Source organism: Moschus berezovskii, chromosome 23 (assembly GCF_049115385.1).
Source record: "Moschus berezovskii isolate FMDL1 chromosome 23, NW_MosBer_1.0, whole genome shotgun sequence".
In the NCBI taxonomy this organism is placed as follows: domain Eukaryota; kingdom Metazoa; phylum Chordata; class Mammalia; order Artiodactyla; family Moschidae; genus Moschus; species Moschus berezovskii.
The window spans coordinates 39,927,476-40,067,037 of NC_142482.1; the positions used below are offsets into that span (position 1 = coordinate 39,927,476).

Consider the following 139,562-nt stretch of genomic DNA (forward strand, 5'->3'; position numbering starts at 1 on the left):
ACTCTGTGGACATGAGTTTGAGTGAACTCCGGGAGTTGGTGATGGACAGGGAGGCCTGGCGTGCTGTGATTCATGGGGTCGCGGAGAGTCAGACACGAATGAGCGACTGAATTAAACTGAACTGAACTGAATGCTGCATGGCATGCCCCCCTCCCCCCAAAAAAGTAACAGAAAGTTGCAAATTTATTCCTCCTTTCCTCAGAGTAAGGGAAGAAAAGATAAGGCAAGGAGAAGACAAAAGCAGCTCAGTCTCTGTAGTAGTAGCTGCTAAGTCAGGTCACGACAGCCTAGGGGAGGGAGACCCCCTGTAACAGCAGCCTATGCCCAAGCCATCAGAGATAGCCCTGCCATCTGAGATGGTAACACTAGAAGTACCATTTCTTCAAGAGCCACCATGTGCTAAGCAGTCCACATCTAAAAGTTCAAAATCTCACTACCATCCTCCTAGACAGATGTTATTATTGGCAATTTATAATAAGTAAGGCCCTTACAACTTCAGAGAGGTGAAGTAAATTATCCAAGACATGTGACTATAAAGTGGAAAAGACAGCATTAGAAATCATTTTGCCAAAGTCAGAAACTACACAATGCCTTCCAAAGCCAAGAGCAGAACTCAAGATTCTGTTCCACCAATGTTTGTACATGGTGAGTCTCCACTGTTCTCTCTGCCTTGTGGTCTGCTGAATCACATCCCAGGCCTCAGGAAACATTCTAGGCCAGTAGAGTACCCCCTCCATTGCAGGCATTGGGACAGCCTGAAAGGCTTCTATACGCCCTCATGACCTGAGGGGCAGCGCTTACTGGGAATCACCAGTTCTTGTTCTTATTGATTGTGGCAGCTTATTTAGTTTGCAGCTTCCAGTTATCGAGACCAACATTGGTTTTCTCTCATCAATTCCTAGGGTACCTGTCAGAGAAAAACTATCCTAAAATGAACAAAACCTCAGAGCCTGAGTCGACCCCTCCAGGTAAGAGTCCTGCCCCTGAATACTGGTGGCTTCTAACAGTGGAGTCAAGGAAACTCCAAGTCTACAGGGGGTCAAATGCTGTCCCCACCCAAGCACCTGGAGGGCATGCAATTAATGGTAAAGAATCCGCCTGCAATGCGGGAGATCCGGGTTCTATCCCCGGGTCGAGAAGATCCCCTGGAGAAGGGAATGGCTACCCACTCCAGCATTCTTGCATTGAGAATTCCATGGACAGAGGAGCCTGGCAGGCTACAGTCCATGGAGTCACAAAGAGTCTGATACAACCAAGTGACTAGCACACACACATACAATTAAAAGGAAAATTACAATTAGAGGAAAAAAATAACTAAAGTAAGCTTAAGCAGTGAAGACAGCTTACAAGTAGAGGGGTTTTAATAAACTGTTCCCTTATCTATCATTCAGTAAGGCAAGCCCAAGGATTTCTGTTGATCCCCAGCTACTGGAACCATATGGGCAGTTTCACTTTCCTGAGTCCACCCCTGATTCCTCCTGCTGTATCTAGAGCTCCATGGCACTTTCTGACATTGCTGCCTTGCCCCCACTGACCTCTCTTCTCTCCTCTCCTTCTCCCTCAAAGTTGACACAACAACTAAACCAGTGCTGCCAAACCCCAAACTCTCAATTTCACTCAGCCCACTCTTCCGGAGCCGAAATAGGGCCTCTTTTGTTTCTTATTCATCAAACCTGGACAGCTCTCAGAACCCAGGGAGCCCTGGAGCTACGAATATTGAAGAGCTCAAGACGGTGATAGGTGAGTGGCTGAGAACAGTGAAAGGTCCCTGAGGGAGTGGAGATGGGGATGGAGGTGAGGACTTGCAGAAGGGAGCAAGTGTTCTCCAGCAAAAGGAGGAAGAGGACCCAGCACTTGGCTTCTGTTTACTGCTTTGGCTGTGGTGACCCCTGGTGGATAAAGGAAGTCACTATAGTTGACTGCTCCGGTCCACTTTTTTTTTCAACTACCAAGGCATCAGTTTAGCCAGGGTGGAATCTAGAGACCAGTAAGAACTAACTGGGCCCCAATCCACCTAACTCATCCTCATGATTCTGACCACTGTTTTTTCTCTTCCCCACATTCCCACATCCTCCATTTCTCCTAAACACCCCATCCAGTAAGGGAACATTAAGTCATATTAGAGTAAGAGGAGGACTTCCTTGTAGCTCAAACGGTAAAGAATCAACCTGCAACGCAGGAGACCAGGGTTCAATCCCTGGGTCGGGAAGATCCTCTGGAGAAAGGAATGGCAAGCCACTCCAGTATTCTTGCCTGGAGAATCCCATGGACAGAGGAGCATGTCGGGCTACAGTCTGTGGGACTGCAAAGAGTTAGACAGGACTGAGTGACTAACACACACACACACACACAGAAGTAAGAGGATGTGAGTTAAGATAACAAATCCGGAGACAGAATGAGGCCCCCATTCCTAAGCCTTTGGCAAGGACTGAACCACAGCTTCTCAAGCCATTGTAGAGGGAGGATGGGGCCTTCTACCTTTGACAAACTATAACTTAATATCCAAATCCAATTAAAAGTGTGTGCGTGGCAGACTTCCCCAGTGGTTAAGACTCCATGCTTCCACTTCAGGGGCCGCAGGTTCCATCCCTGGTGGGGGAATTAAGATATTGCATGCTGCCCACCCACCGCCTCCCACCCCCACCGGAAGTGTGCATATGTGGTGAGAAGGGGGCTCATAGTTCCTCCTTCTGCCTTCCACCCCCCCCAATGAACCCTGTTTTTGAGGGGCTGTACTTTAGAAAATTACGCGAGCTCAGACAATCTGAGCCTCGACATCTCTTATACAAGCCTCAAATCTTGTCCTAGATATGAGGACCACAGGAAACGGGGAAGGAAGAGGAGGTAGTCTCAGTTCTGAGTGTTGAAATGACACCTCCCCACCACCAATGGAGACCACCCTCAAAGCTGCATATGGTGAAATTTAGGGATTAACATCAAGGAGGGGGCAGGGGCTAGGACGTCTCTGGGGGCAAAGGTGACCGTGACTTGTAGAGAAAGCCATCCTAAAGGGGGCCGCATGGCTTGACCTGGGGTTGCCCCTCTTTCTCCTCATCTACCCGCAGACCCACTGACCCTGGATGCGGCCTCGGCTCACCCAGATCTCATCATTTCTCAGGATCTGAAGACAGTGACGCTGAAGCCGGTTCTTCAGAGCGTCTGCGCTGAGCCCACCGACCCCGAGCGCTTCTATCCGTTCCGCTGTGTCCTGGGCTTGCCAGGCCTCAGCTCCGGCTGCCAGACCTGGGAGGCGGAGCTCCAAGGGCCCGCGGGCGGGGGCTGCGTGGTGGGCGTGGCCTCGGAGCTTGTACCTAGGAAGGGCATGCTGCAGATAGAGCCTTTGAGTGGCTTTTGGACGCTGCGCATCGCGGGCTCAGAGTGCCAGGCGCTCACCGCGGCCGGCACCCGCGAGGATCTCTCAGTCTGTCCCAGGAAAGTGGGCGTCCGCGTGAATCACGATTGCGGCGAGGTCGTGTTCTACGACGCCACCACGAGCAGCCACCTCTATACCTTCCACGCCTCCTTTCCAGGGCAAATCTTCCCCTTTTTCCGGCTCCTGTTTCCCGGTACCCAGATCACCCTGAGTCCCTAGAGTTGTTCTTTTGCTTTCCTCTGCGTCTCCTCCCCGTTTCCCCCTCGCTTTGGGATGTGTGCGGTAGGGTTGAAGCTAGACTTCCAGGAATCCTTTAGGAAGGTTACACTCTTTTGGCTTCTTGATCGAGGCCTGATATCTCTGACATTCCCCCCACGGCCCCCACCCCGCCCTTTACATTTACCTTGTGACTTTCAGTCCCCCTTTCTCCCCAGTATACCTAGGTTGAAAAAGAAGCTTCAAATACACAAGGCTGTTTATTGTCGCATTATAAATCAATAGATGATAGTTGAAGATTTTGCAATGAGAATGTTGGTTGAGATGCAGATTTCAGGGGGTCACACACTGATCTGAGGCTGTGGCTTTTATTGTCGATGCCCTTGAGAGTGTGTGCAGGCTTGGCCCATCTGGACCTCATCCTTTTGAGGGACCTGAAAAACATGACGCTGGATTGCTGGTTGTTGTTCCCCAGACGACTCAGTCAGGTCACCTTTTGCAAGTGAGGACTATCTATTATTTTAGGATGACCTCAGGATATATTAAGTGAAAAAAAAAACAAGATGGAGAATAGTGCACACAGCATGCTACACTTTACCTAAGAAAAGGGGAAATGTAAATATACATTTTTTTTTGGCTTACATTTATTTTTTAAGTGGAAGGATAAACCAAAACCTAACAAAAACACTTACCTTTGGGAGGAGGGGAAACCAAGTGGAAGACATGTAAATTAAGTTTTGGAATTATGTAAATGTTTTACATCATTATAAAACTAAATTAAAACAAGAGGAACCTAACTGTGTATGTAGTTGGTAGCTTAAATTCTCTGGAGTTGGTAACTTCTTAGGAGTTATTTTAGGTGACTTTAAAACACAGTAATTTAGCTGTATCTCCTTTGTGGAATATAGCCTAATGACAAAAAGAATTGAAAATAAAATTTTTAGTTATCATCTTGGTAATAATATTTTTGTTGTTATTCTGAATTTATTATATATTATGTTGTTTAGTCCCTAAGTCATATCTGACTCTTTGGCGACTCTATGGCTTCTCTGTCCATAGGATTTTCCAGGCAAGAATACTGAAGTGGGTTGCCATTTCCTTCTCCAGGAGATATTCCTGATCCAAGGATCCAACCTATGTCTCCTGCATTATTAGCAGGCAGATTCTTTACTGCTGAGCCACCTGGGTAGCCCATGTATTATGTACATGTACATATATACACATATATAATAAGATAAAGAAAATAAGCAATTATATTAACATTACCAGGAACCAAGATTTTCAACCTGAAAGATTAGTTTTCTCTTATGATTATGACATAAAAGAAGAGAAATAAAAGCATGGTGAGCCCAAATTTGAATTGGAAAATCATAATGTGATAAACTCATGACGCGTTTTCCTTAAAAAAATAATAAAATGTATTTCTTAGCTTCCTTCACAAAGAAGCCTTATTATTAATAATAACAGCCTAACTGGATACACTGAGCAAGCCCTGCTTACACCCAGATGAAAATCTTATTATTTCCTGCCAAAAAGAAAATGGCTCCTTGAAGAACTGGCTAATTCTAGGTCTGGGAGAAGAAATACACAAGATGACCTTGGAGCATTTTTGTCACATTGGACTGTGAGAAAGCTACTGGGGTCATGTCTGGTTAAAGATGGGACACTTTTAAGCATGAATGAGGATAATATCTGCAATTGATTAATATATGTCAATTGTGCAAAAAAAAAATTCCATCAGTCCATCATGACAACTAAAAACTCACAGTTCACTTTTGGAAGATGCTAGAAACTAAGCTGTGATGGCCGAGTGGTTAAGGCGTTGGACTTGAAATCCAATGGGGTTTGCCCTGGCAGGTTCAAATCCTGCTTACAGTATTCTCCTTTGGGCTTCCCTTGTGGTTCAGCTGGTAAAGACTACCTGCAATGTGGGAAACCTGGGTTCAATCCCTGGGCTGGGAAGATCTTCTGGAGAAGGGTTCTGGCCTGAGGTTACCAAGAGTCAGACACGACTGTGCAACTTTCACTTTTCTTTCAGAAACCTTTACTTCTTCCTGAACGCTGGTAAATAAAGACACAGTTTTTATGCCACCATTCTTTTACAAATATATCTAAGATCACCAAATGGTTGAGGGACAGTTCATTATTACAAACTCCAGCTAATAAATGAAGACAAGGTGGAAGAATATCATTCTTTTTAACGCCTAATGAAATAAAGGCCCAATGCAATAATCATCAACAGCTGCTAGAAACATAGGTGAAAAACTTATGGGGAATCTTACAGTGATGAATCTTTCTGACAATACTTGAACCCACCGATCAACCCTAGCATCATAAAAAGAAAGACAGTCCAACATTATGTGCTGTCCAATGTAATACAATAGGAAGTAATGACTTGATGTATACTTGCCAAAAATGATGAACCTAAAACCCATCTATCAGAATCAGTTTAACAATACTAACAGAAATACAGTTGGCAAATCCCAGTTTGGGAAAATTCACAGGACAGAGAATCAGTTATCTTTATCAGATAAATTTCCAGAAGAAAAGGGGTTGGGGTGCAGGTGGGAGAGATAAGAAAAAGGGAACTTAAAGATTGAAAGAGATATCAAGCAAACGCTGTGGTGGACTTGTTTGCATCCTGGTTTGAGCGAATTAATTTAATTTTAAAACAAGAGACAAAATTTAACAGATTGTACATTTATACTGAGGAATTGTGCACTTTTAAGGTGTGATAATTGTATTCTTTAAAGTGAGGTTTTGGTATATTGAAGTTTTATTAATAAAATACTCCTGGAATTTGCTTTAAAAATAACACACTGGGGAAAGGGGGAGGATGAGTGAGAAGCAATTGATGAAACAAAATTGGACATGAGCTGATCATTGTCCAAGAGGGTGACAGTTGCACAAGAGCTCATCATATTAATTTCTCCACTTCGTGTGTGTTTTAATTTTTCCATAATAAAAAAGTTGACACACAAAAAAATTTAAGACATCCTGTAAGTGTGGCCTCCCATGGTCAGTATTTGGGAGTGGATCTAACTCAGAACCCAAGAATCCTTTCATAGGTGTGAAATGATTTTAATTTTTAGAAAGGCTGGCTTAATCTGGAGTATGAGAGGATGTCGTTTCCCTTTCAAAGGCAAATCGTCTTTTTTTCTTCCTTAATTTCCTCAAAATTAATCTCAGGACCAGGTGCATCCTCCTAACTACCCACCTCCCCACACCACCACCATCACCAGCATCGCGCGCAGCAGAGACCTTTGTATAGTGCTGCCAAGTGAGGGATCGGAGTTAAACTCAAAGGACTGCCCCTGTTTCCAGGATGATCCCGTAAAAATTAGAGGTGAGAGGCTTGGAAACCTAAACCAAGAGGATGACAAGGCGACGGAGAGCAAGACTCAGGATTTGAGCCAGAGTTCAGATTATTACAGGTTTCTGCCTCTTCGACCTTCAACCGGGTGGAGAGAGGGATAGGCGGATGGGGCGGGCTTCCCGGGCATTTACAGCCGACCGGTTCCAGTTGGGAAACGGCTGGATTACAAAGGCGTGGGGAGCCGCCCGCGGATCTCCGCGTGGCCGCGCGCGCGTCTCCGCAGGGGCAGGGCGCATCCAGGTGTCCGGCCCGGGAGAGGCAACTCCTCCAGCGCAGATTCCAGGAGCGCGCAGTCAGCCCCGGCCGGGCTCCCCCATCCTGTTTCCCGAGTCGCCCTCAAGGCACCGTCGATTACAGAAGCAGCCTTCATCTGCCTGTTAGGCGACGACGGGGGACAAGGTGACCAGGACCCACAGCCCCGCCCCCGCCCTCCCCTAGCCCCCTGCATTCCTGCAGAAATCTTCCCGGGGCAGAGTTCACAGTCACTATATCCGGTATTCAAAGTCCGAGTGGTTGACGTCACTCTCTTTATGTCATAGTTTCCTTTTCTTGAATGCAGATTTAGCTTCCTTACAAGAACAGGAGAGCTTCCTTAACGGCTGAATGCAGATTTCATACTTTCTCCCTCCCCTGACGCTTAGCACAGATCGGGGAATGAGGTGGTTGATAGCATTCACTAGGTGGAAACCATCTCCTAATTCCTCTTTCTCAGGAAGGACTGGTATCTTAGCAACCCCACTCAATTGTTGTGGAGCAGCTTCACCTCACCTCCTCCAGGAGGCCTTCCCCGGTCGGGGTTCCTGGCTCTTCCTGTAGGAAGGTCCACACTCCCAAGCCATCACACTCACCTCAGTAGACTGTGAAGTCCTTGAGGGCAGAAGCTGCCTCTTACTCATCTTGGCTTCCCTCTCCCACCCTTCTTGCACAGTTCTTAGTGAATGAAGGGACATATTGTGACATGGTTTAAATCTGGGAAGGTTTACCCCCCTGGCCCCTAACCTTAAACTGTGACCTGTCCCTCTTCTGTCCCGTCTGGAGAGAAGCACTTTCGAATCTTTCAGAAGCTGACAAACTTGAAGAGGGTCCTGGCCACTCACACAGTACTATGTTTGGAAAGTGAAGCAGTCATTGAGGCCAAGGCCTAGATTTCCGTTCTCTAGTTCAAGGTGTTTTTGGCTCCTCCACACGCTGATAACAGTACTAATACCTTCTTTACAGAGTTTAACAGTTTATCAAATGGTTTCAAACAACATATTCCATTTGTTCTTCACAGCCTCTTGAATTAGGTATTGGCATTGATGCTCAAATTCAGATCTTTTAACTGAAAGCAAACACAAAAGCCATATTGAAAAGGTAAAATACGGTAAAAATATGTGATAGTATGGTATAACAATAATAATCTTTCCATGGTAGTGCCTTCTACCCTGACATCCTCAACTCCTGTGTTAATTTCCTAAGTCTGCTCTAACAAATTGCCTCAAACTGGGTGGATTAGAACAAGAGAAACTATTCTCTCCCTGTTCTGGAAGCTGAATGTCTGAAATCAAGGTGCCAACAGGGCCATACTTTCTCAGAAGTATCTAGGGAAGAACCTTCCTTGCGCTTTCAAATTCCTGTGTTTGCTGGCAATCTTTGTCCTTTGTCCTTCCTTGACTTGTAGATGTGTCAGTCCAGTCTCCCTGCCTCTAGACTTCACCCTGCTCAATCCATCCTCCATGATAGAGGCCAACATAACCCCCTCTCCAAAGTTTATTACAAACATTTTCAAACAGAAGAGTTAGAATATTTTATAGGGACCACTGAAAGATCCACCGCTTAGATTCTATCATGAGCACTTTACTAAAACTGCTTTATCAAGTGCTTTTTCCATCGATCCTCCCCTTTATCCATCCATCAGTCCATCTTATAATTTTATGCTTTTTTAAGTAAGTTGATTAGGAGCTGCAGGTTCGATCCCTGGTTGAGGAACTAAGATCCCACATGCCACTCAGTCAGAAAAAAACCAAACCAAAACAAACAAAACCCCCACAAAACCAGACAAAATCAAGTAAGTTGCAGACTTTCAAATGATGTTTAAAAACATAATCTCATCATGTCAGGACTTGCGGAACATTCAATGGACATTCCATGATGCCTTCTTTAGGGAAAGCATAAAGTCCAAACCCGTTTGTAAGTGCCTCCAGCCTAATCCCTTCCCAACACTGCTTCTTACTTTCCATTCTAGTGAGATCAATTGCAAGTAAAATTCCCCACTCATCATGCTATTTGTCACCTCCCTGACCTGCTCACCTTGTCCCTTCTCATGAGATGGTCCTTGACCTCCAGGGCCTCAAGGATCCCCTACCCCAGAAAGCCTTTCTTGGTACCCACCTGCCTCACCACATGAAAGTCGATGCACCTTTTCTCGAGCTGGCAGCAGCCCCCAGGGCATTCTTCCCTCAATCACTGCACTTAGCTCTATAGATCATAATGATCTGTTTAGGTGTCTTTCCCACCTTATGTGTGCTCAGTTGCTCCATTGAGTCCAACTCTTTTCAACCCCATGGACTGTAGCCCGCCAGGCTCCTCTGTCCATGAGATTATCCTGGCAAGAATACTGGAGTGGGTTGCCATTTCCTTTTCCAGGGGATCTTCCCGACCCAGAGATCGAACCTGCGTCTCCTGTGGCTCCTGCATGGGCAGGCGGAGTCTCTCCCACTGAGCCAGCTGGGAAGCCTGTCTTTCCCACTTCTCAAGCCCCCAGATGAGAGCTTCCTGAAAAATCATGGGTCCTGCTTTATTTGTCTATTGTCCTTTGCACCTAAATCCCTGTGTGGTCTATGTGGGTGCACAGTAAATATTTGTCGAGTGAATGCATGTCTTGTTTTGCCCTTCTGACAGCACCTCCTGCCTCTGTACCGTCTTCTCCCACACAGCCTGGCTCCAGATCCCTAAGGTAGGGCTCAGAGGCTAAGAATGAAGAAAAGAAACACTGAACGTTATCAATGTCCTCCAACCATTGACCCCCAGAAACACACCTGTAGTTGAACACGTTGGGCTTATTACTCTTTGCATCAAAAGAGTAGGGAACTGTGGGACATCAGAAAGAGAGTGTTAGAACAAAAACCTGTGACAGTATGTGGGCTTTGGTTAGGCGATTTGGGGGCAGGTCTAAAAAAATAGGGGCTTCCCAGGTAGCTCAGTGGAATCAGCCAGTGCAGAAGACCTGAGTTCAATTCCTGGGCTGGGAAGATCCCATGGAGGAGGAAATGACAACCCACTCCAATATTTCTGCCTGGGAAATCCCATGGACAGGGGAGCCTGGCGGATTATAGTCCATGAGGTCGCAAAGAGTCAGACATGACTGAGCACACACGGATGCACGCACTAAGAAAGTAGGGATTTTTCTCCAGAGAGAATGCTGTCAGAAAGCAGGATGAATTTTGTAACTATCTCAGTCAGTTCTCTCTACAGACTTCCTTGGTGGTCCAGTGGTTAAGAATCTGCCTTCCAATTCAGGGGATGTGGGTTCACATACTGCAACTAAGACCCCATACAGCCATAAATAAATAAATATTTAAAAAAAACCTCTCTACCGAGAGAGATTAGAATGATGGTAAAGAAATAATAGCATTTTTTTTTTCTGGCCATGGGAAGGAGTGTTTGATATTTTGCGGGTGGCACAGTGACTGTTTTTTTGTTTGTGCTCAGATAGAATTATGAGCTGGCCTTGCTTTGTCTCGTGATTTCAGAGTGAACTCGTCTGAGGTCGTTGTTTTGTAAGATAGTTTATGCCTCATAGGAGAATAACGTGGTTTGCCTGTGAGTGTCAAGCCAGCTTCTGAAAGTCAGAGACTGCTGTTTTGTCAGAGGCTTCTCGGTGTTTAAGTGGGGAACAGGCTGAAGGATGAATTAGTGGGGTTGGGGCACATGTGTTTACCTGTGTAAAATCCAGTTCAATGCCAGAAACTTTCAGAGTAAGTCTTGAGTTTATCTCCAGTGTCCAACCGCCAACTCAGCCATGTAATTCCAGGTCACCAGGCAGGCACATTCACCCTCATGGTCATCACCCACATGGCCATGGGAGGGGACTGGTGACCCCGGGCACTGGTAAAGCTGAGTCATGACGAGGGAGAGGCCAGCTGCCTTCGATGGCCTTGGCTGCGACCTCTCCCAGATGCCTGCTCCCCAGACATCCCGCATTCTCACAGGACAGAGACTCTGCAGCTTGACTCCTTGGTCTGGCTGTTTTTGTTTGTCATCCATCCTGCCTGGCATCACAGCCTCACAGTGACTCCCTTACCTACTCATGTGAGCCCTGAGGAAAACCTATTAGATATGAATTCTTTGTTGGTTTTGTGACTGTGGCCTCTAACCAGACTGGTTGAGCTCCCTGGACCCCAAGGGCCTTGTTGTCTCTGCTCCCTGCCTTTTGATGATCTCACTCTTGCCATCAGTTTCTGGATTCCAGTGACTCACTGCAGATGCCTGGCTCCTGAGTTCTCCAGGGATGCTCTCTAAGGACAGGCAGGAGAGAGGCCATGACCTTGCCTCCTTCAGTCCAGGGTGTCTGTCTAATGATCTAGTGAGTCCCCTTATCCCACAGAGCCCTGAACAACTCCTCCCAAACCACAGCTCTCACATGACTGCCTCCCGCCTCCTGCCTTCATGATCCTTTTCTGCCAAGATGGCACCTCTCCTGTTAGAGTTCCTGGCTTTCATCTTCATGTCCTGTCCTGACCCAGCACTGGTCCCTTCTCTTCCTTCAGGCACAAGTCTGTTTTTTACCAGTTCCACTTGCTTGCTGTAAGACTTTGAACAAATTAATTAAGTCTCTGGGCTTCAGTTTTTGCATCTGTAAACTGTGGATAATGATAATTACCTTTTACTATTGTTGTGTGGATTAGTGTTTTTTTTTTTTCACTACACACATAATAATAATGTATGGCTCCCCAGGTGACTCAGTGGTAAAGAATCCACCTGCTAATGCAGGAGCTGCTGGAAATGTGGATCGATCCGTGGGTTGAGAGGATCCCCTAGAGGAGGAAATGGCAACCCACTCCAGTATTCTTGCCTGGAGAATCCCTTGGAGAAAGGAGGCTGACGGGCTGCAGTTCATGGGTCGCAAAAAGTAGGACATGACTGAGCAATTAAACAACATGCGCCCCACATCCTGCCCAGTGAGCTCAGTAAGTTAATGATTCCTAGGACATGCTCTCTGCACACATAGAAAACAATAATTTGTGGACCAACTGGACCATGTAGGGGCAAGAAAACTCCTCTGCCTAACCTGGAGGAGGAGCTGATGATGGAAGCATGACATCTACTCAAGAAAAACAGAGAAGTTCTTCTCCCCCTCCCCACTTTCCTTTTGTTTATAAAACCCTAGTCCAGTAAGTGCTCAGCATGGCATTTCTCGCCTGCCTGCTTGTAAGCCTCACAAGCATCCTATTCTAATAAGTCACTTCTTATCTATATATAAAAAAATTTAAACCAGACAGGTAGAATGAAAGTCTCGTTTAATCAGTGTCCCCTTGGATCCTAGTTTGATGTGGTCCTTCAGGACCTTTTTCTGTGCATTTATATACATACTTATGTACACATGGAAATATATATGTGAATTGTGTGTACATAGCTTAAAAACATCTATCAAGTGAGGGTAGTGGGGATGATGAAGCTGTTTGTGGACCAAAAAGGTTGGTGTTTTTTTTTTTAAAGCTGTTTCTTTTGTGAAAGCAAATCAATAGATAATACCTAAAATGAAAAAGCATGCAGTAATAATATAATCGTGTTTACAGATATGGAGACAAATACCAAAAAGTAAATCAGCTAAAAGGGTTGAAAGTGGTGGAGATGGGTGGGGCTGCTGGTTTTTCTCATTAACTCATTATTTACCTTTTCATGCACAGTTATAACTTCGGTCACATTCCCCAAAATAATCTGTGCTTTGTGTTCCTTTTTTTCCCTCATCAGCAATGTGGAGATCTGCTGCCCACTCATGCCCTCAGACCAGTTTCACATACTTCCTCCTCCTCCTCCTCTCCATTCCCACGGTCCAGCCTGTGCAGCCTTCTAGTCCATTCTCCACCTGCAGCCAGAACCCTGCCTCATCAGAGTGTGTCTGATGCAACATGCTTCATTGAGTGTGTTTCTCCCCACTTAAAAACTCTCTGAGGGGACTTCCCTGTTGGTCCAGTGGTTAAGAATCCATCTTCCAAGTCAGGGGGAACAGGTTCGGTCCCTGGTAGGGGAACTAAGACCATACATGCCAAGGGGCAACTAAACCCACGTGCTGTAGATAGAAAGGCCCACAGCTAGAGAAGCCCGTGCATCTCAAGGAAGATCCAGCACAGCCAAGAAACAAAACAAAACTCTCTGAGAACAAACTAGTGGTTACTAGTGGGGAGACAATATAGGGGTAGGGAGTCAAGAGGTACAAACTATTATGTATAAAATAAGCTACAAGGATATATTGCACAGGGAATATAGCCAATATTTTATAATAACTATGTGCTGTGTGCTGTGCCAGGTTGCTTCCGTCCTGTCAACTCTTTGCAACGTTCTAGACTTTAGCCTGCCAGGCTCCTCTGTCCATGGGATTCTCCAGGCAAGAATACTGGAGGCTTGCCATGCCCTCCTCCAGGGGATCTTCCCAATCCAGGGATTGAACCCAGATCTCCCGCATTAAATCCATCCATTTAAGGTGGATTCTTTACCACCTTAAAAGTAAAGAAAAAAGTCTCTGAGACTCACCTAGGAAAACAGGGTTAATACTAAGCCTTTTGCATGGCAAGCCCCACATCCCGCTCAGCTCCAGCCCCAGGCACGAGCACCCTTACCATACACATCATCTTCACCGAGGCCAACTACCTGCCATTCTCCAGACACACCTTGTTCTCCTGGGCTTCCCTGTCTCTGTACTCCCTGTTCCCTCTGACCAAACCTTCCCTGTGTGTCTTTAATATGAATCACAACTCATAGGGCAAAATATGAGGTCTTCACAAATCCTAATGGCTCCATGAATTAAATGAGATAATGTATGTGAAAGTGCTTTGCCTGCTCTTTGGCACCTAGAAATTGTCAACGAATGTTTCTTTACTTCATTTAAGTTCCTATTACTCCAACAAAATGGAGAAGCACTCTCACTATCCCTTAACAGTATAGTTGTAAGATCCCTCCTCAACCCTGACTAGAGCCAGGCAGTGGTTTTAAATCCATCATGAATTAAATATCACTGATCTCCATCTAATTCCCTTCACATCCCTTGTTTATTCTCTTTGAACTCACTTAACTCTTGGGAGCTCTCCCAGACTGTTTGCTTGCTTATGCCTCAAAGGCCCTCTCCCAGCACCACCCTCACCATCCACTAGGGAAATTCTTTCTTCTAAGATCAGACTGTGTCACTTCCACCTGAAAGTTGCCCTCCCCCAGAGAAGAGCCCCAGTCATCCGGGGTGCCATGCTGTCCCATATGTACTGTTCACATCACTCCTCAATTAGCTCACCCTCCTGAAGTCAGACTGCCTTAGCATCTTCCGGGCTTAGCACATTGCCTGACACATAACAGTGGTCCCATAAACGTTTGCTGGATGAAAATCTCCAAGTACCTAAAAGTCTAATCTCCCTTTTCTATATAATATGACATATACAGAAGCAGCTGCACTTGTAGTATAAAGGATAAAGAAGAGTGTTTAGATTCTTACCAGCTGTGTGATTTGGGGCCAGTCACTTGACCTCTCTGAGCCTTGACCTACTTCACGAGAATGAAATAAAATATGTAAAAGAGCTCTAGAAAGCAACAGTTGTCCTTACTGCCCCTTCTCCAAACTCATTTGCAACTTAGTTTTGACAAATCTCCCTAAATCCAGTCACTTCTGTGAAACCGCCTCTCTCCTCTCCATCTGTGTTCCCGGTTCACTCCCAGCGCTCTGGTTTCACTCTCCCTTCATCTGATTTGGTGGGCCCCGTTCTCCGCTAATTCCTCCTGTGACGTCTCTGCAGCCTTTGCCTTTCTCCTCTTACGTGTGGAAGAATCTTCACGGCTTCCGCGGAGCCAACCCAGGAGCCTTGGTGGGGGGCCTTTTCCTCCACTTCCTTGAAGCCCCTCCCTGTCCTCCCGGCCACACACACCACCCCGGGGGCGGGGGCGCCGGGCGTGGCCGGTTGATGCCTCCACCACGCACTGGTTTCGAGACGCTCGCAAAGGTGCACAGAGGTGGCAGATAAAAGGATGCGCGATGCCACGCTCTGCGCCGGGAGGGGCTTGACCCCTGCGGGGAGCCGCAGAGACCGCAGGTCCCTCGAATCCAGTTTGCCTCCCAAAGATGCAGGGCAGGGCAGGACTGGGCTGGAGGGGAGTGTTGGGGGTAGGGGAGGAAGTAGGCGCACATCTGAAGCTCCGGAGGAAGTCAAAGGGAGAGGCTCCTGAGCTAATTGGCAGGCCGGATGCCAGCAACATGCCTGTGATGTTTTGGCGACGCGTCACCTGGGAAAAGGAAGGAAGGGAGGGAGGGAGAGTCTGTCATGTGGGTCAAGACCTGAGAGGCACGTGGGGCTCCTCTCAACTGCTCTCCAGCTCATTAGGCTTTTCTAGGTCATTCCCTGTGTTACTGTCTCCCTCAAGGGTGCCCCTGCTCTGCCTCTCGCTTGCTTTCCTGTTTCTGCCTTGGTCTCTCTGACTCACTGTCCATGTCTCTGACTCTCATTGGGTCTCCCTTTGTGTCTGTCCCTGGGAGTCAGGATGGGAGAAGAGGCACTTGAACCCCAGCCCTCCCTGACTCTGCCTTCTGCAGCCTTTGACCTTGGGCAAGCAAGCTTGGGCCTTGGTTTCTTCCCTGTGGCTGAATGTTACGAACTCCCCTGGAGTGGTTAGTGAAGTTTTAAAAATAAAAATAATAATAAGCTTTGAAGATTATACATTTCTATATAACCATGAACTATTCTTTTTGGTGCTGTCACTGCTCATAATGTCATATGCTTACCTGGGCCTTGCTGAGGTATGGGGAAGTCATTCTGACTTACGCATGATTTGCTTGAGCTCATGTTAACTAGAACACCCTGTCTTACAACCTGTAGAGCATGCATCTGCTTTAACCATTAGAGAAAAGAATGTATCTAAAAAACAAAATGGAGTAATTGTGGTTCAAGCATTCAAAATGGAACCAGATGGCCAATATGGCTGTTGTTTCAAAGAGGTTCCTGCATTACGGAGAACTTGAATTTTCTGAACCATATCAAAGTCAAGGACACCAGCCATTTTCAAAATAGTATCTGCTAGCAGCTGTTAGGTATAATCTTGTGGTCTGAAGGTCTCCCCTTGCAACAATGCAACCATTTTGGACCCCAACCAATCCTTGCCAGCTTCAATCCTAATTCTTGACAAATATCTTATGTGACCTTGGAGGTTTTGCCTTTATAAGCCTCTGCCATTTGTCCATGCTTTTGAGTCTGTATTTCCCACACTGTAGTCCTCAATCTGGCTCAAATAAAAACTCTCTTCTATTTTTATTATAGATTGATTATTGATTGTTTCTATGGACATTGCGCAGTTCACAAAGCAATTGGAGACTTCCCTGGTGATCAAGTGGTTGAGAGTTCACCTGCCAATGCAGGGGACATGGGTTCGATCCCTGTTTTGGGAAGATTCCACATGCCACAGGGCAGCTGGGCCTATGAGACCCAACTACTGAAGCCCGCTCACCTAGAGCCTGTGCTCTGCAATGAGAGAAGCCGCCACAATGAGAAGTCCATGCACCACAATGAAGAGTAGCCCCCTCCCCACGCCCCCCTCCCACAGCTCACTACAACTAGAGAAAGCCCGTGCAGCAATGAAGACGCAGTGAGGCCATAAATAAAAAACTAAAACAAAACAAAACAAAAAACCCTGAAGCAACTGAACATCTGACAGGCAGCTCAGCTTCACATGCCCACCATTTGACTCCTGACTTTGTACCCAAACTGGCCCCTCACGATCTTTCCTACCTCTGTCACAGGCAGTTCCATCTTCCCAAGGTGCTTGAGCGAAATCTCCTGGAGCTTCCTGACTCCTGTTTTGCTCTTATACCCAGAATGCAACTCAGCCACAACCTTGTCAGGTCTCCGTCAGCTCACATCCAGAAGTCAGCCCCTTCTCATCACCGTCATTCCTGACCAGGCTCACCTTACTCAGTACCAAAGAAAGTCCTCACAGTGGCCTCAAGACCACACACAGTCAGCCCATCACCTCTACGCCTACCTACCACTCTCCCCACTGCTCCGTCTGCCCCAGCTACATGGCCTTCATGCTAAGTCTCACACATCATAGGCTTTTGCCCCTGACTTTCCCTCAGTCTGGATCACACTCCCTCCAGATAAGCAATTGGCTCATTCTTTCACCCATTTCAAATCCTTGCTTGAGTATTATTTATTACAGTTATAACCCTACCCACTCTAACACCTCTATCTTCCTTCTAAGCTTTATGTCATTTTATAATACCTATCATACTTTTCACTTATTTGGTTTGTATCTGTTTTCCCCATTAGAATGTAATTCCTATGGGGGCAGATTCCTGTCTTCTTTATTCTCTGCTGAGTTCCCACCTCCCACCAGTACCTGGCACATAGTAGGTGCTTAATAGCCTTTTGTTGAATACATGAATATAAATTATTTCCTTTGATCCTCTAAAACAATTTTTGAGATAAGTATGGTTGTTCCTGCTTTACAGTCACAAAAAGAACAAGACTTGAATCAAATCTTGAACCACCCCACTGTTTCCAAATGGGGTGTGTGTGTTCCTTCAGTGTCTGCAGGTTCTTACCTAGTTTAGTCAGAAGGAGCAAAGGTCTCAGACTTCTCAGTTCAAAATGAGGGATTAAGACTTCCCTAGCGGTCTAGTGGAGAAGGAAATGGCAACCCATTCCAGTGTTCTTGCCTGGAGAATCCCAGGGACGGGGGAGCATGGTGGGCTGCCGTCTATGGGGTCGCACAGAGTCGGACACGATTGAAGTGACTTAGCAGCTTAGCAGCGGTCTCGTGGTTAAGAATCCATCTTCCAAGCAGGGGACACCAGTTCGATCCCTGGTCAGGGAACTAAGATCCCATATGCCACATAGCACAGTTCCCCTCCCCCTCAAACATGTACAAAATGAGAGATTTAGACCAGTTAGTTTTCCATCTTCTAAAGAATGATGCCTCCTTAGCTGCTTCAGTCCAAGTTCTTCTCCCTCTTCCCAGCCTCATCCCTTACTGGGTCCAGAGAAGTGAGGCTAAATGGTTTGTCAGGTCCGCTGGGAAACTGTGGCCCACAGATTCAAGAGAAACCTTTTCTTTCTGGCTTCCTACACTCCACACATCTCACTGGTTGAGTCTCTGATTCTGTCCAGGAAATAGGATGATGACAAAGAAAAAAAGAGAGAGAGTAAGAAAGAGGAAATGTTGGAGGAGAATGCAGGGAGTGAAGGAGATGGAGTAGGCAGGGAAGTGGATGTTAGGAAACACTCTGCAGAGAGAGGCAGTGGCTGTGAATTGCTGTCCCAATGAAGCAAGGTATTTCATCACTTGGTCATTCCTTCCTCTCCTGTGATCCCATCGCAACTCCCACAGCTCCTTAAGAGCGTTTCCTGTTTCCCTAAATAGTTCTTGCATCAGCCCAGTTGCCCATTGCAGGAACTAGGAGTTCACCCCTGATTTTCCTCTCCCTTACCCTCCAATGACCACTCCAACACTTTCTTCAGTACTGTCTACAAAATATATTTCAAATTGGCCTGCTCATCTCCCAATCCACTGGCTACCATCTAACTGAAGCCATCATCACCTCTCACCTAAAGTGCTGGTTTTGGAGCTGTGCAAGATGATCATTTGAAGTTTTCTTTCTTCAAATGACCATCTTGCACAGCTCCAGGGGATGTCACTAGCATGTAGTGGCCTTGGATCTCTCCCATTCCACTCTTGCCTTAATCCACTGCTCACAACTTAAGACTGCACAGTTGGTCTTTGCCTAAGTTTTTATATACCTTGTAACATTTTCACTCCCCTGCTCCCCATGCACCAGGTTTATTTTGTTTCTTTTTTGTTTATTTGTTTAGGATTTTTTTTTTACTTTTTAAAAGTATTATTAACATATTGTATCAGTTCAGTTCAGTTCAGTCGCTCAGTCGTGTCCGACTCTCCGCGACCCCATGAATCACAGCACGCCAGGCCTCCCTGTCCATCACCAACTCCCGGAGTACACTCAAACTCATGTCCACAGAGTCGGTGATGCCATCCAGCCATCTCATTCTCCGTCGTCCCCTTCTCCTCCTGCCCCCAACCTTTCCCAGCATCAGAGTCTTTTCCAGTGAGTCAACTCGTCTCATGAGGTGGCCAAAGTATTGGAGTTTCAGCTTTAGCATCAGTCCCTCCAATGAACATCCAGGATTGATCTCCTTTAGAATGGACTGGTTGGATCTCCTTGCAGTATAAGGGACTCTCAAGAGTCTTCTCCAACACCACAGTTCAAAAGCATCGATTCTTCGGCGATCAGCTTTCTTCACAGTCCAACTCTCACATCCATACATGACCACGGGAAAAACCATTGCCTTGACTAGACGGACCTTGGTCGGCAAAGTAATGTCTCTGCTTTTTAATATACTATCAAGGTTGGTCATAACTTTCCTTATATTGTATAGCACACTTTAATAATGTTTCAATCTTTTCTAAATTTTGTTAATTCAAAAGAATGTTACATTGTATCTAAATTCACTACTTAACATACTCTTCCTTAATATTTATGGTACAACTAGTTTATGTTGCTATTTAATTATCTGAGAATTCTTCATTGCTTTCTAATTTTTTTTTCATTTTATTTTATTTATTTTTTTAAATTAATTTATTTTTTATTGGAGGCAAATTATTTTACAATATTATATTGGTTGGTTTTGCCATACATTGATATGAATTTGCCCTGGGTTTACATAAGTTCCCCCTCCTGAAAAATATGGAACGCTTCACGAATTTGCGTGTCATCCTTGCGCAGGGGCCATGCTAATCTTCTCTGTATCGTTCCAATTTTAGTATATGTGCTGCCGAAGCGAGCACTTGTTTAGGATTTTTAAAAAAATTTTATTTATTTTTTGGCTGAGCTCTGCAGCTTGCCGGATCTTAACTCCTGGACCAGGGGTCAAACCCACATCCTTGACAGTGAAAGTGCTGAGCTCTAACCTACTGGTCAGCTTTGTTTAAATTAGCCTCAATTGTTCTTGCCTTAGAGTCTTTGCAAAGTTGTTCCCTCTGTCTGGAAAACCCTTCCTTCTATTCTGTGCTTAATGAACTCTTATTCATCTCTCAGTTAATGTCACGTCCCTCTTAAATGTCATCCCTCTTAAATGTCACCTCCTCAGAGAGTGCTTCATCAGCCCCTCATCTAAACTAGAGCCCCCTGCTAACAGTCTCTGTGCTGGGTCTTTAAAGAGTTGCCAGATTTAGCAAGTACAAATACAAGACACCTACTTGAAATCTGAATTTCAGATAAACAATGAATCAATTATTTTAGTATAAGTATGCCCCCAAACATATTTGGAAGATACTTAAATACTTTCAAAAATTCATCATTTATCTGAAATTCAAATTTGCTTGTATTTTACCTGGCAACTCTAGATATGTGGATGAACTTTATTCTGTTTGGTTGGAAAGTAAAATACTATTTCTCAGAAACTTTTGCAGCTGGATTCTAAACCAGAATTAAGGTTGGCCAATTAGATATATTTGTATGATATTTGAAAGACAGAAGTGAGGGGGAAGCCATTTTCCTATAACAGATGGTCAGGTGGACAAGCCCCAATAAACATGAGAGGTTCATGGCAGTAGGACAGTTGCGGGGGTGGGGGGGGTGACTGCAGCATTTCTGATCTCTGGTGATTGACCTTGAAGTCAACCACCCAGTTAGGACCTCTTGACTCTTAATTCTCCAGGTTTTTCAACAATTTTCTTGTCAACTAGTTCCCTGAATTAAATCCCTTGCTTAAAATACCCAGAGAGGTTTCTTCTGCCTGCATGGAGGCCTTCCTGGTACAGTTCTCATCACCCTGTTCTTTCCCTTCATATCACAGTTTGTGTACATTGTGTGACTGGACAGTATTCCTCTCACCCACAGACTCTAAGCTGCCTGAAGACAGGCCCCTTTTAACTCTAAGGTTCTACAAATCTCTGTAGCAGAGGAAGCAATCAGAATCGAGTTAGCTACATTTGGTGCACTGCACAGGTTAATACACTTTAGTTTGGAAGACTCATTCTTCAATGAGATGCTCAATTTTTTTTTTTTTTTTGGTTGTGCCAGGCAGCAGGTGGCATCTTGTTTCCCCTACCAGGGATCAAACCCATGTCCACTGTAGTGAAAGCACAGAGTCCTAACCACTGGACATCCAGGGAAGTTCCAAGATGCTGATCTTGAATACATTGAAGGAGGACAAGAGTTAAAAAAGGAAATGAAAAGAAAAGACGACTAGGCCAAAGGGAATGTCTAAATACATAAATTGGACCCTATAAACCCCCCACTTAAAGCCCTTCAGTGGCACTGCTATTTGTAGACCCAAACCCAACTTCTAATCTGGTCCCTAAGGCTCTGCACAGCTTGGTTCTTAGTACCTCTCCAGTGTCTCTTTATACCATTCTTGTCACACCTCATAGCATGCCATCTTCACCAAGATCTTTCCTTCTGCAGGGCCTTTGCACCTACTGTGCCTGCTGCCTAGAAAGCTCTCCCCCAACTTTTTACTTCTGGCTCCCTCTCATCAGTCAGAGCTCAGCTTAAATGTCACCTCCTCAGAGAAGCTTTTTCTAACAGCCTAGTAAAAGCAGTGCACATCTCCTCCAGTTAATTCCTCTTATATTATCCACTTTATATTCTCCAAAGAACTTATGACATCTATAATTATCTTGTTAATTTATTTGTTTACTTGCTTATTGTTGGTCTTTCCCAATAAGATCTAAATTGCCAGAGGATAAGGGACCATGGCTGGCTTGTTCACCAGTGTATCCTCACTCCTAGAACAGTGTTTGACGTATAGAATGTTGTGTTAGTCACTCAGACAAGTACGATTGTTTGCGACCTTATGGACTGTAGTCCATCAGGCTCCTCTGTCCATGGGAGCCTCTAGGCAAGAATACTGGAGTGGATAGCCATTTCCTTCTCCAGGGGATCTTCCCGACTGCTTCGTAAATAGTTGGTGAGTGATTAAATGAACGGATGAATGAATGCTCAGCTCTTAAAGCTCAGTTGCTTAATGAAAGCAGCTCTTAAGGCCTGGGGACACTAAGAGAAAAATGATTAGCGAGTGTCTAAGAGGGAATTTAAAGGACGGATAAAGAAATGTCAGTGATGTTAATGGAGGGTTATCAGAAGGAAAGAGAATAAAAGGGCATCCTGAATGAACTTGAAGGAGAGGCAACATCTGAGAGAAACTGTTAGCCTTAAGCATGGATTTAAAGGGAAAGGGACAAAGGAGGCTTCCGGGAGGGAAAATAAAGTCTCAGAAGAGGGGAAGTAATGCTTAAGAGGAAGAGCATAGAATTCGGAGGTGGTAAATCTGAATTTCACTCCCACTTCTGCCTCTAACCCACTGTTTGAGCCCAGGCAAATGCCTTACCATGCTGGAATCCAAGTTGTCCCTGTAAAATAAATGGATTCTCAACCCCACAGCTGATAAATGGCTAAACAAGAGATCAGACAAAATGGATGACAGTCCTATACAACCCTGGTCACATTTTTGAGCATCAAGATTTCTCATTTAATTTGACTTAATCTTTGTCCTCTACGTCAGTCTTAAATTCATACTTCCTGAGGCTGCCCTGAGCCTCAGAGGATGTAAGAGTATTTCTGGAAGCAATTAAGGTTGAAGAAACTCTTTGGGAAGGAGCATAGTGAGTGGGAATTGAGAAAGAATAATGGTTTCCTTCATCAATGCTCCTTACCCCCGGGCCTCTTTGCCCACTTTCAGTTTTTTCCCCCAAGATGCTTCACATGCTTTGTTCAGGCTTTTTCATTTCTCTCCAACTCAACCCAACCCAACCCAACCCATTCTTCATTTGCAAGCCACCTCCTCCAGGAAGCCTTCCTGAAATAGTTTCCACTCATTCTCTGACCTGGAAACAAAACTTCCACTCACTCTTCTCCCTTCAGCACACCTTTACCATTTGGTAATGACAGGTCTTGGTCGATGATGGAGATATCTTATTTGTTTCATCACACTCCCTGATTCAGTAGTGGCAGATTTCGGATGACGATGCATATACTTCACCCGCCTTATCATACTTCCTAAGGGCAGGGGCCACGGCTGGCTTGTCATCAGTCTCCCAAGCACCTTTTCATACCTGCCTCTTCCCCTCCAAGGCTCCTAAAGACTTGTAGGCTCTTTAATAACATGGGGATGTTGGAGACACATAGTTTTTCACGGCAGAAGCTGGTGTGTCTCCCTTTGCCTGGCAAAGCAATTAAAACAGAAAGATAGGATTTACTGACATGGGGAAGAGATAGACTGAAAAATAAACAAAAGAAGAAAACAAAGGAAGAGATAGAAAAGAAATGAGAGAATTACACAAGGCCTTCCCACCTCTAGCATCTCCATTGCCACTCACGGGTGTCTGACTACAACATTCCACAGCATCATAGATCAATGGAACAAAATAGAAAGCCCAGAGATAAATCCACGCATCTATGGACACCTCATCTTTGACAAAGGAGGCAAGAATATAAAATGGAGAAAAGACAGTCTCTTTAACAAGTGGTGCTGGGAAAACTGGTCAGCCACTTGTAAAAGAATGAAACTAGAACACTTCCTAACACCATACACCAAAATAAACTCAAAATGGATTAGAGAGCTAAATGTAAGACCAGAAACTATAAAACTCCTAGAGGAGAATGTAGGCAAAACACTCTCCGACATAAATCACAGCAGGATCCTCCATGACCCACCTCCCAGAATATTGGAAATAAAAGCAAAAATAAACAAATGGGACCTAATTAAAATCAAAAGCTTCTGCACAGCAAAGGAAACTATAAGTAAGGTGAAAAGACAGCCTTCAGAATGGGAGAAAATAATAGCAAATGAAGCAACTGATAAAGGATTAATCTCCAAATTATACAAGCAGCTCCTGCAGCTCAATTCCAGAAAAATAAATGACCCAATCAAAAAATGGGCCAAAGAACTAAACAGACATTTCTCCAAAGAAGACATAAAGATGGCTAACAAACACATGAAAAAATGCTCAACATCCCTCATAATCAGAGAGATGCAAATCAAAACCACAATGAGATACCATTTCACACCAGTCAGAATGGCTGCAATCCAAAAGTCTACATGCAATAAATGCTGGAGAGGATGTGGAGAGAAAGGAACCCTCTTACACTGTTGGTGGGAATGCAAACTAGTACAGCCACTATGGAGAACAGTATGGAGATTCCTCAAAAAATTGGAAATAGAACTGCCATATGATCCAGCAATCGCACTCCTGGGCATACACACCGAGGAAACCAGAATTGAAAGAGACACATGTACTCCAATGTTCATTGCAGCACTGTTTATAATAGCCAGGACATGGAAGCAACCTAGATGTCCATCTGCAGACAAATGGATAAGAAAGCTTTGGTACATATACACAATGGAGTATTATTCAGCCATTAAAAAGAATACATTTGAATCAGTTCTAATGAGGTGGATGAAACTGGAGCCTATTATACAGAGTGAAGTAAGCCAGAAAGAAAAACACCAATACAGTATACTAACACATATATATGGAATTTAAAAAGATGCAAATGATAACCCTGTATACGAGACAGCAAAAGAGACACAGATGTATAGAACAGTCTTTGGGACTCTATGGGAGAGGGTGAGGGTGGGATGATTTGGGAGAATGGCATTGAAACACGTATGTTGTCATATGTGAAACGAATCACTAGTTCAGGGTCAATGCATGTTATAGGATGCTCAGGCCTGGCATGCGGGGATGACCCAGAGGGAGGATAAAGGGAGGAGGGAGGTGGGAGGGGGGTTCAGGAGGGGGAACTTATGTAAACCTGGGGCAAATTCATATCAATGTATGGCAAAACCAACCAATATAATATTGTAAAATAATTTGCCTCCAATAAAAAATAAATTAATTACCTAAAAAAAAAAAAACATTCCACAGCATCACAAACAGATATCCCGGATGGAGTTGGAAAGGGGTAGGAAGAGTTATGTAGGAGACACCTGTTTTAAAAAATTGTGGTGCTAACCAAGAGGCAGGATGCAGTAACGGTCAACTAGAGCAAGCCAAGCCAACACACCAAAAATCAGCTCTGCCCATCTGCTTCTCTGAAAATAGAATAAACCCAAGGGAGAATTAGAGGATCAAGTGTAGAGTTGTTGGGGATTCTAGCAAGAAAGGGAGAAAGTCTTGAAAAGTGAGACATTTCCTGGCAGTGAAACTACTGAACCACTGAAGCTCATGTGGTCTAGAGCCCATGCTCTACAATAAGAGAGTAACCCCTGCTCACAGCAACTGGAGAAAGCTGGCACGCAGCAACAAAGACCGAGTGCAACCAAAAAGTAAATTAATTTAATTAAATTTAAAAGACAAATTGTCACGAACTTTTGTTTGAAATCTGTGAAGCAATGCACATTTATTATCTTATAGTTCTACAGTTCAGAAGCCTAAAATGTGTCTTACAGGGTGTCAGAATGTTGGACTCCATCTGGAATCCATCTCCTTGCCTTCTCCAGTTTCTAGAGGCCACCTGCTTTCCTTTGCTCATGGCTCCCCATCCTCAGTCTTCACAGCCAGCAGTGTCAGGCTGAGTGCTCCCGTGACTCTTTAATCCAAAGAGGAAGATTGTCCTCTTCTGCTTCTGTCTTCCACCTTTTCTGGCCGCACCACAATGCATACCAATTCTTAGTTCCCTGACGAGGTACCCAACCCACATTCGCAACAGTGGAAGTGTGGAGTCTTAATCACTGGACTGCCAGGGAAGGCCCTGTCCTCCACTTTTAAAGACCCTTGAATAATCTCCCTACTTAAAACTCAACTGATTGGCAACCTTAATTCCATCTGCAAGCTTAATTCTGCCATGTAAGGTAACATGTTCACAGTATCCATGCCAAAGGTAACATGTTCACAGGAATTAGAACATGGGCATCTCTGGGGGGATCATTATTCTTCCTATCATAACATGGAAGTCCATTTCATAACATAGATTTTGGTCATATCTGTAGCCATTTGCTTGGGTAGCTGTGCATTTTATGAGCAGAGAGCTGGGAGGTTTGTTTCAAGAGGAGAGTGTGTTCATTTGTGTACTTTGTTTATCAGAGTGTCATGTTTGAGTGTCTCCCTGATAAGTAAAGGGGGAGAAGGATGCCTGGAGGGGTTGCCTAATAACCTGCTTCTGCTCCATAAAGACTTACTGTTGTTGCATTGTTGTTCTTGTTGACAATAAAACTAATGACAGAGTGTCTTTGCATGTTTTCTTCCAGTGTGTCTATCCTTCCCTAAATAATCCGGGTGTCCATCCCAGTGATACAGTGTGTATGAGACTATTTGTGGCATATGTGTGGTTTTGCATTATATGAGTGTATCTGCCTATTAGGTCTGTGCATTTGGCAGCATTTGGACATTGCTGGATGTGCACGCATGTTTGTGCAACAGCGTGTGATTGCAGTTGTAGATAGCTGAATGTTTACTTATTCATAACCTCCCAGGAGTACCCAGATAGAACGGCCTACCATGAGAGAGGCAGAGGAACTAGGAAGAGGAGAGAGACAGAGATAATGGAACACAGCATGAGGAAAAATCTGAAAAAAAAAAAAAAGATCAGAAAGTAGTAGAGAAGACTTTCCTTGTAGTCCAGTGATTAAGAATTCATCTGTCAATGCAGGGGACATAGGTTCGATCCCTGGTCTGGGAAGATTCCACATGCCATGGGACAACTAAGCCTCCTGTGCCACAACTATTGAGCCTGTGCTCTAGAGCCCAGAGGCCACAACTACTGAAGCCTACGCGCCTAGAGCCTGGGCCCCACAACAAAAGAAGACACTGCAGTGAGAAGCCTGCTCACTGAAGCTAGAGATGGATTGCATGCAGTAATGAAGACCCAGTGCAGTCAAAAATAAATAAATATAGAAGGGTGTGCTGCTGCTGCTGCTAAGTCACTTCAGTCGTGTTCGACTCTGTGCGACCCCATAGACGGAAGGGTGTGCTAGGGATCTGAAATTAAAGAGGGGCAGGGTGGAGTCACAGCAGGGCCATAAATCAGAAGATCTGGGTATGGCTTCACTTCGGGTCATCACCTGTGTGACCTTGACAATGCCAGCTGTCTGGGCCTCAGTTGACCAAAAGAGTGAAACTAGATGGTTAACCTTTGGGTACACGCCAAAAAAGGAGAGGAGAGAAAAGTGGAAGTAAAAACATACACAGGGAAAAGACAGAGAAATAACTAGAAAGAGAGATATAGGAAGAAACAAGAGAGGCCTGGGAGCCAGCCAGAGGTAGAGCGGAGAGAACCCGACCCGGACTCCTTGAGGCAGGAGTGTGGGTGCCTGCTCTCCACCGCTTACCCCAAAGCTTCGGTGTCCTTAAGCCCTTAATAGGTAAGGCAGGAAGATGGAGAGAGGCGCCTGGAATGACAGCCACACGCCAGCGCTCAGAGGCCTGCCAAAGCCACACAAACCAGATCTGTCTTCAGTGCCCCCAGCCCCCCAGATGTAGGTGTGCCAGCCACCTGGAATGACTCATACCCTGGCGATGTGGGCACACATACCAAAAGCGAGCCTGGGCACCCTGCCCAACTGCACACTGCAGGCCAAGGGGAAGGTGAGATCCCGGCTCTTGAGGGAGGCTGTAGGGGGGGAAGGTGACACGGGCTACCCACCCCACACCTTGCTACTTTGCTACCTTGCCCCCAGAGCGCCTCCTAGCGACCACCTGCTAGACTCGAGACCTAGGTATCCCTTCCACCCTCCTCCCCCGAACCTTACCGGGAAGCGGGAGAACCAGATGGGGTGTTACGCAAGGCCTGATGTTTACCTCCCGCAGGGGCCTCCTCCCTCCCTATAAAGCCTGACGTGGTGGGGAGATTGGCGGAGACAGACTGGTTGAAGACCGAGGCGATCCCAGGAGAGCGCCAGGAAAGTGTCAGAAAGTTAATGCGGGAGGCGGAGAGCGGGGCAGAGACACAGCCAGCAGCCGAGGCGCACGGCCATCTGCGCACCCGAAGGCGGTCGCGGTGGTCGCGGAGGGGACGGCGCCCGGGCGCTGGCTCCCCATGGAGGCGTCCGAGCTTCTGGGACCGGGGCTGGTGGAGCGTCTGGAGCAGCTGGCTACGTGCCCGCTCTGCGGGGGCCCCTTCGAGGACCCGGTGCTCCTGGCGTGTGAGCACAGCTTCTGCCGCGCGTGCCTGGCCCGCCGCTGGGGGACCCCGCCGGCGACCGGCCCCGAGACGCCTCCCACCGCCTGTCCGTGCTGCGGCCTGCCTTGCCCCCGCCGCAGCCTGAGGTCTAATGTGCGGCTGGCGGTGGAGGTGCGCATCAGCCGCGGGCTGCGGGAGAAGCTGGCCGAGCCCGGGGCGCGCGCCGGGAAACGCCGAGGCGGGCGCATCCCTACCATGGGCTGCCTGGACCCGCAGGGAGAGGTGAGGCGGGGTGCACTTCGCGAGTCCGCAACTGTCCGCGGAACGGGCGATCGGCTGTGGGGAACGGCAACTCCCGACCCGGGGCCCTTCTGGAAGTTTAGGCAAAAGAAGGAGTTGGGACGAGACCAGCTGAGGACAAGGGGGCGGCGGCTGTCAACTGAGAGGTGCCGGGACGCACGGCGGGAAGGAGTGTCCAGAGTCAAGGAGCTGGACGGATGCCCGGCTCTTATTAGAGGGGCTGGAGGGAAGGGGTTGGGGAGGCAGAGAAGGCGCCGGGGCACTAGACAGAACGCGGGGAGACCCCCGAGGCCCAGCGAAGAGCGCGCGAACTTGGAAGCTGGAAAAGACACCACTGGGCGCCCGTGTGGAGGCCCGGCGGGGAGGAAGCAGACGGGGGCGGGAGCGAGCTGGAGGCCTGGGAGGTTGGTGAGGGAGATCGGAACTCGCCCAGGGGAGGAGGAGCTGGAGGGAGGGAGGAGAAGAAGCGGGAGTGGAGGAAAGGAGGGGGCTGTCAAAAGGAGGGAAGAAGAGAGGCAGGTCCAGACTTTCCTGCAGCGTCCCAGGATAGGTCCCCACGCTCCGGTCTAGACCTTGCTGTGTTGTTTGTTATTGTTCCCAGTTCCTCCCAGGGCCCCAGGCAGAGGCGGGCACGGGTGGAGGCAAGGTCCGGGAGAAAAGACTGGGGACCCCTGGCTCCTCTCCACTTCCCACCCTGATCACCCACCCTCCCACTCTCCCGCGTCCCTCCTGGGCCTCTGACTCCTTGGCGGTCAACCATCCCCGTTCCCTTGCCCGACCCCCAGGCGCCCCGGATTCCCTACTGGCTTCTCGCCAGCAGCCGAGCCGGTCTAGAGTCTTGTTTCCACCCTTTGAAGTCTACATATACCTAATTAGTCTAGGTGTAATTGGCATAGCTAGACAAGTTGTCTTTCCTCTCTCCCCTTCACCATCCCTCTGGTTTGCCCCAGTCTTCCCCACTGGACAGAGAAATGGAAAGAGGGAATCCTAGAATTTGGAGAGGGAGCATCCCGCGCCCTCTTCTGGCTCCCAGGGTGCCCTGCAGGTCGGCGGGGCCTTCTGGGACACATCCAAGTTCAGCTGCCTCCATGGTCAGGGTAGAGAGACACAGAACAAAAGGCCCAATAAACGCCACTGGGCTTTTATGGCAAGAGGGGAAGCGGTTTTATTATAAGATTTCTGTAAACGAACTCTTAGCCTAAGGACTCTAGGTATGTGTTTGGTCTCTGTGATGGATAAAGCGGGATGTTTATCTTGGATACACCCTCAGGAAGGTGGTTGTAGGGATGTGTCAATAGGGGCCATTGACACAGAGAAGGGAGGTGGGGAGGAAGCAGGGAAAGGTGAGGACTCTGGGGGCAGGAAAAGGCCAGGATGAGACTAGGGAAGGAGAACTGAGTGGCTGTGGGGAGAGGGAGACGGATGGTGGGAGGTGGAGTTAGGGGGATGAGAAACTGGTGGACAGGAAAGAGAGGTCATGCAAGGAGAAGGGGGAGAGTGAGAGGAATAAGGAGCACATGGGGCTAAAGACCTGAGATCGCTCTGAGCTGTGGAGAGGGCCCTCACCAGAACAGACCCGGCCACCTGAGGGCGGGGAGCTCCCTCAGGATGAAGCCCAGAGCTCACACCCATATGTTTTTCTGTCCACTCCAGGATATGAAGATGACATGGAGAAGGTGAGTTCCATTTTTACTGTTTCTTCCTTGCCACTAACAGCGGCCACATCCATCATCTTGTCACGGGAACCACATCTTTGTCCCCACTCCCAGACAGGTTTCCTGGGTTGGCCTCGCCCTTTTCTGCCCCAGAGATGTGAGTGGGGGAGGGGTGCAGGCATCAGAGGGCAGAGGTTGTCTACCAATTTCTTGACCCTTCTCCCTCATCCCTCCAGGTTTGATGCCCCAACACCCAAGGCATCTAACTCAGAGGACGAGCTCCCTGAAGATTACCCAGTGGTCAAAAACATGCTTCACAGACTGACGGGTAAGGCGGGCAGAAGAGAGGGAACTAAATGAGAGACTTTGCAGTTTGTTCCCTCTTCTCAAATATGATCCAGTCCTTTTTGATGTCTCTGTTAATTTCTTAGGGCTGCCATAACCAAGCATCTCACTCTAAGTGGCTTAACAGAAATTTAGTGTCTCATGATTCTAGAAATAGAAGTCAGGTGTCAACAGCATTGGTTCTTTCTGATCACTGAAAGGGAGAATCTGTTCTAGGACTTCTCTCTTAGCTTCTGGTAGCCTCAGGTGTTCCTTGGCCTGTGGATGGCATTCTCCCAGTGTCTTTCCTCTAGACACACTTCCCTCTATACACACTTTTTGGGTCCAAACTTTCCCTTTTTATAAGGACATGGACTATATTGGATTATGGTCTACCCTGAGTGAGTGAAGTTGCTCAGTCGTGTCCGACTCTTTGCGACCCCATGGCCTGTAGCCCACCAGGCTCCTCAATCCATGGGATTCTCCAGGTAAGAATACTGCAGTGGGTTGCCATTTCCTTCTCCAGGGGATCTTCCCGACCCAGGGATCGAACCCAGGTCTTCTGCATTGCAGGTGGACGCTTTAACCTCTGAGCCACCAGGGAAGCCCAGGGTCCACCCTAATTACCTCATTAATGACCTCATTTTAACTTGATTACCTTTATAAAGATTCTATTTCCAAATACAGCCAAATTCTGAGGTCTGGGGGGACTTCATATCTTTGGGGGGAGGGGGAAAGAACACGATTTAACCCATAACAAGGTCAATCCTTAACCCTCATGTTCCAGCCATTCTCCCCTCTTTCCTGTTCATACACTCACACAACAGACCCCTGGAGGTCAGGGGCTTCTGAGGAATCACTTCTCATCACTCCCTTCCAGAAGTGTCCCAGAACTCGATTGTCTCCTTGCCCCTGGGGCTCTGGGCCTTCTCTGCAGCTTCTGGGGAGTTCCTTCCATCACTCCCACGGTTGCCCTCTGCCCCTCTTTGAACTGCCTAGAGAAGGTGCTCCACCCTGTTGGACACCCACCATCCCACCAGCCCAGATGCCTTCTAGTACCCCTGGTCCAGAAATCTTTCTCCAAATCACCCCATACACCCAAGGCCAAGGACTACTTCTGGTCCCTTGGCTATCACCACCTTCTTTCTCCTCTGCCCCACCCTCCCTATAGAACTAGGCCTGTCTACTCCCACTTATCCCTGTGGGTGGTGGGCTGGTTTCTCAGGATACTTCGGATTCCTCCCTCTGCCCTCCCCCCCACACCACCACTTGGGGTGCTGGTTTCTGGTATCAGTCCTCCTCTTTAGCTCCACCTCTCCCATCCTGTTGACCCAGCTCCCACGCCCTGCCCCAGATGCTGCAGATTGACGTATGGGTCCTCGCGCTCCCAAGCAGTCTGTCCAGCTTCACTCTCCCCAAGTCCACAAACCAGGCAACCCCTCCTTGAACCTCCGCGCTATGCCCCTGCCCTGGGCCGGCAGGGTCCTTCTCCAGGCCCAACTTTCCGGAAGGAAGTGGCCCATCAGCGCAGGAAGGGTCTCGCCCGGGCTGCTCTTCATTCGCCTTCACCCTCGGTGGTCCTACGGCTGCCTTTGTAGAGGCCGCCTTTGTAGAGCGCTGTTGTGAGCCTCTTGCGTCCGACCCCGCCTCCGCCTGGGAAAGCCTCCTCACAGGGTCTTCCTCGTGCCTTCCTCTCTCCAGCCGACCTGACCTTGGATCCTGGCACCGCACACCGCCGCCTGCTCGTCTCTGAGGACCGCCGCAGCGTCCGACTGGCCCCACCGGGGACACCGGCGCCCCCCGACGGCCCGGCGCGCTTCGATCAGCTTCCGGCGGTGCTGGGCGCCCAAGGCTTCGGGGCTGGCCGCCACTGCTGGGAGGTGGAGACCGCGGACGCCGCCTCCCGCGGAGACTCTTCCGGAGAGGATGAGGACGACGGGGAGAGCCTCTACGCCCTGGGCGCGGCCGGGGAGTCGGTGCGACGCAAGGGCCGAGTAGGGCTATGCCCCGCGGGGGCCGTGTGGGCCGTGGAGGGCCGCGGCGGCCGGCTGTGGGCGCTCACTGCCCCGGAGCCCACCCCGCTGGGCGGCGCCAGGCCGCCGCCGCGGCGCATCCGCGTGGACTTGGACTGGGAGCGGGGCCGCGTGGCCTTCTACGATGGCCGCTCCCTCGACTTGCTCTTCGCCTTCCAGGCGCCCGGTCCCCTCGGGGAGCGCGTCTTCCCGCTGCTGTGCACCCGCGACGCCCGCGCCCAGCTCCGCATCGTGCCCGCGGAAGGCTGAGAAGCTAGCCCACAACCCCGCTTCTGGCCTGGCCCAAATGAGGCGGCTTCCTCTTGAGCACGGACATCTTTACTCATTCCAGGGATCCTGTCCGCGCCCACTGGGCAAGTGTTTTGATAAGCACCCCGGACCTCCCCCCATTTTCTCTAAATAGGACCTCAACTGGCCTCCAGTTTCCACATCCATGCCCAAAGCTGAATTCCAGAACCCCCTTCCCCCCATCTTGGGATGCTCCTCCCCCTGGGTTATCTCAGTACTTCCCCCAGGGATCCCTCCCCTTCTATATTTCCCAGGCTTGATTGTGGAACAACAGGTCCTGCCCCACCAGTACTGGTAAATGGCCCATTTTTAATACACAGAGGGCCTGCTGGTCAAATATTTACCTCCCGCCCCTGCCCCTCCTCCTGGCAAAGAAGAGCACAGTGCCCTCTCCACAGCTCTGAGGTTTGGGCTTCCCTGCCTCCTCCACTCTGAGGTTTCTCTTTAAGACAAACGAGACCTTCCTCTCCTAAAACAAGAGGCTTAACTCTGGCCTGGGCCTTAGGGCTCTCTTATTTTGGGATATGGGGGGCAGGGCAGTTCTATTCCACCCTGACGACCTTCCATGCTTACAGCCATTTCCTGTTAACAATCTTCTTAAAAAACAACCCGCTCCCCTGCCAGCCCCACAACCAGCTCCATATGAGTATGGCACATACTCATAACACAGAATCAATGGTGCTACCTCTCCTTTTCTCAACCTGGGAATGGCCCAGACACCCCAAATTTGCCCTTGTATATATAGCCTCACTTCTTTCCCCATATGTATAAATGGGTCCATATTTAACACATTTTGTGATGTTGGGTTATTTATTTTGTGCATCTGTGGCAATAAATGAGATCTCAGTGGTGGTATGGATTTGACTGATCTCTGCAACCGTGCACTGCAAAAGGCCTGGAAAATTATATCCAGATCCCAGTAAGGGGTGGGGAGGGCTGGACATCTGGACTGGGAGAGACATCAAGGCCTTGGAAGGAAGGGGTAAGATTGCATCTCTTGGCTCCCTCCCTTTTCCATCCTCTCCCAGGGACCCAGGCCCCTGGGGCTGGGTTGGATCTGTCTCCTATGTTGGAAGACCAAAGGCTGAGGAGATAGTGAGCTCTAAGTGACTAGTCTTGGAGCCAGTTTTGTCAGAAACCCTGGTCACATGAGAACAGTGAGGCGAAAGGACATGACCATTTCTTTTTTCCATTTCTCATTAAAGGTGAGGATGACAAAGCCCTCCCTCTCTCCTAACTCCTCTTCAGGGCTTGGGGGAAGTGGGCAGGAGAGGAGGGAAAGGGGTAGGAGCCCTGAGGTCTCACAGAAGACCTCACATCCCACAGGCAAGGACTAAGGGTTAGGATGACATAAATACATTAGTGGAAGAGCTCTGAGCCAGGATTAATAAGCATAGCTGGAGCAAGATTGCCTGGAATCTGACTAGGACCCTGGCAGTGAAAGCTGGGGCTGCTGGAAACCCAATTTAACTGTTTGAAACTCAAGTAGAGAGTGCAAGGGGCCAAGATAACTGGATCCCAGGACAGGCAGTTTGGCAGTGAGAACAAAGGGAAAAGATTGGGATCAAGATGCCTGGATCCCTGGAGAGAGAAGGCTGGGTATTGTAAGGAGAAAAGAGGGCTGGGGGAACCCAGAAGCCTGGGTTCTGGAATAGCAGCAAATCAGAATTTGAGGATCTCTGTCCACCTTCCTCTCCCTCTTCCCTCTGTCAGGCAGAGGAGAGGGGAGGAGGGGGCTGGAGAAGGGATCAAATCGTGGGTTTAGTCCCCGAGTAGCCACATGAATACATTCAGGGCCAGACAGACACAGGAATGGTGGGGGAGCGAGGAATTTAGTGCTGCATTGGCCCTGGAGGGGGCTGGGAGGGGTCAGGAGGCTGGGGAGGGGTGGTGGGGCTTGGTCCTGGGGTTGCATGACGCCGTCCTTTGCGGTGGCCCCGCACACAGTGTGTATGACCACAGCCCTCCTCTTCCTCGTCATCACTCTCCGTGGAGCTCTCGCCAAAGGCCCGAGGTTTCTCATAAATACAGCAGCCTGGATTTGGATGGAGGAGCCCAGTGAAAAAGGAGGAAGAGTTCAGATGTCGTGTCAGTTCCATTCCCACTGGATCTCAGTCAAAATTTCTACTTCCCACCATTTTCTCTTTCTACCTTACAGATCCAGATTCCCCAGGCCTACACCCTGGGACTCTGTCACCCACCCACTTTGCCTTTCCAGCCGGGAATCCAAAGCTCCTCTTCTCCCAACCCAGATACCTCTTGACTTTAGGCCTTGGCACATCGAAATTCAAGCTCCTCCCTACCTCTTTCCCTCTAACCTTCTCTCCATGATAACAGAGAACCACCTAGGCAGCCACAGGACTGTGAGCATCTGGGGGCTTCGGGAAGGCCAGGGAATGCCAGAAGGCAAAAGATATGCTGAGGGGAGCCAGGACTCCCGCGTTACTGTGGGGCAACAATTACTCACATTTTGATGAGCGGCGGCCCATGTGTTCATTGTCCACAGTGTCACTCGTCCATTCCACCTTTTTCTCTGGCTTCCGTTTCCTAAGTTTGATGGTTAGGCTCCGGTTCTCCTGGAAGGTTAAGAAGGATAGGCATACCTAGCTAGTCCCCTCCTACTAACTCTTCCTGCTTTCTCCCTGGGGCCTCCTTTCTTCCCTTCCCCAGTTCAATCAGGATCACAAACACAGTAACAGAGGAGCTGATGCTGGGAGAAGATAAAACAGGTTTTTGACCTCAAGGAGTCCCTTGAGGAATTCTGTTCTTAGTAACCACTAGTATACAAAGAAGATACAATTCCTAACCGAGGGAAAGTCCCAGCAAATCTTCAAAGGAAAATATAATCCTCGCTGTTCCTCCGTCTTCCTACCCCAATCATCCTTGGTGCTATTAATACATGGAAATTATTTTCTCAGTCACCGATGCTTAAATTTTGATCTCCCTTTCTTTTCCCAGAACCCCTATTCTTTTTCCCTTTAAAGAAATAACTCTGTTCTCACATCTCTCATCCTCAAGCCCAGCCCTCCCCACCTGTTATCTACCTATTCTCCAGCACCCTGGCTTCTCTAGTAACTATTACTCTAAACTCCCTTAATCCAAGGGTTATTAAGCCCGACACGAACTTCTCCCTTTGAAAGCAATGTTTTTGCAAAAATGCTCTGTTTTTCTCTACATCTCCTCTGATTTTTCAAAATACTCTCATCATCTCCCTTTTCTTGCTCCCTCATTCGCTCTGCTTCCGTTTGCAATAATCTCTTTAAGAAATATTTATTGATAAGCATGCTTCGTGTCAAATTTCCCTACAGCGAGTTTCCAACCATGCTTTCTCACACAACCCTTCATTTCCCCCAGCACATCCCTTTGCTCATTAATCGCCAAGTTCCCGGTCTTTCAGTACTTACACACACCACCAGCCCAAGCAGCATCACCTACATCTTAACTCTATTGCATGTCACTAGACCAGACTTCTGCACCAACTCTGACACACCAAAAAATCCCTAATACTCTGCGATTCTCCCAAACCCACTTCCTCCCATATCCCCAGGCCCAGCCCATCAAGCAACTCTCCAAAGCCCTATCCCTTCCCTCCCGGTATCTCCCAGACCCCTAAACAGCACCGCCCCCAGCCTTTCTCACGGGCTCGGTTGTCACGGTAACCGTTGTCTCAGTGACGGTCTCACTCAGCCCGGCCCCTGCCTCCGCCATGGCTAAGGCTGAGGAGAGAGAGAAGCGGAGGAAAGGGGATGAGGCACTCTTCTGTCTTTTCTGTGTCTCTGAGGTCTAAGAGAATCGGTATCGATTCAGATTAGCAGCCAGGATCCTCCACCTTCTTTTTTCCCCCTCCTCCTGGGCCTCCGCTGCCCCACCCCTGGGTATAACCTGTCCAACCCCACTTCCGGCTCCCTACTTCCGGGTGTGACGCGTTCTGTGGTCCCCCTTTTCCCTTCCTGGCACTAAATGCGTCAAAGCGCCAGGTCGCCGGATTAGTTCCGCCGTAATGTGACAGTGCGCAGGCGCCACAAGGAAGCGACACAGCTTTGGCGGAAGAGGCGTCACTTCGGTACGGGAGCAGGAGGCGGGGCGAGCAATGACTGTATGATCTTGCACTTCAGAGATTGAGCAGGAGTCCGCGGTGGAGGTTAGACCTGGGCCTGTTCCTGAAGGCTGGGTACCGCACCCGGTTCAAACGTCCCGTAGCTGAGTCCATCCCATTGCCATCCCTTGTGTGTGTGTGGGGGGGTGGGGTGGGAGGAGGGCGGAAAAAACTAAGGGGCAGTAGTAATGATCCTGCTGCTGCTGCTGCTGCTAAGTTGCTTCAGTCGTGTCCGACTCGTTGCGACTCCATAGACAGCAGCCCACCAGGCTACCCCGTCCCTGGGATTCTCCAGGCAAGAACACTGTAGTGGGTTGCCATTTCCTTCTCCAAGTAATGATCCTACCACAGCCTAACTTCATTTCCTTATTGTTTTGTCTGGGAATTAGGCAATCGGGACCTGGGAGCAGCTGGAAACGCACTTGATTAAGACTTAATCCTCCCTCTGTGCCCGTAGGGGTTGGAGCAGAGCACTTAATGCGCCTTCAGCATGGATTCTTTCCTGTCACTGGCGCATGAAACACTCTAGAGTCTGCGTTTTAGCTCCAAGTCTACAACAACTAATAGGGAAGACTGGCCAAAATACTAACCAAAATATTAGACATTAGAATATTAACATAGATGTAAGACTCATCTGTGAAACTGAATTTAGTCACATACTACCTACACTTGCTCTGGGGTGGAGATGAGAAAGATTAAACACAGAAATGGTCATCAGTTCAGTTCAGTCACTCAGGTGTGTCCAGCTCTTTGCAATCCCATGGACTGCAGCACGCCAGGCTTCCTTGTCATTCACCAACTCCCGGAGCTTACTCAAACTCATGTCTATGGAGGCGGTGATGCCATCCAACCATCTCATCCTCTGTCATCCCCTTCTCCTCTTGCCTTCAATCTTTTCCAGCATCAGAATCTTTTCAAATGAGTCAGTTCTTCGCATTAGAGGCCAAGTATAGGAGTTTCAGCTTAAACATCAATCCTTCCAATGAATATTCAGGACTGATTTCGTTTAGGATGGACTGGTTGGGGCTCCTTGCTGTCCAAGGGACTCTCAAAAGTCTTCTGCAACATCACAGTTCAAAAGCATCAATTCTTCCCCATGCAGCTTTCTTTATACTCCAACTCTCACATCCATACATGACTACTGGGAAAGCCATAGCTTTGACTAGACGGACCTTTGTTGGCAAAGTAATGTCTCTGCTTTTTAATAAGCTGTCTAGGTTGGTCATAACTTTTCTTCCAAGGAGCAAGCATCTTTTAATTTCATAGCTACAGTCACCATCAGCAGTGATTTTGGAGCCCCCCAAAATAAATTCTGTCACTGTTTCCCTATCTATTTGCCATGAAGTGATGGGACTGGATGCCATGATCTTCGTTTTCTGAATGTTGAGTTTTAAGTCAACTTTTTCACTCTCCTCTTTCACTTTCATCAAGAATCTATTTAGTTCTTCTTCACTTTCTTCCATAAGGGTGGTGTCATCTGCATATCTGAGGTTACTGATATTTCTCCCAGCAATCTCGATTCCAGTTTGTGCTTCATCCAGTCCAGTATTTCTCATGGTGTACTCTGCATGTAAGTTTTAAGCAGGGTGACAATATATAGCCTTGACATACTCCTTTCCTGATTTGGAACCATGTGTTGTTCCATGTCTAGTTCTAACTGTTGCTTCTTAACCTGCATATAGATTTCTCAGGAGGCAGGTCAGGTGGTCTGGTATTCCCATCTCTTTAAGAATTTTCCAGTTTGTTGTGATCCACAGAGTCAAAGGCTTTGGCATAGCCAATAAAGCAGATATTTTTTCTGGAACTCTATTGCTTTTTTCATGATCCAGTAGATGTTGGCTCTTTGATCTCTGGTTCCTCTGCCTTTTCTAAATCTAGCTTGAACATCTGGAAGTTCATAAATTACAATGTAAGCCAGTTTTTAAGATGAAAATATGTGTATGTTTCTCAAGGAACAAAAGAGTGGAAAAGAACAGGCAAGCAGACAAATGAGTTTTTTAGGTAAAGAAAGCAGCATATAAAGTACTTGTGTGTAATGAAGAAAATGCATTCTTGTATTGCAGGGATGTAAGGAGAGTTGCTTCAGCAATACGTGAACTGTGAACTTCCAGATGTTCAAGCTGGTTTTAGAAAAAGCAGAGGAACCAGAGTTCAAATTGCCAACATCCGCTGGATCACGGAAAAAGCAAGAGAGTTCGAGAAAAACATCTATTTCTGCTTCATTGACTATGCCAAAGCCTTTGACTGTGTGGATTACAATAAACTGTGGAAAATTCTGAAAGAGATGGAAATACCAGAGCATCTGACCTGCCTCTTGAGAAACCTATATGCAGGTCAGGAAGCAACAGTTAGAACTGGACATGGAACAGCAGACTGGTTCCAAATAGGAAAAGGAGTATGTCTAGGCTGTATGTTGTCACCCTGCTTATTTAACTTATATGCAGAGTACATCATGAGGAACGCTGGGCTGGAAGAAGCACAGGCTGGAATCAGGATTGCCAGGAGAAATAACAAAAACCTCAGATATGCAGATGACACCACCCTTATGGCAGAAAGTGAAGAGGAACTAAAGAGCTTCTTGATGAAAGTGAAAGAGGACAGTGAAAAAGTTGGTTTAAAGAAAACTAAGATTATGGCATCTGGTCCCATCACTTCATGGCAAACAGATGGAGAAACAGTGGAAACAGTGTCAGACTTTATTTTTTGGGCTCCAAAATCACTGCGGATGCTGATTGCAGCCATGAAATTAAAAGACACTTACTCTTTGGAAGGAAAGTTATGACCAACCTAGACAGCATATTAAAAAGCAGAGACATTACTTTGCCAACAAAGGTCTGTCTAGTCACGGCTATGGTTTTTCCAGTAGTCATATACGGATGTGAGAGTTGGACTATAAAGAAAGCTGAGCACTGAAGAATTGATGCTGTTGAACTGTGGTGTTGGAGAAGACTCTTGAGAGTCCCTTGGACTGCAAGGAGATCCAACCAGTCCATTCTAAAGGAGGTCAGTCCTGGGTATTCATTGGAAGGACTGATGTTGAAGCTGAAACTCCAATACTTTGGCCACCTCATGCGAAGAGCTGACTCACTGGAAAAGACTCTGATGCTGGGAGGGACTGGGGGCAGGAGAAGGGGACGACAGAGAATGAGATGGCTGGATGGCATTACTGACTCGATGGACATGAGTTTGAGTGAACTCCAGGAATTGGTGATGGACAGGGAGGCCTGGCGTGCTGTGATTCATGGGGTTGCAAAGAGGGACACGACTGAGCGACTGAACTGAACTGAAGGAGAGTTCCAGATGATGACTGACAGGTAGGCATGGTTATGAGGCCCTGTAAACTTTGCAAGAAACTTGGACTTTATCCAGTCAGCGAAAGGCCTAAAGTAGGGCAGAGACATGAACAGATTTTGTTAGATTTCAGGAGTGGGGCAGTAAAGTCAATTACCAGAAATGTTCAAACATACAGTGGAGGAAACTATCTTGCCCATCTAAGTTGCCATGGATAGCATATCAGTTCAGTTCCATTCAGTCCCTCAGTGTGTCCAACTCTTTGTGACCCATTGGACTGCAGCAAGCCAGGCTTCCATGTCCATCAACTCCTGGAGCTTGCTCAAACTCATGAGAGCTCCCAAAATAGAAAGGGCCACACAACTGTAAGATAATCATGACTGCCATCTTCTAGTCACTACTTAACCAAAGAATGCAGGAATACTAATTCCCAGGCTGAAATTTGAATATGCTGATTGTGCCTGGACTAAGTACTTGTTTGCCTTTAAAGTTTTTGGCTCAAACTTAAAAATGTAAGCTACGACTCAGCATGTAAAGCCAATTAAAATAAAAAATCATTGTGGAGTGGGGTTCCTGTTGATTTATTTTTCTTTCTACTTTTCTATTTATGAATCTGTTACAGTGTAAAAAATATGTGTATACATATATAGATATATAACATTATCTCAAGAGCAATAAAAAAATTTCCAGAATGTCCACCTGTGTCTTTGAGTGTAGATTTTATTGTCCAAACTTACATATCAAATGAATCTGATTCAGTTTTCTGTTGAAGCTCACTATCCAAACTCCCACTTTTTGTTTCCCTAAACTCAGGAACTGAATAAGATTTAGATAATGAGGGAATACTTATAATTGCCTTTTTATGTTATTAGCCTCATTCTTGGCTCCATTTTTTTATCCTTGTTTTTTATTTTTTTCACCCTTTTTCTTTCTGCTGTACTAATTTGTATTCCCTTTTTGTCAGTGATATATTTGTTGAGAGAATGAATATATCTCTCTAAGCTAATATAAATATCTTTTGGAACAAGATAGATTATAAATAACATACATATGTCTGGCTCTTATAGAAAAATATAACTTTAATAAGGACACTCAATTAGGGTAGGAGTACTCTGGGGACAATAGTAATCCACACACGATTATCTGCTTTTCCTCTGCGAGCAGAACAATGCAATCGGGACATGGACAAAGGACCTAAGAACACAATATCCTTCAGCTTCCAAGTAAGAAAAGGATTGTTGAGTCTCTCAGAAAAAAAATCAAGAATCTTCCTTCTCTTGGAACCTATAGAGAAAGAAAGGACTGTTATATTTGACCAAAGGCAGAGGCAGTGTATGATGAAAGAAATAATCAAGGAAGGACTTTCATTTATGACCATAGAGGACTAGCTCCCCTAAACAAACCTCCACAAATTCAAGACAATTAAAAATGCTGGGATTAAAAATGTATCTTGCAAATTATGGATTATGTCAAGATTTCTTAGGAAAACAAAAAGCACTAGCCATAAAAAAGGATAAACTAGACCTCATAAAAATGAAAAACTGGTCATTTAAAAAAAATGTTAATAAATAGGTCAGGCTGATAAATACTCCCCAAAGGCATTCCTAACTATAAATATTTTTAAGCCATTGATGAGAAGGCAAGAAAGTAAAGGCAATCTTCACAATGAGTGAAAGTATATAAAACTAGGAATCTAGACAGGTATGTTAAAACTGAAGCCCTTGGTACGCTGATGCCCTTGCTGTTGTGATAGCCACATGAGCGAACCAGAGACAATCCTACAATGTCTGATAGGAGATACTCTGAATAAGTTTGAAACCCCCAAAGGGCTACACCTGTGTATAAAAGTGAACAAGAAAAAAAAAATCCAACTCTGCAGAAGAATTTGACTGTCTCACTAGGTAGAGGGAGGAAAAAAAAAAAAAATTCCCTCTAGAATTTCTAACCCAAAGCTTGCCTTACATTGGATTTGCAGCCCAAATCCATACTACCTATTTGCTACAAAACACATGAAGCTGAGAATTTATTTAAAGTCATTCCATCTTGGTAGTGCTTCAAGGCACCTGAAGAGGAACACACATGCTACGAATATAGTTTCACTCCAGGCCTCAAAGAATTCCATAGTCCAAATTTTAGAAAATCTGAGCTTATATTAAAAAATTACAAAACAAAAAAAGCACCATGAGAAAGTCTGCAGGAATAATGGCAGCATCAGACCCACAGAATATAAATATCATGCTTAATATATTTAAATATAATACATGTAAGAATTAAAAGAATAATTTAGGATTAAACAATCATGAATTATTAAAAATAATTGAGGAGACTTGAAAAATAAGCAGAACTCAAAAAAAAATTTTTTTAAGTAACAATAACTGACATAAACTGAAGACAGAATCAGTGATGTGGAAGAAAGACTAGAAGAATTTACCCAGAAGCAATATAAAAAGAAAATAGATGGAAAATTATGAAAGGGTGAGAGAAATGGAGTAGTGGGTAAACTCTAATAAATAACTAATTAATTAAAACTCCAGAATGTGAGAACATAGGTAAAGGCAATATTCAATGAGATATGGCAGATAATTTTCCAAGGTTGATGGAAAAGAAAAAAAAAATCAATCTTTACTTTCAGAAAGCCCAACAAATCCTAAACATGATAAACAAAAGAAAGCCACATCCAGATACACTGTAGTGAAACCACAGAACACCAAAGACAAAGGGGAGTTCTCAAACTATTCAGAGAATCATGTTCTTTAAATCACCTATGACTAATTCTCACCGAAGTAAAACGACCTTGAGTATAGTGGAAGATGCAACAGTAACACCCAGATCATCAAGCTACATTTGCCTTCTGTATTTTTTTCTGTCCTTTTAAATATCTTAAAAGGTTTAATTCACCAAGTATAAAAAGGATAAGTGTAATTTTCTAAAATAAAAAACGACTACAAGTTTCCCTGTTACTTCAACTGTACAGGAGAGGGATGGGACCAAAGAACACAACTGTTCATTCAGTACAAAAAGTAAATCACTGGATTCGTTTAGGTCGCAAATAGACTGAGAAAGGGCAGAGAGGAGGGAAAGGATACGCACTTGCAGTTGGTACAGGTGTAGAAGACAGTCTGCCCTTCATCGGCTGATCGCATCTGCCTGGTGTGGTATGCCATTCCCTCGTGCCCACATCGAGAGCAGCGCCTGTCAACCTGGGAAGCAACTGGTGGGATTAATAATCTCCCTTTCCGCTCACAGACATCGGGCTGTCACACTCCCCAGACTCTGATGTTTTAAAGACCCCTCTCCCTCTTAGAGGACTTCCCACGGGCGCAGTGGTAAAGAATCCGCCTGTCAATGCTGCAGACGCGTGTTCCATCCCTGGCTCGGGAAGATGCCCTGGAGGAGGAAATGGCAATCCGCTCCTGTATTCTTACCTGGAAAATTCCATGGATAGAGGAGCCTGGCAGGCTACAGTACACGGGGTGGCAAAGAGTCAGACACGACTCAGCACAGCACACACCCTTCCCTCTTGGAATTGGGTACAAAACTCTCCAAATCTGAGCAATCGCCCCTCCGTTTCTTTCCCACCCTCCTCTGATGGGGCCAGTCCTCGATGTAATTCACTCACCACGGGTCCCTGGAACTCAGGTCCTTCCTCCATCGACAAAGGCATGGCTGTCCTCAGTTTGTTAAACACAACTGAGGTCTTCACAATCTTCCCCTCAAAGTCTGCGCAAGCAGTAAGAACTGGTTGTGGAGACAGCAAGGAGGGCTGACACCCATAACTCCCTCTCGATTAGGACAGGAGGCCTTATATTCTTCCCTTCAGGTTTCGACCCAAGGCCAAAAGTGCCTGATTCCCTGCTTCAGGGTCCGCCTCTTCAATCCAACCGATATTAGGGTCCTCAAGCCACTGGCCCTTTCACGCTGGGCCCTCTGCCGCGGTCGCTGAGTACAAAACCCTTACCTCGAACGTTGATGGAGAAGCCACAGCGGGTACAGGCGACCGCATCCTGAGTCCCGGGCAGAGGCAGGACCGAGCCGCAATCAGGACAGAAGTCCAGATCCGACTGAAAGCTGGAGCAGATGCCGGCGAGGTCCATGACGGAGGGTGGTCGAGGACTGGGAAGGAGAGGAGATAGCTAACAAAAGACAGTAGCTCCCTCCCCACTGAAGGGTCATTCCTATTCTGTCCCTAGACCTAAGCATACAGAACCCGAGTCCTTCTCCCACGTACGCCTGTGCCTCTAAGACCAAGGAGCCCATATATCCAGAATTCCAAGCCACGCTCCGGTACTTCGACTTGGGGACTTACCTGGGACAGGCGAGAAGAGGAAGACAATTCGGCGAGCTAGAACGCCGGCTCTACGCGGCAGCGGACTAGCGAGAGCAGGGAGGGCTAGAGCGCCGCGTCGTCCGGCCTGTCGATTGGTTGTTACGTCATAATTAGTCGCAAACTTGGTCCCCGGAGGGAGAACCTCTCTGAAGGAAGGTTGTAGCGCTACCTTCAGGCTGGTTTTGTGACGTTGGATAAGAAAACAGGTGATTAAAGCTGAGCCTCCAGTTGTTTTCCCCCTCAATACCCAGTTCTGGGAACTACAACTTCCTCTGTTCCTGAGTTTTTTGTATTTTTTTTTTTTTTAAAGCGAAACATTCTGGGAGTTACAATTCTAGCGCTCCTCGGACCTCGCGATGCAAGCAAGGGCGCTCTGCAGAGCACCGCCTGGCTCGAGTGCTGGGCCCTTGGCGACGAAGAATTGATGTTTTTTAACCGTGGTGTTGGAGAAGACTCTTGAGAGTCCCTTGGACTGCAAGGAGATCAAACCAGTCAAGCCTTAAGGAAATAAGTCCTGAATATTCACTGGAAGGACTGATGCTGAAGCTGAAACTCCAATACTCTGGCCACCTGATGCGAAGAACTGACTCATTTGAAAAGACCCTGATGCTGGGAAAGATTGAAGACTGGAGGAGAAGGGGAGGACAGAGGATGAGATGGTTAGATGGCATCACCGACTCGATGGACGTGAGTTTGAGCAAGCTCCAGGAGTTGGTGATGGACAGGGGAGCCTGGCGTGCTGCAGTCCATGGGATCGCAAAAAAGAGTCCCTACACGACTGAGTGACTGAAATGAACTGGGCCTTTGGAAGTGGTGAGTCGACCTCTTACGGAGCATGAAGTGGAAAGGGTGAAGGCGGAAGAGGAATGCCTAGTCACTAGGAATGAAAGGAAGCAGGGATGAAGTAGGACACTTAGGAAGGGGCTCAAGACTTTGGAGGTATTGGACCAGAAGAGATTGGGACTCCTTCCTTTTTAGATGCTTGTCAGATGAGGGAGGTTAGCATTAGTCAAGGGAGCAGCCTTGTGAGGAAGACTGTCGAGGTTTGCTTTCAGCTGCGGACCCCTTCCACTTTGTCCCCCGCCTCCCATCCGACCAGCTCTACATCATCATTGCATCCATTAGATGGAGAGTTGACATCCCTGATCTTTTGAAACATGAGGACAAGTGTCTTAAAAGTCTTGCTATTTTAATTCGTCTGGAACCTACAATCTAAAGTGTAGAATCTTGTCATCCTGAAGGGACAGCTTCTAGATGAGTTTCTTAGTTCTCTCCCAGTCCATCCACCCCCTCTTAACCTCTTAGCTGTGCTAAGCTGCTTGTGTAAGACAGTTCTGGAGCCATCACTATTTTCTTCTGTTTGAAAGAGAACCAGCTGTGGTCTCTCCTAGAGAAAGGTTTTGATCCGCTACTCTCTGCGATAATGGAAACACACAAACTAGTGAGAGGGTTAAAACGCTGAGCAAGCTACTAGAAAGTGACAAGCCCCATAATAATTTGTCTTACAAGGAGATGTCTGCTGAGCCCATGATGGCAGGCAAGTTTTTATTCTCTCTTCTCTGTGTGTCTGTCTCCTTTGAAAATAGAAATTGAGATTAGTCCAGCTTTCCCTTTCAGTATCAGTTCAGTTGCTCAGTTGTATCCAACTCTCTGCGACCGCATGAACCGCAGCACGCCAGGCCTCTCTGTCCATCACCAACTCCCGGAGTCTACCCAAACTCATGTCCATTGAGTCGGTGATGCCATCCAACCATCTTATCCTCTGTCGTCCCCTTATCCTCCTGCCCTCAATCTTTCCCAACATCCGGGTCTTTTCAAATGAGTCAGCTCTTCGCATGAAGTGGCCAAAGTATTGGAGTTTCAGCTTCAACATCAGTCCTTCCAATGAACACCCAGGACTGGTCTTCTTTAGGATGGACTGGTTGGATCTCCTTGCAGTCCAAGGGACTCTCAAGAGTCTTCTCCAACACCACAGTTCAAAAGCATCAATTCTTCAGTGCTCAGCTTTCTTCACAGTCCAGCTCTCACATCCATACATGACCACTGGAAAAACCGTAGCCTTGACTAGACGGACCTTTGTTGACAAAGTAATGTCTCTGCTTTTTAATATGCTCTCTAGGTGGGTCATAACTTTCCTTCCAAGGAGTAAGCGTCTTTTAATTTCATGGCTGCAATGACAAAACTCAGTGAAGATCCACAATGAGTTGAATACTGTCCTAATGCAGTAAAGTAAGCATTATAAGGCATGACTCTTTCCCAACAAAAGCTCAACAGTCTGTTCCGTTTGTATTTATTAAGTACATATGCCAGTCTTTGAGCTGAAGTTGTGGCTGTCAAGCTAAAAACTGTGTCTCTGACCTTAAGGAATACAAATAAATAATTAGAATGCAATGAAAATACACTTACAGGACAAAATGTGAGAGCCCAGGAAAGGCATATACAACAGATATACCTGTATACTTCAAAGAGGACTATTTATTAAATGTTTCAATAAAAAGATACAGTATTATGCGGAATGTAAGAGAGGAAGATGATCATATTCTGTGGTGAGGATAATCACCAATCAACAAATCATTAATTTTGAGAACATGGGATTACTGACTCTAATGTTAGGTACTGTGCTAGGTACTGTGTACACAGAAATAAAAGTAAGGTGGTCATATTTTTTAAAATTTCAAAATAAGTGTATGTAGTCAGGCAAGTTAGAGTATGCCCAAGAGATTAGTGAGATCCAATATTTGATATCAGATCCTTTCTAATATGATAGATTTCTATATTTGTAGATAAAAAATTTATAGCTCCTACTCTATGAGTGAATTGCAGCATCAAAATGTTAAAAGTGATATATGGATACAGATATCACTGTGGAAACCAGGATTGATTTTCAAATGAGTTGCAGAAGTAAAAAATATTGTATTCATAGGGAGGCAAAAATTGCTGTTACATAGAGAAGACTGGGAAGATTTTATGGTCAAGCCTTGACCTGAGGAGGATGGACAACTGCCATTTATTGAGAACTTACAATATGTAAAGCATTATACCAGGATCTTTAATTCTCATTTGTTCTTTATAACTCCAAGAAGCAAATTTTTATAGATGAGGAAACTGATTTAGAGAGAGACTGAGCTACCTGCCCTGAGTCACACACCTGGGAAATGGTGGAATTAATATTCAGGCATAGCCCTGTAAGGCTTCACAGCCCATGCTATGTAAACCATAAATGGTATAAATAAAGGCACAGGGATGAGATGCCAGGCATCCTTAGTGGCTTAAATATGACCTCACAGTAAACTCAGATTAGACCAGAGATAACACACAAAAAGTTGGTAGTCTTCACTTGCGTTGCCATCAGCCTGTCCTATAAATAAACCCAGAGTGACCCCAGACTCTCATCCCTAGTGGATCAACAGGGAATAGTCTCAGTGGATTTAGGTTGAAGAATGACTGGTAGAATAAGGCAGGCAAGCAGAGAGTGAACAAATAGGAATAGAATTTCAGAACAAAGGATTATAGGGCAGAGATGCTGTATGTGGTAATAGAGGCAGAGAGGGCCCGGCTCAAGAAGCTTTACAAAGAGAATGAACTGACAACACCGAAGTCTAGACTTACCCCAGAAGACAAAGGAGGAAGCCCGACTGAGCAGTATGTCGTAAATGTGCTTGGGCAACACTTCACCAAGGAGCCTGCCTCTTCCCAGGCCCAGTCCCTGGTGCAAGATTCAGAATGGTTCATGTTGAGTCCACAGGAGAAGTATGTTTTTAAGTTTATACGAGAGGATTACAGTTAGCCCTCCACAGATTCAATTGTGGATGGAAAATACTCAGGAAAACAAAATTATGGAAAGTTCCCAAAAGCCAAATTTGAACTTGCCACTTAGTGGCAACTGTTACACAGTATTTACATTGTATTTACAACTATTTACGTTGTAGTAGGTATTATAAGTAATTGAGAGATAATTTATATGGGAGGGTGTGCCAAGGTTATATGCAGATATGATATCATTTTATATAAGGGATTAGCACATGGATTTTGGTATCTGGAGGAAGCAGGTCCTGGAACCAAGGGACATTGGTGGGGAGGGTGGTCCACAAATACTGAGGGATGACTGTACACTCTTATTTATATATTCTTATTTTTAAAAGAGTATTCATTATTTATCACCATAGGAATGTCATGGTTTCTCATCAGAAAATGGCCCTGCTGTAGTCCTACCTGTTCCCAGGTGTTTTCTTTCTGAGGGAAATACCCTTGGCCTTGGCCAAAACAGTTGGGTTCTTTTGATTCAGTTGATATGAGAGCAAATTTGTTTTGACATCTCCCACCTTCTATTTTCCCTTTTTTTATCTTATAGATTGGCCTGGGCTAAAGCATCAAAAGACCCTAGGATTGCTGCAGGTCAACATTCTCCACTGGAGAAAAAAATATTGGTAAATAAATCATCCTAACATCATACGGTTTGAAAAGATTAGAAGAAGGAGAGTTAGGTTTAAAATCCTACTGCCAGCCAAGTGACACTTTGCGGTAATGTATACTCACTGGCAAATATTTTCCAGCTAAATCTTTACTTGTAAAACAAAGTATTATTTTCAAAACTGCTAACACTATTTAAAAAAAAAAACCAACTAGTTATTGATTTTGGTGGTAAGAACACCAACTCTGAGAGCTTGCAGACTCACCTAGGAGTGATGGAAGTAAATCCCTGTTACTCCAAAGTTAATGAAAGACCGTGGTCCTTTCTTCCCCCACCCCCACTCCCACCATGGTCCTTTCTTGGTGTCAGTAGTGAGAATAGGCTCCTGTTTAAATGTGTTCAAAGTAAAAAGATGGTCATAAAAAAAAAAAAAAAAGATGGTCATATTACAAAATTCTGCACCTCACCTTGACAGAATTTAGGTGGCGTACATACATCAGAAGCAAAACAACTGATAATTCAAAAATATCAAGAGGAGTATGAAATACTCTGTAGGGAGCAAGGGCTTTCCCTTGACTACTGGCTTGCCAAAGCAGAGTCTTATTATAATAAAAAAATAATGGAAACGGTGAAAGAACAAGAGAAAGACAGTGAAATCAAGAAGAGATTGGAGGGACAAAAAACCCAAAGTCTAGAGAGACAAAAACGGTATTATTTGCTACCTGAGAGAGAAATGAAACACATAGAAAGGTACATACATCGAGGTGAACAGGTCAGAGAGTTTAAGAGTAAAACATTTAAACAATTACCACAACACTCTAGTGAAATAAAATTTCCCAGAATTGTGCCAGAAGAGCATGGCATCCAGAACACACAGAGAAGAAAGCAGGTATATAAGAGAGAACAGATGCAGATTAAAGATCACCAGGAACGCATGCTTCGAGGGAGAGAACTTGTAGAGCAAAAACTCAAGGAAGGAATCTTGAGAAAAGACCAGAGCCAGCCTCCTGCCCGTGAGAAGTGTAAGAGCATAAAGAGCATAAAGAAAGAGATAAAAGAGTATGAAAGTGTTATTGCATATCCACTTTTCCAGCCATGCAATAGCAGTCAGATTAAAGTGAATGTTCTGATGGAAAAGTCTCAGAATAGAGAAGAAAACAACACAATTACCAAGCCACTTCAAAGAAGATTCTTAACTATGCCGCCCTTTTTGAGAAGTCAAATAGGAAAAATAAAAGATTTAGTGCTTTCATGATTAGATCATGTCTCTTAAGTGAACCTTTATTTTTTAAACAGGAGAAAATCAAAAGTTTAATAACATATATACATGAGAGAGACCCAGGAAAACTGAGTAACTACCCCCTCCCCCGACACACACTTTTTTAAATGCTGGTTCTCTTTCACAGGGTTCAGTGACATGTCTCATTTATATAGAAGTGTCAGATAGTTCTGGAGTTTAAAACTAGCTTGGCTATTTTTCATTGTCTTGTGTTCAAGTTGCTTATCCTTTTTGATGTTCACTCCTAATCTGTAAAGTTGGAAAATAATAGTTCCTAGCATTTATAACAGAGAAGGCAATGGCACCCCACTCCAGTACTCTCACCTGGAAAATCCCATGGACGGGGGAGCCCGGTGGGCTGCAGTCCATGGGGTCGCTAAGAGTTGGGCACAACTGAGCGACTTCACTTTCACGTTTCCTTTCATGCATTGGAGAAGGAAATGGCAACCCACTCCAGTGTTCTTGCCTGGAGAATCCCAGGGACAGGGGAGCCTGGTGGGCTGCCGTCTATGGGGTCACACAGAGTTGGACACGACTGAAGTGACTTAGCAGCAGCAGCAGCAGCAGCAGCATTTATAAGAGGATTTCATTTTTGTGAAACATTAGGATGTATCAGATATTTCATAAAATTGGGTTTTCCATTTGGAAAGACCTGGGTTGGGCAAATATGGTGAATAAGGAATTGTTCTAATCTGCCTCTTCCATTCCTCCTACCCTCAGCCTCAAAGGTTATCTTGAGATTGCTGTAGGTCACCATGCAGTTATTTTGTTTTTTATTCATATCTTTATCAGGGAACTACTAACCAGGCCCTGAAAGTCTAACTTATACCATGTCATTTATTTGTATGAAAAACTTAATTTTGAGAACCTCCTATGTGCTAAGCATTGTTAGTTACTGAGATGAGTTAAGAGAAATCCTTGCTCTTGGCTGGTTTACAGCTAATGGCATAGATCACTCTACAAACAGATAATCAAATAGGGTTATGACAGAGGTATGTCTAGGTGTGTACAGAGGAGGGGCATCTAACATAGGTGAGCAGAGTGAGGAAGAAGGTCAGAGTATAAAGTGTAGTAATCTCTCGTATTTCTGCCAGCTCCATATTTTGTCAGTTTCTATCACCTACTTAAACAAGACGTTCCCAATGTTTGGATTCACTCAGAGGTAACCCAACTCACCTTCTCTCAAATTGATGTCCTTCCAAAAGTTGGTAAATTTGGGGTTCAGAATTGGTGAGTAGAGAAGCCAAAAAATGGAAACTGGATGGCCTAAGGAATATTACACTTAAGTTGTGATCGTCCTGATGCCCACCCTTTTGTATCAGCAGGACACCCTTTACCACAGATATTGCTAGATCAGCACTGTCCAATAGACTTTCTGTGGTGATGTCACTCTTCTATAGCTTTGCTCTTCAATACAGTAGCGGTTTCCCACCTGTGGCTACCGAGCATTTGAAATGTGGCTACTGCAACTGAGGGACTGAATTTTTCATTTTATTTCATTTGCATTGATTTAAAATTGCTACATGTGGCAAGTGACCACCATATTGTACAGCATGGTGCTAGATAAATATAACTCCTATGTTAGACCTCAACCCCACAGTCTGTTTTTTGTCTTTAACAATATTTGTAGGTATAATAGATCACTTACATTAGTATCAGTTTAGTTTCCTTTATATTTGAGATGCTCCTTAATCCCACAAAGAGATTAAAAAATTACTATAGGCAACTTCTGTGTGGAAATGAGGTGATTGAAGTTGCTTAAATTGGGTTCAGGAACTAGCCCTCCCCTTGCTCCTTTTGGAATGTGACCAGGACACCTACCAAAATCTTATTCCTACCTACCTACTTTGCTTCATGCAGACTTTTTTTGTCCTATTGTTCTCTGATCTTCCATCCTCATGTCACAGTTTTAGATTATATATCTTACAAAAATGTAGATCATCAGCATGCAAGAAGCAAAAGACTTAGAAATCCAAATCACTAGGGTAATGATAAACCCTTTGAGTTGAGTGGGATAGAAAAGTGACCTGATACATAGCTGTTGGTAATTGTTTACCATGAAGATATTCACTGCTGGACCATCCTTTTGACCTGTAAATGTACTCAAATCTCGCCCATCTAAATAAGCTTCTATGTGCAGGAATTTCCTGGCAGTTCAGTAGTTAAGACTCTGTGCTGTCACTGCTGAGGTCCTGGTCAGGAAACTAAAATCCCAAAAGCTAAGTGGCACGACCAAAAAAAAAATTTTTAATTGAAAATGTAAAAAAATAATTCATAAGCTACTATGCTATTTATTTGAACACCTTCATAGTGAAGTCTCTTAGAAAGTTTATACTGGCTCCCTCCTTTCTGGCTTCAGTGCCCATCAGTCCACCAAATCCCTTTCTGCTGAGTCATCAGCAGAGAGCTCCATGTGGCTATATCCAATGAACTGTAAAGGGTGGAATGAGTAGAAGAAGGTGCCAACAACAGCAGAAGACCCAGTAGGCATTTGGCAGGAAGAGAGGTCAACAATTCAAGGGTAGGAATGCAGTACATAGAAAACGAGAGACCAGAGAATAGCAGTCATCCTGAGAAGCTAGAATTCAGGCAGGGCACAGTGGAACCTGTTTAAGGAACTGGACAAAGTACCAAAGGAACAGGATAAGCAAGCAGTCATAAGACTCAGGATAAAACACTGGAATAGGAATAGAAGCACTGACAGATCCAGGCTGTAAAACTATTGAATTGGTCTCCACTTAGGATCGAACAAGTTCTGAGTCTTAGGCTGAGCTGAGCTAACAGTTGAGGGTTTAAGAAAGTCCAAACTAGCTGGTGGTTCAGTGGCTAAGACTTCTCACTCCCAGTGCAGGGGGCCTGAGTTCAATTCGTGGTCTGGGAACTAGATTCTACATGTTGCAACTAAAAGATCAAAGATCCTATATGCCACAACTAAGACCTGATGCAGCTAAATATATATATATATATATGGTTTTTTTTTTTTTTTTAAAAAAAGTCCAAAATAGAAACAGAGATTATCAGGTCACAGAGCAGGAGACAAAGCAGATAATTACTATAACCCTCATACTGAGTCACTTAACGTGAGATAAGATTTTAACTCATTAAAGCATGCCTGATATTATCTCTAACCATGAATGTGATAGTGGCTTGAAAAATGAGCCTCAGGATGTAAGATGTACAAGGTTGGTGTATTTTAAATAGAGCTAAAGTCTTACAAATTAGAATAAGTCTGAATATGTGGCATTTTTAAACACTAATATGGTAGGAAACATGAAAAATTGATTGATACCTTGACTATTATCCCATTGTCAAGTGGCTTTGCAATAAAAGGCACGTCATGTTGTGTGAGGCCTTCCCAGGTGGCACAGTGGTAAAGAATGCACCTGCCAATCCAAGATACACAAGAGTTGTGAGTTCAGTCCCTGGGTCAGAAAGATACCCAGGAGTAGGAAATAGCAACCTGCTCCAGTATTCTTGTCCAGAAAATTCCATGGATGGAGGACCCTGGTAGGCTACAGTTCAAGGAGTCACAAAGAGTCGGACACACCTGAGCACGTGCATACACACATACACACACACATCTATCTATCTACTTACATGTATGAAAGAAATCAGAATTATACAGATCAAAGTTGTGTTTTCTGGAAAGCCAAAAGCATGACACATTAGTTTCAGTGGTATGGATGGAGGAGGCTGGACTAGAATAACAGCACTGTACCCTAAAGTGTGGGCTTCCCCAGTGTCTCAGTGGGTAAAAAATATCTGTCTGCAATGCTGGAGCCACAGGTGATGCAGGTTTAATCTCTGGGTTTGGAAGATCCCCTGGATGAGGACATGGCAACCCACTCCAGTATTTTTGCTTGGAGAAGCCCATAGACAGAGGAGCCTGGTGGATTGCAGACTGTAGGGTCACACTGAGTCAAACACGACAGAAGCAACTTAGCACACACGCACCCTAAAGTTTCAACACTCAGGAGACACCACTAACAGCCCTTGAGGGGCTCAAAGAGTCAATGAATCCCATCTGCCAGGAGCAGGTGTGGGCAATGCCCCATGCTATGTGGCCTCACTCATGGTAAGACAAGTCAACCTTTGACAGTAGTCACAAGTCCAAATCAGAAACTGGGTCCTGGGACTTCCCTGGTGGTTCAGTGGCTAAGACTCCAAGCTCCCAATCCAGGGGTTCTGGGTTCGATCCCTGGTCAGAGAACTAGAACCCACATGGAGCAACTAAGAGTTCACATGCTGCAACTAAAGATCCCGCGTGCCATGCAGCAACAAAGATCAAAGATCCCGCGTGCCACAACTAAGACTCAGCGCAGCCAAATTAAGTAAGTAAATAAACGTTGAAAAAGAAATCTGAGTCCTTTACTTTGTGCCTAGTTGATGATGGTGAATATCTTGCCATGTCTGGTGTGATGGTGGACTCAGGCAGCAGGGGAGACGGTTCACAAAACATGTTTGCATCCGCAACTTGATTACAGTCAACCCCATCAGAGATTAGACTCATTCTGTGTGCATTCACCTGAATGACCCAGATGGTGAGAGCTTACGGTGAACAATGTCGGAGTTGTGATCTCTGAAGAAGAAGATTTAGCTTCGGGACCAGGGACCAGGCTTGATCACTCAAGAACTTTTGTGTAGCAGAGTTTTATTAAAATATAAAAAGGGACAGAGAAAGCTTCTGACATAGACATAAGAAGGGGGTGGAGAGTGCCCCCGCTCGTCAGTCTTTGCAAGGAAGCTATATACATTATTACAGTAAAGGGTCAGTCTTTGCAAGGAAGCTATATACATTATTACAGTAAAGGGTCTCACCAGACGCACTCCCACAACATACATCTTAAGATAACAAGATTAGTCAAAAGGTTCTTGTTAAGGAGAAACATGTCCTAGAGCAAGATACATTGTTATATTGACTAAGACAATGCAATTGTAGAAAAAAAGTTTGTCCTTTTCTCCTTCTTGAGAACCTCAGACCTCTTTCTCTTTCTCGAGGGCCCTGGACTCCTTATCAATCTACCTAAGGATGAACTTTCTGAATGGTTAGATAAGCATCTATGATTTATTTCCACAGTTTCCAGCTCTAAAGAGAGATGCCTAACCAGTCTTGTTTTCAAGCAGCAGACCAAATAGGTTGGCAACAGCCCAAGAGGCAGTAAAACTACAGGAATGTTGATCAAAGGGATTATTGGTGAGCGCGATGAAATGGCCTTCAGTTCTGCCCACCAGGAGGACTGACAACAGCCATTTTTGGCTCTGCATCACTGGCAATGAGACTGAATGGCTGAATCAGCAGGGAGAGAGTTGAATTTAGCTGAACCACAGTGAACCAGAGTCAGACATTTAGGGAAATCTCTATGAACTAAGGGCCACCTGGAACCAGCAGCTCTGCTTCAGTTGGCAGAGTAGGGGGTAAAGTTTTCCCCAGAGGGATATCTGCCACTTTTTCATATAAAGTAGAGATGTTGAGGCCAGGCCAGCCACATCCTTAAATATATCATTTCCAAGTGAGGATTATTAAATCCTTCCCACTTTGTCAGAAGTTGAGTCCAAGTTATAGCATGTCTGACGCTTGGCAACCCCAGGGACGGTAGCCCGCCAGACTGCTCTGACCATGGGATTCTTCAGGCAAGAACACTGGTTGCCATGTCCTACTCCAGGAGATCTTGAGTCCAAGTTGACGTACCCCCAAATGTGAATATTAAGCAAGTGTCCAAAGGCCTCCATGTGTTAGGTGTTTAGTTTCAATAGGAGCCCAGTAGCAAGCTGATACGGCTTTTCAAAAACAGAAAAGTGTACCCAGTAACCATGTTAGGATGGTGGCAGGTCCAAAACCCTAAGGGGTGCTACTGAACACAGGCTGCATCCACCACCATCTCCACCAGCCTACTATTTCCATCTGACCTTGTGGGTGCCTCCTCAGCCTGCCCATCTGCATCATCTGTCTGCAAAGGTAGATCACTGGTTCAGGTACCTTGGGAACACTCAGATTTAAAACATATCTAGGGACTTCCCTGGTGGTCCAGTGGCTAAGACACTGCGCTCTCAGTGCAGGGGGACTGGGTTCGATCCCTGATCTGGGAACTAGATTCCACATGTTGCAACTATTAATAATAAAGATGATGAGTGCTGCAACTAAAAGACGTGGTACAGCCAAAAATTAGTTCAGTTCAGTTGCTCAGTCATGTCCAACTCTTTGCAACCCCATGAACCACAGAATGCCAGGCCTCCCTGTCCATCACAAACTCCCGGAGTTCACTCAAACTCATGTCCATCGAGTCAGTGATGCCATCCAGCCATCTCACTCTCTGTCGTCCCCGTCTCCTCCCACCCCCAATCCCTCCTAGCATCAGACTCTTTTCCAGTGAGTCAACTCATCACATGAGGTGGCCAAAGTATTGAAGTTTCAGTTTTAGCATCAGTCCTTCCAATGAACACCCAGGATTGATCTCCTCTAGAATGGACTGGTTGGATCTCCTTGCAGTCCAAGGGACTCTCAAGAATCTTCTCCAGCACCACAGTTCAAAAGCATCAATTCTTTGGTGATCAGCTTTCTTCACAGTCCAACTCTCACATCCATACATGACCACGGGAAAAACCATAGCCTTGACTAGATGGACCTTGGTTGGCAAAGTAATGTGTCTGCTTTTTAATATGCTATTTAGGTTGGTCATAACTTTCCTTCCAAGGAGTAAGCGTCTTTTAATTTCCTGGCTGCAATCAGCATCTGCAGTGATTTTTGGAGCCCAAAAAAATAAAGTCTGACACTGTTTCCACTGTTTCCCCATCTATTTCCCATGAAGTGATGGGACCAGATGCCATGATCTTCGTTTTCTGAATGTTGAGCTTCAAGCCAAACTTTTCACTCTCCTCTTTCACTTTCATCAAGAGGCTTTTTAGTTCCTCTTCACTTTCTGCCATAAGGGTGGTGTCATCTGCATATCTGAGGTTATTGATATTTCTCCCAGCAATCTTGATTCCAGCTTGTGCTTCTTCCAGCCCAGCGTTCCTCATGATGTACTCTGCATATAAGTTAAATAAGCAGGGTGACAATATACAACCTTGAAGTACTCCTTTTCCTATTTGGAACCAGTCTGTTGTTCCATGTCCAGTTCTAACTGTTGCTTCCTGACCTGCATACCAGGTTTCTCAAGAGGCAGGTCAGGTGTTCTGATATTCCCATCTCTTTCAGAATGTTCCACAGTTTATTGTGATCCACACAGTCAAAGAAGCAGAAATAGATGTTTTTCTGGAACTCTCTTGCTTTCTCCATGATCCAGCGGATGTTGGCAATTTGATCTCTGGTGCCTCTGCCTTTTCTAAAACCTGCTTGAACATCTGGAAGTTCACATATTGCTGAAGCCTGGCTTGGAGAATTTTGAGCATGACTTTACTAGCGTGTGAGATGAGTGCAATTGTGCGGTAGTTTGAGCATTCTTTGGCATTGCCTTTATTTGGGATTGGAATGAAGACTGACCTTTTCCAGTCCTGTGGCCACTGCTGAGTTTTCCAAATTTGCTGGCATATTGAGTGCAGTACTTTCACAGAATCATCTTTCAGGATTTGAAATAGCTCAATTGGAATTCGATCACCTCCACTAGCTTTGTTCGTAGTGATGCTCTCTAAGGCCCACTTGACTTCACATTCCAAGATGTCTGGCTCCAGGTGAGTGATCACGCCATCGTAATTATCTTCATCGTGAAGATCTTTTTTGTACAGTTCTTCTGTGTATTCTTGCCACCTCTTCTTAGTATCTTCTGCTTCTGTTAGGTCCATACCATTTCTGTCCTTTATCAAGCTCATCTTTGCATGAAATATTCCCTTGATATCTTTAATTTTCTTGAAAAGATCTCTTGTTTTTCCTATTCTGTTGTTTTCCTTTATTTCTTTGCATTGATTGCTGAGGAAGGCTTTCTTATCTCTCCTTGCTATTCTTTGGAACTCTGCATTCAGATGCTTAATATCTTTCCTTTACTCCTTTGCTTTTCGCTTCTCTTCTTTTCACAGCTATTTGTAAGGCCTCCTCAGACAGGGTGGTGTCATCTGCATATCTGAGGTTATTGATATTTCTCCCAGCAATCTTGATTCCAGCTTGTGCTTCTTCTAGACCAGAATTTCTCATGATGTACTCTGCATATAAGTTAAATAAGTAGGGTGACAATATACAACCTTGACGTACTCGGAACCAGTCTGTTGCTCCATGTCCAGTTCTAACTGTTGCTTCCTGACCTGCATACAGGTTTCTCAAGAGGCAGGTCAGGTGGTCTGGTATTCCCATCTCTTTCAGAATTTTCCAGTTTGTTGTGATCCACACAGTCAAAGGCTTTGGCATAGTCAATAAAGCAGAAATAGATGCTTTTCTGGAACTCTCTTGCTATTTCCATGATTCAGCAGATGTTGGCAATTTGATCTCTGGTTCCTCTGCCTTTTCTAAAACCTGCTTGAACATCTGGAAGTTCATGGTTCATGCATTGCTGAAGCCTGGCTTGGAGAATTTTGAGTATGACTTTACTAGCATGTGAGATGAGTGCAATTGTGCGGTAGTTTGAGCATTCGTTGGCATTGCCTTTCTTTGGGATTGGAATGAAAACTGACCTTTTCCAGTCCTGTGGCCACTGCTGAATTTTCCAAATTTGCTGTCATATTGAGTGCAGCACTTACACAGCATCATCTTTCAGGATTTGAAATAGCTCAATTGGAATTCCATCACCTCCACTACCTTTGTTCGCAGTGATGCTTCCTAAGGCCCATTTGACTGCACATTCCAGGATGTCTGGCTCTAGGTGTGTGATCTCACCATCGTGATTATCTGGTTCATGAAGATCTTTTTTGTACAGTTCTGTGTATTGTTGCCACCTTTTCTTAATATCTTCTGCTTCTGTTAGGTCCATACCATTTCTGTCCTTTGTTGAGCCCATCTTTGCATGAAATGTTCCCTTGGTATCTCTAATTTTCTTGAAGAGATCTCTAGTCTTTCCCATTCTATTGTTTTCCTTTATTTCTTTGCATTGATCACTGAGGAAGGCTTTCTTATCTCTCCTTGCTATTCTTTGGAACTCTGCATTCAAATGGGTATATCTTTCCTTTTCTCCTTTGCTTTTCACTTCCCTTCTTTTCATGGCTATTTGTAAGGCCTTCTCAGACGGCCATTTTGCTTTTTTGCATTTCTTTTTCTTGGGGATGGTCTTGATTCCTGTCTCCTGCACAATGTCATGAACCTCCATCCATAGTTCATCAGGCACTCTGTCTATCAGATCTTAAATCTATTAAGATTTAGACTGATCTGCTGCTGCTGCTAAGTCACTTCAGTCGTGTCTGACTCTGTGTGACCCCCATAGACGGAAGCCCACCAGGCTCCCCCGTCCCTGGGATTCTCCAGGCAAGAACACTGGAGTGGGTTGCCATTTCCTTCTCCAATGTGTGAAAGTGAAAAGTGAATGAAGTCGCTCAGTCATGTCTGACCCTTAGCGACCCCACGGACTGCAGTCTATCAGTCTCTTCCATCCATGGGATTTTCTAGGCAATACTACTGGAGTGGCTTGCCATTGCCTTCTCCGAGACTGATCTATCAGTCCCTTAATCTATTTCTCACTTCCACTGTGTAGTTATAAGGGATTTGATTTAGGTTATACCTGAATGGTCTAGTGGTTTTCTCCACTTTCTTCAATTTCAGTCTGAATTTGGCAATAAGGAGTTTATGATTGGAGCCACAGTCAGGTCCCGGTCTTGTTTTTGCTGACTGTGTAGAGCTTCTCCATCTTTGGCTGCAAAGAATATAATCAATCTGATTTCGGTGCCGACCATCTGGTGATGTCCATGTGTAGAGTCTTCTCTTGTGTTGTTGGAAGAGGGTGTTTACTATGACCAGTGCGTTCTCTTAGCAGAACTCTATTAGTTTGTTTGTTTCCAAGGCAAACCATAATTCCAAGGAAAACTTGGATTCACAGTAATCCAAGTCTATGCCCCGACCAGTAACACTGAAGAAGCTGAAGTTGAACAGTTCTATGAAGACCTACAAGACCTTCTAGAACTAACACCCAAAACAGAAGTCCTTTTCATTATAGGTGACTGGAATGCAAAAGTAGGAAGTCAAGAAAAAACATAAATAAATACTAAAAAAATAAAATAAGCTAGCCCCCCCACCACCACATTTGCTAACCATCCAGTACTAACCAAGGAGTCAAGACTCCAGTGGGCAGATTTGGAAGCAGAATCTGGTTTCCTGTCCCAGTGAAGCCAGATGTGGGCTTTGGCAAGGCTCAACATCTCTGAGCCTGTTCACCTGTAAAGACAGAGTAACAATTCCAACCTCTCACAAGATGTTTGTGAGGATTTAATGGAGGCTATGTTTACAAGGTTTTTTTGGTAAATTGTAAAACCCCATGCCAATGTGACATGTCAAACATTATCATGATACAAAATGGTTTATGATAAGTGCTAATTAATCCTGGGTGTTCATTGGAAGGACTGATGTTGAAGCTGAAACTCCAATACTTTGGGCACCTGATGTGAAGAGCTGACTCATTTGAAAAGACTGATGCTAGGAAAGATTGAGGGCAGGAGGAGAAGGGGACGATAGAGGATGAGATGGTTGGATGGCATCATCGACTTGATGGACCTGCGTTTGGGTGGACTCTGGGAGTTGGTGATGGACAGGGAGGCCTGGCATGCTGTGGTTCATGGGGTCCCAAAGAGTCAGACACGACTGAGCGACTGAACTGAACTAAGTGGAAAGAATAAATATAATTTCTGTCTAACGGATTAAAAAAAAAAAGACATTGCTGAGAAGCCAGATAAGCAGCCAAGGTGAAGTAGAACTTGCCTGGGCATGGTCCGCTCTGCGCTACATGCATGCTGCTATCGTCTAAGGCACAGTGTGTGTTCTCCCCCTTTGTCTTTGCTTTTCTAAGGTGCTGTGTGCCTCCGGTCTCCTTCTGGGGGCCCATGAAGGTCTCATTTTCCCCTTTGGGCTCCAGGTGATGGTGGTTGGTGATTGTGTGTTTTTGTTGTTGTCTGGTTGCTAAATCCTGTTAGATTCTTTAGTGACCACATGGACTTTAGCCAGGCTCCTCCATCCATGAGATTTTCCAGGTAAGATTCCTGGAGTTGATTGCCATTTCCTTGTCTAGGGGATCTTCGCAATCCAGGGATCAAACCCAGGTCTCCTGCGTTGCAGGCATATTCTTTACCATCTCAGCTACAGTGGTGAAGAACCCGCCTGCCAGTTCAGGAGAGGCGGGTTTGATCCTTGGGTCAGGAAGATCCCCTGGAGAAAGGAATGATAACCCACTCCAGTATTCTTGCCTGGAGAATTCCATGGACAGAGGAGCCTGGTGGACTAGAGTCCATGGGGGTCACAAAGAGTCGGACACGACCGAGCTACTAACATATTCTTTACCACTGAGCCACCCGGGTTGCCCAATTGTGTGCTTTCATCAGAAATAATTCAATCCCTTTTCCCCCAAGAGTGAATTAAGACTGGGAACGAGATCCTAGCCCTGGGTGGGACCAGCAGCTACAATTGGGAGGAGGGATGGGCTAGTGGGATGGGCGGTTCCTTTTTCTTTTAAGCTTCCTAGATTGTTTTGAACTCTTGACTTTGGCGGTCCCACAAGCAAAGCCGGGCAGGGTACGCGGTGGGCCTGCGGAACCCGGCGAGGAGAGCGGGGCAGGGCCGGGGCGGGGTCGCGGGCGCCCGGTACACTTGCGCTGGGTTGGAGCGGCTAGCCGCTGGCCCACCGGAAGTCCCACGTCCTGGAGCCCCGGTCCTCGGCAGCGGCGGGTGAGTAAGGGCAGCGGGGAGTTGAGCTCGCGGTGGTGGAGGCTAGTGAAAGGTTTGTCCCGCGATCTTCCGCCCCTGACCTCGGCAGGCGAGGGGAGACATCGCGCCCCTAAGTCCTGGTGGAGTTTCCAAGCCCTGGGGCCCCTGGGGAAACCTGGACTAGTGAGGGTGTGGTCTGGTGCAGCGATCACTCACTCCCTGGGCATTCCGCCAAGAGCACGGGCTGCTAGCACGTGTTGAAAAAGTCGGGGTCCCAGCAGCGTCGTTTCGGAGCAGACGGGCATCGGGCAGTGCAGTTCCCGTCAGCGGGACTAGTTCAGTGGGTATTGAGGAGCGGGCCACGCAATCGTGAGCGAAACTCTCCGTCCCTGCCCGCGGGAGCCTCCGAGGCTGGGGTCCGAGGCCGGGCGCGCAGTGGTGGGAGGTGAGCGCCGTGGGCCCGCGATCTGACCCGGCAGAGCTAGGACCGAGCAGAGACCCGAAGACAGGATGAGAAGGGAGAAGGCCCGAGGGTCGTTCTGCCTGGCCGGAGGGCAGAGAACTCCAGTGGCTGAAGCAGTGGCGAGCGGGGCGGCGAGGGGGGACCCCCGAAGCCTGGAGGGTGTGTTGGGGATTTCAGTGGTTCTCAGAATCGCTACGGGAAACAATGGACGGGTTTGGGGTTAGAGATCGGGTGGACTCAGAGCACTGGAAAATGGCGACACATTCCCTCGAAGGGTTTACGTTCTTGGAAGGGCGGGGACGGGCCCTGAACTGATAAACAGATCTGCGCCTAGAGTCATAAGTTATCCCAGCTGCCTCGCACTAGCCGGCCAACCGGTTTGAGCTCTGGGGCGAGAAGATGTAGAAAGTACTATCGAGGTCAACGTGCCAGGGGCAGGCGGCAACGGCCAGAAATTCAGACCCCATAGTCAAGCTCTCGCCCCAAACCAGGCAACCAGCCTAGAATCTGGACCGAGCGCCCCTGGCCACCACCCCCAGCAAATGCTTTTGAAAAAGACTTACAAGGGTGGGTCTTTCCTGAGAGAAAACAAGAGACAGAACTTTGAGGATACGATTATAGAGACTTTTGAAGTGTTACTTTTACTGTGTTCCACGGGCTAGTAGGAGAATAATCCAGACCTGCAACATCTCTCCGCTTGATTGAGGATGGGCTTGAAGCAAAGGGAGGGAGGGACCAACTTCACCTCCTAGGAAATGCACCTTTCCTCTCAGCTTTCTTTTTAGCAATCCCATTAACTTCATTGTTGAACGTCCTTTTCCTTTCTTTTTTTTTATTTAATAAATGGTACAAAGCACAATGCCAAAAACATTAACAGTTAAAATTTCACCAAATGAAAAAAATACTATAGAACACACAGTTGTAAAAAGCTACATTAAGTTATTTTACAACTGTCTCAAGCTGCAAAAAGAAAAAAAACCCAATGCCATACCTAAGTTATCCTTCTCTCAAAATAATGCCATTTATGTTATAAACCATGAGCACCCCATCAAAAGACAGGAACTGCTTTTGTTAATTCATATATATATATATATGACTGTATTACTTTGCCCTTTTCCTTTATGACATTTTCAATTCTACCACCTTTCAAAAAAGTGAAAGGAAGAACATCAACAGGTTTTTAGGTCTTCATTCTTTTCATTCCATTCATTCCATCTGGAGGGAGGCCTAGCGGGGTGAGTGGCAGTCCGCAGGAGGATGTGGGAGTTCCGCCATGTTTGGGCAGAGTAGGAACTTCCCCAGTTGGACTGCAGCTCCAGCGCTGGCTCCCTGGGAGCCCTGTGTAGGTGTTGGTTGTTGGGCTGTTACCGACCTCCCCTTTTTTAACGGTGGTTAAGCTAACTGCTGTGGGGCATGCAGGATCCCCATAAGGTATCAAGCCTGGACTTTTAACCACTGGGCCAACAGGGAAAGTTCCTCCCTTATCATTCTTTACAAGCATCTGTATGTATTAAAAATTCACAGAATCATCTTAGATGGGATCTTAGAGAGTCTCCTTTAATCTTTTTTTCCAGTAAAACCACATCAGAGTAAAGACACTTGCACAAGGCTGTTTGTGACAGACCAGGGCTGGTTACCTCAGGCATATGCTTTCTTTCCAGAATACCATACTGCCAGGGGGCTTTGGGACAGTGGGAATCTTGTCCTTGGTGATAGAGTCCAGGCTTTGAACACTAACTCTGCTGTGGACTGGGAGCATCCCTGAGCACATTACCTAGCATCTCTGTACTTTAGATTACTTAAAATGGGGTTATTAATCATTACCTCATGAGGCAGTACTGAGAGGTTTTAGGTACAAATCAGGGGTTCAATAACTAACTCTTGGTGTTTCCTGACCAAATTAGGAAGCTGCCGTTTCTCACTCCCCCTCTTGCTGATAAGTTTTATTTCTCTCTGACCTTAGGTTCCTGGAGGTGGGCAGCAGCTAGAAGCAGGGTGAAGCCGAAGGCAGACAACACCTGCAGAGCTGCAACCTGGCGTTAGTGAATAGTGACTGCTGAGCCAAGGGGGACCAGGTCCCTGATCTCTGTGGCTGAGGCTTGAAGGGAATCAAAGGTGTTCTCAGTTGTGAAAGAGGAGAGTTTGGACAGGAGAACAAAAAAGGAAGATAGCCCCCTGGAGCAGATATCTTTGACATAGGAGGCCAATTCAAACCCTTTCGCAAAGGCCTTTGCCAGGTCTCTCCATCTCCTCAGTTGCTGGAAGTTAGATAGCCCCAGGATGGAGCCTAGTCAGCCTTGTGGGCCAGACCAGGCATGGATAAAGCTTAAAAGAGACAGCATGGAAGAGAAGGTGTCTGACCAGCTGAAGCCAGTGGAACCTGTACAGAAGCTGCTCCCTCAGGTGGCTGAGGAGGGTCTGCCAAAAGCCCGGAAGGGAGAGTGCTGGTGGAAGGCGTGGGTGAAGGTGAGGAGACTAAACGAGAGGGAGGGAGGGCCCGGGTCCTGGACTTCAGCAGCTCCTTCATCCATTATCCTGTCTGCAGACCAACTGGAATCTCAGAGGGTTCCAAGCTGAAAAGCATCCAGGAGAAGGGGCTTCGAGTCCTTTTTTCAGATCCAACACCAGCCTGGAATCCTTCAAGGATTACTTGCTGAAATTCATCAGAGTGGCAGCCTTTCATCCTTCCTACTTGTATTCAGTACATACCCATCCCTTCTCCCCCTGCATTGTTCTCCCTTCCTCTCCACCCTTCCTTTCCTGTCTATACATTAAAGTTGCTGACTTTGTACTTGTCTTTTCCTAATTCTTCCCTCCTTCTGGGGTTTTCCTTTTCTCTTAGTGTTCTGAACCTTTAGACTGGATGTCTGTCTGTCTGTATACAAACTTCCCGAATCTCTCCTGTTCTTCCAGAAGCCAGTCACCTTTGAGGATGTGGCAGTGAACTTCACCCAGGAAGAGTGGAAATGTCTAGATGCCAGTCAGAGGGTCCTCTACCAGGATGTAATATCAGAGACTGTCAGAAACCTGATGTCTGTGGGTAAGAGGCTGGAATTCCTCACAAGCTCTCTGTCCCAGGCCTTTAGGACATCTGGTTTCCCTGGATAGGTAGATCTGCGTTACTAGGCTCAGGGTGAAAGAAGAAATGAAAGCTTGCATGAAGGCAGTGATAACATTTGTAATATGATAACAATGTTTTCAAAGAATGCAAATATGCCTGTTCATCCAGCCAGTATTTACTGAGTCATTTGTCTTATGTACCAGCACTTTGTTGGAATCTGGCCTTTTGTGTGTCTCCCCCCAGCACTTAAGTGTCCCAGATTATGGCTCTTAAACCACAGATATGCAAGAAGGGAGCCTGTTGTCCCCATGAAGTATGAAGGGGCTGAGCCTGGGACCTCAGTTCTTCCTCTCCTTCCCATTCCCCAGACGGAATCTTTCTGTCTAATCTAGATCTGATCGCCAAGCTTGAGCAAGAAGAGAAACAGTGGGAAGCAGATCTCTGTTCCCCGAATGGAGAAGGCTTTCATTCAGGTGAGAATTGCAAAGGAGAGAGGAGGGTGAAAAGGGCCTAGGACATGCTTCAGGAGGATGGAAATGCCTAAGAGGAACAGAGCTCTGTATACCTGGTCTTAGCTTGCATCCTTCCTGCCTGGACATCATCTGCTCAAGTCCCCTGGCTTCAAGAAGATGAGTATCTGAGCCATTTGGGACAAGTGACTATGTTCAGTTTCCAGAGACAGAGAAATTCCATGTCAGTTGCTTATGGCAGTGATAGCCTCTTGATTAAAAAGTGCTTCCCAAGAGAAAAAGAAAGTGATGGGAGATAAGCTTGATGCTGAGTTGGACTAAGGATGACTTGTTCCTGAGAGTAGAATAAGGACTTGAGAGAAATTTAAGTCTGAGCTGACCCCACTCCTGGTTTGCCGGGACGTTCTGGTTTATGCTTCTCACCTTAGCTTGATTCTTAATAGCACCTCTGGTCATCCAAGTGTCCGAATCCTCATGATATATTATGAGGTTACCTGTGGGTATCTGGGGTGTCTGGGAGTATGATCAATATTGCAAATGAAGGGAATTAACACACACATTGTAAATAAACTACACTTCAGTTATTGAAAAAAGAAAATGAAAAGAAATGGATTTCAAGAAATGTGGTTAAAATTTTGATCTCTGATATTGTTGAAAGATTCCAGTTACATTTTTATTTGCTTTTAATTTGAAAACCCAAAAGTTTATTCTTATCTCTTGTCTCTGAGGTGTAAGAGTGAGGGTGAATGTCGGGTGGGAGAGGAAGCAGTGTAGACTGAACAGAGAGCTGTGTCAGGGTTGTCATGATGAATCCCGTCATTCTTCCCTCATTCCCTCCAGGAGGCAAGAAGGAGGAATGCCAAGAACAGAGTCAGAGTTTGGGAGATGAAGGGACTGTTGATGACAAGAAGGCCTCCCTTGCTCACAGAGGCTCAGGCCCAACCTCTCCTCCAGCTGGGTCCCCAGACAAGACGCCAGCATTGCCAGAATCCTGGGCTCGGCCGGCCTTTACCTGTCACACCTGTGGCAAGTGCTTCAGCAAGCGCTCCAGCCTCTACAACCACCAGCTAGTTCACAACAGTGCCCAGTGTGGGAAATCCTTCCAGAACCCCAAGGACCTCAGCTCTGGCCGGCGCAAGCAGCTCAGGGAGAGGCCCTTCCGATGCTCGCTCTGTGGCAAGACCTACTGCGATGCTTCTGGACTGAGCCGTCACCGCCGTGTCCATCTGGGCTACCGGCCCCATGCATGCCCCTTCTGTGGGAAGTGCTTCCGGGACCAGTCTGAGCTCAAACGCCACCAGAAGACACACCAAGGCCAGAAGCTGGGGGCTGGAAACCAGAAGCATATTGTGAGGACTCCGGATACCAGAGCTGGATTACAGGGGCTGGCAACAGGGAACCATGCACCAGTGCCTGGGACCCAAGGACCCACAATTAAAACCAAGGGTCCCAAGACTCAGCCCCAGCCGTCAATAGACAGGAACCAGGCACCTGCCACCAAGAACCCGGTAATCACTGTGAGAGCTCAGGCCCCAGTTATTACGGCCCCAGAGCCTGTGACCAGGACCCCAGCCCCAGAGCCTGTGACCAGGACCCTGGCAGCCAACATGCAAGCCACTCGCCTGAACACTAAGTCCAACTCTCACCCAGAGAAGCCTTCAAGACTCAAGGTCTTCTCTTGCCCTCATTGTCCCTTGACTTTTAGCAAGAAAACCCGTCTCTCCAGTCATCAGAAGGTCCACTTCACAGAGCAGTCCAACCGCTGCTTCCACTGTGGCAAGTCCTTCACTTTATTCTCTGGGCTGATCCGGCACCAGCAGACTCACTGGAAGCAGAGGGTCTACTGTTGCCCTATCTGCGACGTCTGCTTTGGGGAGAAAGAGGACCTTTTGGGTCACTGGGGGGGCTACAGAAGCAAGGGGCTGTTTCTGGGCAGTCCCCATAAGTGCTGGGCCATCCTGGGTCAGTGGCTTGGCTTCTTTCCCAATGCCTCTGCTGTGGTGGGGAAGGAAATGGATCTTTCTTCTGGACCCTCAGGGAAGGGGAGGAAGGGAGAGGAAAAGGCATGCAGAAGAAAGCAAACAGACAAGGCAGTGAAGGTCTTGGAAGGGAAATGAATGGCCTGTCCGCCCAAGGTCTTTCTCTGTTTGGTTTTCCAGAGGAATGACCTCCAGGGTAAGGAGACTGGGATAGAGAAAGAGAGGTGAAGGGATAGTGGAGGAAATACAGAAAGGAAAGGGGACAAGAAGTGGCACTTGGAAACTTGTATTGTTATTAATTAGCACCTAGCTTGTTTTTTTGTGTCTGATAGACCATCAAGTAGTAATTGTTCAAAAAGACAGTGGATCTCCAATAGGTATGAAGATGGGAGGGAAAGGACGAGAGAAGGGAACGTCTGAGGGGCCCATCTGGACGGGATGTGGAAGCAGAAGGGAGGTGTTTAAAAGCAGGCTTGTTGGTCCGTTCTCATCCCTTGCTCCCCTGGCTCCTCGTTGAGCCGCCCAGGCAAGATGGAGCTCTGGCCAGCACTCCGTGGGTTTCTCCCCAGGTCCTCACTCTGCAGGTCACTTGGCTTTCTCTTGGATATTGTGGACTTTTCCTGCACCTTCTCTTCAACCCTTCACACCCCTCAGCTCTGCTTACCAGGGCTGAGATCTTGGAAGAAATGACCACCATTTGCAAAGCTGATATGTTGTAATTTGCAACGAGGAGTTTCCTGGTCTCCATTTCATGGCAGAGACCCTCTTGTCTGTGTTACTCTGCAGCACAGGTATCCTCTGACAGACAGAAGAACACCTGCCTGGCTGTAGCCAGAGAGGACTTCCAGGTAGAAGACAGACCAAGGAGCAGAATGGAAGGAAGGAGCTGGGGAAAGGGACAGACAAGGTAATGACAGAAGAGAAGTCGATCCTGTTTGGAATTCAGAGCATTCCTGGAAGTGCAGATTGCAATGTCCCCACAATGAAGAGGGAGGCCAGTGAATGTGCAACTCAATGGATGTGACATCCCCAGGACTGATCCTTGGACCAGCCAGGCTCTTCTCCATCCCAGCCAAGATGTGGTATCCTTCAGAAGGGGTTTCCTAGAAGGAGGAGAAAACAACTTGAAAAAGCTGTCAACAGTTCCTGTTAAGGAACTGTTAAACCAGAGAGAAGAAAGACCCTGAGGAGCCACCCAGCACCAGAGGTGAGGCCCAGGGCAGCTGCTGTAGGGAGTGAATGAACGAATGGGAAAGGAGGCAGTTGGAGTGGGATTCCTGGTAGTGGGGCTCATAGCTGGGGCAGATTAGAGCGCATTCAGCTCCCACCCCCCAGGAGGTGACATCCCTCTGCCAGGCTTGCCGGCCCCTTCCTTTCCTCTTGGATTTTGATCCCTCAGTAGCCCCCTCTTCCCCTTGCTGCTGCTCTCTCTTTTGCTCTCAGCTTTTAAGAAAGTGAAGAAAACTTACTTAGCTCTTCAAGAAATTGCCCTGAAACCAAAGAGAAACAGGTGATGAGCGGAAGATGACTGGCTCCTCCCACATCCTCCCTGTGGACTTTGTAGCCACGCCCCTCCCCCCTTCCACTAAGAGACCCCCTCAGATCTCAATTAGTGGTTCGCTTCTTGGATTCTCTGAGGAGCCTGGGGTTGGCCATGTGGATAGAGCAGGAAGGACATTCTGTGCTCTGAATCTTGAGCTCTGCTCCCATCCACCCTCTTTTTGTTTCCCATTCAGGGCTGGCTTGATCCCTCCAGCTCAGTGGTCCCATCTGCTGCCCCAGCACTGCACCTGCCAGTCTGCGGTGTAGCCAGTTATAGCAGATGATCAAGGCCACCAGGGGTCCGAGAACTGGCACGATGACAAAGAGGGTGATCTTCCAGCAGGGCACCATCAGGAAGTGGGGATCTGAATTATTTGCCACAAAACAAACAGGATTAACATGTGTTCCCCCCTTGTGTCCACCCATCCCCTTCATTTATTATTGCATTTCTTTGGGATTGGGGGTTCTTAACCTGGGTCCCAAAATAGTTTGGGTGGAATTCAGGGAGTTCATGAATTTGCATGAGAAAAGCACTACATTTTTATTTTCACTAACTTCGAACTGAATTTAGCTTTTTCTTCCTGAAAAAGGACTGTAGGTAACAAATCAGTTATCAGTGATACCTGTGACTTTATCACCAAAGAAAACAGCATTCCCATCAGAGTTGTTTCTTAAGTCTCAAAATACTGTTTATCAATATTTTGAAATAACAGGTTGTTAGACTTGCCACTACATTTTATTATTTAATCTATAGTTTTGTTATTTAAAGAAACATTGGTTACTTTAATCACAAATTTGTTTATATTTTGATAACTTTCAAAACAATGGTTTTCTTTGTAATCATATGTGTTGTATTTTATGTGTACATTTCAAAACATTCTGGGAAGGGAGAGATTCATGAGGCTTCACCAGACTGTTGAAGAGTACAGAGTTAAGACCTTTGTTATTTGAATCCTGTAAAACAAAGATCTTGGTCCTCCCCATTGAGTTGGAGACTGTGTGTGTTTTTTTTCTACACGCTGATTAAATGCCAAGGATACCTCCAGCCTTCAGAAGCAAAGGCTGTTGGGGAAGGCTGCTCAGGGCAGGGACCATATTAAAATTTCTGCAACATCCACTCAACAAGTATTTGCATGCCCTTCTGTTGTAGGCATTGTCCTTAGGTGCTAGATGATCTGCAGTGAACAAAAAGGACAGAAACCACGTCCTTGGGACAACCTTTTTTTTTTCTTTCCCCTGCTGTGTGGCATGCAGGATCTTAGTTCTCCCACCAGGGATCAAACCCATACCCCCTACAGTGGAAGTACAGAGTCTTCTGCAGTGGACTGCAGGGAAGTCCAGGCCAACATTCTGTGAGGGGGGTGTCTTCACTTCCTCCACTAAGTCTTCCCTGAGGAGTCAGGTACTTATTCTGTACTCATGAGAACTCATTTTTCCTCGTGATTTGTCAATGATGTATATGTACTTTCATTCCGCCAGTTAATTGATGTGTATGTATCACTTCCCCAGCTAGACATCAAATTGATGTGCAAAGGCTCTGTTTATCTCTCCTTTGTAATTCCTGAAGAAAAAATAAATCATGTACATAAAGTATTTGTAATTCCTAGAATGAGTTAACATTGGAAAGCTGTTAGTTATAGTACCACACATGAAAGTGTGTGCTTGTGTGCTCAGTCATGTCCAACTCTTTCCGACCCATGGACTGTAGCCTGCCTGGTCCCTCTGTGGGGTTTTCCAGGCAAGAATACTGAAGTGAGTTGTTATTTCCTCCTCTAGCGATCTTGCTGATCTAAGGATCAAACCCACGTCTCCTGCATTGCATGCAGATTCTTTATCACCGAGCCACCTGGGAAGCTCTAAGTGTTATTAATTAATAATGCTATTATCTAACCAATCCTAGATGCAGAGGATGACATTCAAAGAAAGAACAAGAGAGGGAGAAAACCAACCGGGAGCCGGGGGTCGTTTCGTCCCCAGGTGACGAGTCGAGTGAAACACCAAGCTGACCTGGGGGGCTGGGTGTCCCAGAACTTACCAAAAGTCCGGTGGAGATTCTCTGAAAGAAGAAAAGATGCAAAGGAACTTAGCAGTGCACTCGCAATGATCCTTTCTCCTCTGAACCTTTGTTATTTAATCACTTTCAATTGTTTGTAGTTGTAAGTGGTGCACGACGATGGAGGAAGGGAAGCTGTAGGATTTTACTTCTGCTTTCCCTGAAGGCAGGGAAGAGGAATGAAACTGTACGACTGGTTTTAGGAGTTTTAAATAGTGAAGTTCCTGCTCCAAGGAGCACAGGGTGTCAGGGCAGAGGCAGAGATGCTCAGAGAAAATGACCATTTCAGTTATGAGGAAGGTTTGGGGAGGGAAGGTGCCTGGAACTCACCTATCTCAGCCCAGAGTTTTCCTAAAATAGAAAAAAGCAACATTGTTAATTCTACAGTAGGCAGTAGATGGGGCCCCTCCACACCCACTGCCCTGGGCCTTTGTGCAGGCTCTTTTCTCAGCAGCCTGGGAGCATCCTTAGAGTGAGAACCAGATTTGAATCCCGGGCTTCAGGCTCGTTCTTTGGCTATTCCTGGGTTAAAGAAAGTGGAAAACCTCGGTAGACAGCAATGTCCACCAACACTCCAAACCAACCATTACCTCCCCCACTGCTCTCTGCTCCTTTTCCTGCTGGTTCTGGGGTCACACGGGCACTCCACCCTGCTGGGTTGTCAATTTGTTAATCTAAAGCCACTTCCCATCTGTAGGAGGAAAGAAGGAACTAAACATTTAGTTGAGCAGCTGCTTTGTGACCGGCTCTGTATTAGGCACTTTACATAACACTGTCCCCTACCTTCTAGGAGGGAGGGTGTTATCTGCCTGACAGACTCGGCAACAGACTTGGAGGAGGGTTCTGGTCACTGAGCTGGACCCAAACCCAGGCTGCCCAATTCCACTAATCAGGTCCTTTCTCCTCAGCCATGTGGGTAAAGAGGTTACTGAGTATCTGGGATGAGGTCATGGGGAGAGAAGACCCCACCAATATCACCCCTTCATATACTCCAAACTGTCCTTGCTGCTTTAGCCTCTTAGGAAGAGGAAGGGGAAGGGGAAGGAGGCCCTATAGGCTTTGGCTTTGAGAACACTTGGTGGAGGGGAGAAGTGTTGACAGGAATGCTCTTGGGCACAAGAGGCAGCTTCAGACAGCTGGACCCCAGTCCTCGGTGTTGGATGGAGAAGGAGAAATGCCTACTATGTGGTAGGGACTTTTACTTACAGTATCTTTGCTTAAACCTAATAACACAGACCTGCCAAATTCTGAAGCTGACGCTGTCCCAGAAGGATGAGCTGCTGTGTATGGTACAGGGGCCAGAAAAATTGGGGTTTCAGTTTGAGCTTTGCAACTTACAAGCTGTACCAGCTTGAGTAAATCTCTGAACTGCTCCAGGCCTCGGTTGCCTCCTATGTCAAATGGGGTTATTGCATGTCAGCCCTACCTCTTATGGAAGCTGAAGGTCTTGTTGCCCAAATGATATTTATATTCAGCAAGATATAAAAGTTGTCATTATGGAGTTCTGAACCCAGAAGTCCCTCAAAAATAGATATCAGCTGACCAAGCTCCAAGAGGACAGGCACTTCAGGGACGGTCCCCCGGCCAGCCACCCTCCAGCCTGTACCTCGGAGTCTGCGCTGCAGGCACAGGAAGACGAGGCCCACGGTGATCTGTAGGAGGAGCACTGGCAGGACCGCGATGAGCACCAGCACGCCGGGGTTGATCCAGTAGAAGGGATCTGAAAGGCAGAACCAGGGCGGCCCAGTGCTCATCCTCAACACCCAGCATAGCGCCCAAAGGTGACTCAGAACTGACATCTGAGCTTAGGCTTAAAGGAAAAGTGGTTGTTTCCAGGCAGGGCCGGTAGTTTAGAATGACAGGAGTCTATATATTGGGCAAGTCTTGGGGAGTTTAGGGACTCAGATCTGACCCTTAGGTCACGGGGGTACTCTGAAGGATTCCATGATAAGGAGTAACAAGATCTGACACACTGACTGCAGGATGGGAGAAGGGGGTGGGGAGTCAGTTAAGAGGCTATGATAATAGTGAAAGGGAAAAACGTGAGCCTGAGCTAGGACAGTGGAGGAAATTGAGGTGAACTTAAACAGGAAAAAAAAGTCTTTTTAGTAACTTTTAAACTAAAATGTAGTGTTTCTTTCAATTATGTTTGTACGTAACACTCTGACACAATATGAACAGAACCTGAGACTTTGTCATCCCTAAAACGCCCAGCTATTTTCATATCACAGTTGGTGCAGAAATCTCAAAATATCACCTATGTTCTCTGATCAGGGCCACCCCATATCTTATTTAAAAGAACATGGAGCAACACAATTTTGATAACTATTTTAGTACATGTATTCGTTTCAAATATCCTTCTGAGAAGGGGTCCGTCAACTTTATCAGTCCAACAGAAGGGTGCATGACACAAAGAAAAGTTCAGAACCTCTGTTCTGCAGATTTTGAGAAAGTGAAATCTGTGGATTTGGCAGATATGGACTGGAAAGGGTAAAGAGAGAGGAGGTAACCATTGCCTTTCTGGTGCCATCTAGTGCCCATTTTAGAGTCTGTCCTTCAGTGCCTCAAAGCTCTCCCGGTGTCGTCTCAGAGTGCAGGGACTGCGCTTTTCATTTTATTCTGTGCTGCTTCCCTGGTGGCTCAGAGGTTAAAGCGTCTGCCTGCAATGCGGGAGACTTGGGTTCGATCCCTGGGTCGGGAAGATCCCCTGGAGAATGAAATGGCAACCCATTCCAGTATTCTGGCCTGGAGAACTCCATGGATTGTATAGTCCATTGGGTTGCAAAGAGTCCGACAGGACTGAGCGACTTTCACTTACTCACTTAGGGGGCTAAATAAAGATACTGACTTCAGGGTAGGCATTCAGTTCAGTTCAGTCGCTCAGTCGTGTCCGACTCTCTGCGACCGCATGAATCACAGCAAGCCAGGCCTCCCTGTCCATCACCAACTCCCGGAGTTCACTCAAACTCATGTCCATTAAGTCACAGCAAAAAACCTCAAACTGGTTTTTGAGAAGGCGTCTGTTTGACCCCTTCTCAAACTGGTTTCTTAGGCAAAAATACCACCCTTCAAGCTGCAGTTTCAGGTTCTTCTCTGTTACTGTGTCCCCCAGGAGAAAACACAGTCAGCTCTGCTTTCAAAGTTCTTATCGGAAGTAACCTGGAGCAACATGATTTAGCAATTACATACTTTAGTTCCTTTCTTTGTACACCTTTTATATTTTAACGAAGGGTTAGAATCACAAAATGAAAGAAAAGCAAACATTGTGAGACTTCTGATGTAAAGTGGTGTGAAGTATATAGCATCACCTACGAAATATGCCTGACAAAACAAATCAAATGTATCTGAAACTGATGGTGCATATTCTAATTGATGAGTTCACAGGAAATAAAGGGTATGGAACACCATGTTGAACAACATGCGAATGAAATCGTGGAAAACTCTACAGGGTGAATACCTACCTGTGGATCTTGTTTGGATTGGATTCAAGCAAACCAACTGCAAAACTGTAAATATTATAAAATAATCAGAAAAATGTGAACACAGATGGGGTATTAATAAGAATTTTTGTTAAAGTTTAAAGATGTAACTAATATTTTGGTTATGATTTTGTTTTGTTTGATGAGCTTTTCTGTTTGAGACGGACATTCTTGAGGATTTCGCAAATGACATGATAATGCTGTCTAGGATTTGCCTGAGTAATTCAACTGGGGAGGAAGTTGATGAGTGTGGTTGAGTGAAACAGGTTGTCTGTCCCTGGTTCATAACTGCTGCAGTCAGGCGATGAGAACTGGGAGGCTCATAATAATCTCTCTACTCCTGGAAGTATTTTACAGTTTCATAATGAAGAGTTTAAGGAAAGGTTTAGAGACAACTAGTAATAACATCATAAAAGTGACAAGAAAAATATAAAGTTGGGAAGTGAGATTAGAAACTCTTTAGAGAAAAAGGGGAGGTAATTACACTGAGAATCCCATGGACAGAGGAGCCTGACAGGCTACAGTCCACGGGATTGCAAGAGTTGGACACAACTTAGTGACTAAACCACCAATTACACCTGAAATTTGGCAATCACATATTAGCGCATTTTGGTCCTAAATTTGTCTTGGCTTCCTAGAGCCACAAGCTAGATGAGTCGTCCCTTATAAAATACTTATTATTTTTTTTTAAAGACTATTAGGCATGCAGATTATGAGACAGGAGGAAGTGGGTTGGATTATGGAAATCCACCTAAAGGAAAACTTTCTCCCCAGGGAGGTTTTTTTTTCCTGAGGGAATGGGGATGGGAAATGTATTGGGGGAGCAGTTTTTGAGCAAGGAGGAAGTTACTGAACAGGAAAGAGGAAAATCAGCCAACTGGAGAGGTCCTCACTCTTAGACTCCCTTGCAGGTAAAAATCCCCCAGTGAGAACAGCTGTATGAAGAACATTCTGTGCCACACAAAGCTATTTTCACATGCCTGAAATCCCTCTGTAGAAACAGTGCTTTGTTATCCCACATACAATGCCATCTTCTGGCCCCAGCACCGCGACAGTGGCCCTTGAGACAGAAAAGTGATCAATTGTCTGATGTTTGTGCTGCAGGTGGGGAGGAGGGAAGGAGAATGACCTGAGGCTCTAGCCTCAAAATATTTTTGATTCTCAATTAAATAGCAATTAACTTTCAAATCTCCTCCTCCTTGTACACATCTTAACTCCTCAGGGACAGATAAAACAAAACAAAATTTCAGTCATCCATCACACAAAACATACTGCAATGAAATTCTGGAGAAAGGAAGCAATGGAGGTAAAATCTATAGGTAATATCTCTTTCTATGACTATATTCAGACATTTGTTCTACTTGTTTAACTCACTTGCAGCTATGTTTATCAGGAATATATTCTTCAAAAATGTACCTCATCTAAAAAAACACCACAAACACATCAACTGAGGAATTCATTATAATACGATTTGATCAATTTGACTCCTTAGGAATCGGGCTCTTGTTCATAACAAATAACTAAAAAGACAATACAAAGCAAAACAAGAAGGCAAAAAGTCCACTTGGATACTTCGATTAACTTTTAGATCATTCATATTCCCTTCAAGTAGCACAAAATAACACACAAATGGATTATTCTGGATTTTGCTGCCTGCATTTATCATTTTTTTTCTATTTAAAATAAAAAAAAATTCACTAGGCATACCCACAAATGTACACATTATATATACATGTTTATATAAATGGATAAGTATGATATATGGATAAAATTACAGTCCTTTTTCATTTTTAGTTGGATCACACCCTATCCTCCCTTCTTTCCCCCAAAGTGAGCCATATTAACTTTCTTACCGATGTCTTTTTATGTTTCTCTGATATAAAACATAAGATTTTGTCCTGTTCCCTATATTCTGTAGCTGTCTTTTATCATCCAACAATACCTTGTGAAATGCCTCCGGGCTGTCTAGTATGGCCCTAAAGCAATTTTGTACATGGCTCCATGATATTCACTATATGGATAACCGTGTTTACTCAGTCACTCCCTACTCTTGGGTATGGACTCTTATTCTGGCTTCTTTCTCATGTAGAATAATGATGTAGCAGACATTGCAGGCATATGAATTCCCACATACTGATGTGTGTATCTCTATGAAGTTAATTCCCAGAAGCGAGCTGTTTGGGTTGAAGGATCTCATCTCAGCTGAGAGAATGGCCAGAGGCTCAGAGGAAGGTCTCGGCCATCGAACAGATGATACCTACTGATACACGCACGACTCACCTTCCACTTTCAATTCCATCGCTGCCTCCTCTTGGTAAGAGTGATCTCGGAAGAAGCAGGTAAAACCTCCTTCATCCGAGAACCTCACATTCCGAATCCTGAGGGTCACCTTCCCCTCCCCAATGGTCTCTTTTAGCAGCTGCGTGCGGCCCCGGTATTCAGGTGCCTGCTCTTCGTCTTGGTCCTTGCCATTTCGGTAGAGATGAACCACCCTGGAGAAGGGGGGCCGATACCATCCCACCTCCATGCCTGTAGCGTTCTTTCCTGGAGATATGCGACAGGGCAATTCCACTTCATCCCCCACCAGCGCCCGGATGGGGTGCCCTGGTCCTATTACTCTGAACTGTCCTGTCCAAGACACCAAAAAAAGAAATGGAGCGTCAAAGGGAACCTGGACAAACAAGTCCTTCGTGGGAAGGAAGGGCTGCTTCAAACAGGGAAAGAAGAAGGAGCTTGATTTTTAAATGGAATTCCAGAGACAGGGAAGAGCTCAGTTTTTCTTAAAGGTCTCTGGTTGGAGAGATACCGCGAATTCCCTGCATAGACCATTCTAGCCAGTGGCCATCCCAGCCCTTAGGAATGCGGCCAAACATTGCTCAGTTTAATGGTCCTGTGGGCCTTCCTGTTCAGACTTGTCCAGACTGATTCTTATTCTCCCCTTAGAGGTTTTGCTTTGGTCACTTCACTGTTACCACCTCTATCACTTCTCAGCTCTCTGTCCTTTTTCACACCCTGGTTCCAGATTCTTCTCTGAGATCCCCTAGAGGTGGCTGTTTTCTTCTTCATTTTCTCTGTATCTTCAGCCCTCTCTATAGCTCCTGGACCCTGCCCATACATGCTCCCAGTCTGTTTTCATCTGTGGGATGTATCTCCTCGTCAGACTGGGAGCAACTGGGAGCTGAGGCTGCTTTCTCCATTAGACCTGCAAAGATTTCCTGAAGGCATGCATAGGCCCCCTCTGTTAGGCTGCTCCTTGAGGTTGGGAATGTGTCTTCTGAGAGCAGGGCTCCTCTGTAAAAACTTATTAGTGTCTGATCGTGAGGAACAAAACTCTCAAACGTGACAAGACACTTCAACATTTATCGAGGTTTACCATGGGACAAGTGTGACTAAGCCTGTTATATGTTTCATCTCATTGAATCCTGACAGCAACTCCAAAAGGTTGTTGTTACGATATTCCCTGTTTGAGAGGTGAGGAATCAAGGCTGGAAAGATAGGTAGGAACCAAGTTCAGGGAGAGCCCTGAGTTAAGGGCACATGATGGAGTTGGGGTCCCTTCTGAAGGCTGTAGGGAGGCACTGAAGGTGTCTGAGGGGAACCATGTCAGCACATCTATGTTTTGGAAAGATCACTTGCACGGCAACTTGAGGATGCCTGTTGAAGGAGGTGAGCCCGGGGAACTAGCCTTTCTGTTCTCAGAGTCTCCCCAGGGCAGGAATAAAGAGAAATCTTACCTGCAGAGCTGGAAGTCAACTGGAAGAGGAGGAAGAGGAGGGAGGGGAGACAGCTGGGCAGAGAGGAGCTCAATAAACTGGCCATCTCCATTGTCGGTGGGGACAGAGCGCCCCTGCAGCAGGGTCAGGCCAAGGAGACGCCCTTGGGGGTGCATGTCCCCACCCCTGAAAAAGTCCTAGGGGAGGATCAGGGAGGGCAGAGCTGCCCTGGCCCTGCCTCCTCCCCAGCAGAACCACAGCTGTGCTCCCAGGCACAGCCCCACGTCATCCCTGCCAGGACTTACACAAAAGGGCTACAGAGCCAGGGGATGACCAGGGTTTGCCTTCCCCACCCCCTCAGAGCTGGAGCAGAGGCTGCCTGGTACTGGGCCTTCCTCCCCCACTCCCTCCTGGCAGCCAGCCTTCCAGGGGGCTTCTAGGATCTGACCTGTTGGGATGAATCACGCACTGGAACTCAGGCTGAAGCTTGTCCAAGTGATCTGCAAGGTCTTTTCAACCCGTCATCTCCAGGCGCTAGCCAAGGGAGAGGGATCTGTGTTGGATTTTTTAAAAAATGAAGAAGAAACATTTAGACATAGTTTCCTATTTCTACCATCTACTGTCATCACCAGGCCATTCATTCCTCTTGATGTCTGACCTCCCTCTCTCTCACTACAAATCTAAATGCCCTTCCTTATGTTCTGATGTGTTGCTTGGATTTAGTTAGCTTCTTCCTCCCAAAGAATATTAATACAGTTTGCAAAGTCACAAGTTGAGTGTCATGAGTTGATTGCCACCTGCGCTTGGAGAGGCAGGCGTGAAGAAAGTATTATAAGATCTGCAAAGTCAGTGACTATCAATCAACACCGACATTGAGGACAGACCAGCAACCAGGATGCATCCTCCAGCCAGCGCATCACTCTCCGGTTTCCTCTGTGTCACAAGGAAAGTGAGATCTGGAATGGAACCTGCATGGAACAGACCATGGGGTCGCAAAGAGTCAGACACTGAACAACCAAATAAACAAATAAGAATCCATTTTCCTTGCTTTGGATGCTCAGAGTCCCAACCACCGGATAGCTAAGGAAGTTCCCAGGATCTAGGATTTGAAGTCACTCTACCTCTGAAGAGCTCACTTCCCTTACCTCCATGCCCTCGACTGCGTCACATCTCTGGAAAGGGGGTGGATTTCTGAAGCTGTGGTGAGCAGTCCCTTGGATGACATGGTCTCTGGACAAGGGAAGGGAATGGGGCCACCAGAAGAAGCAAAGCTGGTGGTGTTGCCATTTATAGAAATCTGGCTATAGGAGCCTCTGGGTTTGCTGAGCATGGGGTCGTGTCTAACAACAACCCTGTGCTGTTGGTCAGGCTGGTCGTGACGGTCAGCAGTTAATTGTTACTTTAATTTTGTGTGGCATATGTTATATGCTCTTACAAATATTCTTCAATTGCTTCTTGCTCTCCTCAGCAGTTTCCATTTGATCCACACCTTTCACCAGGTCTGATAACAGTCTGTGTACATAGTCATGTATGCAAAGTGACATGCTATAAATATGTTAATGCATATGTTAATCAACACACTATCCATATGTGAGACAGTAAGCACTCAATAAATGGGAGCTTACCTAGATGTTCCCTACTGGCAGTACTGCTATTTTCTAGAGAATGTGTAAAATATATCTCATGCACTGTTCTGTTGCTTATGTTTACTTAATAATGCATAATCCCACATTACTATATAATATAGCCCTCTTGAACTTTTGAAAATGGATTCTTATTTGTTTATTTGGTTGTTCAGTGTCTGACTCTTGGTGACCCCATGGTCTGTCCATGAAATTCTTCAGGCAAGAATACTGGAGTGGGTTGCCATGCCCTTCTCCAGGGGATCTTCCCAACCCAGGGATTGAGCCCATGTCTGCTGTATTTCAGGCAGATTCTTTATCATCTGAGCTACCAGCTACTATGTTACATATAAATGTATTCCATTAACTTAAATTAAGAAATATTTAGCAGAAATGATGTGTGTCAATCCTTATATTAGGCTCTGATTGTAAAAGTTTCAGCAGGACAAAGAAAAAAGTTTTTTTTTTTTTTTCTTTTTTGGCCTGTACCATGAGGCTTGTGGAATCTTAGTTTCCTGATTAGGGTTGAACCCGGACCTCCCGCAGTGGAAGCCTGGAGTCCATGCCACTGGAAAGCCAGGGAATTTCCAAGAAGATTCTAGCTTTCTCTATGGCTTCACTCTTGATATGTCACAGTGGCTTTGTTTTCGTTTTTGCTGTTTAATGTTGGTTGCATTTCTTCAGGCATCAGGGGACTTAGGTGGGTAAACGCAGGCCTTCCCACGTTCCTAGGGTCCTGCCCCTCTACTGGGCACAACACATGTGTATGCCTGACTCCACTTCTCCCCTGTGGCCAGGGTCCTGCTGGGTGGCGCTGAGGGTGGCAGTGGTTCCTGGGGGGAGTTGAAGATATCTGAAAACCAGTCCTGGGGAGATTAAGAAGCGAGATCAAGCTTGAATCAAGGCCCCAAACCCTCAGCACACGTTCTATTACCCCATTGGACTTCACTTAGAAAACACAAATTGAAAGAAAAGTGTTAAGAATTTCAAGATAGCGACACAGAGGGCAATTCCCTGGCGGCCCAGTGGGTAAGACGCCATGCTCCCAATGTAGGGGGCCTGGTTTGGTCCCTGTCAGGGAACTAGATCTTGCATGCTGCAACTAAAACCCAGAGCAGCCAAAAAAAAAAAAAGTGACACAGAGCATTAAAGCCCAAACACAGTGTTCCCTCCTAATCATGGGGCCTGTGCAGCTGTGCTGGTTCACTGCCTTCTGTACAGGTGCAGTTGCTAGGTCAAAGAGCATGTGCAGTTGCAGTTTTAATAAACTGCCCTGCACAAAGCTTTACACTCTGTACATGTGAATATACTATAGCTCAGCTTTCTCCTCTGCAAGTGGAGGAGAATGACATCTGTCCCATTAGGACTGTAACAGAATTACAGGAAGGAACCCACGGGAACTGGGAATGGTACACAGTAAACACTCTAAGTGCCGTTATTTGCTCTCACTTGCAGTGATTTTTTTCTTCTGGAGCTCCCCCTAGTGGTACAAATATCAGGAGGAAATGGATACTTTCGGCTTTTGTGGCCTTATTTTCACAGTATGCTGCTGCTGCTGCTAAGTCGCTTCGGTCGTGTCCGACTCTGTGCGACCCCACAGATGGCAGCCCACCAGGCTCCTTCGTCCCTGGGATTCTCCAGGCAAGAATACTGGAGTGGGTTGCCATTTCCTTCTCCACACATGTACTTAAAGTGGTTTGCAAGTTCCTAGGAGACTCAATAACTGATAGACTGTAAAACATCTAATTTCTATCCATTTAGCCCAATGTTTCATGGGTCTACAGAAGAAATGAGTACATTGATCTGAGTCAAGCTGATGCAGGTATCCAGCAAGTGAGTCCTTGTAGCCACAAGTTTATGTTTTATCTATCAATATTTCTTCCATGTTTGTGTCTTCTTTGTTATTATTCTGAATTTCACCACCAATATTTTCATTTTTCAAAAAGAAAAGCATTCAGCTTGTTAAGAATCAGGTGAATCAAGCATTTAGGCTTACTCCCTGCCCCGCCCCCCACCCCATAAATGGGAATGAATTTGTGCTGATTTTGAACAAAAGGCAATGAGTTGTCCTGGAAGAGGCGTTAAGGTGTTCTGAGGTTCCTCTTGGAGTAAAACAGGTGCAAGTCAGAGCTAGAGTTCAATTCAATACAAAGGAGAATCTTCTCTCCATCAGACTGAGAGAGCTGGCATCCCATTCCTGGACGTCCAGCCTACTTAGAATGGCAGGTTAGGCTAGGTAACTCTAAGATGTTTTTCGTAGCTGTACGACCTTACGAGAATATACATTTTCTTCTTTCTTTCCCTCTCCTCTTCACTTCCTTCCTACCTCCCTGATGCCTTCACTTTTTGCCAATGCCCACTAAAGAATTTGCTAGCGAAGGCCCAGGAGGCGCTCCCAGTCTGCCTCGCAACAGGTGACGTATTTGGCTTTTGCGCAGAGAACGGGTTGCCAGGTGTCCTTGCGGGGCGGGGAATAAGGCAAAAGCGAGGTGCCCTCGGACCGAACAGTGACATTCAGTTCCAACGAGCAAAGCTTTTCTTGCTCTTTCAGTTTAGACCCACCTCCCTTGGTCACCTAACTTCCTCCTCTGTCTCTTTCCTCTGCTTTTGTCCAGCCTGGATTAAGGAGCCCTTACATGTTACGGGGCCAATAGCTCAGGAGAGGGAAGATCCAGTTGGCCATTCTGGCACCTGGCCCAGTCCCTGAGAGCACCCACCTGCTAATGGCCCTTCTGTCACTACGCGGTTGCTCCTACGAAGGAAAATGCCGTGGCCATTTTGGTGCTGAGAGACTGTCTTTTTGCCCATCATCTTAGAGGCTGGCAATGACAGTCTATTTTCCTTTTTTCACCTACCAGAGAAAACGATACGGAGAGAGAATTCTGTTCGGAATTCTTAACTTTTTCAGGACTCTCAATATCCCTGTTCCAGAATATGACAGACTCTTTCTCTCTCTTTCTCCCTCCCTCCCCCCTCATATATATATATATATATGCCTAGATGCTCAAGTGCAAATTCCAGCTCCATGCAGCTGATTGATAAACATGCCAGACTTCAGTTTACTACCCTGTGGGAGAATCTGTTACCTTGGATAGAAAAAGAAACTTCAGCTTCTTTAACTGTAAAATGGGAGTTTTGGGGTTGATTGAATGAGACAAGGTATGTAAGTACTTAGGTCTGTGTCTGGCTCTCAAAGGCCATAATAACGCCTTTCGTGCAGGGCCTGCCTGGGCATAGAAAGTCTGGCCATGATAGCAGGACTCTATCTTGTTTTCCCTGTATCCTCCTAGGCTGGAAGAAGGGGGGATACATAATAGAATATGGTTGTGTAAAGAATAAATGAAAAACTGAAATTTTCACCTTCAGATCCCCAGCCTCTGTAGTCTCCTCTCTTTCAGGCTGTGGGTTCTGCCTTCAGGCACCTTCTTGCATTGTAATCCCTTTCGATCAATATTTACACTTTTACTTGGTCTATGATCATACCATCTTGTTAACTCAGAGGTTAGTATTTTTGACTTTTGATCTTGAATCTTGGATTAAGGACTTTGTGTGATGAGGAACTTTGGGTGTCTGCTTGCCTGGAGGGAACTATTTTGAGGGGTAGGGATGACCCATGATAAATGGCTTTGGTTGCTTTTCAGGGGCCAAATGTGGCTTACCTGGAGCCAGGATCTCCTCGCCCTTCCCCCTCACCTTTGCATTCCCTTAATATTATCCCTGGGACTTCCCTGGTGGTCTAGTAGTTACGAATTCACCTTCCAACACAGGGGATGAGGATTTGATCTCTGGTCGGAGAAGTAAGATCCCACATGCTGTGGGGCAACTAAGCCTAACCACCACAACTAAAGCCCGAGCTCAATAACAAGAGAAGCCCACTTACTGCAATGAAGACCCAGTGCAGTCTGTATATATATGTTATTCCCAGCCTCCACTTCCACAGCTTCCAAGACTTTCACAGGCACAGGACCCAAGTCTTTCTCCTTATGTCATCTTCCCTCCTGCTCCAGGAAAGGAAGACATTTTTTCCCACCAGTGGCAATCCATCTCTGTGTTTATCCCAAGGGATGTTGATGCTCTGAACCCACAGCACCCAGCTGCTCAAGAATCCTTCAAGTGCCAGTTGAGAAGACTGATATCTAGGTTTGTTAATCAATCAGGTTGATTCAAATGTATTCTTTTCTTGTTGAATGAACGTTAGGACAGCCATTTTGACTAATCAGAACAATTTGGTTCTCATTTGCCATTGTCAGCAGCATTCTGAGTGGTTGGTGTTGTGAAGTCATGAGATACACTTTTATCTCAGAAAAAAACGTTATGGAGAGGGAAAATGTTATATTTATATATTTGACTGTAGGTGTTTTTTTAATCCTTTAGCCACGGACTTTATTGTTTGAATATTTGCAACTATTATTCTATACATAAATTTTAATTTCTTACAAAATTCTATATTCCATATTGCTAGGTCACTTCACTCCCATTTTATACCAGATTTCCATCAAGAAGTAGTTTCCGAAATCACAATCTGCCTGATTGTGTGTTGTTGTTGTTCAGTTGCTAAGTTTTGTCCAGCTCTTTGTGATGCCATGGACTGTAGCCTGTTAATCTCCTGTGCATGAGATTTCCCAGGCAAGAATACGTCACTATTTCCTTCTCCATGACTATAGGATTTTTAATATGCTTCTTGAAACCATTGTTTCAAGTTACTGACTTACTAACAACCACAGAAGTTCAACCAACTCAGTTAGTCTGTTAATGCTATTCCCTCAAAGAAGGACAAAGATTTTGAAAGGAGACAGTAAACTATTAAGAGGATTGGGGCCTTAAAATTAGTGAGAGTGGAGTTGAATGTGGAGACGTGTGTCTCTATGGGTGGGGTGGGATAGACATTGGGTATAGTAGTTTTGTGTTGGTTATGGCTATGCTTCCAGTGTGGTCTTGAAATATTATGGCTATTCTATTTCCTTAGCACAGTTTTCTGCTTAACTGGGGTTAATCAGGGCTACATACTATTGCATTCCAATCAAGGCTAGGAAATGAGACATTTCCTTTTTATTTCATACACTGTTTGATGTAGTTTCACAGTGAACATATGGCCTTTATAGTAATGATTAAAAAAAAAAAAACTTAGCAAACAAACCTGGAAAGGCTCCTTAATTGGTGAAAATAGTTTCTGGAGGAACTTAAGCTTGCTTTGTAACCAGGGCCCTCTAGTGATCAAATTAAGTTATTGCTCTGAGTTTGGACACATAGCAAGCCTAGAGGGACACTGGGTGAAGTTCAGCCAGGGTCTGTCCCTGTGAGAGTACTTAGTGGAGGACATATTGTACCATAGTTGGTTGACAAAGTTGTACAGAGTTTATACTCACTGAAATATTAATGCATCAATGAACTCACATTTAAGAACTTGGTGGTATGTAACATACCACCGTTGAATGCTAATTGTGGAGGAAATAACTAATTTTCGTTCTTGGGGAGTTTTTTAACCTCCTCAAAATGTTTTCTATGATTGTATTAATATTTGTTCCTCACAATAATATGTAGCATAAGAAGATTAAATAAAAGTTTTATTCCTTTTTGTAGATGATGAAATTGAGACCAGAGATGCTGTGAGGGGCCCCAGGTCACCAGATGATTGTTGTCAGGGTAGGTAAGACCTAGAACCCTGAATTCTAGGTTATCAGACTGGCATTCTTTTCCAGATGTTTCTGCTCCAGTTAGGGGGTGGAGATATGCAGGTTTTGTTTTATATTTAGATATTTTATTGGGTTCAATTAGATATTGAAACTAGTGGTTCACTAAGTTTTCTCTACCATTTCTGTAGCTTTTAATTCCCTTTCTATACCTTTTTATTATTTTCCTCAAACTGAACTCTGTTTGGAGACATGACTTTTAGCAACAGCATAAAATTTGTATATAATTAATTTTTTCTTATTAATCAAACCTATTTTAAATTATAACTTCCTCCAGTCTTTTAGTCATTGTTTTGAGTGTATGGGTTTGAATAATTCTACCCCAGAATAAGGAAACTTGATATTTTAATTAGTTCTCATAACATATATTATCTGTTTTTATTTTTTAAATTGAAAAAAAAAAAAAACCCAGAGCCTGAAGCATGGATTTATTTTGCTATCTTTCTAGATTCCAGTTTTAAAATCACTTTTGTAGATCATAAGGACTATGAAGGCTGACACCATATCTCTCTCAGGTGTGTGACCCCCCCCAGAGTGCCTGGCATTGTGCTTTGCTCCACAAATATCTGTTGAATAAATGAAAAAAAAAAAAACCCTACAGCCAATGAAGTTTCCTTCACACACCGGTAATACTTTCAATAATAGTTATGGAACAATAATATTTTCTTATGAGGCTCTTAACAATAATGCCAATGACATAGATAAGAAAAACATTCTGAATCTTTTATTTTTCTGAGCAGACTTCTTGATGATATCCTCTTTTTCAGGCAAGAGTCCCCTTTTGTCTGTGTTCTGTGCTCAGTCTTTCAGTTGTGTCTGACTCTTTGCGACCCTATGGATTGTAGTCTGCCAGGCTCCTCTGTGCATGGGATTTTCCAGGCAGGAATACTGGAGTGGGTTGCCATTTCCTTCTCCAGGGGATTTGTCCTGACTCAGGAATTGAACCAATGTCTCTTGCATCTCCTGCATTGGCAGGCAGATCCTTTACCATTGAGCCACCTGGCAAGTCCTCCCTTTGCCAGTAGTTTGGTAATATTTGGCAACCCCGCCTCCCAAACTCATACATGATTTACCCATGTCTACTCTTAGGGAGTGATTCTGCCAATAAATCCTCACATGTGAGAATGATGCACGTACAGAATTGTTCAGTGCAGCTTTGTTGTAATTGTAAGATATTATAAACATCTTAGGGTCTATTAAAAGAGAGCTGATTAAATAAATTTTCAGCCATTGAATGATGATTGTATGGAGACAGCCATCCAACAGAATATTATTCAGCTATGATAAAACAAGAGGAAGGCCTTTGTGTGTTATTATAGAACAATCTCTCCAAACACAATCAGAAAAGGGGAAATATATTTGTTTAAATAGCCATAATCTATCTCTGAAAGAATACATAAGAAATCAATTCTGTCCATCATGAAGGCATGATAGAACTTCTTTTCTATACCCATTGTGAGGTGTTTGAGCTGAGACTAGGCCAGGGGGACTTATAGGAGTGGAGGATGGGGACTCTTTTGGGGAGCCTCTGTGGGCTAGGAACTTTCACATCCAGGACTACCTCACTTGACCACCAGGAGACATATATTACTACCTCATTTTGAGAATGAGGCAAGGCACAGAAGGCTAGGCAATTATTTGTATATCTTGGAGCTGTGGTGTCTGGGTACTTCCTGGTGAATCCAGGATCAAGTGCAGTAGCAGCATCCAGAGATGTAAAAGATCTAAGAATCTGAGTGAAGGACTCTGAGAGGAGGCCAGTGCCTTCTCAGGGTTCTGTGAAGGGAAAGGAAGCAGCTTCCCTTCGCTTGCTGCTTCAGACATCCTGGGGCTTCCTAGATGGCTATTGGTGGAGGATGGTGAGAGGGTATTCTTTCTGGGATGGGGAATCAGAAGGACTCCATGTTTCTGTTTCTAAATTAACCACCAACATTCAATGAATTGTTGCTGTTGTTGTTAAGTTGCTAAGCCATTTCAGATTCTTTGTGACCCCATGGACTAGCACAACAGGCTTCCCTCTCCTTCACTATCTCCCGGAGCTTGCTCAAACTCATGTCCATTGAGTTGGTGATGCCGTCCAACCATCTTATCCTCTTTGCCCCCTTCTCCTCCTGCTTTCAATCGTTCCCCAAATCAAGGTTTTTTCCAGTGAGTCAGCTCTTCGCAACAGGTGGCCAAAGTATTGGAGCTTCCAGGGTTGATTTCCTTTAGGATTGACTGGTTTGATCTCCTTGCCATCCAAGGGACTCTCAAGAGTCTTCTCCAACACCACAATTCGAAAGCATTAATTCTTCAGCACTCAGCCTTTTTGGTCCAGCTCTCACATCCATACATGACTACTGGAAAAACCTGAGCTTTGTGCTATGCAGACCTTTGTCAGAAAAGTGATATCTCTTCTTTTTAATACGCTGTTTAGGTTTGTCATAGCTTTTCCTCCAAGGAGCAAGGGTCTTTTAATATCATGGCTGCAGTCAATGTCAGCAGTGATTTTGGAGCCCAAGAAGAAAATCTGCCTCTGTTTCCATTTTTCCCCATCTATGAGTGCCTCCTACATTTGTTACTTTATAGGCAAACATTCATTTTCTTGGTCTCCCTGTCTCTTTGAGGCCTGGATCGTCCTATAGTAACACTTACTTACACTGTGTCAGGGTTTCAATCGTATAGAGTGCTTTATGTTGTTTGAACCTCATAATTATTTAGCAAAGCAAACGAGTGAGGGTAGAATTTTTCTTCCATTTATAGTTAGAAACCAGGGATCAGTGACGTCAGGTCACTTGTTCATATCGGGTGCTGTTTGCTAGGGTGCTGCTGCTGGCCGATCCAATTCTTTGATTCCAGGTTGGTTTTTCTTTTTTCACTTCAAATTCTTTTCTCTTTTACTTACATTTTGCTGCCTTTCCCTCATCTAAAATAATTCCCTAAATGATATTGCCTGTGAAGCTGTCTCATAACTGAGAAAAGTACAGACGTGACATATCTTATATTTCAAGTCTTACTTCTTTCTCCTCCAAGCAAAGAAGCATAACACTTGACTCTCTTTTTGTTCTTCTCCACCAAAAAAATACATGTGAAAAAAGATGATGTATAAATAAACAAAATACATAAGTGTACCTCACAATATGGAATAAAAATGTTCTTGTAAACTATGATCATGTAAATTGAACAATTCATACTTTATTAGATAAATCTGAAGTCTAAATTTATTCTATTCTAAATATTTTTGCAATAAATCAGTTCTATTTCTAACATTTTTTTGAGCTCACCTGAAGAAAGATATATCTGCTGCCCTGCCTCCCCACAAATAAAAGTAAACCAATTTCCTGAAAAAAAAACAAAAACCCCCCAAATCAGAAACAACCACCACCACCACATGCAACCTAAGGCTGCAGTAACTCCCAGATAGACTTTGGAGATTTCATGACCTCTCAGTGCCCACAGGAGGAAATTACTTAGGAGTTAAAATCAGGAGAAATGGTCGGGGACTTCCCGGGTGGTTCAGCGGTTAAGACACCACCCTTCCAATGCAGGCAGTGCAGGTTCAATCCCTGGTGGGGGAACTAAGATCTCACGTGCCAAGCGGGTGGCCCCCCCACAAAAAAAAATAGGTTGTAGGTGCGCAGCCCATCCTAGTTGTGCTTCTCTCTTGAGCCATTTCATCCTCCTTCCAACCAGTACATCCCCACCCCTCCCTCCACATTAATTTACTGTTTAGCTTGTGCTCTTTCCTCACTGACCCCTAGAGTAGCAGCTACACCATTACCCCCAGTCCCCTCGGCAACATGTTGGTAAGAGGGTAGGAAATTCTGGGATACTTGCTATTTAAAAGTTTCCCCACAATGGCTTCAGTTGGTTTGGGTTTAGGGAGGGAGACTTCAAAGGGTGACTGTTCTCAGATTTAGGACAGTGAACACAAGAGGAGGATGAAACAAGATGCCCTGTCTTGCCTGCCGGCTGCTTGACAGCAACTGGGGACAACAGGGTCACCAGCCCTTTTCCCAAGGTCCACTGGGTCTCCTTCTGCTTTTTATTTGTCCCCTTCCTCTGTCCTACTTGTAATTAAAGAGACAGAATAAAAATGTGCTCCAGATACAGAGAGAAGATCTCCACCTTTGTCCCTATTTCACAGCAGCATCCTAGAATAAGACCAAGAAGACTGATCTTTGGAAGTGCACCTTCCTTAAGAGCAGCAGAAAGGGCAGAAGGACCAGTTCCCCAGTAACATCTTACCGTACTAGCATAGTACATGGACCACCATGTTTTCTGCCATGTGGTTGAAAACTTATACATGCACCAGAAACTATACCTAAAATGCCATTAGAGGAAATTCGAGGGTGATGGGAAATGAGCAGAGATCCTGCCAGGCTTAATACTGGTGAGGAAGCTTCAGTTTACTAGTCCAACTAGGATGGGCTATGCACCTACTGGACACTAAAGGAAGGGTATGGGCATCCCAGCACCATGGACCGCATAACAACAGCAACTTCAAATAAGGCAACTAAGGAGAGATATCACTACAAGTTTAGTTGCTGAGTTGTGTGCATGGATTGTCCCATGGACAGTCCTCTGTCCCAGGCAAGAATACTGGAATGGGTTGCCATTTCCTTCTCCAGGGGATCTTCCTGAACCAGGGATAGAACCTTTGTCGACCACATTGGCAGGTGGATTCTTTACTGCTGAGCCATCTAGGAAGCCCATAGCTAAAAGGAAACATCTCAGAAAATACTGGAGAAGTCTTCCTGAAGAGGGACCCTGCCTATGTTCCTGCCAATCCCCTGGCTCTATCTAGGCGTGGGTGAATCTACTCCTAACAGAAATCTTACTCATGTAATGTTTGCCCCAATGGTTCCATCCACAACAGCATGGCTGATACACAGAGGACTCCCAGGGAGTCAGACCCCTGGGTGCTTTCAAAATACCTCTCACAGCTGATCATCAGGCTGAGCAGGGTCTTTGGAGTCAGATAAACAGATTTTCTGGTCTCAGCTTATTATGTGTGAGACACTGGGCAGGTTATTAAATTCACTTGCTTCTCATTTTCCCAGCTTATAAAAACGGAAATGATATCTATACCAGAGAATGTTATAAGGAGCAAGTGAGACAGTCTAAGTAAATCACACAGCCCCAAACTGTTAATAATACACTAAATGCTATTATTGTGATCCTGTAACTCACAGGATGGAAAGACCTACATGTATGGAGGGTGTGTCACCATTACGGCCCATGGAAGAAAGTGCCTATTTCACCAATACCTCCAAGGTCTTCGACAAACAACAGAGATCATGAAGAGGACTTCCCTGGTAGCTCAGCTGATAAATGATTGCCTTCAATGCAGGAGACTCTGATTTGATTTCTGGGTCAGGAGGATCCCCTGGAGAATGGATAGGCTATGTACTCCAGTGTTCTTAGGCTTCCCTGGTGGCTCAGACGATAAAGAATCTGCCTGCCCTGCAGCAGGCCTCGGTTCGATCCCTGGATTGGGAAGATCCCCTGGAGGAGTGCATGGCAACCACTCCAGTTTTCTTGCCTAGAGAATCCCAAAGGACAGAGGAGCTACAGCTCATGGGGTCACAAAAAGTCAGACATGACTGAACGACTAAGCACACAAAAAATGCAATCAGGTCAGCATTGTTGGAGCATGGCGAGTGAGAGAAGGAAGGACCTAAGGCTTGGATTTGTCTCCCAGCTGTGCTATTTATTGGCTGTGTGACCTTGGGGAGTTCATTTAAACTTTCTGAGCAGCAGTTTTCTCATCTGACAATGGAGATATTACCACACTGAAGCAGTTGAAAGGATTAGGAGAGATAATGTGAGTTCTTCGTAAATGATACACCAATAAGGTATTATGTTTCCATGCTGCTCTAAGTATAATAAATACTGAAAGCATCTGAAGGTGTGGATGAGTCACGTTGGTTTTTAGAATTTCAGAATGATGTCTTGGAAGAATAGGGAAGAGTTAAAACTCAGCAGGTGTTTGTTTACTCTAGGTTGCTAAAAGCAGAGCTTGCTTCACAGCTGTTAGAGGCTTTCTTTCTGCTAGGATTTGAGTGGTATGATATGATTCTTTGGACCAGGGCAGGACTGATCTGCCCCACTGTAGTAGGGTCAAGGTTTCCATATAGGGCCTTTATGGAAATCCTCAATGGTGTTTTTATGGTGTAGTCATGGTGGTGGTAGTTTAGTCATTAAATCATGTCTGACTCTTGTGACCTCATGGACTGTAGCCTGCCAAGCTCCTCTGTCCATGGGAGTTTCCAGGCAAGAATACTGGAGTGGGTTGCCATTTCCTTCTCCAGGGGATCTTCCCAACCCAGGGATCAAACTCAGGTTTTCTGCGTTGCAGGCAGATTCTTTATGGACTGATCCACCAGAGAAGCCCTGTTTCTATGGTATTTCCATAAGCAGAATTTCTAGTCTGTATGTATATATATACACACACACACATACACATATATAACCGAATCACCAGAAACTAATATAACATTGTAAATCAACTATACTTCAATAAAAATTAAAAAATAATAAAAAATTAGTTTTAGTCTCTTGCCTCAGATGTGTTCATTTGACTCCTAAAAACATATATTTGTAAATATTTTCTCATACTTATATAATGGGTTCCACATAACCTTTTCTGTAATTCCAAAATCCACAGTGCTCTGAAAACCAAAAATTTTGTTTCTAAACTCATTTGGTGGCAAAACCTGGCTTGACTTGCTTCCATGTTGTGGCAAAGCCAGAAGTAAAGCTATTTATGGTCTTTACTCAATCTAGTATTAAGAGTCATGCATTTTACTGCAGAAACATAATTGTGCTTATTATGGGCTTGAGACCTGGATATCCATATCAAATAATGGAGTTTTCAACATTCTGTGGTTTCTAATAGAAAAATCTGGGTGATGTGTCTTTTTACTCTATTATTTGGTTAGTGTCCTAGAGTGCTCCAGTACTTTGGCCACCTGATTCGAAGAGATGACTCATTTGAAAAGACTCTGCTGGGAAAGATTGAGGGCAGGAGGAGAAGGGGATGACAGAGGATGAGATGGTTGGATGGCATCACTGACTCAATGGACATGAGTTTGGGTAAACTCCAGGAGTTAGTGGTGGAAAGGGAAGCCTGGAGTGCTGTGGTTCATGAGGTTGCAGAGTCAGACACGACTGAGAGACTGAACTGAACTGAGTGTCCTAGAGTGCTTAGCACTAGTGAGAATCATGATATGTGAATTGGACATTTCACAAAAGAGAAATCTGTTACAGCAAAATGAACAAGTAGAATCTCTACCAACCAATTTCATACATGCATTCTGATGCATGTGCGTTTTGAAATGGTATGATTAATTATGCACAGATATTCATACCTGGTGTATATACTTCAGTTCAGTTCAGTTCAGTCGCTCAGTTGTGTCCGACTCTTTGTGACCCCATGAATCACAGCACGCCAGGCCTCCCTGTCCATCACCAACTCCCGGAGTTCACTCAAATTCATGTCCATTGAATCGGTGATGCCATCCAGCCATCTCATTCTCTGTCATCCCCTTCTCCTCCCGCCCCCAATCCCTCCCAGCATCACTCTTTTCCAGTGAGTCAACTCGTCGCATGAGGTGGCCAAAGTATTGGAGCTTCAGCTTTAGCATCAGTCCTTCCAATGAACACCCAGGACTGATCTCCTTTAGAATGGACTGGTTGGATCTCCTTGCAGTCTAAGGGACTCTCAAGAGTCTTCTCCAACACCACAGTTCAAAAGCATCAAATTTTTTGGCGATCAGCTTTCTTCACCGTCCAGCTCTCACATCCATACATGACCACTGGAAAAACCATAGCCTTGACTAGACGGACCTTTGTTGGCAAAGTAATGTCTCTGCTTTTTAATATGCTATCTAGGTTGGTCATAACTATCCTTCCAAGGAATAAGCGTCTTTTAATTTCATGGCTGCAATCAGCATCCACAGTGATTTTGGAGCCCCCCAAAATAAAGTCTGACACTGTTTCCACTGTTTCCCCATCCATATTTAATTAAACATGATACTTCCTTATCTTAAAATCCTTAAAAAAATCCAATCATCTCAGTTCCAGGAGTAGAAATACTTACTAGATTTGTTTGTGAGAACAGAATATTTTCTAGATCTGCTAACCTGACCTCATATACCTTTTATAAGAGAGACAAACTTACCACTGCTTTTTTTATTGCTTAGGTTGACCTAGCATTTCATTACAGTGTGTTCATTCATTATTATAGAAGGGCTTATTTATGGAGAAATTATTTGCAGAGGTAATTTACCATGTCACCCTTATAATCTGGTTATTACTGGCCCAAAGCTCCTGAGAGAGAGTGGTCCCCATGACCTCAGAGCATCTTGTGGGTACGGGAGGTAAGTACTGGGCCAGATATTTACAATGTGGCTTTTTAATGTCATTGAAGTTTTGTGAATTCCTGATTGGATTCCCCTGTATATGCCTGAGTGAAGCCCAGAATGCAAATAACTCATGTTTGAATTTTAAATCTTTGTCCAATACATTTTTCTAAACAGCAACAGCTGTGCAGGACAGAAAACCCAGCCTGAAGGTAATGTAAGAGGGTACAAATATCCTCCCTTCACACACTGACCGCTGTTGCTTCAGACGGGAAGATAGAACTGAAACTGAAATGCAGTGTGATCGTTGATGAAGAATGCCTTAGGGTGAGAGTTGAATGAGAGATGTCCCTTGAAACTAAGTCTGGATGCACTGGAAAGTCTTTGAAAAATGAAGTAAAAGACTTGGAATTCAAATATTGGCTCTGCTGATTTTGTAGCTCAGTATCCTCTGATTGCCTTCTTAACTTCTCTAAATCACAGTTTGCTGCTGCTGCTGCTAAGTCACTTCAGTCGTGTCCGACTCTGTGTGACCCCATAGACGGAAGCCCACCACGCTCCCCCGTCCCTGGTTGGCTCCAAAATTAAAACTTCCCTTGTGGCTCACCTGGTAAAGAATCTGCCTGCAATGTGGGAGACCTGGGTTTGATCCCTGGGTTGGGAAGATCCCCTGGAGAAGGGAAAGGCTACCCACTCCAGTATTCTGGCCTGGAGAATTCCATGGACTGTATAGTCCATGGGGTCCCAAAGAGTTGGACATGATTGAGCAACTTTCACTTTCACCTTTCACAAAATTAAAACATCGCCATCTACTTTGCATTGTTGTGTAAAATTATATTAGATGCCCCATGAAAGCATCTAGCAAATTATCAACTAGCTGAGCTACTTTGGTTAATGTGTTTTTAGGGCTTACGAGGTATTAAGTTCTGGGCCTTTTCCTCTCAGGGTTGGACAGAACATGAGGCAGATGAGAGGAAAGAAACTGGAAGTATGGGAAATAAAATGAACATGGAAATTGGTCAGGTAATTGGTCATGGAAATTCTCAGTTAATCTGAGTGGAAACTCCACTGTCCCTATAAAAAATAGTCCAAAACTGAGAAAAGAGGTGGTGTTGCCAAAGGCATAAAGAATACAGGAGCGATGGAAGGATGGAATCAGGTCCAAGGACTTTTCTGGAGGAGAGGAGTTCTGAGCTGTATGTGGAAGAAGGAAGTGGATTGACTGTGGGGAGGAGGGGTTAGGATACTCAGCTGTGACCGGGGAAGGACCTCAGTAAATCCCTGAGGAATATGGACCAGGAAGCTGGGAAGCCATGTTGGAGAGTACAAAGGTGTGAAAGGAGGAGTTGCAGCTACTGGCGGAAAAAGGTGAGTGGTTTGTGCAGTGAATATAATTGGAGCCTCTGTCCACACCCTCAGATGCCTCTGCCCATTGAAAAACAGATATTGGCCAGACTGCTTCAATGTGCTTTCGAAGGTTAAAAAAAAACACACACACACAATTAAAAACAAGTATGATAAAGGTAATATTTGTAAAACATTTGAAAAAAAATGCAACCAATATGACCAAAAAAATGTATCTAATAATTTATGGCCCCAGAGGTAAGCATAGCTAATATGTTGATGTATTTTCTTTCAGCTTTTAAACACATGTATACCACAATTGTATACATTTTATATTCTGTTTTCCCCCCCAAATTTGCTTATTTTCCCATGTAAATGTCATTAAACATTCTTTTTGAATGAATAACATTGTAATGTATTGAATCAACATTCTGTGATTTGGACATGAAGTTAAAGTTATTTCCTTTCCGGGTTAGCATCAGCAGTGTGGTGATAAATATCACCAAGATAATTTTCAATTTCATAGAATCTTAGACTCCTCTTTTCTAGGGGGTGGGGGATTCCGTCCTTCCACCCTCCTCAGTTCAGTGTAGTAAAGGACTCAGGACTTCAGGGAAACAGAGACGAGTTTCCAGAGTGAGAGATTAGGGAATTCCCTGGTGCTCTTATTGTCTAGTTCCTGGGTTCAATCCCACAGGGATCCATGGGTCAGGGAACTATGATCCTACAAGCTGTGCATTTATCAAAAAAGAAAAGAAAGACTAGATGAGGACCTTGTGGGCTCTGGGGAGAGTTCCTACTCAAATACTCCCCTACAGGAAGGCCCTGCTGGGAGCGGGGAAGATGTCCTCTGGGCTCTCAACCTTGCCAGGACCAAGAAAAAGCATGGAGACCAGACAGCTGACCTAGCCCATAGACAGGGCAGAATCAGGAAACTCTTCTTTCAAAGTAGTCTAGGAAAATTCTCATCCATATGATTTTTTTTTCTGCTGCCAATAACTTGACACCCACAGTTTTGAGTCTGCCTTGCTGAAAAAACACATCTTTAGAGGAGGGGTCACTATCATTTTGAGAGGTTAGAAATCCTGCCCCTGTCTTTTCTTCTTTTCTGCCCTTTTGGTAGCTCAGCAGATCTCAACCACTCCCTAAAGGACAGTTTGAAAATTTGTGGGCTTTCTTTTTGTAAGTGATGAAGGGGGCCACCGAGGGCCCTAATGGGTATGGCAAGGGAATTAGACATCCTTCAAAGCATAGCCTGCACCAGTGAAGAGCTGTCCTTCCTCCAGATTCTCAAGTATCCCCTAGGACCTTCATGTAGGTGATAACTTGTGTTTAATTATCTGAGCCTAGAATTTAATACAGTTAAAAAAGCAGCTTTAATATACGATGAACTTTCTAGGAATGCAATTACAGTTCTGTGTGAATTCAGGGAAGATTGACTTTGCTACCAAGAGTTGTTCAACATTTTGTTAAGTCACTTCATTGATGGCAACATGCTGGAGGTAGTTGAGTCACCGACTCAGCACCTGTATCAACCGGCGTTTGTAGCAGTTCCAGCCCTGTGATTCTATGGATAAGTGCTAGCATCTGCCTACTTCGTCATGACTTCAACACTCACACGTTAAAATACTGTTTATGTTCTTTTACTACAAATTACTTTTTTTTTCTTATGCTAGTCAGGGAAGCATTTTTTTTTAAAGTTCTGTGTGTAGGTAGGTTATTTCCTTTATGAGTTTCAATTCAGCACAGTAAAGGACTCATGACAAGATGTTTGAAGGGTTGAAGGTTGAGAACTTCAGTTCTAATCAGTCTCATAGTATTTAGGTTTTCCCCACCCCTTCCCAGGACAAGCCAGAAAGAAACCCCTCCCCTTCCCCTCCCGCCCCACAAAGAGCCTTCTGTCTCCTCTAGCAGCCCAAACTCATCCCCATGAACCATACACACACGTGTGCGTGCACACATGCACATTTCTTCCTCCACCAGACAATAGCTTGGAGCGTCTGGAACTGTCAAAAGGCCTGCACTTGCCCCGCTGTCTCTAGAGCGCCCAGTTCTTCCTTAGTCAAGAAATACCGATTGCTAGGCCCTGCTGGAGAGGAGATAATGCTGGCTTCTGCCCACTTGGAGGTTCTTTATTCTCTGATCTTTCCCCCCGCCCCCCCGACAACTTCAATTTCTCTCCTTGACGCTACCTTCCAGTCTTTTGCTTCCAGTCCTCCCTCCGCGTTCCCTCCCTAGGCAGGCGAGTAGCCTCGCTGCTGGACCCGCGGAGCCACTCTGGTCTCCAGCTCCGTCTTCTCCATCCAACAACTCCTGTCGCGCTGAGTTGGCTCCTGGCCTTCACCCCCTCCTCTCCCCGCCCCTCCGCCGTCTGACCCTGGCTTCTCCTTTCTCTCCCACCCGTCTCGTCCTCCTCCCGGTCCTCGGCTTCTGCCTCTCCCGTCTCACCCCGACCAGGGCTGCTTCTCTTCGTGCAGCCGTCTTTCTCCACCTGCATCCCAGGCTCCCTGTCTCAGCGCCAGCTCCTCGGCCTTTGGCTCGGGCCCCCTCGCCCCCTCCCCAGCTCCCAGTGGTCTGGCCCGCGGGTCCCCGCGCGCGTGTGTGCGGGTGCACCGGCGCCCCTCTCCCTTACCTCACAGCCCCGCTCCCCCGCCGCCCGCCCCCCGGCGCTGTGGGCGGTCCAGGGCGGGGCCGGGATCCGGGGCGGCTCCCGGGGTTTGGGTTGTGGGAGGTGCCCTCTCCCCGGTCTCCCCCTCTTCCCCCGCCCTGTCTCCTCCCGCACCCTCCTTCTTCCCTCCGCCCGGGAGCTTTCCCGGTCCCCGGCGCCGCCTCCTTCCCTCCCGGCTCCCCGCTCCCGCGGCCGCCGCCGCCCCGGGGAAGGAGAGACGGGGGTGGGGTTTGGGGGAGGTGAGACCGGAGGGAGAGACCCTGGCCGGGCTGGAGAGCGGATTCGCGGGGAGGAGGGTCGGGAGGAGGGGAAGGTGGAGCAAGGGAGGAGGGGGGAGCCGGGAGGAGCGGCCGGGCCTGGGGCCTTGAGGCCCGGGAGAGCCGGGGAGCCGGGCCGGCGCGCCGAGGTAAGAACCAGGGCCCGGGGGAGGCCGGGCTTGGAGAGGGGCGCGCGGGGAAGGAACGAGTCGGGGGCCGGGGGGCCGGAGGAGAGGAGGAGCGGCGGGGAGGGGAACCGGGAGCCGCGAGGCGGCCGATCCGGGGAGCGCGGGGCAGCCGGGCTCGGGCGAGCCGCCGGGGCCCGGGGAGAGGAGGTGGTGAGAGGTGGAGTCCCGGGAGGGTGGGGGGGCCGAGGGAGGCAGGAGGAGGGTGGGGACAGGCTCTCTCTCCTCCTCTACCCCCACCCCGCGCCGGGCTCCGCCCCCGCCTCCTCCGCGGGGCGCTCTCCCGGAACCCGGGCTGAGCCGGGTCGGAGCCCGCGAGGCGACCGGAGGGAGGCCAGGCCGCCTGCCGGGTCCGATCCTCACGGCCGCCTCTCACTCAGATGCTGCTGTTGCTGCTGCTGGCGCCGCTCTTTCTCCGCCCCCCGGGCGCGGGCGGGGCGCAGACCCCCAACGCCACCTCTGAAGGTGCACCCTTCTCCGGCGACCTCGGGCACCCCGCCACCCCACTCCCCCTTTCTTTGCATCCCCTCTACTCTCCCCTACACGGCATCGGGGCCTGGCAACCCCGTCTGCTCAGCCCCACTTTACTACTCCTGACCTCCTTTCCATCACCCTTCATCATTATCCAGCACCCGCTTTCTCTGCCCCCTATTACTGCACTAGGCCACCTTTTGTGACCCGCATTGTTTCCTCCCTCACCCCTCTTTCCTGGGCCCACATTGCCACCTCAGTTCCGCTTTTTCCTTGGTCCCACATTGCCGCCCAGGTGGCCTTGGAAGACACCCTTCTCCTCTCATCCTCATTCAATCAGATTCTCCTTTAGCCTTTTCTTACCAAACTCATTTGCATATCATACCCTTTCATGATTTCTTACTTTTCTCCATTATCCCAACCAGCATCCTTCCCTTCCCACTTGTGGGCTCGCCCATTAGCCTTAACCCTGGCCCATTCCCCTGTGCCCTTTAGCCCAAGGCTCCCTACTCCTCCCCTCTCCCACCCTCCAGCACCTCATCCCAGCACCTGTCCTCCACCTGCCCCCTAGACCCAGCCCTACGCTCCCCTGCCTCCCGCTGCTGACTCTGCCTTTTCCTTTTCCCCCCACCATCCTTCTCTTTCTCCCTCCCTATGGACTCACCCCTCAGGTTGCCAGATCATACACCCGCCCTGGGAAGGGGGCATCAGGTACAGGGGCCTGACTCGGGACCAGGTGAAGGCTATCAACTTCCTGCCCGTGGACTATGAGATTGAGTATGTGTGCCGGGGGGAGCGCGAGGTGGTGGGGCCCAAGGTGCGCAAGTGCCTGGCCAACGGCTCCTGGACAGACATGGACACGCCCAGCCGTTGTGGTGAGTAACCTCTCAAAGCCCCTCCCCGTTTCGAGCCAATTCTTCCTGCCTCAAACTTGGCATCATTGCTGGCAAGTCAGCACTTTAAATCCAGTGTAACTAAATTCACAAGTACATTTATGGAATGACTACTATGTAAGAGGGACTTTGCTGTGTGCAATTGCAGGCAGTAAAGTTAGCAGCCTGCAGGTTTCATTTCATCCTCCCGTCATTAGGCCACTGACCATTTGAGGAAATAACTTGGGTATTCATCTTGTGAGTTAGTCTATTGAGGATTACCAGTGGCAGTTTATGCAAAAAACGTTCTAAAGTAATTTCATCCCATTTTGGAATACCTGTCTCCAGTGGAGAGACCAGTATGCCTCCCACCCTCCCCAATTAAAACTCAGTTTACAGGAGTATAAGCCAACTATAATAAGGCAAATCTGATTGTGCATCTAAAGTTACATACATCTACACATCTCAAAGCCAGACAACCGCCCACTTTGAAGAGATCCCATTTTATGTGCTTATAGCTCCATCTTGGGTTCCTATGATGGAAATGCTGTTTCTTTCCTGAATGTAGATGCTTACAGGGTTAAGGGAGGACTGGAAACTAGAGAATCTATCTTTTTTAATACCTGATTTCCTGCAGAGTAAGATGCTTGTGGACTCAAAGCTGAGCCCCCTCTTTCTAAGGGGAAGGAGCCTTCTTCAACTTGCCTCTTTATTTTCCTGTCTCCACAGTCCGAATCTGCTCCAAGTCTTATTTGACCCTGGAAAATGGGAAGGTTTTCCTGACGGGTGGGGACCTCCCAGCTCTGGATGGAGCCCGGGTGGATTTCCGATGTGACCCCGACTTTCATCTGGTGGGCAGCTCCCGGAGCATCTGTAGTCAGGGCCAGTGGAGCACCCCCAAGCCCCACTGCCAGGGTGAGGGGAACAGCTTCCTGCATGCTGTGGATGAGGACGCTTGTCAGAGGATGGGAGCGGGGTGGGAATGGATGGTGGGGAAAACAGGGTGCTTTGGGGAGGCAGAGGTGAACGTTCCACTCTTTCCTCCATCCACTTGCCTCGGACTTCCTCCTGAAGTTCCCCATTTCCACTTTATGCTGAGGGCTTCCTTCCTTTACCTTTCTCTTGTTAATATCTTCCCCATGCTTTCAACCCTTGGGTCTCACACTTTCTTCTTTCCTTTATGAATCTCACCCTCCATCACCCTTCTTAAGATTCAAATACTACAGTTTTCCCCAGCCTCTGTCCTTTTCTCTAAACTTAACATTTCCTATGCATGATCCTCTTCTAGACTTGATCTCTCTCCATTCATTATGCCTGAATTATTGTAAAGACTCAGCAATAAACCATATGTCATATTTAGAAAAGTTAATAAGATGGAAAAGAATATCCGGGGTGGAAAATTATCAGGGTAAAAATTAAAAGACTTCAAAGTGGGGGCAGAATTGTCAGAACATTAAGGACAATCCAGGGATGGGGAAGGAAGAGGACAGTCTTTTTCTATACTTCCCAGACAACCCTCATCATTCCCCAAGGGAATCCGTCTTGTGTCCATCACCTGTTTCTCCATCTGGTTCTGCAAACTTCCCACTTTCCTGGGCTCCCAGATTCTCCCTCTGCAACCTTCTCTCCTGGGATGCAGGCATACCTCACGCTTCCTCTACCTTTGTAGACCCTCTGCCTTTTGAGATGCTTGGACCTGGCTTTCCTCACTTAAATTATTCTGTTTGTGGTTTACCACTCCATTCTGGGAAGTGGAAGTCCCATCCAGGGATGAATTAACTATGACGCTAGCGAAATTTAAGCTCCAGTTTTCCTTACTTATGCAGGCCCCTTCTTGCGCTCGAAAAGAAAAACGTAGAGGGCTTAATAATGTGTTCACGTGGTCACAGGATTTTGTAAAAATTGCCAAAGTAAGATATTTTAACAGCAGTAGCTTCAATCGCATTTGTAATTTTTTTTCTCTTAAAGAGAGACCCCCAAATTTTATAATATTTAGGCTCCACAAAACCAGGATCTGCCCATGTCTTAGCGGTTGGCACTCCTGTCTCAAATTCTGTTGTCCTATGAAAAATAAAAAAAGAAAACCACAGATCCTGACCCACAGCTCCACTTGCTCTTATTCCCAGGCACCCCCCACTCAGAAACGCAGGCTTCTGCTCCCCCCCGGTCTTCTTCGGCATGGACAGGTGTGGGAGGGGGCTGGGGATCAGGCCTGGGAAGCCGGGCGCCACTGGTAACTCTTCTCTGATCCCCGTCTTTCCTGCTGCCAGTGAATCGAACGCCACACTCAGGTGAGATCAGAAACCCTCATCGCGTGCACTGCAATCCTCTTACCCCTCACTCTTCACCCTCCACCTCCAGGGATTCTGCCCCTTAGGTTGTGGGTTCTCATCCTCCCCATTCCTCCCCCACCTTCCCCCACTCAGCCCAGTCCCCAGTACGCGGCCGGCCCTTTCTTTCCCTACCTGTTTCCAGCCTCCAGTCTCGGTTTTCTGCGAGGCTGCGGTCCCTCCCATCTCCCTGCCTGGCTGCACCCCCTCGGCTCCGCCTCCTCCAGACTCTGATTCTGCCAAATGGCAGAGCCCCAGCAGGGGGCGGCAGAGTGCTGGGAGACCCGGAGCATCCACCTCACCTACCCCGGTGGGGTTCCTTGCGACCTTCTCTGGAACCTTTTCCTAGGATTTCACCTGCTGACTCCCATCCACCCATCCAGCCCGATCCACCCATCTCACCCACTGCCAGGCCGCACTCTCCCTTACCTTCAGCGCCTCCCCACATCCTTCCCTTCCCTACGCCCTTTCCCTTCTCTTTCTTCTCAGTTCCTTCTCCCACCACCCTTTCTCTGGCTACCCAGCTCCGTGTTCCCTTCCTCTGTCCCCACCATCCGCACCCGCCACCTCCACGCCCTTTACCCCAGCCTTCCCTCTTCCCCTCCCAGCGCTCCCTTTCTCTCCAAAGCCGTTCCCATCGCCCTCTCCCCCACCCCTCAGCCCTTCACCCTGTCTATTCACGCCCCCATTAAGACGCTCAGGCGCCAGCCCCTTTTCTCTCGCGGCCCTCTCCCGCCCTCGCCCCTCAGAGCTTCAGCCTCCCGCGGTTCCCTCCGCCCACCCCGCCCTCCTGGCACACCCCTTCCCCTCTTTCCTCCTCCCCTGCCCCTTCCGGCCCCTTCACCCTGGGGGTCGCGGCGCCCCCTCCCCCCCTCCCCTCAGACGGAGGTTCCCTCGGCCGCTCTCGCCTCCGTCGCCGCCCCCTCCCTTCCCCCCCAGCTCGGCCCCCACCCCCTCCCCGCCGGCGCGCGCCGCCCGTGACGTCAGAGCCCCCTCCCAGCCCTGCCTCTCCCTCCTCCTCCTCCCCTCGGTCGGTCAGTCAGTCCGCGAGGAGAGTCCGCGGTGGCGGCGGCGGTGGCGGGAGCCGGAGCCGTGGGGGCCGTAGGAAGCCAACCTTCCCTGCTTTCCCCAGACCCTATCTCCCTCCTCCGCACAAAACCAGGGATGGAGGCGCCTCCCCGACAGCCCCTCAGCAGCCCTCCCCAGGAAAAGTGTCCCCCCTGAGCTCGTCCCCTTCCCCAAGCAGCTCCCACCCCCCACCCGCCCGCCCCCTGCCATGGGTCCGGGGGCCCTCTCTCCCGGGGTGGGGTGGCCACTGCTGCTTCTGGTGGTGCTGGCGGCGGGGGTGACTCCGGTGCGGGCCTCCCACTCCCCTCATCTCCCGCGGCCTCACCCGCGGGTCCCCCCGCACCCCTCCTCAGAACGGCGCGCTGTGTACATCGGGGCGCTGTTTCCCATGAGCGGGGGCTGGCCGGGGGGCCAGGCCTGCCAGCCCGCGGTGGAGATGGCGCTGGAGGACGTGAATAGCCGCAGGGACATCCTGCCGGACTATGAGCTCAAGCTCATCCACCACGACAGCAAGGTAGCCCCGGACAGGGGAGTGGGTGGGTGGGTGGGGGCTGGGGGGGGTGGCAGGGGGCCTGCTGCACGTGCCTTAATCTGAGTCGCTTCTGTGATTGCCAGGCAGACCCCTCCCTTGTGTGACTAGCTGGAGATAGGCGGGGGATGTGGGAGCTTGGGGAGAGTGGCAGAGCCTGGAGGTTCAAGATGAGGGTCTAGGGGTTCGAGGTGGTTAATCACGCTGCAAGGCAGAACCTTCTGTTCTCCGAGACCCCTGGAAGTGCCCAGGTTGGGGGTAGCTGGAGAAACTGGTGATGGCTTTAGGGAACAAGCCGATCTGGTTCCTCCTGGGAGTAAACTAACCCTGGGGTGGGTTGGGGGATGGAGGGAATGGAGCTGGATCAGGGGTTTACATTTACCATGGTAACAAGGTAAATCTTGGCAGCAGGTTGGAGCGGAAGGAATAGGGACCCAATCAGGAAAATTTGAGGGACTTGAGTGCTCTAGTTTATTTATCACAACAAACAGCGTGGTAGCTTTGGTCCCCACCTGACTCTTTCTCATCCCTTCATCTGCAACCCTGTTGTGGATTCCTGGATTGTGGAATTGTTTCGTGGTCTACTGTAGTCAGGAAGGCTAATGGTCAAGAGATGGGCAGAGGTGCCAGGAAAATGAAGGGGATTAGAGGTCTGCACAGGAGTCCCCACAAGAGCATGGGGATGGCAAGAAGTCAGAACGCAGGGGCGAGAAAAAACAGGAAAGAATGGCAGTGGGGGAGGGGGGCCAGCAAGAGGAGTGGTGACAGCGTGAGACCCTGGGGTGTCTTGTGGAACTTGGCTCTTGAGTTTGTCTTCCCTGCAGCATTGTGGCCTTTAAGATGTGAGAAGGGATATGGGATGTAGGGTTAGGGAGAAGGGGAAGTGGGAGAGGGGGAAAGGTCCAGGGGTAGTAGGGGATAGTTCTGTAAGATTCCTTTCCCACCCCAACCCCCCCATGAATGACTAGGAGTATGGGGGAGGATGTGGCCCAGGCAAGCGAGGCGATTTGGGACCTCACATCTATCATCTCTCCCAGAAAGGCCCCAGAGACTTAAGGGTTTGGGGGAGAGTAAAAGAGCACAGGGTCGGGTGAGCACCTGGTGATCTTACACCTGGAGTGGACTGGGCATTTATAGTCGTTCTTTGGAACGGCAGTGCACACCTATAAATACCTGTGTGAGGGAGGAGGGGGCAGAGGTGGAGTTGAAGATGGGATGCTTGAGGAGGAGAGGGTACAAGGACTCTTCTGGAACTTTGAATCTCTTCTGACACTTTCACAGTGATTCTCAAACTTCAGTGTACCTAAGCCTCACCAGAGAAGTTTGTTAAGAATCCAGATTCTAACTCCTCGGTCAGGGATGAGTCCCAGGGGTCTGCATTTTCACCAGTAAAAATCTTATGTGGCTAACCCCAGGATGCCTATAGGAAGGGTAGCAGGACACAGGAAAATAACTAGGCAGGACGAGAAAGAGGGTCAGATCCCATGGAGGAGTCAGTTTAGAAGAGTGGTAATTGGCTATGGGAGTGGGAATCTGGGGAGAGGGGCAGGGAGGGATGGGTGCAGGCTTTGGGATAAGGGATCGTGGGGAGCTAGGGGAGCCCTGGGTGTGAGCCCCAACTCATCCACCATGACAGGTGATTCCCTGGAGGTGTTGGGGAGCAGATGGGGACCTGAGAGAAGGGAGATGGAGGAGAAAATAGCAGAGGCGGCGAGGGGGAGATGAAAAGGCAGACAAACTGGAATGTGTGTTTCCTGCCTGCAAATCCGGATCCTTGCTCCTTGGGAGAGAGAGGAGAGAAGAGAGAGGAAGACAGATCTGGTCTATTGGGGAGAGGGTGAGAATCATGTGGCCAAGGGAGTGTGCAGCGATGGATACAGTATGGAAGGGGGAAGGAGTGCAAGAGAAGGTAGGGAAGGAAACAGGAAACAGAAGGAAAGACGTTAGGCTCCTGTACGTTGCCGTTTGTCGTATCTTATGTGTTCTTATATGTCCTCATGGTTCCTAATAACCTCCCCTCAGACAAGAAAGGGAGGACCACTGAGGACCCTTGGGAGAAGCTGGGGGCAGGATCTGGAGTGATAGATGCAGGAAGCTGGGACATGAGGATGGTAAAGATACACAAAGATGCCCAAGTGGCAGGGATGCAGAACCTTCAAAACATGCAGTTGAGCAGGCACTGAGCACTACCCTTAGCAGGGGTAGGCCTGGGTAGGCAGCAGGGAGTTGGTTCTATGGACCAGCCTCCCCTGGCTCCCCCTTCTCCAACTTCCCACAGTGTCCCAAATGTCAGGCCTCAGTGGGAAGTGAGCAGGCCCTAGGGGGCCTTCTTTATTTCCTTCTGCTTGCCCTGCCCTCCATCACCCTCCCCAGTCCACTGTGCCTCCTGTCTGTCCCCTCTGCCCTGGCTCCCCACTGGCTTCCATTTCTTCCCCCCTTCCTTTGGGGCTCCAGCAGCTCCTGAAATGTCATATTTCAGCAGGAGGGGAACAGGCAGTGGGAGCCCCACGGCTGGCTGTTCCTCCCCCCACTTCCCCTCCGCCCCTCGAGCTCTCTGCTTTGTTTACTTTCCCAGCTCTGTCCCTCTCTTGCAGGCACCCCTAAAAGCATCTGGTTTCTCAAGCATCCCATTCTATTTATTCTCCCCAGCTCTTCCCTCATCCTTGTTTCTCCCCACCCCCTTCTGCCCCTGAATGTCTTTTTTCCCAATGCACCCGCCAAATGTCAGAACCCAGCAGGAGGGCATGAATCCGCTGAGCCAGGACCCCCTGGGGGTCTGTCCCTGTTCTCTCCTGTTTGTGTGTCTCTAGCCCTGAAAAGAAGGAGGAAAAAAAAAATAGCAGGTGGGAGAAGGAGTTTGCAGAGGTGAGGGAGGACTTTTCATAATATGGTTTTCAAGAGGCTGTCTGGGGACTTGGGGAAAAATTTATTCATATTCTTGCAGACTCTTTTCTACTCACAGGTGTTTGGAGCATAGAAACCTAAGGAAAGGGGGAGGGAGGGGTCGTCGAGGGAAGGTGGGCTAGGGGGTGTCTGAGGATGCACTGAGAGGAGAGAAGGCAGTGTTTGCATGCACACTGGCAGAGGGCGTGCAGGAGAGGGTGTGAGTAAGGTGCCAGGTGGGAGGCAGAGAAGGGTGTTTCACGAATGAGGGGAAAGGAGACTCAGGAAAGAGAAGAAATGGGGATAATGAGAAAAGAGATTCAGCAGGGGGATGGGTAACTAGGCAAGTGACTAGGTTGTTGGGGAAAAGAAGAGTGGGAGTTGCAGGGAGGGGAGGAGCCCTGGGGGAGCTTCCCATCACCCCCTCCATCCTCGCCCTCGTGCAGTGTGACCCAGGCCAAGCCACCAAGTACCTGTACGAGCTGCTCTACAATGACCCCATCAAGATCATCCTCATGCCTGGCTGCAGCTCCGTCTCCACGCTCGTGGCTGAGGCTGCCAGGATGTGGAACCTCATTGTGGTACGCGGGGCCCTGAGGGCCAGAAGGTGGGGCCATTTATGAAAGAGGAGAGTGTATTGAGGACCACAGTGGCCACACTTCCAAGATCAGAGTCCTGTGGAAACCTGAGCTAGTTGGCCTGCTAGCAGCAGTGGTCTAATGGGGCTGCAGCTGACCTGCTCACCATCAGAAGGAATGGAAGGCAGATGAGTGAAAGGGTACACTGAGGGAGGGGGCTTTTGAGAATCACTTTTCCTTGGGCAGAATGCTTGGTGAGAGTGAGGGAGAGAAGCCCAGAGGCGGGGAAGGGTGGAAGGAGCTCTCTTAGTGAGGCTGCCAGGAACACACTGGGACAGAAGGCTGTCCCTCCTCTCGTAGCTTTCCTACGGCTCCAGCTCACCGGCCCTGTCAAACCGACAACGCTTTCCTACCTTCTTCCGAACTCACCCGTCGGCCACACTCCACAATCCCACCCGGGTGAAACTCTTCGAGAAGTGGGGCTGGAAGAAGATCGCCACCATCCAGCAGACCACCGAGGTCTTCACCTCGGTGAGGACTGATGGGGTGATGGGGGCCTGGGCTCAAATTCCAGCCCAGAGGGATGCGACACGGGATTCCTTTTGGGGGCAAAGACCTTGGTTTTTTATCAAGAGAGGACACGTTCTGAGTGGATTAAGTGCATGTTCTGCCTGTAACCAGGGGAGTGAACCAGCTGAGTTTTCAGGACCCTCTCCAACTTTTTGATTTTAGGATCTTTAATTTTTCCCTGCTGTGATGCTCTATCCCCCAGACAGATAGACTCCAAGCAACCTAGTTCTATTAAAGTAGGTTCATTTTAAAGTTGAAGTAAGATAAGTGAGAGAATATGAAACTAGAACCTGGGGAGGTAGTAGATTCCAGAGGCACTCCAGGGGAGGTGGTGGGCGTGTGTGATGGGAAGAGAGGGAGCCGGAGGGGAGGGAGAGAAGAGAGAGGCAGACAGACACATGCAAGCACATGGTTGGTAATTGACGTGGAGGTGCAGAAGTGCAAGGAGAGGTGGAGGGGGAAAAGGGAGACTTGAGGGGGGTAGAAAGGAAATACCTGGCTCCTTACCTGAAGAAGACAGTCTGCTCCCTCTCTTTAATTCTATTCTCTGGGTCCCCTATTCACTCCCATGTTCAGTGACTCTTTAATCCTCCCCCAACCTTCTCAGTGACTCAGGACATTCTCTGATCCTTTTGTCTATCTGCCCACTTGCCTCTTGAGGTTGACATCATCCTGCCTAGACCAGACCCTGCTTTGTCTTTTCCTGGTTCTTCCGTTTTCCTTTCCCCAATTTTTGCTGTCAGGCAGGAGTGGGGTGTTGGGGGTGACTTCCCTGGATGCAGAGCCTCAGGAGGGGTTCACCAAGCACCTTGCTGTAGGAAGCCATGTCCTAAGACCCCAGAAGCTCTCCTTCAGACTCTTCCCACAGGGGACAGAGCTGTTGGCGGGAGGCTCAGAGCCGCTCTTCCTTTGTTCTGAGTCTGTGGTCCCCAGGTGACACCTCCAGGCTTTACTCCATTGTGCACCCTGTGCTTTCTCTATTTGTTCCTCATTCCCTCCCAAGACTCTGGACGACCTGGAGGAACGGGTGAAGGAGGCTGGAATCGAGATTACCTTCCGTCAGAGTTTCTTCTCGGATCCAGCTGTGCCTGTCAAAAATCTTAAGGTGGGCTGGTGGCGGCTGGTGGGCCCAGCCTGCAAGGGTCTGGGTGTGGGGAACAGTGGTGGGTGGGAAAAGAGGCAGGCAGGGATGGGTTGGATTAATTTTTTTTTTGATATTGAAATATAATTGACACACAATGTTGTATAAATTTAAGAAGTGCGATGTGTTGATTTGGTACATTAATCTATTGCAATTTGATTACCATTGTAGCGTTAGCTAACACCTGCATCAAGTCACATAATTTTGATTCTTCGAGGCAGAAGCGTCTCCCGGGGAAGGTTAGCTTCATCCTGTAGTTGACATTTATCCACTACTCATCGAACAGAACCCTGCACTGAGAGCCTTGGGACAGGAAGTCAAAGCTGTGAAAGTGCTTGCCTTGGCCCCTTCCTGTGTCCCTCAGGAGCTCTGTTCTCTCTCCATTCCATAGCGCCAGGATGCCCGGATCATCGTGGGACTTTTCTACGAGACTGAAGCCCGGAAAGTTTTTTGTGAGGTGGAGTTGGAATCTGAGAAAGGAGGGGCGCTGGGTGGGCTCTTTGCCTTGGGTGTCTCCTGGGCTCTCCTCTCTGCCTCGCTGAGCAAATGATCGGAAGACAGGATTAATATGAAATCCCTGTCCGTTGGCTCTGACTCCACATCTTGGCTTCTCACACACGTGACACTCTCTCCAGGTCTCATTTTCCTATCACTTTGTGTTTCCAGAGGAGCCGGAAGAATCTCATCTTTCCTATCTGGCTGGAAAAGGCCACTCAGAAATAGAGGCTGGGAGACACTTAGAAGGAGAAGTAGTCGAACCTTCCCTATTACCCCTAGACTTGTAGATTTCTCTTTTCAATGCTCTGCTTTTCTCTGAATCCGAAGAGGCTGAATAGTGTCATGTGAGATAAGACAGAAATGAAACGAAGACCCAGCCCCACTCCTCCTCTTCACTCAGGTGTACAAGGAGCGGCTCTTTGGGAAGAAGTATGTCTGGTTCCTCATCGGGTGGTATGCTGACAATTGGTTCAAGATCTATGACCCATCCATCAACTGCACAGTGGACGAGATGACTGAGGCAGTGGAGGGCCACATCACCACTGAGATCGTCATGCTGAACCCGGCCAACACTCGCAGCATTTCCAACATGGTGAGTGTGTGAGGACTTAGAAGCTGGCCCCTGGGCAGGAGGAAGGGCCTGAGGGGGTTTCTTAGGTGAGGGGAGCAGGTATGGGGCTTGGAGGTTTAGGAGGACAAGGGGCCTCTGCTCAACCTCAACTTGTGCATCATGTTTCCTATGGATTCCATCTCTGCCATGACTTCCTTGAGCAGGAAAGAGGGAATTAAGAGAGTGGTATGTTCAGTGAGCCCCTGATGAGTTGCAGGGCTGTTACCATGGAAACAAGGAGCAGTTGGCAAGAAGTCAAATGAGGGAGAGGTGTTAATGACAATATAGATGCTGCATCTGCAAGCACACCTTTATAGGAGCACTGTTTCTGGGCAAAAATCCGTTTTATTTTCTTGGTGACTTCAGAGCACTTTAGAGTTGCTTAGTATTCACTCTTGATTGATACTCAATTAGCTTGGCTCCTGATGCTTTTTAAAAAATGATTCTCTTTTAGAATTTTAAATGCAGAAGGGAATTTTGAAATCAGTTAGCCCCAGATAGCTGGTTCGTGACGGACCTTGGGCTAAAAGACACACTGGTTGATGTGGGAATCAGCCTAGAGGTGAGGGGCACAAGAGGGTAGGGTGTGGTGTGGCAGGGAGCCTCCTTTCTGGTTTAGGACTGCACTAAAGACTATGAGAATCTTGGCTGAGCTTGATAGGGAAACCTATGTGTCTGCTTATTATACAGGTATAGCCCCAGATCTGGAATACCTGCCTTGGAGAGCATGCTAGGAGCATGTGAATGACTGTAAAACCACATGAATATCTTATTTTATTTTTTATGTTTTGGCCATGCTGCAAAGCATGTAGGATTTTAATTCCTGGATGAAGGATTGAACCCGTGCTCCTTGCATCAGAAGTGTGGAGTCTTAACTCTGGACCACCATGGAAGTCCTGAGAATATCTTATGTTTAAAACGCTGTAGTAATAATCACTTTTTATGTAGTAAACCAGGAGCTTAGACACATGATTTCAGTGACGCTCATAGTGATATTCTGATGTAGATTTTTCATTTCTATCTTATAGACCAAGAAATTGAGACTCAGAGAGGTTAAGTGATTTATCACAGGTCACCAGCTGCTGAGTGGTGAAGCTGGAATTGAATTCTAGTTGAATCTAACTCCAAACCAGATCACCTCCCATGGAAAACCTTGAAGTCTCACTAAAAAGCTTGCCCTTATATCAGCTAACACTGTTTAGCAGATGACAGTTCTTGAGCAAGAGAGAGATAAGATTTGGGAAGTTTATCCTGGCAGTGGATTATGATGGAAGGGTCAGTTGCCATGTGAACTTTAATCATGGATACTGTCCTGTGACATTTTCAAGGGATCTTGGTTGAAAAATTATGATAGAAAAATTCTTCCAGGTCATTTCCATGTAGAGCACTTGAGAGATGAGTTGTCCTGAGGCCCTGAGGAAAGTAGAGGAGGTGGTAACTAAAGCCAGAAAAGCTGGTTGGCACCCTGAGCCCAGAACCTGCCAATAGTGCCTTCTGCCCCTTCTGCCCTGATAGGAAACAGGGATTTGGTTGGGGGTATATCGGCCCCTGGGCTTTTGAGTTGGAGGATCTCTTTCTAACTCTTGGTCTCTAGAGAAAGATGGTGCCTGCCTTTGAGGTCTAGAGGTATTGCTAGGCCTGCTTGTTAGCCTAAAATGCCAGATGAAGAGGCCAAGATTTTTCAGAGTGTAGAAGCCATCTTAATAATTAACTAGACATGAAGTTATAGATGGATCAGATAGGACCAACAGAAGTGGATCAGAAGCAAGGATGGAGCCTACAACCCAGAACCAAGGAGAGAAGAGAAACAGAGTTGCCTTCACTCTGTAAGGAAGGCCTTACATTTAGATCAATAGTTCTCAAACTTTAGCCTCTATCAGAACCATGACTGGGCTCTTCCCTTGGAAGTTCTGATTCAGTGGGTCTGGAGTGGGACTGGAATTTAATTTCAACAAGTTCCCTGGGATGTTGATGCTACTGGTCTGGGGACCACACTTTGAGGCCTGGTAGTGTGGTGGTTGTCAATCAGAGGTTGCAATATTCAGGGGAAGTTTTGGTTGTCAGAACTGGTATCCAATGAGTTGGCCAGGAATACTTCTTCTTTTTATTATTATTTGTTTGGCTGTGTTGGGTCTTAGTTGTGGCATTCGAACTCTTAGTTGTGGCATATGGGGTCTAGTTCCCTGACCAGGGATCGATCCCCAGCCCCCTGTATTGGGAATGTGGAGTCTTAGCCGCTGGACCACTGGGGAAGTCCCCAGGAATATTTCTAAATAACTTACAATGCAAAGGATCATCCCCACAACAAAGGATTATCCTGCTCAAAATGTCAATAGTGCAGAGACTGAGAAATTCTGGTTTAGAGAAAGAGTTTTTAGGAGCCATGTATGGGAGAGTGGATTTGAGTGGTTTTGGAGAAAAATAGCTTCAGGTCGGAGCTGTACTAGAGCTCAGGTATGAGTCAGTATACCTGGGGATCAGATATGGGGACTTCTCTGGCATTCCAGTGGTTAAGACTCCATGCTTCCAGTGCAGGGCGGAAGGGTCCAGTCCTTGGTCAGGAAAATAAGATCAAACATGCCGCCAGAAGCGGCCAAAAAATAAAAATTAAATAAATAAGTAATTTTACAAAGAGTCTGGAAAATTAAAAAAAAGATTGTCAGTAAATTCTTATTGGGATAGAGGGCCTGGGTACAATAGAAAATAAAAATCTACCTCAGGATATACAGTTTAGATCACCATTGGACATCTATTCTCACATACAGACACTGCCAACAGGGCTGGTAAAAATTTAGGATCATACATTGGTACTTGGGTAATTCATTAATAATTCACTAATTTCTGTGGGTTTTGTGGAATTTTTGTTGTTGTTGTTTTCCTTAAGTCACCTTATAACATTTCCATTTGAAAATGTATAGCCATCTTTGCTGACCCAAAGGGGAGAGACTTTTTGGTAATTTTAGTCATGCCTGGGGGCAGTGGTGCTCCCCGTATCCAAATGTGTTAGTGGTGGTGACCTGAAGCCAGGGGAGTATGAGGATTGGGGCTGGGGAGAGTGACATGCAAAGCAGATAATTCCTTTCCTGTCTGAGTGATTTTTGGATGCAGGGTTTACTTTGAACTGAAGGCTGGATGGGCTTGGAGGCTTGACAGGTTGCTCAGGCTAGTTGCTATCTGCTGAGCAGGTGCTATTGGAGAGAGACATTCCAGTTTACGGAGTAGTTGGAAGCGAATGGACTTTGAACGGATTGGAATCCCAGCTCAGCCATGTGCTAGCAGCATACCTTCAAGCAGGTGAAACTGTTCTGTGTCTCGGGTTCCTTGTCACTTTCTAAAATGAGCATATATAGTATTTACCTCATTGGGTTATCTGAGAATTAAATAAGTTGATATATATGAGGACAATAATAAGAACAACGTAGATGTCAGCTATAGTTATGATTAACATTATTCTGTATAAGGAGTGATATTAATGAAACATTTCAGCAGAAAAGTATTGAGAGGACTCAGGTGATTTGAAAGAGTCTAAGCGGAGAAGGCAGTGGCAACCCACTTCAGTACTCTTGCCTGGAAAATCCCATGGACGGAGGAGCCTGGTAGGCTGCAGTCCGTGGGGTCGCTAAGTGTTGGACACGACTGAGCGATTTCACTTTCACTTTTCACTTTCATGCATTGGAGAAGGAGATGGCAACCCACTCCAGTGTTCTTGCCTGGAGAATCCCAGGGACAGGGGAGCCTGGTGGGCTGCCGTTTCTGGGGTCGCACAGAGTCGGACACGACTGAAGCGACTTAGCAGCAGCAAGGTGATCCTAAGGTTTCAGTCCTATATACTGGGGAGTGTTGGAAAAAACAGCTTATTCTTGGATATTTTTAATTTGAGATTATTGATTATATAGTTACAAATGCCTTAGAGACAGATTCAGGACTTGAAATATTGAGCTGGAATTACAGATTTGAATATTAGTAACAATGATGAGTTTGAAAGAGAAATGTAACTTTATACTCAGCATTTTATAATGTTGTAATTTCATCTTTATAATAATCTTTAAGGTAGTTAATATCACTCCCATTTTAGAGCCAAATAACTCCATGTGCTGTGCTTCGTTGCTCAGTTGTGTCCGACTCTTTTCGATCCCATGGACTGTAGCCCGCCAGGTTCCTCTCTCCCTGAGGATTCTCCAGGCAAGAATAGTAGAGTGGGTTGCCATGCCCTCCTCTAGGAGATCTTCCTGTCCCAGGGATCGAACCCAGGTCTCCTGCATTGCAGGCAAGTTCTTTACCGACTGAGCCACCAGGGAAGCCCAAATAACTCCATAGTGAAATCTAATAACTTGTTTGAGATTAAATAGCAGCTTGGTGGATTATTTGGAATTAGAAGGCATCTTTCCATTTATCCATCCAATGGAAATTTTTCTTAAAGATGGTTTTTTGAAAAATAATTTAATTTATTTATTTATTTTGGCTGTGCTGGGTCTTCATTGCTGCATGGGCTTTCTCTAGTTGTAGGGAACAGGGGCTACTTTCTAGTTGTAGTGAGCAGGGGCTACTCTCTAGCTGTGATGTGTGGGTTTCTCATTGTGGTGGCTTCTCTTGTTGTGGAGCATGGGTTCTAAGGCATGCAGGCTTCAGTAGGTGCGGCTCCCAGGCTCTAGAGCACAGGCTCAGTAGTTGTGGCACACAGGTTTAGTTGCTCCTTGGCATGTGGATTCTTCCTGAATCGGGGATTGAATCCATGTCTCCAGCATTGGCAGGTGGATTCTTTACCACTGAGCCACAAGGGAAGTCCCAAAGATGGTTTTTTTGGAAGCAGTTTTTAAGTTCACAGGAAAATTGAGAGGAAGACACAGAGGTTTCCTATATGCTCCCTGCCCCACTCATTCGTAGCTTCCCCCATTATCAGCATTCCCCACCCGAGTGTTTACAGCTGATGAACCTGTACTGCTGTGTCATTAACACTCAATGTCCTTTGTTTACAGAGGGCTCATGCTTGGTGTTGTACATTGAGTGGGTATTGATAGATGGATAATCACATTTCATTGCCGTCATCTATAGACACTTGTTTGTCCAGAATGGGTGGGGCACAGTGCTGAATGCTGAGGATTAAGAGCAGAAGAGACCCTGATCCTGTCGGCAGGAGGGGCAGAGAGCAGGCCTGCTGTCTTCAATCCTGGGCTGTTTCCACCTCACCACACTGCACATCCTTTGCATTTCCCATTCCCCCATGCCTCCAGAGAGCTGAATAGAAGGGAAAGTAGGGAGGGCATCGGGAACAGAGATTCATACTTAGTCTTCGTTCATCTATTCATCCCTTCATTAGAAGATGTATGTATGTTGGTCTCCTGCGTTGCAGGCGGAATCTTTACTGTCTGAGCCACCAGGGAAGCCCACGTATGTATGGTAACACATTCTAAGTCTAAACAGAGCTGTGTGGTGCCCCTGTGTATTAGCAGTGCCTTGTCAAGAGGTGGACACTGAGCCTTTCCTGGTATAGTTTCTGGGAGGTAAGGAAGGGCAGACATGATTTTCCCCATTATGTGGAAGACAGTTCCAAAAAAGGAAGCAATTTACTTGCAGTCATTTAGGTAAACAGTGTTACTGCCGGGTATAGAAATGAACCTCTCTTGATCCATTTCATGACAGAGTTAAAGGAGCTCTTATTCTTTTTAGCTTTCTTGGAAAAAGAAGATGTAAGGTTGGGAGGGGTGTGGATAGGGATTGAATAATCGACTTCAAACGTGTGAAGGGTGTTTCTGCAGCCCCAAGTCTTCTGAAAACTGTCCAAGAGACAGTGAACTGAAAGCACACGAGGATGGCAGGAAGTTAGCACGCTAAAGAAAAATCTTTCTGGTTGACAGGGCGAGGAAGGCTGTGGTGTCACCTTCTCTGGGCTCTTTCAGACTTGGAGGAGCTGTTAGTTCCTGCGTCAGCTCTGTTGGAGAGTCTGAAGGCTGAGAGAACACCAGTGCTGCAGCTCCTCACTGGCGGGGCCATCTTTGCTTTGCTCTCTCTCTGCTTTCATTTCATTCTCTCTGCTGTTCATTATGCAGAGAATCTATTTATTAAACTTCTCTGCTTGCAGTTGTGAGCTTGCAGCTGTGAACACTAAGGCCATCGGACCCAGCTAACCCCTGCTCTAGTCTAGTAGCTTCTGATCTTAGATGCGCATGTATAGTTAAAGATGTTGAATGTACACAGGCTCAGTCTGACAGCTTGGACACAAACCATCCATTCAAGTCAAAGTGTCAGAGCCAGACTCAGAAGCCCACCCCATTCCAATCCTTTCGTCCTGTTCTCTTCCTAGACGTCCCAGGAGTTCGTGGAGAAACTGACCAAACGACTTAAACGACACCCTGAGGAGACAGGAGGCTTCCAGGAGGCACCCCTAGCCTATGATGCCATCTGGGCCTTGGCCCTGGCCCTCAACAAGACGTCCGGAGGGGGCGGCCGTTCGGGCGTGCGCCTGGAAGACTTCAACTACAACAACCAGACCATAACTGACCAAATCTACCGGGCAATGAACTCCTCATCCTTTGAGGGTGTTTCCGTGAGTTACAGCAACCCCTTTGCTGGTCTCTGTTCTCCCATCCTGAGAGACCTCTCTGAGGTCTCTCTGGAGAAATGCCTTCTGTCTCAGTTACCTCTCTCTCTGCAATAATCAGTCTCAGACCAGGGAAGTAGGAGCCCCCAAGCCAGAAAACCCCACAGAAATCTAAAAGAGTGATAATATATTCCATTTCTTCCAACCTCTACTGTCACTTCTCTCAGTCCTGATATTTATGAGTCAGATGAAAATTATAGGATTTTAAAAGAGGAAGCAGCCTGAAAAATCCCCTCCTTATTCCTTTTAAAGTGGGGAAATCAGCATCCAGAGGGACTCGGTGACTTGCTCAGGTCACACAGCCAGAGGCCAGGTCCCCTGGTGTTCCATCTGGGGATTTTTCCCATTCAAATCTCCTGGGTGAAGCTTCTTTTCCAAAGAATAATGTTTCCAAAATCTAGGGTATGGGCATCTGGGGTATGTCCTATATGCAGGCAAATGCCATAAATAGAATTCATTCAGAAGCTCAATTACTTCAAAAACATAAGGATTCAAAGAGGCCCTGATGTTCTCGTTTCGCTCTTGCTTTTATCCCCTTTGCCTTCCTCCACATGTTTCTCCCCCTCAGGGCCATGTGGTGTTTGATGCCAGCGGCTCTCGGATGGCATGGACGCTCATCGAGCAGCTGCAGGGTGAGCATAGGGATGTGGGGAGATGGGGAGGTCGGTGGGGGTGCCAGGCTGGGGCTGGGCTAGGATACCGTCTGGGAGGAGAACCCTGGGAGACATGAAGACATTGCGTTGGTGCCTCCCTACCTCCTGCCTGCTCTTCCGTGTTCCTCAAGCTTTTAAATAATAGTGATATTGATAATAAAAAGCTTAGCGATGGGTGAATTTCTTTGAGTTGCAGTGGTTGTGCATGCAAATAGAAAACCACCACTCTTTTCCCCTAGGGGCCTCCATTTTGATTTGAGAAGTTTCCCTCTGGTGACTTGAGGGGTTCATGACTTGTCAGTGGCATATTCATGGACTCAAGGAAAGCTGAATCTAGGAAACATGCTATTTTTAAAGTGAACCTATTGCATTTCCTTGATATGTAAACAATTAGCTCTAATTTTTCTGCAGTACGTCTAGTTTGGCTTTTCTAGATGGTATATGCTTATAACTTCATACAGTGAGGTATCTTCAAAACTTGTGAATTAGTTTTTCAACTCCACTGCACTCAGACTCTTAGAGCAGGGCCAAAAGAACCATTTCTTGGCCTCCTGTGAAAAGTTTCTTTCTTTTCCTTTCCCGACCTCCTACATCCTCTTAGATCTTTGTAACCAGGACAAGAACGAATAGACTTCAGCCACGGTCCAAGGGCTGTGAGTTGGCTTTAGAAGAAAAAGTTATGGTAACCGGGACAGCTCTGGAAATCTTAGGAGTGGCTGAATTTCACTTTGTGGCTCTTTAAGAGGCAGATGCAACTTGTCTAAGAAATTAGAAGCCAAGTCAATGGAAGAGAAATTTCTAAAATTAAAATGAAAGCCTCTGGGAAAATAGATCTTGTGATTCTATCAGGAGAGGGAGAATAAGCAGAAACATGTTTAAAGATTTTTAAGCCAGAATCACAGTGAGAGACATTTTCCTGAGGTGTGAGCCCATGGAATGGGTGGCAGACATCCTGTGCAGCATTCTTCACTGAAGGGCTTAAAGCATATAAGATATTCTTGTTTGTTTGTGTGGGCTTCCCTGGTGGCTCAGCAGTTGAGAATGTGCCTGCCAATGCAGGAGACATGAGTTTGATCCCTGAAACAGAAAGATTCCCTGGAGAAGGAAATGGCAACCCACTCCAGTATTCTTCCGGGAAACCCCATGGACAGAGGAGCCTGCAGGCTACAAGTCCATGGAGTCACAAAAGAGTCAGACATGACTGAGTGACTAAACAACAATTTCTTTGTGTTGCCTTGGAATCCACCCTATAATGCTTTTCAATCAGATCGCTGTTTCAAGTGGCCCCCAGCTCTTTCCAAGTATCCTCTGGGGGCTCAGGTGAAGGGAGAATCAGATATGACCACAGAGATCTACTTTAGGGAAGTGGGAGGTTGAGAATGCTTGGGATCAGCTCTTCACCTACCTGTGGTTACTCCTATCATCTGTCCAGGTGGCAGCTACAAGAAGATTGGCTATTATGACAGCACCAAGGATGACCTTTCCTGGTCCAAAACAGATAAGTGGATTGGTAAGTGGATCTTGTTTATAATTTCCTTTAACCCCTCTGAACCATTGATGAATACTGTGTTTGAATGAGGGTGGGGTGGTTGGTACCATGGGGTTCAAATGTCCTAAGGAGATGAACCAGGGGCTGGGTTTCTGAGAAAGGGAATAAAACCTCCAAGATGTGGGTAGGAGAGACTGGTGTATTTGGAGAGGGTATAGGTGGTGGGTAGCAACGCATTCTTAAAAATAGTACATTCCTGGGACGACTGGGGATTAGGTCCAGGGGGTGGGAAATGAAAACTCCATTTGTGTTTCCCAGATGTTCTGATGACCTGATGTATCTGAATCAGCTACTTCAAGCCTCAAGTTGCCTCTTAGCTTTCTTAGGAAGACAGTTGCTTAAACTGTAGGAGAGGACGTAAAACCTCATTTAATTGTCTTCTGTTAAAATGTGCTTTTTAAGGAAAGAAAGGAAGCAGTTATATTCCTTGTGTGCTTGGTGGGCTAAATAATAGGAAATGGGAAAGATACTCAAGGTGGGCAAAATGAGGACTCTATTGATCAAAAATGGCTTGGTATCTTCAGGAGGGGGAAGGGCACAGCCATGGAAGACAGCTGCCATCTGCCCTGCCCATCTGAAATCTAGTAGTTCTCAGCACTGCTGGAGTTCTGACATTTTTTTTTATAATTTGAATTTAGGACAGTGTTCTGTATTGCTATAAATGCTGCATGGCCTAAATTATGCTTTTTTTTAAAAAAAAAAAAAAAAAAGCTCAGCAAATTGAAATTAGTCTTTTTTTTTTTCCCCTTTCTGTGAATTCTGTGACAACTTTGAGCTTCCCTTTAATAATAACTGAGAAACACCTTTGGGAATATCACCTGGCCAGGGTTAAAGTCACAGATCAGTTTTTTTTTTTTTTTTTAAAGAAAATTCCTATTTTGAGGCACTTTAGCTTCATGATTCTATGATTGTCTTTTGCAGCTTCTGATTTGAGTTGTAAGAGACCTCATAAAATTTATTTCTCAGTATCCCTTTCTTGGAGAAGGAAATGGCAACCCACTCCAGTGTTCTTGCCTGGAGAATCCCAGGGATGGGGGAGCCTGGTGGGCTTCCCTCTATGGGGTTACACAGAGTCAGACACGACTGAAGTGACTTAGCAGCAGCAGCAGCAGCATCCCCTTCTTTCCCTTCCATTTTTCTTTCCTGAAAGAAAGATGAAAAAACACAAAGAACAAAAAGTAACAACAAAAAGACTACAACTTTGGTGATACAGCTCAGCCTCTAGCTCCATCTTCTTGTCTCATTTCTGAACGCTTCCTAAGAGCCCCAGAATCAAAGAGCATTTGGGCTGCAGCAAGCCCTGATTCAGGGCAGTTAGGGCCTCCTGTCCCCAGAGTTAAGACCTGGGTGCCCATCAGCAGCTTGGTCCTTCTCCCCTTTCTCCTGTCCCACCTTCACATCTTTGTCCTTCCTCCTTTCTCTTCCTCCTCCCCTGTGCCACGTAGGAGGGTCCCCTCCAGCTGACCAGACCTTGGTCATCAAGACGTTCCGCTTCCTGTCACAGAAACTCTTTATCTCCGTCTCCGTTCTCTCCAGCCTGGGCATTGTTCTAGCTGTTGTCTGTCTGTCCTTTAACATCTATAACTCCCATGTCCGGTAAGTTTCTCTTCTGACATTTCCCTGTCCTGTCTGCTTCTCCAAGATAATGGCCATTTGCTTGAAGGGAGTGAGAAGAAAAGTATGTAGCTCCTGAGGCCGTGCATCTCTGAGGTTTCCACTGTGGATTATTATTTGCCCAGTGACCACTGGGAACAAAAAGGGGGAAGCCAGGTATTACTCCCACCCCTGCTCCAAAGCAGCTAATGGAAAAATAAAAAAGCTTTTGGGATCAGGTGACATAATTTAGGGCTCTAAAGAGAGTGTGTGTGGCAGGGTCCTGTGCCTGGGAAGCCCTCTGTGGCCCCCCATGACTGAACTGGCTTTGTCTCTGATGCCAGCTCCAAGGCCACCTGCCTTTGTCTCCCGACCCTGAGGTTGGGGTCAGGCCGTTGCGGGGTGTTTGGGAAGCTGAGCCTTCCTGGAGAGGAGGGTAATTCTGCTCTTCAATCTCTCCCACCCTTCCGCCTCTGCCCTAGTTATATCCAGAACTCACAGCCCAACCTGAATAATCTGACTGCTGTGGGCTGCTCACTAGCATTAGCCGCCGTCTTCCCCCTCGGGCTGGATGGTTACCACATCGGGAGAAGTCAGTTCCCCTTCGTCTGCCAGGTGAGGAGGGGGTGGCAGGTCTCCTGCCTGAGCACGGCTCTCCCGCTTGCCCCCTCAGGAGCGCCTTCTGTGATGCGCTGTCCCTTGCCTGTCCTCCTTGTCTTTCCTCCTTGTCCCTAGTTCTTCTCCTGACATCACCCTCTGATCTCTGGCTCTGTCCCTTCTTTCTATGCCTCCAGACTTTTTCATTCTGTAGCTGGCTTGTCAGTTCCAAGGTTGCCATGGCATGCCTTGCAGAGAAGGGTGGGGAGGTATTGAAGGCACAGGAAGGGGGTCTGCACAGAAAACCCTTGGACAATGGTGGCCTGTCTGTGGCGCGGGGGCTGAGAACAAGAACTGGGGACTTCCCGTGGGAGCCTTAGTTGTGGTTGGAAAGGACGGAGGCGGGGATCTGAACCAACAGCAGGGAGAGTTGGGGGGGAAAGGACCGCTCTCACACAGGGAGGAGGCCCTGTGGGGCTCTTGGCAAGTGGAAGGTTCTGGGGCTACAGAGTAAGCCTGGCTTCAGCGGCAATATGTTTGGTTCTCTCTTATGCTGGTGGGAAATGCTGCCCCTCGCTTTCCTGCCCATTCTCACTCTTCTCCTCTGCTCTGTACCTGTCCTGATCACACATCTGTACACATGGCATTTGCACATACATACACCTACAATTCTTCACAGAGACCCAATACAGTGGGAAAGCAGATAATTAGCAGTGACACACAAGAGGTATCAGAGCAGGGATCTGCTGTGGGAGCGAAGAGAAAGCAGCTGACTGTCTGAGTGGCTGCATGGACCTCAGCAAAGGCGGCATGTGAATTGTGAAGGATGCAGGGGCTTTTGTCAGCTGGAGAAATAAAAGAGGGTTACTCCAGGAGTGGAGGGAGTGTCCTATGGGAAGCAGAGGCACAAAAGAGAGTAGATCAAGGGCAAGGGTAAGCAAGCAAGCAGTTGAGCAGGGCTGGAGCATGGGGCAGGTGAGCGTCTGGGGCAGGTAAGGGTCTGGGGGGAGAAGAGGCTGAAAAGGTGGGTGGGACCATGTTGTAAAGGGTCTCAAGCTGCATCTGGAGGTGTTCAGGCTGCAATCTGCAGGCCTTGGGGAACAGTCAGAAGTGACTGGCTATTAAAACCCATTTTTTAGCAAGATTATCCAGGTGGCAAAGTGCAAAGAGACTGTCTGCTGCCCAGTCACCCTCTCCACCCAGCCCCTACCAGCTGCATCCTGCCAGTCTGGTCATCCGTTCCCTCCTACAGCCCTGCCCCATCCTGGCACTGCCCCCCTGCTGCCCTGCCCTATTCTCTCCTGCCCTCTCTCCTTTCCTAGGCCCGCCTCTGGCTGCTGGGTTTGGGCTTTAGTCTGGGCTACGGCTCCATGTTCACCAAGATCTGGTGGGTACATACAGTCTTCACAAAGAAGGAGGAAAAGAAAGAGTGGAGGAAGGTGAGCTGCTCTGGATCCTTCAGTCCCTAGCGCCTAAGCTCTCAGGGCTTGGGAGGCCTTGTCCCCTACCCCAACATGCCTGTACTCTGTGTGTTGACTCAGACCCTGGAGCCCTGGAAGCTGTATGCCACGGTGGGCCTGCTGGTAGGCATGGACGTCCTCACCCTTGCCATCTGGCAGATCGTGGACCCCCTGCACCGGACCATTGAGGTACCATTTGAGGAGGCGCTTGGGTCAGGAGGCCTTGCAGGACACACTGGTGGAAGGGCCTCGGGAGCTGCCGGGGGTCTTGAGGAGAAGAGCTGCCCATGGGAGGTGTGTTCCAGCCCTGTGTATCTCAGCAGCTCTCCCTGCTTCCTGGAGGGAGCCCCAGCAGACACTCTGAATTCCTGTGACGAAAGGAAGTGGTGGGGATCTGGGAGGATGGGCAGACTTTCAGACATCGTGGAAAGTGAGGGAACAAGAACTTATAAGGTGTTTAGGCAAATGTTCCCAGACCTGGAGTTGGATCTGGAATGAGAACTGAGGATCTCTTCAGAACAAGGGGGCAGAACTGGGAGCCGGGGACTGAGCAGAGGTGGGGCGGGGAGGGGAGGACGGCAACCATCTTGCCTGTGGCTCTGTCTCTCCCTTAGACTTTTGCCAAGGAGGAGCCGAAGGAAGATATTGACGTGTCTATTCTGCCCCAGCTGGAGCACTGTAGCTCCAAGAAGATGAACACATGGCTTGGTGTGCAGGGTGTGGGGGAGGGGTGGGGGAGATGCCCATAAAGAGGGGCTGGTGGGGAAGGAGTGTGTGTGGGGTGGGCAGTAGCTTTGAAGGGAGAGGGTCTTTGGAAAAAGAGGCAGAGAGCTCACGTCAACTCAGTTTGAATCTCCTGTTTGTCACTGTATTAGTCTTTTCTGAGCATGGGGAGAGTTGGTCTTTTGCCTGAGGTGCTTAGTGTCCAGCGCAGGGATGAGGCAGAGCTTGTGTTCATCAGAGGGACCAGTGATGTGGCCTCACCCTCAGCTCCATCTCTGTCTGGTACACTCTCTGGAGTGAGACTGGGGCTGCGAGGGGTTAGGCCCCTTTGGCCCTTTTAACATCACTCTGAGCACAAATGGCAAAGCTGGCCTCAGCGTGGAAAGCTATCTTCCCACTCAGAGGGTGAGGAGGTGAGACACTGTGTGCAGCTCAAGCCCTTCATGACTGGCGCTGCCAGGACCATCATCGACCTGTGTGACGGGTCTTAGTCCAGGGGGAAGCAATGAGATCAGGGTGGCTTGGGTGGACCTGGGGGCAGTGGACAGGGAGGGGGTACTAGGTCAGAGGGGCTGGGTTGGAGAGGAGACCCCCCATGTCACTGCCATCAGAAGGAGCTCAGAGAAGGGGGAAGTGAGTGGAGGATAACCCTTCCCTGCCATCCTAGGCATCTTCTATGGTTACAAGGGGCTGCTGCTGCTGCTGGGTATCTTTCTTGCTTATGAGACCAAGAGTGTGTCCACCGAGAAGATCAATGACCACCGGGCTGTGGGCATGGCCATCTACAATGTGGCGGTGAGCTCCCTGGACACCTGGCATTGACCATGGGGACTGGCCACAGCAATCCAGATGGGGGTGGCCTGGGAAGAATCAGGTGCCCGATGTGGGGTCAGTTGGGTGGAAGTCTTAAAACGTTTTCTAATGCCTTGGGTTTGAAAAGCACTTTATAAATGTATAAAGTACACATCAATCTTCATACAGCCACCCAGTGAATTGGTGATTAGCATCCCCACTAGATAGATGCAGAAGCAGAAACAGGTGAAATTCTTCATCTGTGGTTCCCAAGCTGGAATCTAAATGAGAACTTCCTGCCAGGGATGCTCAGGACTGGCTCTTAAGGACTCTGACGTGTGTACAGAGATCCTGGGGGCTCCTGTCTGGAGGGAGGGGCTGTCCTAGAGCTGCAGCTGGTTTGGGACAGTTTATCTGGGATTCTTACCAACCTACAGTTGAGGATGATCCTGACTATTGTTGTTCAGTCGCTAAGTCGTGTCTGACTCTTTGAGACCCCATGGACTACCGCACACCAGGCTTCCCTGTCCTCCACTATCTCCCGGAGTGTGCTCAAAATCACGTCCACTGAGTCAGTGATGCTATCCAACCATCTCATCCTTGGCTGCCTCCTTCTCCTTTTCTCTTTCCCAGCATCAGGGTTTTTTCCAATGAGTTGGCTCTTCCCATCAGGTGGCCGAAGTATTGGAGCTTCAGCATCAGTCCTTCCAATGAATATTCAGGGTTGATTTCCTATAGGTTTGACTGGTTTGATCTCCTTGCTGTCCAAAGGACTCTCAAGAGTCTTCTTCAGCACCCCACAATTCGAAAGCATCAGTTCTTCAGTGCTCAGCCTTCTTTATGGTCCAACTCTCACATCCCGACTTTTTGAAGTCCGTTTTGAATGGAAAGTTCCCCAGGAACTTGTCCCCGTAGACTTTTCTGGGGGAAGAAGACCCTGGCTCTTGTCTAAGCCAGCAGGTCTGTGACCCCACACACGCTCTGCCACCAGGTTCTGTGCCTCATCACTGCTCCGGTCACCATGATCCTGTCCAGCCAGCAGGATGCTGCCTTTGCCTTCGCCTCTCTCGCCATTGTTTTCTCCTCCTATATCACCCTGGTGGTGCTCTTTGTGCCCAAGGTATGGCTCTGGTTGTCCTCCCAGCCTCTCCAGATCCTGTCCCCTCCATGTCCCTACTTCCCTTCCTCCCACTTCATCCGTTTTGGGCCCAGCTCCCTCTTGTTTTCCTTCCTTCCAACTGCAACCCACCATGAGCTAATCGCCGACAGTCCCTCCTGGCCCATCCACACCCCCAACTCCTGCTCCCAGATGCGCAGGCTGATCACGCGAGGGGAGTGGCAGTCGGAGGCACAGGACACCATGAAGACAGGGTCCTCGACCAACAACAACGAGGAGGAGAAGTCCAGGCTGTTGGAGAAGGAGAACCGCGAGTTGGAGAAGATCATCGCCGAGGTGTGTGGTGAAGGCAGAGGTGGCGGCAGGTCAGGGAGGCCCATGTCTTGGGTGGGGTCAGGCTTCCAGAGGTAGAACCTGAGATCGGGGTTCCTGTGCACGTGATTTACCAAGGGAGGGTCTCAGGAGACAAGCTGTCAGGGAGACAGTGGAGGAGGACAAGGAAGGGGAGAAGGTGGAGTTAGTCTCAGGTAAAAATCTGGTAAAGTGCTGACCTCAGTGCGTGGAGGGACTCTGACTCCGCCTCCTGGGGCGAGGGCGTGGCCCTGGGCTGGGCGTGGCTGGTTATGGGGGTTGAGTATACCCTCCAGCGAGAGGGGTCTGGGCAGATATACCGGGTGTTTGCAGTGCCCTTAGCGGGAGTTAGGAGCCAGTGCAGTGTCAGGCTGGGGGTATTCAAACTGGGTTGGCATTAATCTGTTGAGTGCGTTACCGGAAGCGCAAGTTATGTGCTCGGTTCTTTCTCCCCTCCCCCACCCCCTTTGTTTCCCTGATCTCGACTGCTGCCCCACTGTGTTCACTGTGTGCTTTCGTCTCTCCTTGTTCCTGCCTGATGGCTCCTGTTCCTTTCTTCTGTCCGTCTTCCTCTCCCTCTCCCCCGCATTTTTCTCTGCCTCTCCTTCCCTCCTCCCCCCCTTTCCTGACTTCCTCTCTCCCACTCGCCCGATTGTTTTCTTCTTCCAGAAAGAGGAGCGCGTCTCTGAACTGCGCCATCAGCTCCAGTCTCGGCAGCAGCTCCGATCCCGGCGTCACCCTCCGACACCCCCAGACCCCTCGGGGGGCCTGCCCAGGGGGCCCCCTGAGCCCCCTGACCGGCTTAGCTGTGATGGAAGTCGAGTCCACTTGCTTTACAAGTGAGGGAGGTGTGAGGGGGGACAGGCAAGTAGGGGGAGGGAGAGGGGGAAGGGGGGGCGCTCGGGACGAAGCAGGGGATCCCTACCCTAGGTGGGAAGAACACCGTTCCATCCCATCTCTTGTAAATACCGGCCCCTCTTGAGCCCTAGAGTCCCAGGCCCCAGCATCCTCTGTGTCTCCAGTGCTCTGGGAGCCAGGCCCTGTTCTCTCATTCATTCGTATCATTGTCTATCTCTTCTTCATAATCGAGTTTGTACCCTGCTTGAAGCTTCTCACTCACTGGCTCCTTGGTGCCTCACGACACACCCCCTGTTCTTGTCCTGTGGTTGCCACGACAACCCGGCAGCCCCCTCGCCTTTGTGCTCTGCTTCCACCAGCAGGGGCCTCCCCAGAGTGCTCTCCCGGTGGCAACAGGGCCTGGCCAACAGGGCCTGGCCGTTTCTCTCACCATCCTCATCTCCTTCCAACCCACTTGCCCCTCCACACAGCCAGGCGTTTTGTCCCTCTTGAATTTAGCTTTTGCAAGGCACTCACTCTTTTTGTCAAGGCTCACATGCTCCTTCCCGCTTCCCAGCACACGTCTATCCTCCCTCTTCTCACTTTCTTGTTTGCACATGTGCTTCACATGTGCTCTCTCCACCCTTCCGCTGGCCTCACGTGCCCTACTGTATTCCCTTCCCTCAAGGCTGCGTGTGCCCCTCTCATGGTCATGGATATGCCCTTGGGAGAGCTGTGTGGGTGGGCGTGTGCCATTTGTACACGTCCAAGTTTACCTGTGCACTTGCCCTTTGTGCCCTCGTGTACCCTCTTCTTTTTGCACCTTAAAATCATTGTGTTCTTCCAGCAAAGCCATATGCACCCACCCTGCACATTGTTACACACTTTCCCCGATTCCCGTCGGGTGGGGCCGTCCACATCTGGGTCCACATCACACTGGGTTTCTGCTCGCACTCAGCCTGCTCTCCTTTGCGCTCTGGACCACCCTTGGTCCACACTCACAATCCTCCTCTACAAGAGTGCTCCCTTGGGTTTTGTATTTTTCTGAGGGAAGGAAGGGAGAAGAAATGGGGGCGGGTTTGGGGAGCTGCTTGCAGTGGGTAGTTAGTGAGAAGCCTGACCAAAAGAAGGCACCCCTGACTGTGGGGGCAGAAGATGGTCCTGTGTGGCGGGAGATGGTGTCCTTTTTGCACTGTGGTGTCTTGGGGGAAGGAGCTCCCCAAATCTCAATAAACCAGTGAATGGAGTGACTCAGCACCTCGTCCCTTACTGTGAACCAAATGGGCTTCAGCCCAAGGAGGGAGGCTCTGGGGACCCCCCCACAATGATGAAAAGGCACTTCAGTGGAGGGATGGACAGAGATGTTGCTCCATCGAGGGCTTAGCAGGGCAAAGCGGGACACAGTTAGGGCTGAGATTAGTGAGGGGTGACATAACAGGTTAAAAGTGTGGGCCGGAGTCAAACTACCAGAGCTTCAGATTCTACCACATGCAAAAAACATTCCTACTCTCTATTCTCCATGTCCTCACTTGTGAAGATAATAGTCATCATCCCCACCACCATCTTCACATCTATCCCTCCGCAGAGTGGATGCCAGGACGAGTGCTCACGATGGTTCTTGGCTCACAGAGCATGTTGGGTAAACAAGCCACTGTTACTGTTTAATGAGGTCACTGACAGTGATGGGCATGTATTGGGAGCCTGAAGCATGTGGCTGAACAGATGTGAGGACTATTCCTCCTAGGAATTGAGGATAATAAAAAATCATAACTGCTCGGAGGTAGCAGATTAGATGGTCCCTGAGTGTTTCCAGCCTGAAAAGTCATTGAGAACTCTGAGCATCTTGGCAGGAGCTTGCTGTCCACATAAAAGAAAGTCCTCAATGGCCAATGGAAACAAAACAAAACATTGCGCGACAATTTTGTAATTTTTTGTGTTCTTTTGGAGAAGTGTTTTTTTTTTTTTCCCCCAAAGCTCAGTTTCTCTCCTTCCCCATAGCACTGATTTTTTAAAAGTGATTTTCATATTTTTTTTTTCCGAAAGTGCTGCAAGGATTGGATGGGCCCTGTCATTTCACCACTCTGTCTAATAGCCAATTTCTGAAGTTTTCCCAAGAGCAGGGGAAGTTAAATCTTGGGCCAGTACTTGAAAACCATTCCACTGTGAGTATCCGCTTTGGATCACTAGGATTTGAATCTAGTTGCCCTTCATCCCACAATGGAGTATTCTCAAGGCAAAGGGAAGAGGCCTGTGGAGGAGGTCAGCTGGTAGTGTAGAAAGTGGATAGTTGGCTTCAGAAACAGCAGTGGGAGCTACCTCCCAGCCCTGGGCAGAACAGAAAAGACCAGAGTTAACACCTTGAACTTTCCTTGTACTTGTTGTTTAGTCACTAAGTGGTGTCCGACTCTTTGCAGCCCTGTGAACTATACCCTGCTGGGCTCCTCTGTCCATGGAATTTCCCAGGCAAGAATACTGGAGTGGGTTGCCATTTCCTTCTCCAGGGGAATCTTCCTGACCAGGGACTGAACCTGCGTTTCCTGCTTGGCAGGTGGGTTCTTTACTACTGAGCCACCTGGGAAGCCCTCTTTGCACTTAGCGGGGCTGCAGATTACAGAAGATCAGTTCTACTGTGCCACGGTTAAGCCAGACATTCTTGGCTGGCAGGAGTGCAGACAGGGGCCAGGTCAAACGGTAGGGCTAGTGTAGGTGCCTGGCGCGAGGAGGAAGTGTTGCCAGGTGGTGTGACCACTACTCAGCAGTTCTGGGAAGAGCTCCCTTGGCCTCTCCAGCCCTGCTGGGTCAGGGTGGGCTTCACACTTGGGCTTTCAGATCTGACTGTAGAACATCTTGAACTCTAGATTGTTTGCCAGACTTCAGTGTCCCCTGCTCTGCCTTGATTTGGTCTATTATCTCCCTGCCCTGATCACATTAACAGGAAGTGTTTTGTGAACACTTTGCTGCTATGTTAGTTTTACTATTTTTTTTTTTTTCAGTCAATCAGGTTTTGCTGGGGAAATTATGGTGGTAGGTGCTTGTCTAGGCCTTGGGGTAGAGCAGTGGGCAGGGCTTCCCTCATAGCTCAGTCAATAAAGAATCCACCTGCAATGCAGGAGATCCAGGTTTGATTCTTGGGTTGGGAAGATCCCGTGGAGAAAGAAATGGCAACCCACTCCAGTATTCTTGCTAAGAAATCCTGTGGACAGAGGAACTTGGCAGGCTACAGTCCATGGAGTTGCAAGAGTTGGACACAATTTAGTGACTAAACCACATCAGAGCAGTAGGCAAGATGGACTTTTGTGGGATGTACATTCTCAAAGTGGAAAGTTTAAGTAGGCAGGTAAATTAAACAAGGTAGCTTGAGAGAACAGCCAGGAGAGTGGGCACCTCACAGTTGTTAGTTCTGCTGCTTGGGACTGTGCCGAGGGAAGGGGTCATGTGCTTATGTCTGTTTTCTGGCAAGGAGCTGCACCTCCAAGAGGAAGACTCTGGTCCAGAGTCACGCAGCTGATGAGACAGCATCCAGGTTGAGTGAATTAGTGTCTGTTGCTGCATAACCTGTTACTCCAAAACAGTGGCTTAAGAAAATATTCACTTATGTCTCACAGTTTTGTGGGTCAGGAACTCAAGGGTCAGTGGAGAGATTTGAAGGTTGGGGGCTGGAATCCTCAGAAGGGTTTAGAGATGGGGGTTGGCCAAGGCCTCAGCTGGGGCTGTAGGCTGGAACCCCTACACCTGGCCTTTCCATGCAGTCTGGGATTCCTTATAACATGGTGCCTGGGTTCCAAAGGCAAGAGTCTGAGCCAGCTAGGTTGAAGCCCAACTTTTTTCTGACACAGCCTTGGACATCACATAGCATCCATTGGTCGGGGCAGTCACAAGGCCATGCCCAGATTCAAGGAGAGGAAGAATGGACCCCACTTCATGGTGGGCTGAGCATCAGTCACACTGTGAAAAGAACACGTGGGGTGGGATAAATATGTTGCTGCAGCCTTCTTTGGAAAGAATGACCCACTGCATCTGGTCTCTCTACTCCAAAGCGAGTATTCATGGCAACTCACACACTGCCGTCTACCCACCCAGGCCCATCACCCAGGCATTGCTTGCTGTTTGCTGCCTTTCTGGGTCTCTTTCTGGGTCTTTGGTTGCTTCTGGATACCTCAGGGCCAGCAGTAGTCCCACACCTAGCCCTTCCTGCCAACTGTGGTTCCTCCTACAGTCCATTGTAATTTTAGGCCACTCTGGATAGAGTTTATTCTCTCTTTGGTTTTGGAAACAGGAAATTCTCTTGCTTTGTACTTCAGGTTCCATTAACCCAAGGGGAATTGGAGAGTGGTCTTCATATCAGAGAGCTCTCTCTCCTCCCCCACCAGCAGGGTTGATTTTCAAAATACTTAATCAATGAAGCATCCACTTACACAGCCTGTGGAGCAGGGAAGGGAACCCCCCAGAGATGAAAGGGTTGCCACCGTGAACTACATAGAGGCTTCTGCGAGAGGGCACTGTGCTGGGACCGAGTGGCAGTAAAGCTAAGCAGGACAGGAGTGTTCTGGGGGTTCTCAACAGGGGAGGAGAAATAATCTTTTTCTTCTAGAACCCATCTAGGTTCTTTATTTAGCTGGGGTCCTGGAAATGAGACCAACAAAAGACAGATTAACAGGAGAAGTTAAACAGAAGTTTATTACCATGTGCATCGTGCATGCACATGGGAATAGTCAGTGATGAGAAACTCAGAGAGACCATTAGAACTGGGGCTTATATACCATTTTAGGCTGAACAAAGGAAAAGGGGTTTTGAGCTTCTGGGTGGTGGAGGCAAGTTTTGGAAAAGCGATCAGGAAAAGTGTGTGCTAAGTCAGTCGCTTCCATTGTGTCTGACTCTTTGCGACCCCATGGACTGTAGCCCGCCAGGCTCCTCTGTCCATGCGATTCTCCAGGCAAGATTACTGGAGTGGGTTGCCATTTCCTCCTCCAGGGGACCTTCATGACCCAGGGATTGAACCCACATCTCTTAATCTACTGTTTTGGCAGGCAGGTTCTTTACCACTAGCGCCACATGGGAAGGAAAAGTGTAGTCAATAAGTATTGTTACTAAGGTTTGTTATGCAGATTTAAGCCAGTTCCTTCTCCTTAGAGTGTTGTTAAAACTCTTTTTCCAGGTACATGATGGGGAGACACCTTAATAAATGCAAATTTCTTTTATGAAAAGAAAACCTGTGCTGTTTTAGAGCTTTTCCCACAGCTGTGGGTTAATGGCCTTTAGCTTAAAATAATCCATATGCCAAAGAGACATGTTTTGGGGTAGCATATCCTGGAACCTTTCAGGCGTGAGTGATGAATTCTGGTCAGGGCAACCAGGAAGGCTGGCTTCAGTGGGTGCTGGAGGGACACAACAGAAGCTGGGCTTATGCTTCTGGACCTATTCATGGTGCAGTGAGCCACTCATAAGTGTACTGGAGGTTATACCCTGAGGTTCCTGAATAAGGTCCTTTAAGTGCTTCCAGGGCTTTCCAGGCAGTGATAGTGGTAAGGAACCTGCTTGCCAATGCAGGAGACTCAAGAGACTGGAGTTCCATCCCTGGCTTGGGAAGATTCCCTTGGAGAAGGGCGTGGCAACACACTCCAGTATTCTTGCCTGGAGAATCCTTTGGGCAGAGGAGCCTGGGGGACTACAGTTCATGGGGTCGCAAAGAGTCTGACACGACTGAAGTGACTGAGCGCAAGTGCTTCCAACTCGTGTGTCCTACTGGATAGGGAAGTGCCCACAAGGACGTAAATCTTGTAGTCTTTAATTGTCTGTAAGGGTATCCCCTTTTCCACTGTATCCAATTCAATACCTTCTACATGTTTCTAAAATAACTTATATTTTCCTTTTTAATCATTTGGCTCCATGGTGTAACTCCTTGCTGCTGCTGCTGCTGAGTTGCTTCAGTCGTGTCCGACTCTGTGTGACCCCATAGACGCAGCCCACCAGGCTCCCCTGTCCCTGGGATTCTCCAGGCAAGAAGACTGGAGTGGGTTGCCATTTCCTTCTCCAGTGAATGAAAGTGAAAAGCAAAAGTGAAGTCACTCAGTCGTGTCCGACTCTTCGCGACCCCATGGACTGCAGCCTACCAGGCTCCTCCATCCATGGGATTTTCCAGGCAAGAGTACTGGAGTGGGGTGCCATCGCCTTCTCCATGGTGTAACTCCTTACCTCACATATTTCCATCTTAATGCACAGCACACATTAGCTCATTTCCACACAGTGAATTGGCAAATATTTCATGTTAATATTGTTCCCTCTGCTGTGTTTCAAACCTCTCGGGAGAATTCTCTGATACCCACACCACCCACACATTTGCATACCTTATTCTTTCATTCTCTCTGCCTTTGGCCTCATACTTGCCCCCAACTCAGTTGTGTGTATGCTAAGTCGCTTCAGTCTTGTTCAGTTCTTTGTGACCCTATGAACTGTAGCCCACCAGGTTTCTCTGTCCATGGAATTCTCCAGGTGACAGGTGAGAATACTAGAGTGGGTTGCCATGCCCTTATCCAGGGGACCGTCCCGACCCAGGGATTGAACCCATGTCTCCTGAATTGTGCAACTTCCCTGGTAGCTTGGACGGTAAAGTGTCTGCCTACAATGCGGGAGACCAGGTTCAATCCCTGGGTCGGGAAGATCCCCTGGAGAAGGAAACGGCAACCCACTCCAGTATTCATGTCTGGAAAAATCCCATGGACTGAGGAGCCTGGTGGGCTACAGTCCATGGAGTTGCAAAGTGTTGGACACGACTGAGTGACTTCTCTTCTTCTCTTCTCCTGCATCGGCAGGCAGGTTCTTTAGCGCTGGTGCCATCTGGGGAGCCCCAACTCAGTTGTGTAGTGGTTACTTATGTTGGAATTGTGTCTCTGACCATCTCAACCTGCTTCAAACATTTTGAGGATTGTGACTGAGTGAACTTGTGCTGGATTTTCTCCTGGAGTATCCAGTAGATAACTGTCCACACAGATTGAATGCATTTGGAATGTTAGTCCTAAGTGAAGTCGCTCAGTCGTGTCCGACTCTTTGCGACTCTGAGGACTGTAGCCCACTAGGCTCCTCTGTCCATGGGATTCCCCAGGCAAGAATACTGGAGTGGGTTGCCATTTCCTTCTCCAAGGGATCTTCCTGACCCAGGGATCGAACCCGGGTCTCCCGCATTGCAGGCAGATGCTTTAACCTCTGAAACACCAGGGAAGCCCTAAGCCTCTGTTAAACCGTTCATTCAACAAATTAGGTTTCATGAAAACAGATTATTTACACTGCTTCATTTAATTCTCTGTTGTATTTCCCGTCGAATCTCTAGAAAGGATTTTCCTGTATGAGGACATTAGGTCTTTTGGGCATAGATGGCTGATAAACAGACAAAAACAGCAGAAATTTCCAGGTCCCACTGAGAGAAAGAGGACGGAGGTGATCATGAGAAAAATGTATTACATACATGGTTTGAAAAGTAGAACTAGGGTTGGCATCACTTGTAGGGTTGAGATTAGGATTATTAAATTTAAAATGGGGATCTACATTGAGATTAAGATACAATCTAATTAGGAGGCTAAGGAGACAAGAACATTAGTCCATGAAGGCTAAAATGAAGATTAGGATTGAAATAGAGTTAATGCTGCTGTGTTGTACTGATTCCAGAGTGAATGTTGAATCAAAGCCTTTTTGTGTTGGGACTAGAATAAAACTAGGCTTTTCCTTTTTCTTATTTGGTCAGCATGTGCCCAAGAGAATTTGGTATTGTCTTTGCCATGGAAAAGCGGGAGACAGCAACTGTGAGACTAGGATCCCAGAACCCTTTACACATTCTTTGCAGACATTCACTCACTCACTCGTTCATTTATAGACCTGATTAGGGGCCAACTGTCTGCAACATTATGGTCTGTACTTCTGGGAGTCTGAAATCTAGTGGAGAACTGAGGAACACACCCCATAAGCTGTCCCAAAACTTCCTCCAGGCAGGCTACTGTTTCTTGTTCCCAGGGAACAAGAAGCTCCTTGGAGTTCCTGTAGGATGCTCTTAGTTCAGGGAAGCAAACCTCCTTCAGCTGGGGGATCAAATGATTTCTAGATGGGGATGTTTTCCTCAAAGTTCACCGAGAGCTTGAGACTTCTCACCTGGGATGGGGAGACACTATTTGTATCCAGCCGCAGGGTTGAGACCATGAGGACTTGAATCATTCCTCTTGGGTCCACATATCTGACATGGTTCAACTGCTACTTAAACTCTGCATTTGGGAAAGGATAATGATATTATCTGTTTCATAGTGTTGTACTAGAGATTAAATGTGTAGGCTATTTTAATTTACCCCTGGGATATCATACTCACTATATAAATACCTAATAATAACAATATGATAATTATCATCTGTCTGAGCAAGAGTACAGGACTGATAACGATGGTGGACCACCGCGAGGTCTTAGGAGTCTGGGATGCCAGATGCAATACCACATTATGCCATTAGATGGCACAAAACCCACATTGTCCATTCATTGACTCTTGAATCCTTGTCCTCAAGCACATTAATAATTGGTTCTCGGGGGAGGGATTGGGGGCAGGAGGAGAAGGGGACGACGAAGAATGAGATGGCTGGATGGCATCACCGACTCGATGGACATGAGTTTGAGTGAACTCCGGGAGTTGGTGATGGACAGGGAGGCCTGGCGTGCTGTGATTCATGGGGTCGCAGACAGTCGGACACGACTGAGCAACTGAACTGAACTGAACTGAACTGAATGAAGATAAACAGGAGAAGGCAATGGCACTCCAGTACTCTTGCCTGGAAAATCCCATGGACGGAGGAGCCTGGTAGGCTGCAGTCCATGGGGTCGCGAAGAGTCGGACACGACTGAGAGACTTCACTTTCACTTTTCACTTTCATGCATTGGAGAAGGAAATGGCAACCCACTCCAGTGTTCTTGCCTGGAGAATCCCAGGAACGGCGGAGTCTGGTGGGCTGCCGTCTATGGGGTCGCACTGAGTTATACACGACTGAAGCGACTTAGCAGCAGCAGCAGCAATGAAGATAAATGGGAGAACTATATAAATACACTGCTGTGTTAGAGGGAAGAAGGTTCTTTCCTGAACAATAAAAACAGAAGATTATAATTTATAACTTAAGAACAGTGAATATGACTTTTAAATGTTATCCTTATAATGATACCTGTCAGGGACCATGCAGTAGAAAGATTTCTGTGTGACTTTGATCTATCACATCAACCATGATGGTTTCTGTATCATTAGGAAATTTGATTCAGCATCATACCAAGGGTTATTTATTGGGACTTCCTTGGTGGTCCAGTGGTTAAGGCCCCATGCTTCCAGTGCAGTGGTTGCAGGTTCAATCCCTAGTCAGAGAACTAAGGTCCCACATGCTTTGTGGTGTGGTCAAAAAAGTTAAATGAGAAGTATTTATTAAATTACAGCCAGGAACCTCAGAGGTCATTTAGGCTCAAAGTCTTCCTTTTACACATGAAAATATTGAGGTAGAGGGAAATGAAGTGACTTCCTCATATCAAGTCACTGGTCAAAGGCAGTTTTGCTAGGTGGAACCCGGGTCTCCTGACTAAAGGCCTTTCCTCTACCCGGTTGACTCTGGATTTAAAGGCTGCTACAGATATGCTCTGCAAAGAGTTGGACACATGTGCTGATCTGTATTGCTCATGATCATCACACTAGATGGTAAGCAGGTGGCATGGACATTGGACACAGCCTGGAAGAGAGATTCACCACAGATTAAAATTCAGTAGTCGGCAGTATATTGGGCTGTATTAATAGAGGTAGAGCACCTGAAACAAAGAAGGTGATAGTTATGATCTACCCAGTGTTGTTTATACCAGCCTGGGACATGGCAGCTATTTTCAGGCAGAACACACTCTCAAAGAAGCGGGTTGGGAGGCTCAAAGAGAAATATGTCTTCAAATATCTGAAGGGCTATCATGTGAGAGGAAGATTAGATTTCTACTTTGGCCCCGAGGAGTACAATCAGAAGCAGGGAAGCAGCAGAAGAGCACTAGTTTGGAGATCAAACAGGATTGAGTACACCGGGCCACTCACTAGCTATGGCTTTGGGATGATTTACCTTATTGAGCCCATTTGTTCATCTCTAGGAGGGAGATTCTATCTTCCTCGTAGAATTTTCTGGTAAATACATCAACTAGGGTATACTAATATTTGGCTGCCTTCCTAAACTAAGGGTTCAGATCTGTAAATGAGCTCCAATGGACACCTAAGCATGTGTATGCTGCTGTCCGTTCTCCCTCTCCACTCCCCATGGTCTGGGTTTTCCTTTGCTTCTAAGGGATACATCACCCTGTGTGTGTTGTCCTTCCCAGCTTTCCTCGGGTTTCCTGCTTTAGGGCAATCACAGCATGAAGAAGCACTTCCTCCTGCTGGGCTTCTCCGACTGGCCCTCCCTGCAGCCTGTCCTCTTCGCCCTCCTCTGCTACCTCCTGATTGCAATTGGCAACTTGGCACTGGTGCTACTGGCAGTGTGTGCCCATGTGCTACTTCCTCTGCCATCTGTCCCTTGTGGGCTTCACCACGAGCATGGTGCCACCCCTGCTGGCCAACGTGCATCACCAGGCACTGAGGCTGGAGTGTGGTGGCTGCCTGGTGCAGGTGTGCGCATCGCTGGCGCTGGGCTCAGCTGAGTGTGTCCTCCTGGTGATGATGGTTCTGGACTGTGCGGCTGCTGGTGCAGTCTGCTGTCATCCTGGCCTGCCTGGTGCCGTGGCCCGTGCTGTATGGGGCATGAGGATCAGAGGCAGCCGCAGGAAAGTAGTGGGCATGTGTAGGTTTCACCTGACAGCCGTCTGCCTGTTCCATTGATCCGCCATCTATCCCTACCTGCAACCCACGCACAGCTACAACCAGCGTTGGGCAAATTCATTTCTCTTTTCTACACTGTAGTCACATCCGCCCTCAACTCACTCCTCACCACCCTCAGGAATAAGGAAGTGAAGGGGGCAGCGAAGAGGTACCTGGGGGGTGTGGGGAGAGGGCAAGATGCATAGTGAGTCAGGCGGGGAGGGAAGGTGGGGAGTGTTACCCCAGGGCCCAAGGATGGGAATGCTCACTGGAAAGTCAGAAGTTTAGCCTTCTCTATGAGAATCTGTAAGATTTGTCCTTAAGCAGCCAGTGGTTAATGGGGGAGATCCCTTCCTCCCATCAGTAAAGGTTCACGTGCTTCTAGGGAAGTGTCTGTATCTACACATGCAGGTTTAGTGTTGGTGGAAATGGTCCTCGGGCTCTCTCTAAGACAGTAAAGAGATAATACATGATTTGAGGAAGAATTTCACCATCCTCAGGGGATGCTATCGGAGAAGGCAATGGCACCCACTCCAGTACTCTTGCCTGGAAAACCCATGGATGGAGGAGCCTGTCTCTCTAAGACAGTAAAGAGATAATACATGATTTGAGGAAGAATTTCACCATCCTCAGGGGATGCTATCGGAGAAGGCAATGGCACCCACTCCAGTACTCTTGCCTGGAAAACCCCATGGACGGAGGAGGCTGCAGTCCATGGGGTTGCGAAGAGTCGGACACGACTGAGCGACTTCACTTTCACTTTTCACTTTCATGCATTGGAGAAGGAAATGGCAACCCACTCCAGTGTTCTTGCCTGGAGAATCCCAGGGATGGGGGAGCCTGGTGGGCTTCCGTCTATGGGGTCGCACAGAGTCGGACACGACTGAAGTGACTTAACAGAAGCAATGTGCTGCTGTAACCAACCCCTACCTCCCCCCCCCACCCAGAGTTCCATGTGCTAAAATGATGTATGACATGATCACAGCTGTTAGAAGAGACCATGGAAGACCCCGTGACCTGCTATCAGAGTATCCCCAAATGACAAGAGTATCATGGATTCTTCCCTGCAGGAGACCCCATTCAGAAGCATAAACCCTGGTCTCTCATCTCAGGGAATCAGTCCAACCAAATGTCCACCTGCCCACTTAAATAATGCCCACCTCAGAACATTTGAATCATAGTTGTAATGAGCCAACACCTATGAGTATGCTTTGTGCTGAGTGGTGTTAAGTTAAGAAACTCTTCTGCAAGAAGTGGTTCTTGAGACAGTTATAAAGAAGGGAAGAGACTAGCAGGGGAGAGGGTGGACATATATCAGGTCAAGAGAAAAGCATACATGTGATCAAGAGGGAGACTTGAAGTGGTGACAGAGGAGGAAAGGAAGGGGATATGGAGGAAGCAGAGAGGGAAAAGCTCCACTAGCCAGACAGGGCAGAGTGTTGGGGTCAACCCAGAAACCAAATCTCCACCCCTCTCACTCAACCCAGAGAAGACCTGCTAGAGCCTAAGGGAGGCAGGAAAGAGACTGCTCCTCAATACCCCACCTTTCTGAACGTGTTCCCACCTACAGCATATCTATTCCCGAAGAGCTCCCACCAGAGGCATAAAATCTCTAGATCCCCAAGGTGGATATCTTGCCACGATCACCACCATCTCCAGAAATAAGAACCATTTAAGTGGGTGTGAGAATAACAGGGGGCTTGGTACCAAGTTTCATTCATATCAAATAGCTTTTAAAAAGTCAAGAGGACATAGCGTAATTGAATTTCTAAATTATTTATGAATAAACCTGCAATCATGTCAGAGTAAGTAATAACTCACTTCGTAATAAACTATTTCACTCTTCTCTGTAAGTAGAAAGTGAGTTTGGCTCAATGTTTATTTACTGATATGACAAATAAAGCACTGGGCTAAACATAGATGCAAATACAAATACGAGTAAAACATGAGACCCCCACCTAAAACTTACTATATTGTTGGATGAAAAAGAAATAGGCGTT

At 47.0% G+C, this 139,562-nt stretch overlaps 8 protein-coding genes and 2 non-coding genes across 15 annotated transcripts in view; 6 read left to right on the plus strand and 4 right to left on the minus strand.

Annotated features, from left to right (window-relative positions):
* Positions 1-3,592, plus strand: part of TRIM31 (tripartite motif containing 31) — an 11,915-nt gene extending 8,323 nt beyond the window's left edge. For both annotated transcript variants that reach the window (XM_088831274.1, XM_055405965.2), the window contains 3 exons: positions 903-968; positions 1,567-1,740; positions 3,066-3,592. In XM_088831274.1, coding sequence (XP_088687400.1) covers positions 903-968; positions 1,567-1,740; positions 3,066-3,592 — 767 coding nt within the window. The remainder of the gene's footprint in view (positions 1-902; positions 969-1,566; positions 1,741-3,065) is intronic.
* A 1,793-nt stretch (positions 3,593-5,385) lies between these two features.
* TRNAS-UGA (transfer RNA serine (anticodon UGA)) lies at positions 5,386-5,467 on the plus strand. Its single transcript has one exon. It is a non-coding gene; the product is annotated as a tRNA-Ser (tRNA).
* Positions 5,468-19,890: 14,423 nt separating this feature from the next.
* On the minus strand, positions 19,891-19,997 carry LOC148774155 (U6 spliceosomal RNA). Its single transcript, XR_016036116.1, has one exon. It is a non-coding gene; the product is annotated as a U6 spliceosomal RNA (small nuclear RNA).
* Positions 19,998-27,984: 7,987 nt separating this feature from the next.
* On the plus strand, positions 27,985-33,722 carry RNF39 (ring finger protein 39). Its single transcript, XM_055405944.2, has 4 exons — positions 27,985-28,557; positions 30,229-30,251; positions 30,467-30,558; positions 32,256-33,722. The coding sequence occupies exons 1-4, from the start codon at positions 28,192-28,194 to the stop codon at positions 32,834-32,836; spliced, it is 1,062 nt and encodes a 353-aa protein (XP_055261919.2). The 5' UTR covers positions 27,985-28,191; the 3' UTR covers positions 32,837-33,722.
* Positions 33,723-34,054: 332 nt separating this feature from the next.
* Positions 34,055-36,754, minus strand: PPP1R11 (protein phosphatase 1 regulatory inhibitor subunit 11). The gene is made up of 3 exons (XM_055405945.2): positions 36,515-36,754; positions 35,343-35,451; positions 34,055-34,910 (listed from the first exon to the last, which is right to left on the minus strand). The coding sequence occupies exons 1-3, from the start codon at positions 36,581-36,583 to the stop codon at positions 34,708-34,710; spliced, it is 381 nt and encodes a 126-aa protein (XP_055261920.1). The 5' UTR covers positions 36,584-36,754; the 3' UTR covers positions 34,055-34,707.
* A 4,567-nt stretch (positions 36,755-41,321) lies between these two features.
* On the minus strand, positions 41,322-44,683 carry POLR1H (RNA polymerase I subunit H). The gene is made up of 5 exons (XM_055405946.2): positions 44,569-44,683; positions 44,221-44,375; positions 43,882-43,982; positions 43,353-43,462; positions 41,322-41,546 (listed from the first exon to the last, which is right to left on the minus strand). Exons 2-5 carry the CDS (start codon positions 44,354-44,356, stop codon positions 41,522-41,524), a joined length of 372 nt encoding a protein of 123 aa, XP_055261921.1. The 5' UTR covers positions 44,357-44,375; positions 44,569-44,683; the 3' UTR covers positions 41,322-41,521.
* On the plus strand, positions 44,355-55,041 carry LOC148774156 (putative uncharacterized protein ZNRD1-AS1). The gene is made up of 3 exons (XM_088831254.1): positions 44,355-44,367; positions 44,453-44,577; positions 49,476-55,041. Exons 1-3 carry the CDS (start codon positions 44,355-44,357, stop codon positions 50,253-50,255), a joined length of 918 nt encoding a protein of 305 aa, XP_088687380.1. The 3' UTR covers positions 50,256-55,041.
* On the plus strand, positions 44,733-80,525 carry ZFP57 (ZFP57 zinc finger protein). 5 transcript variants are annotated; one of them, XR_008683234.2, is made up of 7 exons: positions 44,733-45,402; positions 48,941-49,016; positions 64,470-64,972; positions 65,420-65,546; positions 65,936-66,040; positions 66,878-69,223; positions 69,753-80,525. XR_008683234.2 is itself a non-coding variant. In XM_055405938.2 (6 exons), the coding sequence occupies exons 3-6, from the start codon at positions 64,787-64,789 to the stop codon at positions 68,152-68,154; spliced, it is 1,695 nt and encodes a 564-aa protein (XP_055261913.2). In that variant the 5' UTR covers positions 44,733-45,402; positions 48,941-49,016; positions 64,470-64,786; the 3' UTR covers positions 68,155-80,525. The 5 variants fall into 5 exon arrangements, 4 of the variants coding, with proteins under 4 accessions (XP_055261913.2, XP_055261917.2, XP_055261916.2 ...); XM_055405938.2 differs by having other exon boundaries at positions 66,878-80,525; XM_055405941.2 differs by having other exon boundaries at positions 44,736-45,402; positions 65,960-66,040; positions 66,878-80,525.
* On the minus strand, positions 69,622-78,909 carry MOG (myelin oligodendrocyte glycoprotein). The gene is made up of 6 exons (XM_055406418.2): positions 78,825-78,909; positions 77,371-77,718; positions 73,218-73,331; positions 71,942-71,962; positions 71,594-71,614; positions 69,622-69,923 (listed from the first exon to the last, which is right to left on the minus strand). The coding sequence occupies exons 1-6, from the start codon at positions 78,907-78,909 to the stop codon at positions 69,622-69,624; spliced, it is 891 nt and encodes a 296-aa protein (XP_055262393.2).
* An 18,148-nt stretch (positions 80,526-98,673) lies between the features above and the next one.
* On the plus strand, positions 98,674-127,988 carry GABBR1 (gamma-aminobutyric acid type B receptor subunit 1). Its single transcript, XM_055406493.2, has 23 exons — positions 98,674-98,878; positions 99,295-99,379; positions 100,057-100,260; positions 100,987-101,172; positions 102,528-102,548; positions 104,009-104,169; positions 107,514-107,648; positions 108,006-108,176; positions 109,219-109,320; positions 109,748-109,813; positions 110,255-110,446; positions 116,766-117,008; positions 117,631-117,694; positions 119,148-119,225; positions 120,710-120,860; positions 121,340-121,472; positions 122,777-122,893; positions 122,996-123,103; positions 123,529-123,622; positions 124,305-124,432; positions 125,421-125,549; positions 125,739-125,882; positions 126,567-127,988. The coding sequence occupies exons 2-23, from the start codon at positions 99,295-99,297 to the stop codon at positions 126,738-126,740; spliced, it is 2,886 nt and encodes a 961-aa protein (XP_055262468.1). The 5' UTR covers positions 98,674-98,878; the 3' UTR covers positions 126,741-127,988.
* The last annotated feature ends 11,574 nt before the right edge of the window (positions 127,989-139,562 follow it).

Excerpts from the sequence above, each read along its gene's own strand:
- RNF39 (XM_055405944.2), top strand. The coding sequence starts at position 28,192 with ATGGAGGCGTCCGAGCTTCTGGGACCGGGGCTGGTGGAGCGTCTGGAG. Across the intron at positions 28,558-30,228 it reads GCCTGGACCCGCAGGGAGAG|GATATGAAGATGACATGGAG; the intron begins GTGAGGCGGGGT and ends TGTCCACTCCAG. Across the intron at positions 30,559-32,255 it reads CATGCTTCACAGACTGACGG|CCGACCTGACCTTGGATCCT; the intron begins GTAAGGCGGGCA and ends TCCTCTCTCCAG.
- PPP1R11 (XM_055405945.2), bottom strand. The coding sequence starts at position 36,583 with ATGGCGGAGGCAGGGGCCGGGCTGAGTGAGACCGTCACTGAGACAACG. Across the intron at positions 35,452-36,514 it reads TTACCGTGACAACCGAGCCC|GAGAACCGGAGCCTAACCAT; the intron begins GTGAGAAAGGCT and ends TTAACCTTCCAG. Across the intron at positions 34,911-35,342 it reads GGGCCGCCGCTCATCAAAAT|GCTGCTGTATTTATGAGAAA; the intron begins GTGAGTAATTGT and ends ATCCAAATCCAG.
- LOC148774156 (XM_088831254.1), top strand. Across the intron at positions 44,578-49,475 it reads TGGGGACTTACCTGGGACAG|AATTTAGGTGGCGTACATAC; the intron begins GCGAGAAGAGGA and ends TCACCTTGACAG.
- POLR1H (XM_055405946.2), bottom strand. The coding sequence starts at position 44,356 with ATGGACCTCGCCGGCATCTGCTCCAGCTTTCAGTCGGATCTGGACTTC. Across the intron at positions 43,463-43,881 it reads CTGAGTTCCAGGGACCCGTG|GTTGACAGGCGCTGCTCTCG; the intron begins GTGAGTGAATTA and ends GTTGCTTCCCAG. Across the intron at positions 41,547-43,352 it reads TACACCTGTACCAACTGCAA|GTTCCAAGAGAAGGAAGATT; the intron begins GTGCGTATCCTT and ends CTTTCTCTATAG.
- ZFP57 (XM_055405938.2), top strand. The coding sequence starts at position 64,787 with ATGGAGCCTAGTCAGCCTTGTGGGCCAGACCAGGCATGGATAAAGCTT. Across the intron at positions 64,973-65,419 it reads GGTGGAAGGCGTGGGTGAAG|AAGCCAGTCACCTTTGAGGA; the intron begins GTGAGGAGACTA and ends CTGTTCTTCCAG. Across the intron at positions 65,547-65,935 it reads CAGAAACCTGATGTCTGTGG|ACGGAATCTTTCTGTCTAAT; the intron begins GTAAGAGGCTGG and ends CCCATTCCCCAG.
- MOG (XM_055406418.2), bottom strand. The coding sequence starts at position 78,909 with ATGGCCAGTTTATTGAGCTCCTCTCTGCCCAGCTGTCTCCCCTCCCTC. Across the intron at positions 77,719-78,824 it reads GTTGACTTCCAGCTCTGCAG|GACAGTTCAGAGTAATAGGA; the intron begins GTAAGATTTCTC and ends TGTCTTGGACAG. Across the intron at positions 69,924-71,593 it reads GAATCTCCACCGGACTTTTG|ATCCCCACTTCCTGATGGTG; the intron begins GTAAGTTCTGGG and ends CAAATAATTCAG.
- GABBR1 (XM_055406493.2), top strand. The coding sequence starts at position 99,295 with ATGCTGCTGTTGCTGCTGCTGGCGCCGCTCTTTCTCCGCCCCCCGGGC. Across the intron at positions 119,226-120,709 it reads CAAAACAGATAAGTGGATTG|GAGGGTCCCCTCCAGCTGAC; the intron begins GTAAGTGGATCT and ends TGTGCCACGTAG. Across the intron at positions 123,104-123,528 it reads CCCTGCACCGGACCATTGAG|ACTTTTGCCAAGGAGGAGCC; the intron begins GTACCATTTGAG and ends TCTCTCCCTTAG.